Below are 124,177 nucleotides of genomic sequence, written 5' to 3' on the forward strand. Positions count from 1 at the left end.
GTTCGCCATCAAGGCAGTTCGCCCCCAGGCAGTTCACCACCAAGTAGCTCGTCACTAAGGTACGCCACCACCGGGTCGAATAACGAGGTACTTTGCCAAAAAATTTTACATCACAAAACATTGGTACGTGGCCGAAAACGGTTACATCAAGTAAGATAACAAATGTACTTTGGGATGGAGTTCGTATTATAGCGCATTTGAGAAGGCTTCAACTTTGACTGAGTTGATTTCACTAAGTAGCTTTCAAAAGCTAATATGTGCTTATTTGAGAGGGCTTTCACATAGTGGCTTCTAGAGTTGCAAGGTATGCCTTACACAAAAAGCCAAAAAATAGGCTTCCATGAGCTAAGGAATCAACTTTCCAATAAAGCTATTTTTAGTAGCCTCTCAGAAACAACTCAACTAATGTAGTTCAATAAACATTAATGCACTCCCAAACTAGTTTCACAAGAAAGTCGGTTACTAGGCTGAATGAGCATGTTGTAGCTTTTCAGATTTTTCTCCAAATGTAGCTTCTAGGCTTTCCATATGGGTCCACCTTGCAAAGCCATAAGTTGCAATGTAAAATCCCTCCCAAATGGGCACTTAGAGCCTATATGGGAAGGCTTCTGCATTGGTTGAGTTGTGTTGATCGAACCTGATGAGGGGTGATTTGGCCTGACCTAGTAAGCAGCTGACACGTGGACATGACCTGGTGACTGGACGTATGACTCGGCATCCTCGACCACTTCGACATGTTGGGCCACCTCAGGTACCTCAGTCACCTCGGATAGCATCGAGGTCCGGGTATTTCAGAGGGCCAAGCCTGCCTAAGCGACATGTAGCAGAACTCTAGAAGCTTCTCAGCTGCCTTTGAACCTTTCGAGATCACACTACGCAACCGTAGGCCTTATCCTCACCCCGCTCGAATCGTATGGACACAATAAGCTTTATCTTCTAGCACGTTATCCACCTTCCAAAGCAGAATGGACCCCTACAGCCCCGACCGAAGATCTCGGGAGTGCTTCGTGAGACTCACGGTAGCCCAGCTATATAAGAGCATTAACTCTTGAAAACCTAGGTACGCGCGATACAATGCATTCTAGATCTCAAGTTTACTTACTTTCAGCCCGCTACTCATATCCAGTACTGACTTAAGTGTCGGAGCGACCTTGTTGGGTTAACCACCCCAGGTTCTCTGATCCATCTGTCTTGCAGTTCGACTAATTTACTTCATAACCGACGTCTGAGCTACCTTCCATCTAGAAGCATCCAAATCGCGCATCAGAACCTCTTTGGAAAAGCTGCATGAGATAGCTTCACCAGAAAGCGGACTTTGCAGTTGATCTAAACATAATTCTAGCTTTTCAATTTTTTTTTAACAAACACAACTTCATGGTGTTCCAAGTTTCTCAACTCATGGAATACCAAAAGTCGCTACATGTAATCCCTCTGCCGTTTTTCGATATTTGGGTAAGGTGCTTACCAAGAAAGTCCTAAGCAAAAATTGGACGAGTAACTTTGGTGCCAGTGTTCATACGTGTTTTCACTTACCCAAGTAAAGAGAGAAGCGGAAGAGGATAAATATTCTCAATGAGTGGTAAACAATTTTTACCCACCTTCCAAATGAGTATCGGTTACCCGAAAAAGTTGCTTCCTATGGGACCCATTATAGTAGCACGAGAACCGAGGAAGTTGGTCAATTACCCTATTGACCAATTTACCCCCTCCTGTGAGATACAAACAAATGAGTGGGTAAACAATTTTTACCCACCCTCCAAATTACCCAAAAAATTTGCTTCCTATGGAACCCACTATAGCAACATGAAAATACTAGGAAGTTGGTCAATTACCTGGTTAACCAATTTATCCCCGCAAGATACCAACAAACAAATGGGGCCTTAGTAGTTTCTTTAAAGTGGATTAGCCAACATAGCTTAAGTAAAGTTAAAGCCCTCCTAAAATGGAATTTGTTGTTGATTGACAGAATGCAACATTCATGCAAATCCATTACTAGCAATGTGAACTGGTTAGGTTTTGGGACAAGTTTGCGTCAACCCTAACCTAACCCTCTAATATCCCCACCCATAGCCTTCACATTTTGAAAATTTAATTCCATTAATTTAAGTTGAATTTTGATTTATATCTAGGGTCTAAGTAGGGGTAAGCATAGGTTAGTTTGGCTTGGTTCCATGGAAGAACCTAGAACCTACCCTGTAGGAATTGGTTCTAGGTTTTTGGAACTGAAACATGCCTTGTAAAAGTCGGTTCCAAGTTCTATTCATGGAACCTATTCTTTCTTTATTCCCCCCCCCCCCCTAAAAAAAGACATGTTTTTTTAAAACTTGATTTTCAATAAATATAATATATATAACTTAAAACTTATATTTTCTTTATTGATTAAATTGGGTAATTTAATATGCAGATTATCATTATATGGTTCAAAACTTATAATTTAAATTTAAATTTTGTAAACATTACCTTTTACATTACTTATTGTACACATTCAAATATTAAAATGAAAACAAATGATCATATCAATTAAGTAACTTAATGGTCAAGTGAGACCATGGCCTTTGTAACCATGAGTGCCTAGGTTCCAATCTTCACATCCCAAAAGTATTTTGTGGTTTATTTCAAGGCAAGTTCAGTTCTAAGGTAGATTCTACCAAGGTCAATTCTACCAAAGCCAACCAAAGTCGGTTCATCAGGTTGGTTCAGGTAGGGTAAACCCCTAAACCCTGGAATCAGCTTGGGTGGGGATCGGTTCTAAGAATTTGGAACTTGACCTTACCCTATAATAGAATGGGTAGGATTCATTCAAGGCCGATCCGAGGCTAGTTCCATTTGATTATGTAAGGAACCTACTCATTTACTCACCCCTAATGTTAAGGTCTCACTTTATCTATTAGCAAAAGAAGAAAAACTAAAATGAATGTGAAAAGAAATCCTATGGAATTAAAAGTCAAAAAATTACAAGGATACCTTGTATATATAAAAGAATATCATGACCTAGCGGGTGCAGATTAGCCAAACCCAAACCCCACTCTATTGAATCATGATTATATATATATATATATATATATATATATATATATATATATATATATATATATATATATATATATATATATATATATATATTTTACTTATAAAAGGATATGTATATATATAATAGTTGAAAAATTACTTATATATTTTTTTTATTTTTCTTTGTGTAAATGTTTATGTCTTTTTCTTTTAATAATTTATTAAATATTTCATAATTTAAATTGGGTTGGATCATATTTAGATATCTGACATCCTTAACAGATTCAGAATCAAATCACCATTTATAAAACCCCATTGGATCTTTGAATCAGATCTCGGATATGTACTATTGAATCGGATTCAAATATAATCTTATTCAAATCCAATCCGATCCTATCTGTATGCATCCCTAGAAGAATAGACCTAACCTAATTGATTAATTGTATAACTCGACACATTGACATCCCAATCCATTACTTCTAACTTCTGAGTTCAGGAAAATGAGAGGAGAAAGGTGAACCCACAGAGATATGATTCATAGTTTTAGTCCACCATGGGCGCAATGGATATTTCTTGAGAAAGTAAATCCCCAATCGTGGTAGGGCCTATGAATGGAACTAACTACATGGATCTAACCCGCACATATGTTGTCAGGCAGCCCTACATCCAATCGATTTTTTTTAAGGCAAAACATCATATTTCATTCAACTATGAAACTTGTATGAATACAAAGTAGTGTCATAGTACCAAGCAATAAAGCACAGAAACATTGTGAAAACAGAGAAGTGGTCACAGTACCAAGCAATAATACAAGTCTCTCAAAAGAACAATATTCACAGTGGATAAAGGAGAAAATGAAGAGCCTTATGCAACAAACAAAAGGTGAGGCAGAATCACCAACAAAAGAGATAAATGAGCGCATCTCCAACCACTGAAAGAGAGGGATAAATATAGTCGTGATTCACCATATCTTTAGTCATCCAGAATCATAACCGCCAAAACTTTAACTGTTAAATCGGAACTTTATAATAGGCTAGAACCATAACCCTCAGAATTGTTATCGTCAAAATTGGAACCAAGTAGAAGTTTAACCACCCAGAAAATGTAACCACTAGCATTGTTATTGCTAGAAGCATGGTTTTCAAAACCGGACCGGATCGGACGGTCGGACCAAAAAAATTGGGAACCGGTCACCTGATTGATTCCATTTTCCCCAAAACCATTGATTTTGGTCAGCAAACTGCTGAACCAACCGATTAACCGTTTGGACCGTTCGAATTGTTTTGACCGTTTTTCAGTTTTTTTTATTTTTTTATTTTTTTGTTAGAACGGGTCGACCATTCGAGTCGAATGGTCGGACTGTTCGACCCAGTAATCGGACTCCAGATCGGTACGATCTCTAGGTCGGTTTTAAAAACCATGGCCGGAAGTGGAACCAACTGGATCTTTAACCACCCAGGACTGAAACTAACGAAACTGTTATCACCATAAGTGGAACCAACTAGAACTTTAACCACCTGGAATTGGTATTGTTAGAACTAGAACGTTAATCACCCGGAATTTTAATCATCGGATTTGTTATCGTCAAAACTGGATCCACCCGGAAGTTTAACCATCCAGAATTGTAAGTGTCAATGGAATAGAATAAGATAACAATTACCGGTGGTGAAAATCAAAGTAGTGAATAAGGCCATTGCCCAAAACTCCACCTCCTGTACTAAAATCCATGCAAAAAAGAACAAAAGAAAAAAGGAGAAGAAACGAAAGAGAGTTGAGGATTGGACCAAGTTAATCAAGAAGAAGAGAGAGGAGTGAGGGAAAGGGAAAGGGAGAAGGGTAGAAGAAAACGGAGAAGAGAGAGAGAAAGAAAGAGAGAGAGAGAGAAGAGCATGAGTACAATCCCGAGATGAAGACTCTCTCAGAGAAGAGAGAGAGGGAGCCTCTGGAACCCCAGAGACGGAGACTGTAAGTGTTTGTTTTCTAAAAACATCCAACCGAATTTGATGATTGCAACCAGCATCATAATACATATTTGAACTGAAATCGAGTTTCATTAATAACACTGGGAAAACTTAAAACCATTGTTTTAAGACTCAGACCAAACCGGACGGTTGAATTAAGAAAATTAGGAATAGATGGCCTTTTTACATCCCAATTAAATGATGGTTTTGATATTAATTAGTAAAATCGGCCCATGCAACATTCTGGTTTTTAGTCTAATCTAAGTGTTAAGACATTATTAATTTTTCCGATCCGATCCGATTTGTTAGATCAAGGGAGGTATGAGAATCCAGTTTTTATTGGATCGGATTTGGATTTGATCCTTCTTATTTGTAGCCCTACCCATGATGGGAGGAGTCTCGATTTACTGTCAAAAGAAATCCCTTCCAACAAGTTTCAACATGATCTGTAGGATTGTATCCACACATTGTGTATGAAATCCATTACTAGGAATGGCAACAAGGCCGGGCAGGGATGGGGAGCCACTCCCCACCCCATAATCCCCATCAGCAGAGATGGGGCAGGGACATAGTTGTTCTAAATGAGTGGCTGTAAGTGTTGTGAGTACAGTGTGAGAACATATTGTGTGAGGACTGAATCTGGTCTCAGTTAGTAAATGCTTTCCAATCCAAAAGAAAAAAAAGAAGGTTCGCAACTTCAGATTTTTTAAGAATTAAGGGCGTGTTTGGGAGAATTAAGCTGCAAATTAATATAAATTGGTTCAGCTGCTTTGAACAAGGTTCAAAGAATTAATATATCATATCCTTACGATATATATCATTTTTTATGGTTATCAATATGTCAAATAATGAGAATTTATGTTTTTAGTTGATTTAAATAATATTGTATATCTTGACAATGATAGCTATGAACTATCAAATAAAGACAAAATAAAATTTTCATTAAATTTAACTGATAAATTTTTGTATCTAAAATATAGATACTTTGAACCTTGGCTTTGAAGCATCTAGAGAAACTATTAAAAGAGGTTGAATTGGACAACCCCTCAAATGACAAACAGCTGATATAGGCTGTCCATTTGAACCCCAGTTCAAAAATAAAGCCAAAAGCAACTGGCCCATTGTACTTCAATTCTCCCAAACAGGCATCAATTCCTAGGGTTATTCACGGGTTGGGTTGGATCGGTTTATTGCGGTTTTTCCAATCAATCCGATCTGGTCGGGTTAACTGACATAGAAATCGAAACTGACCCAGTGTTAAACAAAATCGATCTGGTCGGTTTCGGTTCTAATTCATCCATGTGATAAAATCTTGCTAATTTTAAAAACAGTCATAAATTGAACATCATTTCAGGCATCTCCTATGATAAAATTTAAATAAAAAGTTAATCACAAAAGTTGTTCATTAATCACTATTCACTAATCCAAAGTTACTTGCAACCATTCAAAAACTAGGTGGCCTAATGGGCTTTAAAACTTTATGTTTGAACTAAAAACTAAACCGGTTCGGTTCGGGTCAGTTTCGATTTTCTTGTATGAAAATCGAAATCAACCCGAATAATCGATTTAGGAATTTGTACAACCCGAAACCGACCCGTACTAATAAAAACCCAGCCTACTAAAGTTGGATCAATCCGAATTGATCGATTTGATCGGATTGGGCCTTCTTATGATCAACTCCCAAGTTTATATTCTTTGTCAAGTGTCATGTCGAGGAGAGGAGGGATAAATAGTGTCGAGGGAGAAAAATAAATAAATAGAGGAGAGAGAGAAGAGGAAGGTAAGTAAATGAGTCAGATTTATTGCATGGTGGACAAGTTGACTTTATATTAAAAATGGAAAAATCTAATGGGAAGGAATAAATGGAGAGAGAGAGAGAGGGGGGAAAGGGAAAGTAAACCGATTAGATTTATTGCATGGTGTACAAATTGAGTTCATACTAAAAAAAGAACATTTCACCACCTCAAAGACATTATATTGATGGGATGGGTTGAGGTGGATTGGGGATAATCAAGATTAATTGCATGGTGTACACCATGCCCTTACCAATATACCAATACACCATCCATATATAGCAATTTAATACCCCATTTGAACCAACCCTATTCATTGACTTCAATCCATTCAAAGGATAAAATTATATTTTTTCGACATGCACTAATACAGAAATTGGGTACTGGCGGTACGATAGATCGATACTTTTTTCCTTTTTTTTTTTCTTTTTCTTTTTCTTTTTCTTTTTTTTTTTCTCGACATAATAATTTGAGAGAAAAGCTTAGAGGATGCCCTCGCAACCCCAAAACCAGTCATCCGGACGAATGGTAAGGTTAGGGGCAGTAGAGGGTCCATTCAAATCAAAATCAATTTAGACGAATTAGATGGACCAATAATATATATTGAATTTGACTAATTTAGACTTAATGGTCCAACGTATTTATAAGATTGGACTGGATCTGGTTCATCCTCATGGATTTATATTGGATTGGGTTGGATTGAATCAATATCAGGTCCATAAGTCCATTGATAGAAAATAAGAACACATGTGTCAATGGATCAGGTTTGGATTGAAACACTAAATTAAAACCAATTTGAAATACAGAATATTAGACGATCCAGACATTGAGTTGGACTGGTCCAAAATGGTTCAGAGTATTCATTGGATCGGATTAGATCTGATCCATCTACAATAGACTCATACTTGACCATGTTGGATTAGACCAAGTCCGATCCAATCGACACCCTCATGGAGCGGTAAGATTACAAATTGAGAATACATCTCCCCTAAACCTAAAAGCTCCCTGTGACTCTAGTAAAACTATAAAAGCAGGATTTCATCCAAGGTCTCCACTACAATCAATCAAAAACTTTATTAGCAAGTTAGCCAATATCTTCAACATGGTCGATTTCATTAAATACATAGCAATGGTAGGGCAAGGCTACAGCCACACATTAGGGATTAATGGGATTTTGATTTTCATTGACCAAAGAACCTATGTTCTTTTTCAAATTTATGTGGGGATCAAGGAAAGTTTATTTTCCAGAGTCTCCTAAGTTGATAAATAACTTTTCTACCCGGTGCAACATAGGGGGCAGGGGGAATCACTAACACTTGAATGAAACAAAAATGCCCCTTTATAATCAGTCGAAGACTTTACTTACAAACTAGCCGATATCTTCAACAAGGTCAAATTCATTAAATAGTTATAGGAGATCCAATCTGAAGAATAATGTTCATTAATATATTCTTGTTAATAGTTGGATTCGATTAGAATACAATCCAAAGCTAGGTGTTGGGCCTGTTGGCAAGGCATGTCTTATGCACATGATATCAAGAAGACATGTGGTAGAGGTCTGGAACTTTAATAAAAAATGCAAAAGAATCCGCCAATTCACAAAGAAAAGATGTCCAAGGCAAACCCCACTTTTCCTCCACAGAACATGATTGACTTGAGGTGGCATTTGGAAGATAACTTGAAATGAAATCATTTTCTTTTGGGGTGACAATAGGAATAGGCCCCACAAGGATTCCACTTGTTTCCCTAACCATTCTTTAGGGAGAGCAAATCAGTCCCCTACTTGTTTCCCACTATACATCTCTGCGGTGTATTGGAAACATCTTCCAATGATGATATCAGAAATGATGATATCATCATCGGGAGATATTTAAAATACACGGCGACGATGTGTTGTGGGGGACAATCTGGTGGGGGGCTGATTTGAAATCTTCTCTAGGGTGAAATCGTTTTTGCCACTTCGAATAGTGAACCCGAATGAGATGAAATTACTTCATTCCCCTATGGAACAATAGATGTTCGGCCAAAAGTTCAAAAAAAAAAAAAAAAAAGCAAGACATCTATGGCTAGAAAAGTGATTATTTATATACAGACAATTGAAGAAGAAAGCAATATTAATTGCTAGTTGATGAAAGAAGATTTGGCCCGACCCCTCTATTATGTGACACGTGGCAGAAACAACAGTTCGGCAAAAGGGGCCAAGCCTAAGCAGGAACAAGGGGACACACTTCGCCGAACTGACCCTTGTAACAGCTCAGGATACACTTCGCCAAACTTACCCACCTTGTAACAGCTCGGGATACACTTCGCCGAACTGACCCACCTTGTAACAGCTCGGGATACACTACGCCGAACTGACCCGCTTTGTAACAGCTCGGGATACACTTCGCCGAACTGACCCACCTTGTAATAGCTCGGGATACACTTCGCTGAACTGACCCACCTTGTAACAGTTCGGGATACACCTCGCCGAACTGACCTGCCCTATAGATACCTCCGAGCTCAAGACCGCCTCGCTCAGCACTTCGCATCACCTTCTGGGCACCAAAACCAAACAAGTCGTACCATGCCTGACACTAGGGAAGTCCGTGCCCGAGGACGCCACGCCTGACTGACTTGGGATCTGACGTTTGGCAGCAGCACTCTAAACGGTCACCTGCCACCGCCACTGACACCGCCATCTCCAGTTAAACGGTTAGGCAGTGACGGTTCTGTCTCAGCAGAAAGGACGACGGCCGAATTGACAAGCACAAGGGTAACCATACCCGATCTGACAAGGGCCTCGGGACGAGTACACGAAGTGACTATAAGAGCCCCCTGCCCCCCGACAACGGAGGTATGCAAACTTTGCGCTATCTGGTATTACCTTGCTTTTGAAGGATTCTAACTTGAGCTTCGGAGCCTCTACACCGGGTTCCCCCCAGAGCTTTCCCATCTCCTCCGTTTCAGGTTCCCTGCTACTCCATTCGGAAGCAAGGCAGTGGATAGCTAAGACCAGTCGGACCGCGCTCCATCAATTGGCGTCGTCTGTGGGAAATGCTTCAAAAAGCCTCCCTCCAAACTTCAATAACCCCTTTTTCTTCAAAAAGCCCAACACTCATGGCCTCCTCCAGCAACACCGGACGTGGCACGGAGACAAACGCCACCGGGGAGCAACTTCAGGTCCCCGTAGTGTGCGTTGGACAGTTCACCATCCCCCTTTCGGCGGATGGGAACCCCATCTTGAACGCGCCACAAGCAGTGGCACCCGTAAACCCTCCTATCACAAGCGTCCCCTTTCCTCTCCCCATTGAGACAACCTTCACTGAACCAACTGCCGTCCCCCTGGCAGCTAGCCAAAACCGATTGGAGGACTTGATGCAGTGCATGCGGGCAATGCAAGCCCAAATGCAACAGTTCCAGCAACACCAGCTTCACCAGCACCAAGTGCTGCACAACATCTCCCAGTATCACTATCAACAGCAGTTCCCCCAACTACCACTGAACCAACCACTACTTCCACCTCACCACCCCACTCCGAGGCCGGACAAGGCCTCCCCGCAGGATGGTCGCCCCCGCCAGGTGAAGGCCTCCCGGCCCCAGAACCACCCCAACAGCCAGGCCTCGTCCCCAGGCCGAAGAGAGAAAAATGTCATCCCCGCCTCGCAACCCGCAGGCGGGTCGGGAACCTCGCCCGCGAGGTCGGCACCCCGACGCTCCAAGCCCGAGCTCCCGCTCACCGAAAACCGATTCAGCGCCCTGGCGGCAGACTACCAGCATTCCGGGCCCATCAAGCTCAGTAACACGGAGGCCAGCAGCGCCAGCACAAGGCCCGCTCAACGGCGAAGGCGCCGGCGAAGTCGTCGAACCGCCACCCGCGCCTTATCGGAATTCAGAGGCAAAGACACGAGCTCGGACGAGGTAGAGGCTGCCCCGGATCTCTCTGTTCCTTCCCCCTCGCATCGGAACTCCTGGCGGTCCCCTTACCTAGAGACTTCAAGCTCCCACCTCTGGACAAGTACGACGGGTCCTTCGACCCCAACGACCACGTTGACGCCTTTTAGTCACAAATGCACCTCGCCAGGGCCAGCAAATCGTGCATGCGCGTGGCCTTTACCACCACCCTCACGGGGGTAGCCCGCACTTGGTACAGGAAACTGGCCCCCGGGTCGATAAAGTGCTGGGCCCAGTTCATGCAAGTCTTCACCACACACTTCGTCACCAGCCGACGGTGCCCCAGAACAGAGGAAAGCATCTTCGGAGTGGTCCAAAGAGAAGGAGAATCTATTCGGGGCTACATCAAGCGGTTCAACGAAGCATGCTTGCAGATACCGCGGTTGGACCCCGCAGTGTAGCTCGCGGCGGCCAAAAGAGGGGTGACGCACAAAGAATTCAAATGGCACATCGTGGCCAACCAGCCCGCGACCGTGGCCGAATTCCTAAAACTCGCGGATAAGTTCATGAAGACAGAGGAAGAAATCAACCAATGAACCGAAAGCGGGAACGAGAAAAGAAAGAGAGAAGGCGAGCTCTCCAACCCGGTGAATAGAAAAAACCCGACCCGGGAGCCGAAGCCGAACCAGTCCTTCCGGGCCCCCCTAGCAGTTCGGACAGACTACACGCCGTTAAACACGAGGCGGACAGAGATCTTAATGACGATCAAAGACGCTCCGTACGTTAAGTGGCCACCTCGCCTAAAGGGAAATCCGAACAAGAGAAACAAGAATTTGTATTGTAGTTTCCATAGAGACCATGGTCATAGCACCGAACAGTGTAATAACCTCCGGGACGAGATTGAGGGACTCATCCGTCGCGGATACTTGAGAAACTTTGTACAGCACAACAATAACAATAAAGCATGTCGGCAAGGGGAGCACGAAAGGGATGCCCCCGAGTCTAGCAACAGACCTGCCGAACCGTTGCAGAAGCAGCCTCCGAAAGAGAGGCCAGTTCGGGGAACCATCCATGTAATAGTGGGAGGTTCGGTGGTAGCGGGGTGTACATCGGCAGCAGCCCGGACTTCAGTTCGCGAAGCGGCCCTCGAAGAACGGAACCCCCCAAAGAGACCAAAGACCGAAGAACCAATCTTTTTCACGGAGGACGACGCGCGAGGAGTACACTACCCCCATGATGACGTGCTTGTCATTAAGCTAAGGATCAACGACTTCGAGGTCAAGCGCGTACTCGTGGATTTGGGTAGCTCAGCGGACATCCTCTTCAAATCAGCATTTGACCAGCTGCAGTTACAGAGGAGCGAGCTAAAGCCCGCGAACACTCCCCTAGTAGGTTTCAGCGGAGAGGAAGTCAAGCCCCTCGGAAAAGTAACTGTCCCTGTGGAAGTCGGCACATGGCCTTATGCGGTCAGACTCAACCATGATTTCCTGTTGGTCGCGACCCCCTCCCCATACAATGCCATAATAGGGCGGCCAATCACACATATCCTACGGGCGGCGGTCTCCACCTACTATTTGTCCATGAAGTTCCCTACGGACTTCGGTATAGGGGTAGCGCGGGGCGACCAGCTCGAGTCCCGCAAGTGCTACGTTGCCACCCTGAAGGGAAAAACCAAGGCGGCCGACAACCTCGAATTGGAGCGGCCTGCGGAGCAAGGTGAGGAGCGAGCTTCGTCCACGGAGGAAACAATCGCAATCCCGACTTCAGCTACGGACCCAACTCGCACACTAAGCATCGGAGCTTCCATCGAAGACCCCCTACGAGCCGAATTGGTGAGTTTTTTACTTCAAAATTTAGATATTTTTGCCTGGTCCGCGGCCGACATGCCCGGCATTAGCCCCGGACTGATAACTCACAAACTTAATACTAACCTTGTAGTCAGACCCGTTAGACAGAAGAAACGCAACTTAGCCCCAGAACGCTGGAGAGCGGTCGACGAGGAGGTCGAGAAGCTCCTCGCAGCAAACTTCATAAGGGAAGTCCATTACCCGAGCTGGGTGGCCAACCCAGTGTTGGTAAAAAAGGCAAGCGGCAAGTGGCGCATGTGCGTCGACTATACCGACCTGAACCGAGCTTAACCAAAAGATTGCTTCCCCCTCCCCAAAATTGACCGCCTAGTGGACGCAACCTCGGGAAACGAGTTGCTAAGCTTCCTAGACGCCTACTCGGGCTACAACTAAGTTAGGATGGACCCATCCGATGAGAAAAAAACCAGCTTCATAACCGAGTTCGACCTGTATTGCTACAAAGTCATGCCCTTCGGAATAAAAAATGCCGGGGCGACTTTCAAAAGACTTGTAAATAAGCTATTTCGGCTCCTGATTGGTACGAAGATAGAGTGCTATGTAGACGACATGGTCGTCAAGACTCAGTTTTCACAAGAGTTAATACAAGACTTAGATTCTGTTTTCCAAATCCTGCGTCAGTTTAGCATGAAGTTGAACCCCAACAAGTGTGTCTTCGGCGTCACCTCGGGCAAGTTCCTAGGCTACATTGTCAATCGGCGCGGTATTGAGGCCAACCCGGACAAAATAAAAGCCATTCTAGATATGAAACCACCTCGGAAAGTAAAAGAGGTTCAGAGGCTAAATGGTCGCATAGCCGCTCTAAGCCGCTTCTTGTCTAAATCAGCAGACCGCTGCCTACCCTTCTTCAAGGCAGTCAAAGGCAAAGGGTTCGAGTGGACCCAGGACTGCCAGTTCGCGTTTGACGAACTAAAAGGTTACCTCGCTAGTGTGCCAACCTTAGCCCGGCCCGAGGTGGGCGAGGTCTTAGAACTGTACCTCTCGGCGAGCGACGAGGCGGTCAGTTCGGTAATGATAAAGGAAACAGACCGGGTCCAACAACCCATATATTATGTTAGTAAAATTTTGCATGGAGTAGAGGCAAGGTACCCAGAGATAGAAAAACTAGCATACGCCCTAGTAATAGCAACTCAGAAACTCCGCCCGTATTTCCAGGCTCACACCGTCATCGTCCTAACTGACAAACCTCTTAGACAAGTTTTACTCAAACCCGAAGTCTCCGGTCGACTGACGAAATGGGCCATCGAACTTAGCGAGTACGACCTCCAATACAAACCGAGAACCGCTATCAAGGCCCAAGCTTTGGCAGATTTTATCGTCGAGTGCACTTTCATCCATGAAGCCCCACAGGTCGAGCCCGAGGTCCCCAGTTCAGGCGAACCCGGAGCTCCTGAGCCCATAGAGTCTGAACCCCGTGAAGTAGCAGCCAGTGTGGCATCTCTCCTGGTCAGGCGAAGCGCGAACTGGGATGAGGACCCCTAGATCCTTCACGTGGATGGTTCCTCAAACCGGCAAGGCAGCGGAGCTGGAATAGTCTTGTGCGGCCCGAGCGGCACAAAAGTAGAATGCGCACTACGCTTTGAGTTTGCGGCATCCAACAACGAGGTAGAGTACAAAGCACTAATCGCCGGGCTGGACCTAGCGCGAAAGGTGAAGACAAAACACTTGGTCATCTGCACGCGATCTCTCCATGATCGCATATTTGGCCAAAGTAAAAGAAGCCCTGCTCAACTTCCGGTCACACATCATCAGGCAAATCCCGAGGTCAGAAAACACTGAGGCCGACGCCCTATCCCGGTTAGCCAGTACGAGTCACAACAATATGAGAACTGTGTACATAGAGGACTTACCTTGGCCTAGTATTCTCGGGGGGACAGAGGAGGTCGCTCCCGTCTTAGAAGCAGAGCCGAGCTGGATCGATCCACTCGCGAGCTTCCTAATAAACGGAACCCTCCCTGCATAACGCAATGCGGCCAAGAGGGTGCAGCGCCAGGCGGCCAAATACGTCATAATAGATGAACGGTTATACCGACGGTCGTACACGCTCCCCTATTTGCGTTGCCTGTGACCTACCGAAGCCGAGTTCGTACTCCGCGACACTCATGAAGGCCTGTGCGGCGGACACTTGGGGGGCAGAGCACTCGCCCAAAGGGCACTTCGACAAGGATACTACTGGCCAACGATGAAGGCAGAAGCTGTCGAGCTCGTCAGAAAATGCGACAAGTGTTAGAAGCACGCTAACATCCACCATCAACCTGCCTCCGACCTCAAATACCTCGCCAACCCGTAGCCCTTTGGACAATGGGGCATCGACCTCCTAGGGCCATTCCCACCAGCAACAGGCTGAAGAAAATTCTTAGTTGTTGCGGTAGATTATTTTACAAAGTGGATAGAAGCCGAACCTCTGGCAACTGTTACGGCTCGAAACATACAGAACTTCTTTTGGAAGAACATAGTATGTCGGTTTGGGTTACCTCGGGTTCTAATCTCCGACAACGGCAAACAGTTCGAGGATATCAAGTTCCAAGAGTGGTGCCGGAACATGGGGATTCGGCAAAATTTCACATCAGTCGTGCACCCACAGGCAAACGGTCAGACGGAAGTAATGAACAGAGCCATCCTGCGCGGGAGAAACCCCCTTCAACCTCACCGAAGAGCTACCAAGTGTCTTATGGGCTCACCGAACAACCGAAAAAGCAGCCACGGGAGAAACCCCCTTCAACCTCACCGAAGAGCTACCAAGTGTCTTATGGGCTCACCGAACGACCGAAAAAGCAGCCACGGGAGAAACCCTCTTCAACCTCACCGAAGAGCTACCAAGTGCCTTATGGGCTCACCGAACGACCGAAAAAGCAGCCACGGGAGAAACCCCCTTCAACCTCACCTACAGCACTGAAGCAGTGATCCCGACGGAAATCAAAATACCAACGTTGCGATTAGAAACATACGACGATCGGATGAACGGAGACGAGTTACGCACCAACCTCGACCTACTGGACGAGGTAAGGGACCTCGCGCACATCCGAACAGCGGCATACCAGCAGCAGGTAGCTCGCTACTACAATAGCAGAGTAAAGCAACGAAGCTTCCGAGTCGGCGACCTGGTCCTCCATAAGATTATGGTGCCCGAACCCGGCATCGACAAGCTTGGACCTAATTAGGAAGGGCCCTATAAAGTAAAAACAGCGCTCGGGGGCGTATGCGAACTCGGAACCTTGGAAGGCAAACGAGTACCTCGAACGTGGAACATCGTGAACTTGAGGCGATACTACCTATAAACCACCTAGCGAAGTGGACGAAATCAGGCCCTATGTGCCACAAGGCAAGCCGAGGAACTTCGGCGTAGATAGCACATTATCAGCTTGGCAAAAATTCAGTTCGCGGCATAAAAGACCACGGAAATTTAAAAACATGGCAAAGAAACAGCTCGGGGAAGATGAGCAAGGGGAAAAAGACACTCCATTGCAAGAAACAGTACATTGGCAAAAAAAAAATTTACATGCCCGGAGCCACTTCTTCGCCATCGGAAGGCACTTCAACAACACCCGAAGGCCCTGCCTCTCCTTCAGAGTCCAGCTCGCCATCGGCAGCATTGGCCATCTCCTGAGTTATACGCGAAGTGGTTATGGCACTTACATCGAGGTTGGGGTACGTATTCCAGATCATCCACCGGCTCAACTTGAACCCCCTCCTGTAAGAGTCCACCATTAGATCGTCAAAACGCGAGGAGGCAATGTAGTCTTCAACTGCCTTCTTCTTGGCGTCTTTAATGCCTTGGGAAAAAATTTGTGTTCTCTCCCTGATGTCCTCCTGAAGATATTCGACTTGATGCTGCAAATCCAACTTCAAGTCCACCATATGCTTGACAACTACCCCCATGGCCTCGGCGTCACGCTGAGACCTCGCCTGTCTGGCCATCGCGACGCGAGCAGCCTCTTCAGCAGCATAAGCAGCCACATTAGCAGTCCGGGTATTTGCCTCTGCAGCACGGAAGGCTTCTTCAGCAGCATGAGCGGCAGCCTCAGCAGCTCGCGCCTGTAGAGAGCTCCTCTCCACTTCGGCCGCCAAGGCATGAATCGAAGAATTCACCTACCAAAAGAAACAAGTGAGCAAATGACAGCAGAAGCAACAGAATAAAAAAGGAAGACAGAATCTAACTTACCACCATGGCATGTGTTACGGCGCGGCAAGCGACCTGATTCAAGGGAAGATCGGTCCACGCCGCGACCTCCTTGGGGAAAGTAGCGTCCCTACTCTTCTGAAGAGCGTAGTTCGGCGTCAACACGCTCCTAAACTCCACTTGAGCTCCCGAGCCTGAGGGCCCAGCCCGCGTATGAGCAGACCCGGAGTGAGCAAGAGCACTTGTGTACGCAGGAGCACCCATATGAGTGGTTTCAGCGTAAGGCGCCCCGGCAGTCTCGTGCACCGATGGAGTCACTTCGGGCTCCCTAGGCAGATCCTCTGGCGTATGGTCTGGGGCCTGGGGCTCCTCATCCAGGGGTAGCTCGGTACGAGTTCGCTTGGTGACCCGCTTCCTCTTCATACCTTGGAACAAATGCCCCCCACGAGTTCTCTCTGCGTCCATCACACCTACAGAAACGAGTTCGGCATCAGAAAAAAATGAAAGAATAAAGCAAGCAAGAAACCGCATAGCTAGAAACCTACCCGAACTCAAGCCGGCTGCAATAAGCTTGGCCTCCGTTAAGTAGTGGTGGCACTTTAAGCCTTGTCGTGCCCATTGCCGGAGACCCTTCACCGTCTCTTTATCAAGAGTTACGCCCAAATCGGGAGCGGCCTCACCCCACCTGGTCTAAAAGGGCCATCCTTGTGCACTTCGGACGCCGAAGAAGTCCCGCTTCCAAGCTGGGACCTTATTAGGAAGATCGTGCAAAAGCTTGAAACCCTGGCGAAGAGAAAGGTAATACGCCCGTCTCCCCCTAGGAAGAGAACCCGCCTGTCTCTTGAGCATGAAGATAGAGGAGAATATCTCTAAGTCTAAGGGAAAGTTCTGCTCACAAAAAAAGGAAATTATCCCCACCAGGTTCCGAATAGAGTTCGGATGAAGCTGGCCAATGGTGACACCGAAGTGGTTTATGACTTCGACGAGAAGGGGATGGAAAGGAAGTCGCAACCCTGCAGCGAGCTGCTCTCGAAAAATCACGATCTCGTCGGGACCGTGTTCCCAAGGAAAGCTACCCGAAGGAATAAAATATGTGTACCCCCAGGAAGATTGTAAGACAGAAGTATAGATTGAAGCCCCTCAGGCATCATGGTTGAAGGGCCAAACCGGTCTAGCATCCGACCTCGGCGGGAGGTAGATGCCAAATTGCCCGAAGCGACTCGACCTACTGGTTCGTAGTCCTCAAACTCCACCTCAGGATCACTGAGGCAGTCTAGGGACACGGCTCGGTTGGTGGAACCTACATCAGCCCTACTCGAAGAATCGTCTGAGCTATCAAAGGTAGACATTGGGGAAAAGACGAATTCAAGAAAATACTCACCGGAAAGTTTGAAGAAAAAACAAAGAACCGTGAAGACTGTATAACCAGCCTTGACGCGAGCTGGAAAAGACTTGGACACGAGCTGAAAGGTTGGACGCGAACTCAGTAGACAAACCGCAGAGGTGACAAAACAATCGGGGTCCCCCACTATTTATAGCTACAGTAACCAATAATCGACCGTGCAGACCGAAGACGATCCGACGGCCCACGTTCTTACCGACCGCACAACCCTTAAGGTCGAGACGTGATTGGCGCACGTCTTTCCAAAAAAAGCAAAACGTCAGCGCACATCTTTTTGAAACCAACGTCGCTTCGACCCGCGTCTTTTCGAAACTGACGCGCCTCACGTCACCCTGACAGTCGCCCGCGCACGTACAGCAGTGGTGCGCCTTTTTGAAATGACCCGTTGTCACGTCCCAGCGGCGCGAATTGGTTTGAAATTTAAAACGCGCGGTCACAACCACCAGCGTTCTTGAGTAAGCATGTTTCCAGCCTTCTCGAAAACCGAAAGAACCCGAGCAAAAGCGTCTCGTGCAGTGAAGGTTCAAAGGACGGGACAAATCCCCTAGCTACCTCGCGAAAACTCCCCGCACCATGGCAAGACCCCCAACGCAAGGAGTGGGGGGCAATTGATGAAGGAAGATTTGGCCCGACCTCTCTATTATGTGACACGTGGCAGAAACAACAGCTCGGCAAAAGGGGCCAAGCCTAGGCGGGAACAAGGGGACACACTTCGCCGAACTGACCCTTGTAACAGCTCGGGATACACTTCACCGAACTGACCCACCTTGTAACAGCTCGGGATACACTTCGCCGAACTGACCCACCTTGTAACAGTTCGGGATACACCTCGCCGAACTGACCCGCCTTGTAACAGTTCGAGATACACCTCGCCGAACTGACCTGCCCTATAGATACCTCCGAGCTCAAGACCGCCTCGCTCAGCACTTCGCATCACCTTCTGGGCACCAAAACCAAACAAGTCGTACCATGCCTGACACTAGGGAAGTCTGTGCCCGAGGGTGCCACGCCTGACTGACTTGGGATTTGACGTTTGGCAGCAGCACTCTAAACGGCCACCTGCCACCGCCACTGACACCGCCATCTCCAGTTAGACGGTTAGGCAGTGACGATTCTGTCTCAGCAGAAAGGACGACGGCCGATTTGACAAGCACAAGGGTAATCATGCCCGATCTGACAAGGGCCTCGGGACGAGTACACGAAGTGACTATAAGAGCCCCCTGCCCCCCGACAACGGAGGTATGCAAACTTTGCGCTATCTGGTATTACCTTGCTTTTGAAGGATTCTAACTTGAGCTTCGGAGCCTCTACACCGGGTTCCCCCCGGAGCTTTCCCATCTCCTCCGTTTCAGGTTCCCTGCTACCCCGTCCGGAAGCAAGGCAGCGGACAACTAAGACCAGCTGGATCGCGCTCCATCACTAGTCATAGCATAGCTGTTGGCTTTAATAGCAAAAGAAATCTATGACTACAAGATTGTAGATACAGTACAAGAGCCATTGCGGAATTAGAAGAATCGCATGTTTAGCACTCCCCTTAAGCAATCAAGAAGGGAGAGAGAGTGTGGACCATAGACCAAGCGAGATAGGGACAGTACATAGTAAATATACCAGAAGGAACCCATTCGTTCAAGGAAGAAAAAGATTGAGCTGACATGAATCTTATCCAATAAACCTAGACATAAAATTGATTTTTTTTATATTTGAATTCAAATCTTATTCATTTAGTTTTAAATCCAACTTGAATTGAATAAGGAAATTGAATATCATTAATAAATTAAATAAAAATAATTATATACATTATATATTATTAATAAAATGAACTCAAGAAAAAACTTAATATTATATATCATAACTAAAGTGACTTGAAAAGAACTTAATAACCCCACATGTTGGCTGTTGACCAATATTTTAAAAACCGACCCAGAGGCCGAATCATTTTTGCCTCTATGTCGCGGGTCACCGGTTCGATCAGCCGATCGAACAGTTCAGACCGTGCCATGTGTATGTGTGTGTGTGTGTGTGTATGTCTATACACTAAAATGACCACATTTGTTATGTAGTCTATCTCTAATTGTGAAGGTTGAAAATGTAATTTCAATTAATGATTTTCATCCATTTAATCCCCTATCATTAAATCTTGTATTTAAGGTATTAACTCTCAATTTCTCCTATTAACTTCCATATTTAAGTTACTTTTCACTAATAAATGCTATTAATTAGATTTATGTCCAATACTTTAACAATATAAACCCATATATTTTAAAACTTACTCAAAAACAAAATCATTCTTTATTCAAGTGATGACTAAGCAATTCAACTATCCAAATCAAATTGGCCAACCCATGAAGTCATAGTTAGATAATAAAATTTTTAAATAAAAATAAATATAAAAAATTACAAAATGTAGAAAAAATAGACACATTTATGATATTTTTTATTAATCAAATTAAAAAACAAGTGTAATAAACAATAATTATTTTTTATTGATGATGAAAATGAAATACATAATCTAAAACTAAAAAAAATGAAATTATGTTCCTATTTGGTATAGATCAATAGTTTAACTTTTGGGTCAAATATGTCAACGTTGAATGTCATAATTAAATAATAAAAATTAATAAAATATAAACAACATAAAAACAAAAAATACATAAATTTTACAAAAAACATTTAGGTACATGTATAATATCATATATTTAACATATTAAACAAAAAATAAGTGTAAATAACAATATTATTTTTACACACATAGAAACAAAAAAAAAAATTATAGAAAATTTTGAATATATCCAAAACTCCATGTTTGCACTACTAATAAAAATATGAATAAAATTGTAAAACTTTCTTTCGACTAAAATACTCATTTCTTGAATTTAATCCATATTTAATTGTGAGGTTTAAAATATATTTTGAACTACAATTTTCACCTCATTCATTTCCCCATCTCTAAATTTTACATGTTTTTGATAAATAAACAAAAAAGTATATACTAAGAAGATAAAACATTATAAAAAGAATAGTCCAGCCCAATAGGTAGGCCTACCAATGATACCCAAAACTTTGTAGTTCAATATGAGGTGCTTACATAATGATATCCAAATTTTGCAATTTATATCCAATTAATAGTGAAAAACAAAAATATAAAAAATAAGAAAACATAAAATTTTATAGAAAATTTTGGATACATTATTCCTATCATTATCATCATCTAGAATTTCCTTGTGCAAAGCACGTAATCACCTACTAGTATATGTGTGTGTATAAATACATATTTTAGCAATAAATGTATAAATATGTTTTAGATATGTTATATGTATTATTTTATATTTACTTTATATTTTTAATTCAGTTTTTAATTTTTTATTTATAAAAATATTAAAATTTAAAATTTGAGGCCAAAAAAGGGTTTTTTCGCGAAAATAGCGGGGAAAGGCACCTTGGGAGTTGGGACGTATACGTCTCGAAAATTTACCCAAAATAAAAAATACCCCAATCAGACATTGAAATGCAAAGTTATGGTCTCTGAAAGTTTTGCATGCATTGTGTGTGCAACCCGCAACCCGGTAACCGGGTCAAATGGGTTAATGGTCGGGTCGAATGGTTCTTGACCAAGTCAACGATTTTTTACCATTGAATGGATCTTGATTGAACTAGACCTGGAATCCTGGCTAGATGATGGTTCGAATGGTTCAACCGAATGGGTTAATGATGGGTTGAAAACATTATTGTTGACACGTTTGATTGACCACTAAGGGTGCAAAAGGATTGGATCATAATCCGATATGGTCCAAAGTTTATTCCCATTTTGTTGGATTTGGGTATCCCCACTTTGGATCTTTGGATCGGATAATAAGATTCTATCAGAATTTGAGTTAATATGATGGGTTGAAAACATTGTTGTTGACACATTTGATCGACCACTAAGGGTGCAAGTGGATTGGATCATAATTCGATCCGATCCAAAGTTTGATCGCATTTTGTTGGATTTGGATATCCCCACTTTGGATCTTTGGATCGGATAATAAGATTCGATCAGAGATTTTATTGAATTCAGATTACCCCTATCCGATCCAATATATATATATATATATATATATATATATATATATATATATTATTTATTTATTTATAAATATATATAATACATATATGTATATGTATATGTTATTTATTTATATTACATTTTTGTACATTTCTTATATTATTTTTTTTATAAAAATCATGTATATATATGATGAAAATAGTTAAAAAGATATTTATATTCTTTGTTTTTATTTATTTAATTTTCTTTTAATAATTTATTAAAAAAAACACTAAATCAAATCAGGTCGAATCTGAATATCCAACTTCCTCATCAGATTTAACTTCAAATCCCTATTTGTGAGATTCGATCGAATCTTCAAATCGGATTGAATTTACTATTCATAAAATCGCATCATATTGAGATATATCATGATTCGAATCCGACCCGATCCATTTGCGCCACTACGATCCACCCCATTCAGTTTGATTGATCCCCTAAAAAGAGACTTGATCTGTCCCAACAAAAAATTATTCCAAAACCGACGAAATAAGTCATTTAATACAGCTGATATCAGACAGCTAGCTACTTTTTTTTCATTTGAGCTTTATGTAATTAAATAACTCCTTTTTTATCTGAGCTTTACGTTCTATAAATGGTCCCATCCCAGCAATCTAAATCAAGTGGCAAAATATGGGTGCATGCCCAGTCCCATCGCCTGGCTACAAGGGAAAAAGTGGATCATGGTTTTAAATGTGTGAATTTTGTGAAATTTCTGTTTAGAAAGCCACCGACACCAATTATTTATGGAGGTTAAAAATTTTGTGAAATTTCAGCATATATCCAAAATCGATGTAAAACTGATTAATTCACATTTCAATCAATATACTTTTACATTATAAAAACTTTACACTAAAAATAAACGCAACCCAAGACAAAAAATATTTTAGGCTTTAGAAGCTAAAACCATAATCTGGAGCCAAAAGCCCTACAACTGGGACATGCTTTTAGGCTTTAGAAGCTAAAACCATAAAAGTGTATACAAAGACAGCGTTAAATATAAGGCACGAGGCCACAATATAAAGAGGATACTTGCCTTAGTTTTCTAAGTTTGTCATAAAAGTTAAGTCTAAGTATCATACATCATATATGGTTAATACTCAATAGTTTATACATATAAAAATATTTTATAATGTTGTAGATATAAATCAGATACTTGCCTTGGTTCTAATGCGAGTCATTAAAATTAAATTTTGATTATGTAATATTAACTTATATATTTATTATTTATTGTACGAATGTGTAGTGCATGTTCTCACACTAATATTATATAAAGTGCATACTTGCCTCGAGTTTGATGCAAGTTATAAAAGTTAAATCCAATATTATGTATCATATATGGTTAATATTAATATAGGTGCATGTGTTAAACTTTATAATGTTAATTTATATCTTTGTTATTTACTTGCACACACCTCACACTAGTTTATACTATCATAAAGTGAATAATTGCCTTGCTTTTGGTGCAAGTCTTTAATTGAATTTGATCATATAATGTCAATTTTATGGAGGCAAAACACATTAGATCGGATTCAAATAGGGTATATCTGAATCTAATCCAATCCAATCTGAAGATCCGGTCGGATCTCACAAAGATTTATTCCAATTCAAATCCATTAAGGATGCTGGATATCTATATTTGATCAAATCTGATTTAATTTCTTTACAAAAATGCAATATGAACATATTTATAAAATATATAGAACTTGATTCTTTTGAATCGAATAAAGGATGATACGAATTTGATTCAAATTTTTAATCAAATCCTATTATTTGATCCGATCTGATCTAATCTAATAAAATCTAAGAGGGGAGATATTTGAGTCCAACAAAATAGGACCAAATTCGAAATAAGATCAAATCATGATCTTCCCCATTTTCACCCCTAGTCAAGTTACCTCTTTACCCAACCTACTTATAAATATAAAACATAATGCAAACTCATAAGACCATATAATTGGGTTTGTTTGGTTATATATATATATATATATATATATATATATATATATATATATATATATATATATTTTGCACTTTTCCCTAATACATAATATATAAAAAGTGGATACTTAGATCTAATATACCATATATTATATATGATCAATATACTTAACTTGTTCAGTTTATAAGAATTAAATAAAACATTTTAAGATAATAAATAATTGAAATAAAATAATAAAATTTCATACAAAATAACCATCCCATATTTACGGCATTTCAAAATATCTAATATCTGAAATTAATTAATGCTACAATTATTTGTTTCATGTCATAAGAGTTTATTAGGTTCAACTCCTTAATCACCAAACCCTGACCCTTCATAGAGTACAGATCATCATCTGCCAACTGCCGTGATCATTGAAAGGCCACAGTCATTATAACATAAAGGACACCAACCACTCATCATCAATGAACCACTGTCATCTGATGTGTTTGATCTGTCATATTCCTAACATGTACTTTGTTGCGTTCGGACAAAGTTCAAGTTTTAAAAAATCTCTCGATGATGTTATGTTTCGGTTGCACGGCTGGGATGTGTTGTGGGACGTTGTAGGATGTTCCTCGAGATTTGCTTCTTATACATGATATGAGAAGCTCTAATTGAAAAAATATGTAAATTTTGTATTAATAAATTTTTTAGAATGTTTGGCTGTAATGGGTATAAATATAAATTTTAATTTTTTAGCTTTAAAATGTGAAATCTAGGGGGTGCTCTGGTAGATGCATATTTAAGACCCAATCAATCTTATTGGTTTTTAAAAATTTTGAATCCAAACTGAACTGAATCAATTAAAATAAATTTTTTATAATGTTTGATTGTAATGGGTATAAATATGAATTTTAACTTTTCTGGATTGAAATGTCAAACCTAGGGGTGCTCATGCATCCGGGGGCACATATTTAAAATCAAGCCAATCTGAACGGTTTTTAAAATTTTTAATTGAAACTAAATCAAATCAATTGAATGTATTATTAACCAGTTAATCGGTATAATATATATAGATCGGTTCAGTTAATCATGGTTTCTTTCCTAGGTTCAATTAACTGGATTTTTTATTTAAATTTCAGGTTTCGGTTCTGATGAGGGCAGATTTGGCCCTCCAGTGAAATTGCAACACGTGATACCTCGTGACAACTAGGCAAACACCCAGGCAATAACTTACCAAGTTGGTGTCCCTCCCGGGCATCGGTCTGGCTGGCCTGGCGCGACCTGGCGCGACCTGGCGCGGCCTGCATGCGGCCTGCGCGCGGCCTACACGACCTGGCCAGATCAGCCTGCCACAGGCGCCAACCTGGCAACCTGGCTCGGACATAGGCGTCGACCTAGCAACCTGGCCCGGACACAAGCGCCGGCCTGGCAACCTGGCTCGGACACAGGCGCCGACCTGGCAACCTGGCCCGGACACAAGCGCCGACCTGGCAACCTGGCCCGAACACCGACCCACCGACTGACACAGGCGTCGACCTGACAACCTGGCCCGGACACAGGTGCCGACATGGCAACCTGACCCGGACACAGGCGCCGACCTAGCAACCTGCCCCGGACACCGACCCACCGACTGACACAGGCGCCGACCTGACAACCTGGCCCGGACACAGGCGCCGACCTGGCAACCTGGCCCGAACACCGACCCGCCGACAGACACAGGTGCCGGCCTGGCAACCTGGCCCGGACACCGACCCGCCGACAGACACAGGCGCCGGCCTGGCAACCTGGCCCGGATACCGACCCGCCGACAGACACAGGCGCCGGCTTGGCAACCTGGCCCGGATACCGACCCGCCGACTGACACAGGCGCCGACCTGACAACCTGGCCCAGGCGCCAACTTGGCCGCCTGACACAAGCGCCAGCCTGACAACCTCGAGGAGTTCATCACCGTACTCCAGTTCTGACGGGATATGACGTCTTACTGTTTGAAGGCTTTTCACCCACCTAACCCGCGAGGGCACCACTATATAAGGACTCCGACCCCCAAAGCCAAAGGGGGAGGAAAAAGGATGGTAACCCCCGCTCTCTAGCTCTCTCATTTCCCTCCAAGCCCTCTGTAATCAGAATGCTAACTTAGGCATTGGAGAGTCCCCGCCGGGAAAATACCCCTGGGTCCTTTGATTCAGTTCTCGCAGGTCCCTCAGCTCCCGCCGCCTACAAAGGAGAGAAAATCACCTCACGCGGAGGGTAGTCGGGTTGCGCTGCACCAGGGAGCTCCACCATCCTCTAAGTTGCAGGCTGCCTAGGAGCAAGTCAAGTGACAAGTCCACCAGGCAGTTCGCCACCACGGAGTTCACCACCAGGGAGTTCGCCACCAGGCAGCTCGCCACCAGGGAGTTCGCTACCAGGCAGTTCGCCCCCAGGCAGTTCACCACCAGGGAGTTCGCCACTAGGCAGTTCGCCACCAGGCAACTCGCCACCAGGCAGTTTGCCACCAGGCAGTTCGCCCCCATGTAGTTCACCACCAGGGAGTCTGCCACCAGGCAGTTCGTCACCAGGAAGCACCACCAGGCAGTTCGCCACCCCGCAGTTCGTCACCAAGTAGTTCTCCATCAGGGAGCTCGCCACCGGGTCAAACAACGAGGTACTTAGCCAAAAAATTTATACATCACAAAAAATGGTACGTGACCAAAAACGGTTACATCAGGTTCCATTTTTTTATTTCTCGATCTTTGAGTGCACGCTTGGTCTAAAGTAGGGGTGAGCAAAAAGATTGAAAAATCGACTGAAACCGAACTGAAAAATTAGTTAACTGAATCGGTCAGTTTGGTTTCAGTTCAATGATTTTAAAAAACCAAAGGCACCATTCGGTTTCGGTTAACCAATTTAAAAAACTGGTGGTTAATCGAACCGACTGTTATACATGTTTTTGTATATATTTTTTATATATTTATGTATATTATATGTATTTTATATATTATAAATTAATAAATACACATTATATATAAATATATATTTATAATATATTATGTATTATTTATCATTTAAAATATAATATTATATATATATATATATTTATAATAAATATTATAAAGTAAAAAAAAAACTGAAAAACCGACGAACCAAACCGTCAGTTAACCGAACCAGTCAACCGATTAACCGACTAGTTTCGATTCGGTTCCGGTTACCGGTTTTCCAAAAACTGATACTATCGGTTCGGTCAATAAAAATGCCCACGATTCGATTACCCGAACCATTAGCACCCATAGCGAAAATCATGGAAAGGGATTTTTGTTCAGCAAAAAAAAAAAAGACTTTTTAGTTAAATTGATTTGAGAGTCCATCTTGGAGGCTTCAAATTAAATGGCATTGACTAGCCACATTACAGTTATTGAAAACTAGCTTCATTGAAAAGTCGATTTTCTGAATATTTCATCAAACATAGCTTTTAGGCTTTTCATGTGGGACAGTGTTGCAAAGCTAGAAGTGGCTTTGGGGTCTTTGTAAGGTGAAATCTGCTGAATTTGCTGAAGCTTATTGGTTATTAGAAATTGCAGCCTTATTGCAAAATACCTTGGTATAGTAAATTTATTAGTCTTAAGCATGGTTTTAAAAAATGTCTCGGAAACAGAACTGTTTTGGCCATTGGTTTCTAGGTCAACGGTTTGACTGTCCATTTCAAATAGACAACCTGTTTTGACAATAAAAATAAAAAAGCATAAAAAAATAAAAATGATCAAAACCGTTGAACGAGTTGACAGTTTGACTGCCCGGGTCAATGGATCGTTGACCGATTCAATGATTTTTGACTAAGAATCGGTTGTCTGAACAGTTCTCGGGTCAAACGGTCTGATCGTCTGGGTCAATGACGGTTCAAAAACCATTGTTTTAAGTGACTCTTAATTTGATTAAAGCTCGTATGTCTCAGTCTCTGGTCTTTTGAGTGCTGTCAGCTTGCTGTTTGGCCTCTTTTATATGATATTTTCAATTTTGAAGGTATTAATTTGAAGTTTGATAGACCTCCTTAGTTTTCATTTTCTCTTTTTCTCTCTTGGTTGTGGGCTTCTTTGTTTTCTTTTTTTTTTTTGGGTTTTCTGTTCTTGTTTCCTGTTCTTTCTGTGCTTGTGATCATTTTTAACTGTGTGGAAGCCCTCCCAAATGGGCACTGAGTAAAGTTTGTTTCTTCAAAAATGGCTCAATCAAAGTTAAGTTTGTTTCCAATTTCTGAAAATTTACTTGCATTTTTTATAAAAAAATAAATTGATACAATTTGAATGCAAAAAATGTGAAAGAAACCAAATTTGCTTCCATTTTCATTTTCAAATACATTCCTACTTTTAATGAATGTGTTAGATTAGAATCTTTTCCAATGATACAGAATGCCGACCACTAATCCCAGAGGTTCAACCTTTTGATTCTTCCGTTTTGAAGTACCCCAGTCCACGCCACAAAGCTTACCAAAAAAAGTCTTAAAAAAACAATCCCTTTGATAGGCTTTAGCCCATGTGAATGCTTATTTTTAAGCGCTCATTGAAATAAGCACCCAAAAGTGCTTGATAAAATAAGCACCCAAAAGTGCTTGTTCATGAAATAAGGCCATGTTTGGCATGACTTAAAATAAGCACTTCTAGTACTTATTGCGTTTTAGAACCCAAAAATAGGATGCAGGCCTTTTCCACGGAAAAAATAGTTGATGGGTGAGTTTGGCTTCTTGCATTTTCAAGAAGCACTTCTTTTATTTCCCACCCAGTTTTGCCCATTTAAACTTTTCTTAACGCTCAAAATGCTCTTATCAATTCTAAAGCCCTCGCCCCACATTCTTCCTCACTTTTTCATACCATTTTCACTTCTCACCACTTGCAGCAGGGTTGAGCTACAACTATGTATGTTTGTTTTCCAACCATATTTCCTGTTTTTTCATTGAAAAAACTGATTGAACATTGATTCTCATAACTCCATCTTATCCTTCTGTATTTTTTTTGTTGTTGTTTGTTTTGAATCAAACACCTTTAATAATGGGTTTTGCAATAAATCAGGTATGATTTGATGTCTCCATGGAACCAAACTAACAAATGTAACTACCCAAACATGAATATTACACACATGGTGTTTATGCATGCATGTTTTCTTATGTTTATACACAATGGAAGACAATATTTATATTGGCAAAAGTCCATTTTTTATTAAAAAATTTTGTCAAATAAGCATTTTCTTTTTCATTAGAAAAATTACTCCAAAAAAATTTCTTACCAAGTGGATTTTAAACGCTTTTTTAAAACTGTTCCTAAAAATGCCTATTTAGAGAGACAAGATGCCACATGCCAAACAAAGCCTAAACTTATTTTTAATAAATACTAAGTATGTGTTTGGTTCCATTGGTATTTATTAGAAAAACACCACCACATGGGTGGTGGCCTTTATTGTATGTGAAACAATGAAACAACTGTTTAATTTCACTATTTATTAAATAAATGGTAAAAAACTGAAACGTTTTGATTTTTGTGTATGGGGCACAGGGAGAAATGCCAAATTCTTATTTCTCCCAACACCCCAATGTATCTTAAAACCAAATGCTGATGTATCATACTTTAATGGTATTAATTTGAGGTAAAGAATAAAAAACATTTAAAATCTAGCCCGATCAAACAACAAAAATAAGAAATATTTAAAAAGAAAAAAACATTTGGACTTGTCTTATCACCACCCATAAACATAACTAAACACGTGATTGCTTTGGACCTCTCTTGTCCCACAACATCGTTTTTAAAATACCATTACTACCCTCCTTTCGAAAAAGCAATTTAATATTCTAAACATGTCCTTGCTGTTTGGCATAAATACTTCTTTTTCTCCACTTATTACTAAAAAGGAAAAAAAAAAAAAAGTGGATGAAACAAATTCACGTAATCTATCGATTAGGATGATGGTGAATATGTCATCCTTTCGTTCTCCATGTTTGGGCCCTTTTTAATTATTTCCTTCTCCATGCATCTTTAATGTGCATAAAAGCTAAAAGCGTACGTTAGTACAATTCAGAATCTTAGTAGTGTCAAATTATGCAGACGTATTTTCGTAAATAAACGGAACTCCAAGGGTATTCCCATAAATAGCAAGTCAAAGAGTCTAGTCTTCCTCGGAATCCAAGTAGCCATCCATTTGCCTGAGAAAAATTTCCAGGGTCGGACCACCGTGTCCCCACCGCTACTCTTTCTGAAAATCTCCTTCTAGAAGACGAAAACCATTCTCTCTCTCTCTCTCTCTCTCTCTCAGTTCGAAATTACCTTTTATTATTAAAAAAATGGAAATAGTAATAATAATTCATAAAAAAGAGGTAAAATATTTCCAAATTTGTCTTTTTTATTATTTTCTTGGTGGAAGGTTCTTTTAATTTCGGTCTAAACTCTAAAAGCAGCGAAATGGCGCGGTGGGAAGAGAGAGACGGCGAGATGGCTTCACCGTCGGGGAATCGAGGCGAGTCGACTCGGATAGTAGCACGATCGTCGCTTGTCGACTCGTTGAAAGGGTGTGGTTTATCGGGGGTTCGAATCGATAAGGAGGATTTAAAGAGAAGGATTCTGATACCGGAGTACCTCCGTCTTGCTATGCGAAACGCGATTCAGTCGAAGGACCCGAATGCCGGCAACCGGCACGCTGGGAGTGGGAACGAGCAGGCACCGGAGGCGCCGATGGTTGTTTTCGTGAACTCGAGGAGTGGGGGACGGTATGGGCCGATTCTTAAGGGGAGGCTTCAGGAGCTGATGGGTCAAGAACAGGTTAAGTATTCAAAGATTCCATTGTTTTGTGAATTCAGTTTAGGGTTTTGGTTGGCTCGCTGGAAGATGGGTTTTTGATTTCTTTTGGGAACTGTAAGAACCTGTGTCTGTGTGAGCTGAATCACTTTTGATTGCTTAAGCGAGAATTGTGTGCATACGTGGAGCCACTTTATGTCCTCTTTCTTTGTGTTTAATGGAGAGAAAACCAAGCAATTTGTTCATGGATTAGTGCTAATAGAACCTCAAAACTACTTAGTAAGCAGAAAAGAGACTAGCTAAGTGCTGAGCTCTAAGCATCCAAAATTTCTGCTTCTACAATGAGGTTACAGCAGTAATATGCTGTGATTATAAACGAATGGAAAATTGGTGAATTTGGTTTTTATTTAATAGGATCAAACCTCTATTATAGTAATTCTACTCGACAGATAGCGATTGCTATTTTCGTAGATTGCCAGAAGAGATCCTATTATTCAGGGGAAAGAGTGGTGTTCGCTTATGATTGTGGTGCTGGATAGTATAATAGCTTTTTATTCCCTCTCAGATGGTTGCTCAAATTATGTTGTAGTGCCAGGATTTATCAGGGTCTTAATAACAACTTCGATTTGAAAGCAGTTATGCTGACGAAATTTATTTTACGTCAGAACTCTCCACGAAATCTTCCTTGATGACGCCTTAAAGTGTATTCAAAGAGGTCAAGGGGAAACCCTCTGGGGATGCAGCTTTGCCACTCCACAATGTCTTGAATCGAGGTTCTATTTTTGATAAAAAATTGATTTCAAGCAATTTCATAAATGTCAAAATGTTCCAAGATTTCAAGCTTTCAACCAAAAATTTTGCCTGTTTAGGTTTAAGGTTCTATTTTTTTTTATGAATATTTGACACATTTCCAAAATTTCTTTACGCCTTGATATTCGTGTTGAAATTTAAAATTGATATCCGAATGAACTTTTTCCTCAATTATCCTCCATACTACCTTTTTTTGTAGAGGATGCAGATTGAAATTTAGACCATACATGAGTTAATGCTCTTACTTTTCATTATTCCTCTCACTCAGCAAAATGGTGATTTCCTGTGTTTTCTCATGGTTGATTTTTGCTAGTTGATTACATGTTTTCAAATTGACTGTGGGTTTTCTCTTTTGTTATTTATATTAACTTAGGAACTTTATGTTAGTAATATGTCTGAAAATTTCATATTATCATATGTATTGCAGGTTTTTGATCTTTCAGTTGTGAAGCCTACAGAATTTATGCAGTATGGATTAGCTTGCTTGGAGAAGTTGGCTGACCTTGGTGATCATTGTGCAAGAGATATTCGTTCAAAGCTGAGGGTTGTGGTATGTTGGCTTGAGTTTGTCAATTGCTCACTTATTGTTATTGTTGTTGTTGTTGTTGTTGCTTTTATTAGTATTATTTGATATAGTATTGATTTTTCAATATAGTGGGGGTGTGCCTTTTGGCCCTTTTGGCCTCGTATATGAAAAAAAGCAAGAAAAAACTGGTCAGTAAAGAAAATGAAAATGAAAAGTAAACATGCTTCAAAGTATGAAAAAATAATTTTGAAATATCTTAATGACCTAATATTTGCAAACTTAACTAGGATTGAACTACTGAGGGCAATAAAATGCAATGTTTCTTTTTTTAATTTCATCTTCTTACCACCTTATCAACAAGAAATTCTTGTCTCCAAATAAATGTTGCTTATGTTTCTTTTGTAAGGATAACGTAGGGAGAAAAGTAATATATTTCATAATGTCCATCCTTGGGGTCTGAAACCTTTGCTGTTGCAAGCAACATCTAATTGAAATGTTGATGCAGTACTTGGTTTATACAAGAAGGCTGTTCAAACATTTGATGGGATGCCAGAAGTCCATCGATTTCCACTAGGAAAGGATCCTCCTTCATTTCATTTGATAGAGATTTGAATATGATTTCACCATAATGGGCCTTGCATGCCTGCTATTTGATTCTTGTGTCACGCCACAAAAATTAGAAGTGCTAGAGAGCATCTATTGGTTCTCTTCTTCAGTCATATAAGTACTTCTTCCAAATCATTAATGTTTTTTTTTTTGATGAATAATAGTAAGTTTATTGATTCAGAAGCAAATTAGAGTGAGTTCATACATCATCCCAGTGAGAGACGCGAGCTGCAGCCCCTCGTTGAAACTTACAAGTAAACTAGGAAAGAAAAACAAGAATCACAACTGAGCCCAAAATAATTCTTCCCTATTTACCCCTTGCTTAGCTAACACATCTGACAAGGTATTTGCTGATCTCCCCACCCACTGTACAATGACCAACATATTCCTTGTCAACCAACTAAATTTCTTCATTTCATTCTTGTATTGCCACATAGCCTCTTCAGAATTTTTCAACCAACTCACCACCACTTTGGAATCCCCCTCGATTATTAGTTGTTGTACCCCCAGCTGGTTTGCAAATTGAACCTCTTGTACAGCAGCTAAAAGTTCTGCCCTGATGGAATTCCCAATTCCCAAAGGACCTGAGTAGAGCAACAAAATCTCTCCCTTCTCATTTCTCAAAGCACGCCCCATTCCGGATAATCCTAGATTACCCATGCTGCTTCCATCAAAGTTCAACTTAATTGAGCCTTCGGGTGGAGGAGACCAGTTTGTAATTGATTTGGCCTTTAAAGATGAGCACCTTGCTACTGCTAACCAATTTCTCCAAATGTCATTAAAGGAGAATTGACGAAAGATTTCCAAGGTCTTCAGCCAATGTATTGCCCTGTTTAACACACAGTCTTTCAAATCTTGGCTGTTCCTTTCCTTATCTTGAAAAATTCTGAGATTCCTTTCTTCCCAAAGAGTCCAAGTCAAGGCAGCACGAGCACATCTCTACATAATTCTCTCTATTTTTTTAGGCCAATAAAAGGTAGAATGGTTGAAAAGCATGTGAACTTCTGCTGGTAGACTCAAACTACCCCCAAACAACGAAAGTAGCCAAGCCCAAAGGTCTGCAGAAAAGGGACAAGATACTAATAGATGGTAACAATCCTCACCGTGAGCTCTACAGAGGATACACCAATTAGGAGAAATACAAAGAAAAGGTCTTCTCTTTTGTAGGTTGTCTAAAGTGTTTACTTTCCCATGGAAAACTTCCCAACAAAAAGCCATAATTTTTGGGAGGATTGGCTTACACCAAATTTCTTTTGACGGAAAGGGTTGGTGAGTAGAAAGTTGAGAGATGGACTTGAAAAAAGAAGCACAAGAGGGTCTAGGAGTCCAAACCCTCTTATCTGGCTTGGAGGGATCCAAACAAACCTGATTAAGACACCCAAGCAAAAAAGAAAGAGACTCAATTTCAGCATCCCTAAGTCCTCTACGAAAACCAAAATCCCAAGTAGGATCTAAGGGTGTTCCCAAGGGTGAGACAATTTTTGAGACCACCTCTTTTTTGTACAAAGAAATAGAAAAAAGCGCGGGGAACAAATCCTTTAACGGTGAGTCTCCTACCCAAATATCCTCCCAAAAAAGGATAGAGTTGCCAGAACAAAATTCATACCTGATAAAATTGAGGAATTGAGGAAGGGTGTTGTGAATAGCCTACCAAGGTGCTGCTAGGTTAGCTTGCCTCGATACACCAGCATCCCATCCATTCTCTGACCTCCCATGAATGCTTCCCACCACCTCATGCCACAATCTCTCTCTTTCCAAAGGCCATCTCCACAACCATTTCCCTAACAGAGCTTGATTCTTTCTAATTACCCTCCCAATTCCCAAACTTCTCTCTTCTTTGCTTCTGCACACAATTTCCCAATTAACCAAGTGATCATTTTTCTCTTGTCACGGCTCCCATAAGAAGTCTCTCATCAACTTCTCCAGCTTCCTAGCTTCCCTAACTGGTATCCTAAAGACAGACAAATAATAGGCAGGTAAGTTAGCCAAGGTAGCTCTTATTAGGGTAATTCTTCCTCCTAAAGAGATATAGTTCCTCTTCCAAGAGACTAATCTCTTCTCAAAATTTTCTAACACTGGGGTCCAAAATCTACTCTCCCTAGGATTTGCCCCTTAAGGAAGCCCTACATATGACATAGGCCAAGCAGAGGTGGAACACTCAAGACACTCCGCAATAGCCTCGACCTCCCCTACCTCCAAATTTATACCTGCTATGCAACTCTTTTCCAGATTTATTCTCAAATTAGAGACACTTTCAAATCCTTTTATTAGCTCCTTTAGGTTTGCTACCTTTTCACTAAGACCTCCTTCACAAAAAATCATTAGGTCGTCTGCAAACTGAAGGTGGGTGACGGGGATTTGGTGTCGCCCTATTCTCCAACCCCTGATGGCATCTTCGCTGTCAGCCTTATTAATGATTCTACTAATCACATTAGCTACTAAGGTAAAAAGGAATGGTGAAAGTGGATCCCCTTGCCTGACACCCTTGCAAGCTGGAAAAAAATCCCTCACCGTACCATTTACCAGAATAGAGTAGTGACAAGTACTGATACACCCAAAGATCCAACTACACCACCTGTCCCCAAAACCACCATTCCGCATAACCTCTAATAGAAACTCCCAGTCCACCAAATCATAGGCCTTTTCAAGATCCAATTTACAAACGAATCCTTTCCTACTAGACCTTTTCATTTCCTCCACACACTCATTCGCAATTAAGATATGATCTGTTATTTGTCGCCCTTGAATGAAAGCCCCCTGAGTTTCACTAATGATGGTAGGGAGGACTGTTTTGATTCTCAATGAGAGCACTTCAGCCAGAATTTTATAGATGCTTGTCACCAGACTAATAGACCTATAATCTTTTGGGTGGTTGGCATCATTCTTCTTAGGTATCAAGGCCAAAAAGGTGGCGTTAATTCCAGGGCTTATAGTGTGATTGTCTGCAAATTCCTTAAAGACTTCAGCTAGATCCTCTTTCAACACCTCCCAACAGTCTTGATAAAAACCCATTGTAAAGCCATATGGACCTGGAGCCTTGGATCTATCCATTAGAAAGACAACTTTCTTAATCTCTTCTTCCTCGAAATCCCTTTCCAGCCACCTTGCCACTCCTTCATCAATCCTTGACCAATCCACCCTTTCCATAACTATTCTCTCACTCAAAGGCCTTCTATAAATCGATTTGAAGTGGTCCACAAATTTTCTGGCTATGTCATCCCGGTTGGTAATCACCTCCTCTCCTATCTCTAGCTTGGTCACAAAATTCTTTCTTCGTCTCCCATTGGCCAAATCATGGAAGAATCTAGTGTTCCCATCGCCTTCCTTAATCCACTTGTGTCTAGATTTTTGTCTCCAACTGATTTCTTCCCTCAATAACACTTCTTCCAACTCCTTTTTTAATTGTCTCCTTAACACTCTGTCCTCCTCGGTCAGCCCATTGTGAGATTCCTTTACATCCAAATTCTCTATTCGAGAGATTAGGCCCAATTTCTGCTCCTCAATTCTACCAAACTGATCTCTATTCCACTCTTTTATTTTGGCTCTCAACCTTTTTAATTTCTTATGGAACTTGATCCCCTTCCATCTTACCCCCCTCTCCTCCTCACCCCACCACTCCTTCACTTTTTTCACAAAATCTGGATGGGTAAGCCACATATTTTCGAATCTAAAAGGTTTGGGTCCTATAGGAAAAGACTCGGTTCCTATTTGGATAGGACAGTGATCGGAGGTGACCCTGGGTAATGCCCTAGCAACCAAGTTTTCCAAACTATTCTCCCAGGCAAGGTTAAAAAGGAATCTATCCAACTTCGAGCACAAAGGGGTTTCCTGAAGGTTGGACCACGTGTAACTGGCTTGCAGTAGAGGTATTTCCTTCAGTTTACAATCTTCAATAAAACCATTAAATTTCCTCATGCTTGTTGAGATTACCTGTTGGGGATTACTGGTTTCATCAGAGAATCTAATGACGTTAAAATCCCCACCCAGGCACCAAGGACCATCCCATAGCCCCTTAATTGCATATAGTTCCTCCTACATCTCATTCCTCTCTCTATAGGAATTAGGGCCATAAACATTGGTTAAGACCCATACACACCCATTTTCTACATTCTTGCACTTAATGGAAACTGAGAATCTGCCTATCAATTCTTCCACTACTTCCACCACATCTTCCCTCCATAGTGTTACAATCCCCCCCCGAGGCTCCCCAAGAAGGAGACGAGCTCCAACCTAAACCTCTAGACCTCCAAAAACTCCTCACCCATCTCCCATCTAATTCCATCAGTTTGGATTCTTGTAACAGCACAATATCAGGTTTTCCCCTTCGGAGTAGGTCTTTGATCGCCCTTCTCTTCCTTGCACTCCCTAACCCTCTTACATTCCAGCTAATAATTTTCATCGATACAAAATAGCAAAGGACCCAATAAGAGGCCATATTCTCGTCATTTTAGGCCCTTCCTCCTATCCCCTCTACCACTGAATTCTAAATCCCCCTCAATGTCTGAGATTAGCCTTTCCACTTCAGATATTTTTTTCTTATTTGTTCCTCTTTTCCCCCCCTTCCCAATTTCTCCATCCTTTCCAGCCAATGTTTGAGAAAGAATTTTACCCTTCTCACACTTATTTTTGCTACAACATCTTTCTACGAGTCCTTCCTTTTTATTTTGTTCCTCCATCATTGTACAGATCAACTCCCAAATTCTATCCACCTCCCCCTTACTACTTCCTTCCAACACCCTCTCTCCTCCTTCCACTATCACCCTCTCTCTTGCATCAGAAACTCCTGGATGGGAAGCTGAGATATCTGTTACAGGCATAGCAAACAAGTCAGTACCTAAAACAGAATTGACATCCATACCTGATAGAACGGGGGTAGGACTAGAATCACTGAAAATGACTTGCTGACAGGCGGCACATGGTTTTAAGGCCTTTCCCCTTTTTGGACAAGGTTGGGAAGTAGACATGGTGAAAGAATCACTTCATGACGACCTACCCACTTGGAAAACCTTTCTCTGTGTTTCCGACACTGGAATACCCGCATCCATCCTCACAGCCGATTCTTGTCCCTCTCCACCAACATCCTGTAATTCATTAGACTCAGGGTCAGCTCCCTCGACGAAGGGAGGAGGAGTTTTCACAGCTTTGGAACCAATTTCTTCACCATTCATAGTCTTCCCGCCACCTGCCTCTTCAGTCTCTTCCTCTAAGAACAACTCTGTATGCAAACTTTCTGTTTCAAGAAGATCATTGTTGCTTTTCGGAGACAAACTTCCCAGACTTAGCGTTTCGTCTCTATCAGAATTGTCGTTACTGTTTTGTTCACTCAACCAATCTTCAAGCCCTGTTCTGTTCTCATCACTAGGCTTCATGTATCTCGGGTTGCGCCTATTTGGTGAGAGACGGTTCGCCAGGTTGGATGGGACCCACTGTAGAGAGCCTCGAGACTGCGAGTCTTGAGACTTTTTTGCGCCTGAACTGTTCGGTCGAGAGGAAGGGTTCGGGGTTGAAGAAGATAGACGCTTTATCTCGTCTATCAACTCATCCCTCCTCCCAGTCACGTGCTTACTTAACAAGTCCCTCGGCCCATCTGTCTTATAATGGGCCTTGGGCTCAAGACTATAGGAGCCCAACTTTAAGTCCTTTATTTGAAAAGCCTTCTCCGGCCCACCATAATAGGGATCCACTTGATTGGGCCCTTCTTTTCGTCCCATGTGACCACTTAAAAAGTCACGCCCCCCTGTTTTAATGGTCGAACCAGCAACCTTCCCTGCCTGAGATTGCTGGTTCAGCCTTCTCCCTTTCGACAGTAGAAGCTTTTTGTCTTTTTCCCCTGACACCACCTGCGCAAAGGATCTGCCATTTGTCATACCCTCTTCTTGCTTTCTCCAGGTTTGACCTTCCAACTGCCCCAAAGCTTTTTGGCTTCCCAGAATATGTTGGCCCTTTTTAGTGAAACATCCCTTCCCATTTGAATTACCCAATCTCACTAGTCCACGTAGTGCTTCTTCTTCCTCCTTCTCCCCTCCTACCAACCGAGCCTCCTTCCACAACCCTGCTTCAATGGAGGAAGCTAACCACACAGAGACAAAGCTCCCCTCTGTTCGTACTTCTACCTTTCGTGGAATTTCTTCTGGCTTCACACCACTTAGCAGGATTGCTACTGAATAGAGATCACCCCAGAAAGCACCTTTCAAGATTACTCCACACAACACAGCTATAGACTCTGCTATTTCTTGTTTCCATAGATGGAATGGCAAGCCTATTACATGCACCACCACACCATCTTCAACAAAAAAATCCTTGGAGTTGGATGTTGGATTCCATTTGAAGACTGTGAATGATCCGAACTCAGCCTGAACATTGGTAGCTAATATTTCCAAATCATTCTCTAATGGATCTAGGATGGCTTTACAGTTATCGAAGGGGGTTACTATGAAGACACTCTTCAATTTCAACCTAGTTGCCAGTAAGTCAGCTACCCTCCTCCAATCATTAACCTTTTCCTTGGCTTGTATCACAAACTTACTATCCCACTCCTCTCTCTCTAGACCTCCCACCATTCTGCAATGGCCTTTTGTTTTTGCCATGACCACTGGCCCTTGTTGTACCCTGCTGTTACTGAGATAAGCCTTCTCTCTTATGGAGGCTTTTTTCTCATTTGCTACTCTTTGAACTAAGAACTCTTTGAGCAACCAGTCTACTTCCCCCCAGCCTTGGTTCTGTTTTCCTGCAGGTAGACACACCAGTTGCCTCTGTCCCTTCCCAAAAAATTCAGTCAAAGCTATGAAGAACCCCTTTCTATTCCTCTTACATTCAACAACATATCTTCTCCCTTCTAGTGTACTAAAATCCTGCCAGTTTATCTGCTTACCTTTTGAACAGGCTCCAGCTATGAACTTTCTTAGCCACTCGATCACTTCTAATCCTTCCAGCAATATTGTACCCTTTTTCGCTTCCCTTACCTTCAGGCTTACCTTCCCCTTGATTCTCATCTCTTCGAACAGGAGATTTTTTGCTTCTATCTTCAAGGATCTCCTCCATTGACCTGCCTGCACGAACTCCATCCCCTCCATTTTCCCTCCCATCTTAGTTCCTCACCCTCTCACCCTCTCACCCTCTCCATCATAGGTAGGTTTTTTACCATTTGACTAGATGTTTTATGCACACAACTACAAGAACATCAAATTGTTTTTCCATAGGGTCAGCTATGTTGTTAGCCATCCTTTGCACCCATTGAGTTTTAACTTCCATTCCTTAGTTATCAACTTGAAACTTTTTGAACTCATTTTTGTATACCCACAGATCATTCCCCAAATCATTAATGTTCCTTGTTAATTCCTGACACCCATGTTGTGTTGCCAACTAAGGATAGGAGGTTCTTCATCTACAGCTAAGTATATAAAGTTGACAATTTTTAATCAGGGTGCCTCCCACTGTAAGCAATTTGGGTTGCATCTTCACACGATGCACATTTTCTGACCATCATTTTGATTCCGTTTGAAATAAGTACTTTCTAATACTCCTTAAAATACCTACCTGTTCTCTCAATTGTGCATCTTACTGCCTTGTTTACTTTCAATAGTTTACAAACCCCATTTATTTATTTGTGTTTGGCACTTGTTCCAGTGAAGACTGACCTAAATGTAATTATCAGTATTATGTTTAAATGATACATATTAGAATATTGTAACTCACATGCAAGCAAAAGTGGACAGTTGCAATTTTACTGAGATTCTAATGTAGATACTAGGTTGCTTGTCAGAAAATATTCCTGCTTTGAGAAGAGCTTAAGATTATTCTGTGCAGGTTGCGGGAGGCGATGGCACAGTGGGTTGGGTTCTCGGAAGCCTTGGAGAACTTTATAGGCAGAATCGAGAACCAGTTCCTCCAATAGGAATAATTCCGCTTGGTACTGGCAATGATCTGTCGAGGAGTTTTGGTTGGGTAAGAATTAGATTACATGGAATTCTCAATATAACTGCTCTACTACATTATTGACTTAATGGTCTTGTATATTTCTTCAGGGTGGTTCATTTCCTTTTGCATGGAAATCAGCTGTGAAGATGTCTCTTTCTAAGGCTATTACAGGTTCAGTTTGCCGTCTTGATAGGTAATTTCTCTTTGTAGGTTAGAATAAATATTTCTCCCTTATTTTCCCGGAATTAGTAATATCTAACCTCAACTTTGTTGTTTCCTGTCTATAGAGGAACCCTGGATGTTATTTAAACACTTGCACTGAAAATCACATCATATTACATGAACTAGTTCTGAAAAATGTTTGTACCATATGACACCAGCTGTTTACAGCATACAAATATTAAACCAATAAAAAAAGGAAAAGTGGCCAATTAGGTGGCCCACTTATTGAAGATGAGGTGGAAGCTCTCTTTGATGAGAAACACCATAAATATCTTCTCCTTGACCAGCCCTCTATCTTTTCTTCAATGGCAATGTAACAATTTTATTAAATAAGAGTAAAGATAATATGAATATCAAATCCTTTTGAGAATAAGTAGGGATATCAGTAGATTGTTTTTAGGTTTACCACTATTGGGTTTGGATTGGGTCAACATTAATTGGGCTTTGGGTTAGGTTCGTTCAGGTTGAAAGGTAAATCCATGCCAAACCTGACCTGTTGGCATTGCAGAATTGAAATGTTTGTATGTATAGCCTTGGTTGAGTATATATGTTCTATACAGTGTTTTAAAAGCACAAGTGCAAAAAAGGCGCAGGAGCCAATAGGGGCCAATTTGCGCTTGAGGTGCAAGGCACAAGGTACAAGGCGAGGCATGTGCTTTTTTGAAGCAAGTCGCATAAATACAAAAAAATTGCTAAAAATAAAAAAAGTGTCAGAAAATTCAAAAAATGCCAAAAAATAATAAAAGAAATATTAAACATAATATAAAAAATATAAATTTAAATTTTAAAATAAATGTTTTTTAAAAAACCTATTATCTAAAATTAAAATACACATACATAACATGTAAAGCATATTCAAATGAAAATTTAAAAATAAAATCAAACATATAAAACATTTTCAAGCATGTAAAACCCATAACCTCTTTTCTTCCACAATTGCATTACTTCAAGTAGCTAATGTGATGTAAAACATATTACATTCCTGTTTCTACATCGCCTTTGTGCCACGCCCCTCGAGGCAAGCCCAAACAAGTCCATGTTAGGGTCTTAAATTCTTAGTCTCACACAAAAAATAATGATTTTATAATTTTAATTGCTTTTTAAGAAGATATTTTATTAGGATGAATGAATAAACAACATTAGCAAATAAGGGGTTTCAAAAGGCGTGGAATTTTCCAAAGGCACACCTGTGCTGAGGTGCAAGGCGCATCAGGTGCACCAGGTGTGTGCCTTTTGAAAGGGCTGCGCCTAGAACCTAGGCGAGGCGCATACTTTAAAATGTGCCTCGCCTAGGCACGCCTTTTAAATCACTGGTTCTATATGTGAGATGGGTTGGATCAGGTTTAGCATTCTATCCTTGTTTAGTCGGGTTGGGTCAGAGTCGAGCCAAACCTGTACCAAACCTGGCCCATTGATATCCTTAATAAGGACTCAAATATGGCCTTACACTCGTACCAGTTGCCACATCTGATATAACAAAACCTGAAACCCACAACACTAAATCGTGACCATCTGGGAAGATATCTCATTCTTCCCCATTACTCTCTGAGCCTATAAGTGATGAATCCATATGAATGAGATCCTCACTTTGGAAGCCACAGGTCTAACCTCTCTAATAAAATGTTTAGGAGGCTAATGCCCTCGTTCTCTCTCTAACATACACAGATCTATCTATAGGACTTTCTTCCCTCCTTTCTGCCCTTGTTTACTGACCCTGCTCTGTAATTAAGACCCAATTTAACTCTGAATAACTCCCTCCCTGTTCTTCTACCTACCCGTCCTGCCTTTCTCTTCAAGCACTCTCTTCTATTCAAACTGAACCCCATCATTCCATTGAGGTGCATTTTGTTCAAAGCTACGGTTGATGCCTCACCTACTGCTGGCTGATCACCCAATGGCACCACTGCAATAGGACTTAAGTTGCTAACCTCCTCTTAGTTTTCTAACTGGCCCTCCCTTTCATGCATGATCAGAACCATCTCTGGTTCTGGAGCTGGTATTAAGACTCACTGACTTAGGTGGTATCCTCTCTTGGGAACCAAGTTGATGTGGATGGAAGTTGTCTCTGACACAAGTGTCACCACCACCTACCATAACCTTTGTGGTCACCTGACTTCCTCCTAATAAAATGATGTGATCCTCTATTTGTTTTTTCTTGTGTTCTGCTTGGGGGGGGGGGGGGCTCAGGTTTCTTTGCAAGGAAGACAAGCCCATTAAGTTATTGGGACTGGGTATCAAACCGAGTTGACCTTGAGCAGCCTGGTTTGGTTCGAAGTTGGCTGGGCTGCATACAACCATGTTTAAATCTCGGTTCAGATTGTCAGGGCTATGACTCTTTGACTGGTAGCTTACATGAAGAAGCTCTTTATACACAGTAGAGGAGCCCTTATAGATTTTGCTATCAAAAGACTATTATCATGCTTACTAAGTTACTATAAAGAAATAGGTGCAACGAAATGAACACTTCAAATATCTCTACTCCAAAGGACACATTGTGTTCAAATTATTGGTAGAATTTCTGTTCTTAGCTTGCTAGAGAACTGATCAAAGGACATTGTTTTGAGTTAATAAACTGTAAAATGATGATTGTGTCATAAAAATGTCCATGAACTTAGTATCAAAAGAAAAGAGCAGAATGATTCGTTTAGCACCTTTACCTGTATCAGTGTACCAGTTACAGTTTATTTCACCTTTCATTTATATACAAGAGCCATCTGGCATTCCAGATCGGATTTTAGTATATTTGGGTCTTAACACTTCACAATTCTTGTTATGATGTTTAAACTTATCAACGATTCAATATTTTGAAAATTTACTTTTATCTTGTCATAGTTGGCATGTTTTGGTTGCGATGCCAGCTGGAGGAAATGTAGACCTGCCACATTCTCTGAGGCATACAGAAGAGTGTACTCTTGATCAGGTTGTGGAAGCTTTTTCTTTATTTGTACTTGTTAGCTGTTTTGTTGTGTATATCTTTTTGTTCATAATGTTTAGTCATTGTGAATGTAGTGCATTGTAGATGAACTGTTTAGTTTTTAATGTCTAATATCACATTGGATTGTTATTTGATGATAGATTAATAAATACACAACAGAATATAGAGATATGAGATTAGTTATAAATAATTTGAGATAGAAAATAAGGGATGAAAGATCATATATAGATGTCTGGCCTGTATGACTGTAATGCTGAACAGAGATATTGCAATAAGAACTTGTAAAGTTGGAGCAAGAAGAGAGAAGAGATAAAGATAATTGGAGCAAGTTTTCACAACATAATTTACTCACACTTTTATTCTTCAAATCAGCTCCAAGAATTCCATTTACTATAGTAGTCCATAAGGACACAATGACTGATTTTTATCATTAAAATAACTTTTTATATATACGATAATCCTTCTATGACCAAATAAATTAATATCAAACCCAAAAAATAGACCAGGAACTAGAAAGATGGAAATCCTGTGGCCAATTGACACCTTTTACATATCAACAAAAAGTTCGCACCTCATGCATGCAATAGACATAACTGCCCCACATTATCATCTGATCCAAAGGATTTTAATCTTATTAGATAGAAATTGAAAAGCCATATCTATTGACACCAGAATCTTGTCAATGGACAACTTGTGAACCCTAAAGTTGTAAGGAAGTGACTTTATTATGGCTTCATTATCTTTGAAGTATAAAGGCTCCTTTTTTATTGAGTAAAAGGTAATTTTTATTGTATTAATAGTCAAAAAATTATTTTATGCATAAGGGGATGCGCACATGAACCATAAACAATCAGCTCTAAGGTAATTTTGAAGTATAAAGGCTCCTTTGAATCCATATTTTGCAAGACTAAAGATCAATAGCTTTTGGAACCCAGTTTTTGAAAGATTCTCAATAAAATTAGCTGCATGGGAAAAGAATTATATTTTGTTGGGGAGTGATACAGGAGCATGCACTTGGCTAAATCAGTTTGAACCTCTTTGGAAGCTCAAAAAGAAACTAACAGATCTGAAGAGAAGGAAGAAATGGTCTAGACAAAAGACTTTTGGCCTCATTTTCCTCTTGAAGGAAATTTACGGGAGAAGAGCTGGTGAAAAATAAAAGGATGTCTACTTATGATACAATTTTTAGTGAATATGTTGGAGTTCAGGAATAAGTTCCCTAGAATTTTAATGTTGTCTCGAAATTACTATCTATGATAACTTCTGCACTTCTCATAATTACTATGTTTAGTAAACTTACAATTTATAATTTCTAGTAATTCTTGATGTCTTTAAATTTAGTTTTAATGGGTTTAGGAAAGTGCTATTAGAGTTGTTTAGGAATTGGAATTCTTATCTAAGTGTCATTGTGGGTCACCAATGGATTTGTTTTAGTTTTAAAGCAATTAGAAGTTGTTTTTGGGTCAGTTTCCTAGTCCAAATTGTAATCTATAAAGGGACAACTGTGTTAATAAGTTGTCTTTTTCCTTCTTTCTTTCTCTCTTATTTCTTCTTCTAAGTGATCTGTCTCTTTGCCATTTACCCAACAACAAGAGTTCTTTCTTTTTTCTCTCCATTTTTGTTTACCTTGGTGGCTGATGTTTAGAATAGGTTGATAACAAAAGTTGATCTTAATAAGAAGATTAGAGATTGGAGAGCGGGGAGGCAGGAGACTACTGTTACCTTCAATTTGCAGATGACTTGATCCTTTTTTGTGAAGATGGGAATGATAACTACCTTAGGAACTTGAAGGAGTTATCTTTCTGTTTGGAAAGATCTCTAATTTCATAGTCAACCTAATGAAGAGCGAGTGGCGGGAATTAATATGCAAGATGATGAGCTGACATATTGTGCGAACTTTATTGGGGTTTGAAGTTAAATCCTGGCTAAGTAGAGGACTGTAAGAGTGAAGGTGAAGAATTTGTTGTTCAAGGAGTTGAGAATTAGAGGTCTGGTGGCACTAAAGATTAGAGAAGCCCGAAGAGTGGAAGTGTGGATTGTGGGGGAAGCAGTGATTTAAAAGGTGTGCCTAAGCACTAAGGCGAGGCACGTTTTAAGGTATGCGCTTCTCCTTGGTCCTAGGCATAGCACTTTCAAATTTTTTTTTTATTTGTTGCATTTTTTTTTGTTTTTTTTTGAACCTAATGGCTGGGGTGGGGGATCTACCCTTGGACCCCTGGCCAAGCCCCTTGAGGCAAAAGCCCAACCAAGTCCATGTTAGGGTCTTAGATTCTTAATCCCTACACAAAAAATGATTTTATAATTTTAATTGCCTTTTAAGAAAATATTTTATTAAGATGAACGAATGAACAACATTAGCAAATAGGGGGTTGTTCATTCATTCATCTTAAATAAAATATCTTCTTAAAAGGCAATTAAAATTATATAATCATTATTTTTGTGGAAGGATTAAGAATCTAAGACCCTAACATGGACTTGTTTCTTACCAAAAAAAAGCACGGACTTGTTTGGGCTTGGTATAAAGGTGGCTCATTGAATCAAGAATGCAAGATGTTTTACATCACTTTATCTATTTGAAGTAATGCAATTGAGGAAAAAAAGAGGTTTTGCGTTTTACATGCTTGAAAATACGTATGAATACGACATGTTGAGGGATCATTACAATGGAATCCCTTGTGGTTAGGGCTATATCACATATAAAAGCGCACATGACAGATTGAGCTGAAAGCTTTGAATGTTCATGAGGAGGAAGATGAACAAAGCATAGACACCCAAAGACATGAAGATGGGAAAGATCTGGGGGGATCCAAACATCTTCTGATGAGGAGATATGACAAAAGATGGGATACAATTGATCAGATACACTGTCATGCTAGCGGCCTCTACCCAGAATGTGGGAGGCGCATGTGACTCTTGTAGAAGAGTCCTTACAACACTAAGAATGTGGCCATTCTTTCTTTTTACCACACCATTTTGCTGAGGAGTATTTGGATAGCATCGTTGGACTTGTATGCCATGATGTTTCAGATAAACCGGAAATTCTCTGTCACTGTATCCTCCCCCTGAGTCTGAGCATAAGGTTTGCACATTCGCCTGAAATCGAACTTGAACCATGTTATGAAACAGTTGGAAGGTTGGAAAAACTTTTGATTTGTGTTTGAGAAAGTAGATCCAAGTGTACCTGGTATAGTCATCAATGAATAACACAAAATACTTGTATCCCATTTGAGAAACAATAGGTGAAGTCCAAACATCACAAAAGGTGAAGTAGCATGTTCAACTTAGTGAGTGAATGGTAAAATACGACTCTTACTCAAACAACAAAAAACACAAGATGTAGCAAAGGGTTTCATAGAAGGACTTTTAGTTTTAATAAAACCATACACAAATAAATATTTAAGTTTTTCAGAATTTAGGTGACCCAAACGTTTGTGCCACAAATCCTAGACATAGTTTATCTGACTCAAAACAAGACTCAATATAGAAGAGCTCAAATAAGTAGAGGATGATGTTGATTGTGATTTCTCAAACTCCAACACAAACAAGTGGCCCATCCTACGCCCCTTCCCTTTCACCTTCCCACTTCACTGGTCTTGAATCAAACAACCATAAGAGGAAAATGTTAGAATGTGGTCTTCATCAACCACTTGAACAATTGAAATAAGGTTGGCAGTAAGTTTAGGAATAAGGAAAGTTTTAGCAAGGGACAAAGAGTTTGAGGGGGAAAGTTTGAATCACAAATCATCACTCCCAATGATGTTTAGTTTCTCACCATTAGTAGTGACAATATGTCTATGGTTGGTCTCAGACAGCCAGTTTGAGGGTTCAGGATAGGCCCTAGTCATATGATTTGTAGCACCGGAATCAATTATCCAAACGTGAGATGGAGAAGAGCAATAATCAGAGAATTCACTAGATAGGTTGATAGCAGAAAAGGTAGATGAGATAGCAAAGGATACCTGTTGTATCTCTTCTTTATTCATGGAAGCAAAGGATTCTCCCTTGGCAATAGAGGTATCTGACACTTGTCCCTCAGATGACTGATAAGCTCGTGGCTAATTCTTCTTCATGGGACCCTTGGGTGGACGAATCAAGCAGTCTGGAATGATTTACCCGTGGGTTGTTTGCAATAGGTGCATGCATTCTTCTTTTTGCAATGAGAAGTTATATGTCCATTATCCCTTACATTCATGGCATTGAGTTTTAGAAGGGTCTTTTCCACCCGATTTCTTATTCCCTCGTGCAAGAAAAACAGTATCAGTCCTTGAATCAAGATGTTCCCCTTCTATGTTTATAGCAGTTAGGAGTCTAGTTTCTTCCCTCAACAACTCTTCCATCACAGATAGGGGTGTCCATGAAAAACCGAAAAGTCAAACCAAACCGAGAAAGCCGAACCGGTCGGTTCGGTTTCAGTTCGGATTTTTTGAAAAATCAAAGGACCAGTTCGGTTTTCGGTTAACCTATAAAAAAATCGATGGTTAACTAAACCGTCTGATATATATATTTATATGTATATTTTATATATATTTTTAATATGTCACATATTTTTTGTATTTTATATAATTATATATAATGATTATATATAAATATATACTTATATTATATTTATAATGATCTATTTACAAATATATTATATATTTTTAAAATATTTATAATATATTATATATCATTTATTATTTATAATATAATAATAATAAACTGGTAGCACCGGTTCGGTTTACAAAAAGGGGCCATAGTTCGGTTAATCGAACCGTGGACACCCCTAATCACAGAGTCTAAGTTTGGAAGAATTTCTCTACTCAAAATATTTGACCTGATTATTTCATACTCAGGTCTCAGCCTCATGAAAACTAGTTCAGTTTTCTCTTTTCAAAATGCTTTTGCAAATACTTCACACACTCAACGGGATCAGAAGGTTCAATATGAACTAGTTCATATTCAGCCCAGGCATAGTATTCTTGTATCTTTTTGTCCCCCTAGCAATAGGAAAATATTTCAGATTCAATTTGGTATTGCCGTGGCATATTGGGTTGATGATAAGCCTTTTTCAAATAGGAATACATCTTATAGGCAGTCCTCAGTCTTCTCATGGGAACACTAAAGTGAGGCAGAATGGAGATCAAGATCCAGGAGACTAAGGGGGTGTTCCGTAGTGTGGATGAGAAATTGGTGGGTGTGGACTGGTCCACACCACACCCTATGGCAGGGACCAATCCACACCACACCACAGTCCATAGTTGTTCTGCTGTGGATAGATTGTGTGGACCGAACTAGTCCACACCCACGGTGGTGTTTTGTAGGTGTGGTGTGGACTGGTCCACACCATACTTTTTGATTCCATGTGTCTCATATACATTTTATGGGAGATCTACACAGTCGATCATAAATATCTAAAATTTGCATTTTATATGGTAAATAAATTGAAAAAAAAGGCATCAATGTGTAGACAACAATTGCATTTTTTTTAAATAATTAAAAATATTATTTTAAATATTAAAAATAAAAACTTAATATTTTAAATATTATTTTATTGATAAAATATTAAAAAATTAATATTTAAATAATGAAAAAAGAGTTGAGAAGGAGAACCATCGGACTTGTGCTAGAATTAACATTAAAAATTATTATTTTATTGATAAAATATTAAAAATAAAAAAATTAATAATTATTAAAAGATTAAATTAAATGAGAGTAATTGGACCAATGTAATGCAGGTGCGTTACACTGAAACTGTTGGGACCCAAATACCTTCCTTTAACCCAACACAGGGAGTGGAGCAGGCCACTACCCATCAGCAATACTCAAGGAAGCAGAAAGGACAAGCGACAGAGCCTCAGGGACATGCAACAGAGCCTCAGAATTAGTTACACACAGAGAGGGTGATTCCGTCGACAGAAGATATTCCCTCCATGATATTTCCCAGAGTTTGTTATCAGTTAGTTATTCTGCCAATCAGAGGATATTCCCTCTATGATTACACCTGTAGGCCAAATATATAAGGCCCTACTCTTTTAAAGAAGGAATGAATGAATATCCCCTGTTTTTCTCTTTCACTGCATCCCTCTTTTCCTACCTTCTCTTATCTTCTTCCTCCCCATTTTCTGTTTTAGGAGGTTAAGCCACCCTCGAAGGGGCTTCCGAGGTGAGCGGTATCTCACCAAGTTGGTATCAGAGCCAGGTTGTAGACCAGCTATGCCGCAGACAAGATCCTCTACCATGGAAGACAGAGTCGACCAACTTGAGATTGGGTTCCACCAAGTACTGAACGAACTCAGGGATCTCAAGGTGGTCATCTCTAACCTCGCCTCTCAACAACAGTCCGACGAGACTAGTCAACCAACAGGGGCCGACGCCTTTGTTTTCGGAAGCCAGGGAATTGGGGGTTACCCCGCCGGAAAGGTTACTAAAATCAATTTTCCCAACTATTCCGGTGGAGATCCCATTCCTTGGATCTTCAGAGCAGAGAGATTCTTCGAGTACCATGAAACCCTTGCACACCAGCGTGTCGCCATCGCCTCCATTCACCTTGAAGGAGACGCTATTCTCTGGCTTTAGTGGTATCGACAAACCCATCCTCAGGTAGCTTGGGCGGAGTTCACGGAAGCTCTGTGCATCCGTTTTGGGCCGACGGTGTTCGTGGATTATGACGGACTTCTCACTCGATTAAAACAGACGGGGATAGTAGCAGACTACCAGCTCGAGTTCGAAAGAATGGCGACCAGAGTACACGGATGGCCGGAGAAGGCCTTGGTTGGGTGTTTTGTGAGAGGTCTCAGAGAAGACATCCGCCTGGAAGTGAGAGCTCTTCGACCAGCGACAGTCATGGCGGCGGTGGGCATGGCTTGCTTGCAACAAGTGAAGATTGATAGCATGCACAGGACTAGCAAGCCATCCTATCCGAATGTGAGGGCTCTCCAGCGGGCCAAACAGCAACCCCAAAAACAAGTTGGGGATCCTCAGAAGCCCATTTTGCCCAAGCCCATTGTGCCTTTCAAGCGCCTCTCGTGGGCTGAGATGCAGGCCCGACGCGAGAAGGGCCTCTGTTACAACTGTGATGATAAGTTTGGCCGGGCCATAAGTGCCGGGTCCAGCGTGTATTTATCCTTCAAACAAAGGGAGAACCAGAGGGGACAAAACTAGAGCACCTCGAAGACTGTGAGCTGATATCAGGCGAACCAGAACCGGTTGGAGCCGAGATCTCTCTACACGCTCTGATGGGCCTCAACCCTCTTCAGTCCATGCGAGTAGAAGGAAGATTGGGTGGCCGATCTGTGATGGTTTTGATTGACAGTGGCTCTACTTTGAATTTCATCACTTGCCGTTTGGCAAAGCAACTAGGTATGACTATACACCCCACTCCTCTCTTTTCAATCCATGTGGCTAATGGGAATCAGATGTTATGTTATGGTGTATGTAAGAAGGAAAGGATCCTCGTACAGGGCCATAATTTCGTGGTAGATCTTCACCCATTGGAATTCTTGGGGGCTGATATCATTTTGGGAATCCATTGGTTACGTGGCCTAGGTTCTGCACTGTGTGATTGGGCCAGAATGACAATGGATTTTTGCCAAAATGGACAGACCTGCCATTTGCAAGGGGTGCGGCCCTCTAGTCCCCGAGGTGATACCTTAGCCTCTATAATACGGGCCTCCAAGGATACTGGACAGCCCTTGTTTATGCATTTGGGCATTCGGCCCACAATTCCAATTTTAAACAATCAGGACTGTGACCAACCTACTGAAGCCCAACACCAGAGCCTAAGATCGATCCTCGATCAGTTTGGTGACATATTCAAGGAACCGAACCAGTTACCTCCACCCCGGGCCCATGACCATCAGATACCTCTCTTACCCGAATCCAAACCAGCCAATGTGAGGCCATATAGATACCCTTATTTCCAAAAGCTGGAAATTGAGAAGGCAGTAAAAGAGCTACTGGACAAGGGGCATATACAGACCAGCACCAGCCCGTTTTCATCCCCCGTACTCCTAGTGAAGAAGAAAGATGGTAGTTGGCGGTTTTGCGTAGATTACCGGGCCCTGAACCAGATTACAGTGAAGGACAAGTTCCCAATACCTCTCATTGACGAACTGCTGGACGAGTTAGGGGAAGCACAAGTGTTCTCCAAACTTGACCTGCGGTCCGGGTATCATCAGATCCGGGTTCACCAGGCTGATATCCACAAGACAACCTTTGGGATCCACGATGGCCACTATGAGTTTCTGGTTATGCTGTTTGGTCTTACCAACGCCCCCTCCACCTTTTAGGCCCTCATGAATGACATCTTCAGGCCTTTCTTAAGGCAATTTATTCTGGTATTTTTCGATGTCATCTTGGTTTACAGCAAGGATTGGGGCACCCATATGAAACATCTCAAACTTACCCTCACAATTCTGAGAGAGCATCAGTTGCATGCCAAATTGGCAAAGTGCTCCTTTGGACAAAGACAGATTCGGTACTTAGGCCATGTGGTTGCTGCAGGCCAGGTCATGGCAGACCCAGAAAAGATAGGTGCCATCTAAAATTGGCCCAAGCCCACCACTGTAAAGGCTCTCAGGGGTTTTCTTGGGCTTACCGGTTATTATAGGTGCTTCATTAAGGGGTATGGGCTTATGGCCGCCCCTCTAACATGCCTGTTAAAGAAGGATTCGTTTGGGTGGGCTGATGATGCCCAATGGGCCTTTGAAGACTTGAAGACAGCAGTCTCTAGCCCTCCAGTCCTCACTCTTCCGGATTTCTCTCAACCCTTTGAGATAGAGTGTGATGCATCGGGTGTCGGAGTGCGGGCCGTTCCGATGCAGAAGGGGCAACCCATTGCTTATTTCAGCAAAGCGCTCTCAGTAGCCCACCAAAATCAGTCCACCTATGTCAAGGAAATGATGGCCGTGGTAATGGCAGTACAGAAATGGCGTGCATACCTATTGGGACGCCAATTTATCATCATGACAGACCAAAGAAGTTTGAAGTACATAGCAGAACAAAGGGTGCACACCTCGGAGCAGCAAAAATGGCTTAGTAAACTAATGGGATTTGACTACCACATCGAGTATAAACCTGGGCCTGCCAACAAAGTAGCTGATGCCTTATCACGGGTAGAAGAGCTGACCCAACTAACCTGCTCTCAGCCCAGTTTTCCCTTATTTGAAGCTATACGGCAAGAAGCCAGATCTGATCCACAGCTGCAAGACATCAGGGAAAGGTGGAAAAGTGACCCTTCTCAGGTTCCGGGTTACCAAATTGTGGGGCTTGATCTTTTCTTCAAGGGTAGGTTTGTGGTTGCTCCAAATTCCACCCACAAAACTGAACTACTAAGGTTGTTTCATGATTCCGCATTGGGAGGACATTCAGGGGTGCTACGGACCCTAAAAAGACTCAGCAGCCACTACCATTGGGTAGGAATGCACAAGGATGTATTGCACTATGTATCAGAATGCCCAACTTGCCAACAGCAGAAATACTCCTCACAGTCACCTGCGGGCCTTCTACAACCCCTCAAGATTCCAGAGCAAGTGTGGGAAGACCTCTCCATGGATTTCATCACAGGACTCCCTCGTTCTGCAGGAAAAGAGGTCATCATGGTAGTGGTTGACCGCCTCACCAAGTATAGCCATTTCTCTGCTTTGCCTCACCCTTACACTGCAGCGATGGTGGCCGACATTTTCATACGGGACGTGGCCAAACTGCATGGAACACCAAGATCCATTGTCTCGGACCGTGACCCTGCCTTCCTAAGTTCATTTTGGAAGGAGTACTTCAGATTGCAAGGAACCCGACTACACCCATCCACCAGCTATCACCCGCAAACTGATGGACAGAATGAAGTCATTAATCGATGCTTAGAAGCCTACCTTAGATGCTTCATAGGGGAGAAGCCTAGACAATGGGCTCACTGGCTTCCGTGGGCAGAATAATGGTACAACTCAACTTATCAGTCAGCTGCAGGGATGACACCTTTCAAGGCCCTATATGGCAGAGAACCCCCTCCCATATTGCCCTATGAATATGGGTCATCCAAGGTGGCAGAAGTAGAGACTCGCCTACTGGAAAGAGACGAGATTCTTAGACTGCTAAAGGCCAATTTGACAAAGGCCCAGCAACGAATGAAGATCAGCTATGACTCTCACCACCGCTCATTAGAGTTTCAGGTGGGTGATTTTGTCTACCTTAAGCTCCAACCTTACCGCCTGGTCTCAGTGGTAAGACGGGCTTGGCACAAGCTAGCTCCCAGGTATTATGGACTTCACAAGGTGCTGGAAAGAGTGGGCCTTGTTGCTTACAGATTGGACCTCCCTACTACCTCGAAGCTTCATCCAGTGTTTCACATCTCTCTTCTCAAGAAGGCTGTGGGAAATCATACTCCTACCTCATCTAGCTTACCCCAATTCACTGAAGAAGGGGACATTTACACAGAGCCCATCAAAATTGTGGATTTTCGATGGGTCCGACGAGGTGGGCAGGTTGTACCAGAAGCCAAGGTAGAATGGGCCAGGCTGCCCCCAGAAGACGCCACTTGGGAACCTTATCTAAGGCTGAATGAGAGGTTCCCGAACCTAGACCTTGAGGGCAAGGTCAATGCTAAGGAGGGAGGAATTGTTGGTGTTAGACAGTTTTGTATGCCCTTAGCTTCAATCTGATTTGATGTACTTTTGTTATTTAGTGGAAATAAATAAAGTGCATGTTTGATTCATGTTGTTTGGTTTAATTCTGTGTAAAACCCTAAAACTGGACATTTATAGAGACTCATGTTAGTTTTAAATGTTCACAGCCGTTGGATAAGTCTGGGGAGATTTATCCTGCCAAGGCTGATACTGGTGTGCCACAAAGTGTTGGGATGGCCTGTCTCAGCCATCAGGGTAAGACCCGAGGCACATGCAGTATGGGATTACTTGAATCCTTGAACCGGACCAGATTTCCAGTATTGCCCTGGACCTTGGAGATAGATGGGCAAAACTGAAAAGTTACACCTGATCCCTAGACTCGATTATGACATTTCACTAGGTGTTGGATCAGGCTGCCTTTGATATACCATTCAGTGAGATCCTTAGCGGGGATCAAAACCTGGGTATGTTGGGGCAGTTTGAGAATTCATCTGAGTGGGTGATCATAGTGATAGAATCAGCCACTTTGTCGGACAAAGGGTAATGATCGGGAATGCACTCTCTCTGATGGAAACCAAACTGTCGGCAGTTGATTTCAATCGTTGGAATTTTGTTTTGCAAAATTAATATATTTATATATATATGTACGGTTTCGAATTGTTTGCAAATGGTTTTAATTCCCGGGATCCATGTGAGAGGAGAGTGCGGCACTGTTCCTTGCAGCCGAGGGAGAGGTCCTCTCTTGTCGGGCAGTGCTTGATCATTAAGGGCTGAGAGGTTAAGTGTAAGACCATTGAGGATAATACCTGATGGGCTAATCTTGCACCTGCCCACAGTCCCTGGGTTTTTATAAGATGGCTTGGCCCAGGGACCACTTAATGTAAGTGTTGGGCCCATAGGGTCCATATGATGGACTCAAGGGGTTCATTGAGTTTTTCAGTGAATTCGGCTGGGCCTTGTATTAAAGGCTGGGCCGAACCCATGTGGCTGGTGTGTAGATCAATGCTTGGGTCCCACGCCATACAAAGAAGCCCAACTGGGCAGCAGATTGGAATGTAATTAGACACTGAACACTTAATGGGCCAGAAGCCCATTTCGAGGTGGGCTGATATGATCACCCATCCATGGGGCGAATTTGAGATTAAAGTTAGTAAAAGGATTGGGCCTTTAGCCTTATCCACTCTAAGAGACCAAATTCAAATTAGATTTGAATCTGGTAACCTCCTGATAAGATCAGGAGTAAGCTAACTCTATTTGCAGAAAGGATTAAGATTATCCCCTATCCAAATACTGATTTGGATTGGGATAACTCCTAAAAAGGAAGTTTTCTTAATCAAGAAGAAAGGAGGAGATTTCGAACCACCTTGAAGAGGTATAGGATATCTCTTGCGAATTCAGATCAGATCTGATTCATACTCTCCAGAAAAACAGAAAAAGCAGTTCAGCCTTTTTCGTTTTGGAGATCTCCTCCTGCCGCCGCCATCTGCCATTGCAAGATTAGATCTTTGCAGAAAAGAAAGTCAAGAAATCTGTTCTTGACATCAGTCTTGCAAGAAAGACTGAAAATGATTCAGTGTTTAGTACTTCCAGAGGATTCTTGTGAAGGATCCAGTGTGTAGGACGCACCCTGCTGGTTCTGTTCCATTCACAGCTATGTCATCTTCAGCAGGAACGGATCTTGGAGCATTCTTTGGGCGTGAACACCAACTTTGGGAGATACTGCTTCTCCGGATCAGGTATATTCCTCCCATTTATCTTTTGGTACAGATCTGGTTTGATTATGGTTCAAGTAGGATCCTTGAATATTGTATTCTAAATTTAGGGAATATGATTCCCAGTTGAGAGAAGGTAGGAAATTTTTGAAATTCGCCCACCCATTCTGCAACCTTTATGGCGCCCATTAGATGGATCCTACAATTCTTTCAGTGGTATCAGAGCCACAGGTTCGAATTTTGAACCAAAAGAAAATCAGATCTGACCTTGCGCAGATGGATAGAAGGTGTTGTTTCAAGATTTGCGCAGATTGTTTTCTTTATTTCAAGAAACTGTTTCTTGTTAAGGGCGATTGATCTGAAATTAATTTTATTAAATCCAAAATTTATTTAGAATTGTTCTTTATTTATTTTGATTTAATGGACTGTTCGAACCTGGAGATCACAGTGCAGATTTGGCGCAGATAGTCTGCGCACCCTTTTTCTTTCTATTTATTTATATTCGGTTTGTAAATAATTTTTTTTTTATCTTAGACTGAATGTATAGGATTTGATCAAGAATGTAATTAATAGAAATAGGATTTCTGTTATTTTTCTTGATTGAAGAAGAAGGAAGAAGAAGGCGGCGCTGGAGATTTGCAGTTGGAGAAATCGCTTTCTGCGATTTGCAGTTTGTGAAACTGCAACCCTTGTGATTAACCTCTGTTTTGCAGGTGGTGCGAACAGTCCATAGTTTGATTTGTGATTGAAATCAAAATTATTAATTTCAGATCTTTCATGAATTAATTCTTGAATTGAAAATCAGTTTTGGATCCTCTCGGACTAGATTGGACCAAAACTGTTTGGATCGAATCTGGGGTTCGATAGGGACTGTTTTTCAGTCTGTATTTCTCACACTTGCTGTTCCAAATCTGATGTTCAATTACAAGGATTAATTCGGCCCACCTGTAAAGCCTAAAGGGTTAAACTGCAAAAGGCCCATTACTGTGAGATAAGCTGTATGGGCCGAACTGCTATCTGCGATTCAGCCCATACACCTAGTAGTCATTAATTGTTAATGACTTAGATTTTAAATGGGCTATTCAATGGGCTTTACAGCAGTTAATTGATTGGATCAATTCCTCCTTTACATGTGATGTTTGGATGTTTGATGTGCTGCGACCATGGGCCATAAGTACTTGGCCCATGAAGACTCGTTAGTGGCTCTTGCGCACACCATGGCTAAATGCACATCATTGCCATGATGTCCTTCAAGGTCATTGGATGACCCCTCTTTGCTTGGTGGGCCCCACAACCCTGAAAAGGGATGCGTTATCAGTTAGTTATTCTGTCGACAGAAGATATTCCCTCCATGATATTTCCCAGAGTTTGTTATCAGTTAGTTATTCTGCCAATCAGAGGATATTCCCTCTATGATTACACCTGTAGGCCAGATATATAAGGCCCTACTCTTTTAAAGAAGGAATGAATGAATATCCCCTGTTTTTCTCTTTCACTGCATCCCTCTTTTCCTACCTTCCCTTCTCTTCTTCCTCTCCATTTTCAGGAGGTTAAGCCACCCTCGAAGGGGCTTCCGAGGTGAGCGGTATCTCACCAGAAACCCACAAACTGTCCACACCATAGTGTGGACCATCCACGAGAAAATACTGTGGACGATAAATTGGGGTGTGACCCATCCCTGTCCACGCTATTTTGTGGATGGGGACCATCCACAGATAGCAGAACACCATATCTTACCGTGGACGGGACCAAAACCGTCCATGATATATACCCACTACTGAACGCCACCTAACTTTCTATTGTCTAGCTTCCATTGTGTATAGGCTTTACTATCATCCTCATCAGGTTTACATACAGTTGTGTTCAAGTAACCTTCAAGACCCTTTCCCTCAACATAGAAATCGAACAGGAACTTCCACATATTGTAGTTAGTTCCATCAAATTTTACAAGGAGAAAGTCAATCTTTTCAGCCATCATAAATGAGCAAAATCAACCCAGAGAAAAGGATAGCAGCACTGATGTTTGCAATGTTAATCAATGCACTTAAATTTGCAATGAACAAGGCAGTGAATTACTTCATTTGAATGCAGTATTTCTCAAAAAAAAAAAAAAAATAATATCAGGGCTGAAGCATGAGATGCAGGCAACACCAATCCAGAGCAACTCCAGCAAGAAACCGTATAGAAGAATCAAAATCCTCCAGTAAGCAACCCAGAACAACACAAAATTAGGGCAACACAAACTAGGGTACCAAGGACTGATAACCAAGAGAAGAAAATACCCTAGGGTAGCACAAAACTAGGGTTCCAAGGACTGATAGTAGTCGATTAAGACAATAGTGAGATACACCGACCTGAAATGAGAAGTTTTCCAGATCAGCTTGAAGAGAGGACCTTATGTCTGTTGAAGTTTCTCAGTCTGAAGCATAAGAAACCAAAAAAACAGTTCAAAGCTGCTGCTGTTGAAGGAGAAAGAAGCCAGACTGTTGAGATTTCTTAGTCTGCTGCTGTTTCAAAACTGAACCATAAGAAGCCAGGCTGCTGCCACCCTGGAGGAACCAGTTCACAGTAGGAGAAAGAAGGCTGCTGCCGCCCAAGAGAGAAGGTCAGAACTCCCTCAAGACTTTTCAGATCCCACAGATTTTCTGAGTGAGAAAAAAACAGATCTGGGCACAGCCCTAACACCGGACAGAAACCTCCACAGAGAACTAGGATTGGAGTTGGAGAGTACAGTTGAAACACCCAGAAAGCAGTACACCTGATATGGCCAACGAGAAAGCAAAGAAAGAACAGGAATTACAGAGCAACCTGCTTTGATACCATGTCAACAAACCCAGAGAATACAGAATTCTGGGGTGAAGAAAATGGATGCAACGACCCTACCCCAAGGGTCCTTTATATAGATAATGAAATTAAAGAATTTACAGAGAGGCCCTTGTAGGGAAACAGATATTAAAGAATTTATAGAGAGGCCCTTGCAGGGCTGAAGAGAAAATAATAAAGTAAGATACAATATAATAAGAGCTACAGTAATATGGTACATCAAGGAGTTTCTTCACAGATGCTACCCTCTGTTGTCAACTAGCGGGCAGCTTGATTTACCTCACTATGACTTTGTCCTAATATTTCATATGCCATGCAGGTGGTTAGTTTATCTCCGCTCCCCATCAACCATACTTATTGGCAATTTATTATATTATTAGATATGGTCATGGCACTTTTGTTCTTTTCCTTATCATCCCTTCTCTTGGCTTATGTTAATGCTGATTGGGCTGGATGCTAAAACACTAGGAGATCTACTACAGGTTGGTGTGTTTTGCTTGGTGATTCTCTTATTTCTAGGAAACACAAGAAACAATTGAGACTGTCTCTAAGTCATCCACTGAAGCTGAATATAGGGCAATGTCCTTTGTTTGTAGTGAGATTGTTTGGCTCAAAGCCATGCTACATGATCTACAGGTTGATCATTCTTTTTTAGTTCCCCTCTTTGTTGATAATCTTAGTGCAATTAAGATTGCATCCAACTTGATCTTTTATGAGCACATGAAGCATATTGGAGTTGATTGTCATTTTATTAGAGATCTGCTCCTTGCAGGTCATATTACACTTCCTCATGTTTCCTTAGGACTTCAATTGGCAGGTTTATTCACTAAAGTCGTGACTAGAGCCAAGCATACTTTTTTTTATTAACTAGTGCTTATTCTTTGGCATCAATTTGAGTGGGGAGTGTAGAAAAGATGAGGGATAATATCATCTTTTTTCTATTTATTTGTACTTTGGGAGCACCATTGTATTATGTATAGTGAACACTAGATTACTAGATTACTTGTATCTTTTCGGTAGTTATTATGAGAGGACAAAGTGGTCCTTTAAATATAGATATCAATTTTTTTGGGTTCTGTTCTTATACCAACGCACCCGTACAGATTCTCCCGTCTTTCCCTTTGTGTTTAATTTGTCTCTAACAATAAAGTGTAGTCTGAATATTAGTTAAACTTCATGATAATAAGTCAAATTAAATTGTTTTGTGTTGTTTAGTAGATTTCATGCTTGTAGCCTATTTCTGGAGCAACTTATAAAGTCAACGTTATTATTAATTGAGTATTATTTGAGCTCTTGGTAACTAAATTTATACTGGTTAAACTTCATGATAACAAGTCAAATTAAATTGTTTTATGTTGTTTGGTAGGTTTCATGCTTGTAGCTTATTTCTGGAGAAACTTATAAAGTCCAAGCTATTATTAATTGAATATTATTTGAGCTTTTGGTAACTAAATTTATACATTGCAGGATTTGGTTGTTGAGGGGGAGATGCCTGAAAAACAAACTTGCTTTGAGGGAGTATTTTATAATTATTTTAGCGTAGGTATGACTTAATAAGTACTCTTTTTTCTTAATTTTTTCTTGATTTGGTTTAGGTCTTCATTAAGCGTATGGAATGAGTATTCAAATTGCATGCATATTATTTATAACATTATTCACTTCCTTATATGTCTTTGTAAAGACATGATGTTCTAGTAGACGATTTTTTTAATTTCCTATTTATAATGTTCTTAGCTTTGAGTTTTTGACTTACATATTGAACAAGTTAAAATTGGTAATTGTTGTTAAACTCTAGTTTGATTATTGGGTCTAAAATTTGCATTATTGAAAAGGGAAAAAGGCAAATAATTGAAGCAAAAAGTGCTTTCTTGCAAGATAGGCAGATATCTGACCAAGTTCTTGTTGCCAATGAGTGTGTGGAAGAATTGAGAAGATTTAACCGTAAGGGTTTTGTGTGCAAGCTGGACTTGGAGAAAGCCTATGATTTTGTGGATTGGAATTTCTTGATTGAGGTGATGAGAAATTGCAGTTTTGGTAATAGATAGTGCAAATGGGTAAGGGGATGTTTGAAATCATGTCACTATTCTATTTTGGTTAATGGGTGATGAGGGATTTTTTTTCAGGCAAGCAGAGGCCTAAGGTAGGGGGACCCCTAATCCCCTTTCCTATTTACTCTAGTGGTGGATGTCTTTAGACTCATTTCCAAGGTGGATAGGGAGGGGGTGATTAGGGGTGGAAGATTGGTTGCAATAATATTGTAGTCACATCTCCAATTTGTGGCTGATATCATAATGTTTTGTGAAGGGAGTGAACAAGGGATGGTAGGGCACCTTAAGGGTTTGGTGAAGAAATTTGTAGCTGTCTGAAATCTCAAAGTCAATTTTGAAAAGAGTTGTATTGTGGGGATGAACTTGGAGGGTAGAGAATTAGAGGCTATTGCAAAGAGGCTTAAGTGTTTCATATCTAGTTGGCCTTTGACCTATTTGGGGCTTCCTTTAGGTGCTAATCCCAAGGAGAGTAGTTTTTGATCTCCAATTTTAGAAAGGTGTGCAAAAAGGCTAATAGTGTAGATGAGGAATTACATATCTTTGGTTGGAAGAATTACTCTGGTTAGATCAACTCTAGCAAACCTGGCTTTGTATTATTTGTCAGTGTTTAGGATTCCACAGAAGGAGGTTTGGAACATTGAGAAGGTAATGAGGGATTTCTTATGGGAACTAGGGGAGGATAAAAAAGATCACTTGTTGAGATGGGAAATTGGGACTAGAGATATCCAAAGGAGGGAGGCTTGGGGCTGAGTAATGTAAATAATAAGAATTTAGCTTTCTTAGGTAAATGGATTTGGAGGTGGCCTTTGAAGACAGATTGTGGCATGAGGTGATAGCTAGAATTCATGGCAGGATGAACCTTGGATGGGATGCAAGAGTGTCTCAATGAGCTACCCTTGCCTCATCGTGGAAAGCAATTCATGGGTTTCTTCACCAGTTTCTTAGTTTCATCAAGTATGATGTGTGTTCTGGGGAGACTGTAAAAGACCTTTGGGTTGGTTCTTCAATTCTTAAGGATCTGTACCCCTCCCTTTACTCAGTTTCTTTGTACAAAAACAAGTGTATTTCGGACTTTATCATTCCTCCTATCCTTCCATCAAATTGTAATTGGGATTTTGGTTTTTGAAGAGGTTTAAGGGATGTTGAAATGGTAGAGTTGAGTGGGTTATTGCAACTTCTTGATTATGTTTGCTTGGATCTTCTCAAACTGGATAGATGTATCTGGGTTCCTCATCTGAAAGGTCTTTTTCTTGTGCTTGTATTTTTAAGTCTCGTTGTTTGTCTTGTTGTGGGATCTGAAAGGGTGGTAATAGGGTGGCTGAGGTGGCTGAAGGATCCAGAGTCTACAATTTGGTGCTTTGGGGATGAGTCGATGAGATGGGAAAGCTTAGATGGCTAACCGGAAACATGAACTTCAAAATCTCTTGGGTTGGGAGGACAGCTAATGCTATGGCAGATGGGTTAGCTAAACAAGGATAAATTGGGATAGTTTGTACTGGGCTCAGTTGTAGTTGATATTTATTACTAGCTTATTAAATTTTTGTGTGAGAGGTAACACTTCGTGCCTCTCTGTGGGATTCTGCAATGCCTATTCTCCTTGATATTCAATAAATACTTTGTTTACTTATCAAAAATAGGAAAGGAATAGGTTAAGGACATAGTTTGAGGCTAGGTGACAGGGTGGCTTCTTGTCAACTAGTTGCCTAGGCTTTTTTTTTTTTTTTTCTTTTAATGAAAACCATGAATCCTAGGGTAAGTCCCTAGGTTCCATAGCAACAAACAACAATCTTTCACTTATAATTCTCTATAACCTTCATAAAAAAGTATAAACTTCATATTAAAACATATAAAATCAACCCGGGGTTGGCAGGAATAGGGATGCAATTAGAATCTTGGAGAGTAGGATACTGGCTTTATATTCAGGGCCATTGGGTACTACAAATTTGGTGAAGGCAGAATTTTGGGCAAGATGTAATAGACATATCCCATGGACCCTCAAACATGTTCTCAGGGAAGTGGAAAGGATAGAAAAGGACCTAAATTCTGCGTTCATATGGGTTAGGAGCGCAAATGGGCCAGCTGACTCCCTAGAAAAACAAGGGGTTGTAAGACAATATTAGTCATGGGCTTCTTTGTAAATCAGCTTATTTACTGACAGTACTGTGAAGGCACTTTTGTACTTATTCACTTCCAATCAATATATAAATATAAATTTTGCTGATAAAAAAATAAATAAAACATATAAAATCAACATATTTATGAGAAGAAAAAGAGTGAATAAAAGAAAAGTAGAAAATATAGGGTCTGTATCTCTATTTTTTTCCTAGGAAAAGAAGAAAAGAATTCGTTGATTGGACAAAATTTTAAGTTCCTCCTTTCTTATCGGTTTAGGTTTTAAAGTTCTTGAGGGTTCAAGACAGCATACACCAACATGTGTGTTGATTGAACCCTAACAAATATGAAAATAATAGTAAGACCCACAAAATGAGTAATTTAATTTAATAACAATTATTTTATTATTATAATCTCAAAACTAAAGAATATACAAAATATTTCAAAGCATCATGTACAAAATAGCTTGGCATTTAAACAAGGTGACCCGCATGGGTGCCTTGTCACCTAGGTGTTGCCTTGGTAACTATGGTTAGGGGAAGAACCAAGAATAGAATAATTAAAAGAGGAGAAAGAAGAATAGGAAATACTTTTAGGGAGGAAGTTGGGAGTAATCTCCTCCAAAAGCTATACCAAAGAGGGAAGAAAGGCCTGAGTATATATAGATCTATCTAGATGTAATTACAAACTAATCATCTACAATAATCTGATTTCAGTGATCGCAGAAGAGAAAATAAAATGAAGAAACTCCTGATCAACCTCTTCTTTTGGCATGGAGGCATTTTTGAAAATTCTGCGGTTTCTTCCGTCATATCTCCCAACTGACAGCAAAAAGAACCATCTTCCAAAGAAGATAACCTCTCTTACTAAGGCCTTTGTAAGGTAATGCAGAAAATAAGGTGGGGAGGTCTCTTAGTATAAGCCTTTGCACACCGAACACCTGAAAGAAGTGGTTCTACACACTAATGTGAGCTCACAATGGATAATCAAGTGCTGGAATGATTATTTTGCTTGATTACAAAAGCAGGAAAGATTTGGGACTGCAACTCTATTCTTCAGCATATGATTTGAAGTGAGGATTCTGTCCAGTACTGCTGTCCACATGAAAAAATTTACCTTAGATGGGACTTCAGGTCTCCAAACATCTCCAGGCCACCTAACTCATTCTGCCCCTTCAGCTGATTGAAGAACCAACAGAGAAATGACCAGAAATGTTAGACGACTATATGATCTGATATTCTGAATTTGTACACAAATGGACTTTATTGATGGAATCTAGGAAGGAGAGCAGCTCTTGAAACTCCCAGTCCTGAATTTTCCTCATTTTGGGAACCCAAACCACCTGGTCAGCTGATATTTGGAAGCAATCCTTAGGCAGTCTCCTGTTCTGCCAAATTGAATATGTGTGGATGGGAGAAGTCTGCTACCACACCAAGTGCCTTTCAAAAATAGAATCCTGTCTCCTCTTCCAGACTTGACTTTAAGAGATTTGGAGAACTGACGATGAGTTTTCATGATCCCCTTCCAGATAGACTTGTAATGGTGGGGGGTGTGGGTTGAGAAAGCCAGTCTAACTTAGTGCTACCATATTTAGCTTTGATTAAGTTTCTCCACAGCATTTCTTTTTCAAGGCTATATCTCGATAACCACTGTCCTGGTAAGGCTGTGTTCATGATCTTGAGAACCTTTATCTTTGGTGGTGCAAACCTGATTCTATTCCACAAGATAAAACTTCTTTGTATCATTTATACCTTCCTTCAAAAAATCTCTTCTCATATTTTCCCGCTGGTTGATAGCTGAGGTTGGGGCAGTAAACAGAGAAAGATAAATAAATTGAAAAGTTTGATAAAACACATTGAATTAGTGTAACTTTCCTCCTTCAAATAAATATTCTCTTTTATATCCTAGTAATTTCTTTTGGAATCTTACAATGATTGGATTCCAAATCTCCTTGGGTTTGAAGGGAGACCAATTTTGAAGCCCAGAGTTTCTACCAGCTCATTGATACGGGCCACATCACCAATTGGAATCAATTCATTCTTGTGAATATTAATCTTCAAACCCGATAAAGCTTTAAAGCACATAAGGACACACCTCAATAGCAGCATACCTGATGATTTTGCTCTCCCAAAAGTTAAGGAATTGTCTACCAACTGTAACAAAGAGATAGATTGGGTTTTCTGCTGCAATCTAAATCCTTCAATTAAGCCACCTTGCTCTGCTCTCATGATTAATCTGCTGAAAAAGCCTTCTATGACCATGATGAAGGGGAAGGGGGGAAAGAGAATCCCCCTACAGAGGACCTCTTCCTCTAAAGTATGCTTTTGGGGAGCCATTTAAGATGATGGAAAATCTAGCCTTGGTTAGGCAAGATGATATCCAACTCCAACACTTGATCCTAAAGCCCGTTCTTCTGAGAATTAGTCCAAGATGCTCCACTAGACATTTTTTTTTTCAATAACGGTTCAGAATTTATTGATTAATGAAAAAAGTGAGATTACAAGTGAAGTAGATAGCTAGCCTCAATTGACAGCCTTAGAAATTAAGGGATAGCCGGCCTCAATATGTTTAGTACATTCATTGAGGACTGGAATAGAGGCAATCTTGATAGCACTCATGTTGTCAGAAAATAAGGGAATGGGGGAGGAATGATCCATGCCCAAGTCATGCATTAGGACCTTAAGCCATATGATCTCACCACAAACTGAAGACATGACCCAGGATTTAGCTTCTGTAGAGGACTTAGGTATGGTCTACTGCTTCTTATGTTTCCAAGATATGAGAGGACCACCAAAGAAACACAACAACTGGTAGCAATGTTTTATAACACAGAGGCGTGATGCGAGGTGTTTCACTGCCTACAGGCTTGAGGTGTAGTTCAAAATGTAAGAGGTGTAAGCCTCTCGAGCACAAGAAAGCATAATCCTCCTAAGAGGAAGGGGATGAGGAGGAGGAAGAAGTGGAAAGAGGATCTCTTTCTTTTGTTTCTTTTTTTTTTTTTTATGAAAGATGTCTTGTATCAAGAAGAATGAAGATGCACAACTCTAGAATCAGTGATCCATAAGTGACTCGGGGAAGAACTATAATAGGAGGACTCACCATACCAATAGCAGAGAATGCAGGGGAAGTGGCTGAGAATACAAGTTGACGTGTCTGCTCTTCCATGAGAACACCTTAAGTGACTCGGGGAAGAACTATAATAGGAGGACTCACCATACCAATAGCAGAGAATGCAGGGGAAGTGGCTGAGAATACAAGTTGACGTGTCTGCTCTTCCATGAGAACACCTTAAGCCTCTCCTTTAGTAGATACAGGTGAGGAAATGGTTGACTGGGTAGAAGTTGTGTTGCTCAAAATCTCCATAGATGCCTAATAAACCTTTTTTTGACCCTTCTTCTGTCTTGACCCCGGGAGGTTAGGTTGGACACTAGGTAATGACGTGGCCATGTTGTTTACAATAAGTGCAGACATTTTTCTTCTTGCAATGGAAAATCACATGATTGAATTCTTTGCACTCATAGCACTGAACCATTGTAAGTCTTTCTTGTCTTAGACTTACTGGCTAAGAAAACAGTATCAACAATAGAGGCTTTCTTATTGTTAAGGGTGGATTGAGTGATGAGTCTGGTTTCTTCATGCATGATTCACCAAGAATTACATCAATAAATGGAACGGTACCTCTACTGTAAATATTTGACTTGACCACTTCAAGTTCAGGTCTGAGATGCATAAGAAAATACATGACCTTTCTGTTATCAAAGTGTTTCTTCATAAACTTAACACAACAATTAGATGGGTTCTCACCCAAATGCACTAGTTCATATTCAATCCACAGATTGACAAAGCCAACATAGTATTCATGAATTCTTTTCTCCCCCTGGCTGTATGAGAAAATGTCATTCTTAATTGTAGAGAACACTGATGTGGGCCCCACAGCTATGGTCCCACTGTGTTTGTAGGGTAGAAGGTGTTCTAGTCATCCTAGGGTTAGTTGGTGGTCAGTTGGTTATTTCAGTTGTTATTTATTTCAGTTTTATTTTGTTCTATTTGTTATGTAAATACTAAGGGCAGATCTGTCCTTTCCATGTAATGAGCATAATGTTATGGGCCCACGGAATAGGATCTCGTCACGGGTCGGTCCACGAGGAAAACCTCCTGTTTTCCCTTGTTCCTCCCTTTTCTTGAGGAACCTATCTTGGCGCCTTAATGGTGATTTGTTCAAGAGATCACCAAACTCTCCTCTGCTCTCTTTCTTGACTGAATTTTTCGATGATCTTATTCAATATTCTCAGCTCCTTAAATAGGAGATTACAAGAGATAAGAGTCCTACTTTTAGGAAGACTCCTTGCTAATTAGGAAGACTCCCTACTAATCTATCCTACTGAACTGATAAGATAAAACTCCCTTAATCTATCCTACTGAACTGATAAGATAAGATAAGACTCCCTACTAATCCATACTACTGAACTGATAAGATAAGAACACTGAATAGATAAGACTCTTACTAATCCTTACTACTGAAAGCAGATAAGGCAAGAATACTGAATAGATAAGATAAGATGAGAACACTAAATTGCTGCTGCTGAGAACACTAAATTACTGCTGCTGCAGCACTAAATTACTGCTGCTGCTGCCGGCGTCCACATGATTACTCTCCTCCTGGACTACGAGCTTGTCCTCAAGCTCGAATTCAGGATGGGTGTCTTGAAACATAGTCAAAGGAATCCCGGATAGGTGGAATGATTTTTCCCTCTTGGATCGGGTTCCAGTGAAGAGGGTTCATCCTCAGACAGCTGCAGTGAGATACTAAGATTTGACCATGCGTAGCTGCATTCTTTGTCGCGGGCAACTGCAGCCTTAAGGTACTTTTGAGATGTCTTGAACTGTAGAGTACAAAGATTGTGAACACCAGGCTGGTGCCACTGAACTGCATCATCTGGATCCTCTTCTATTGCCTGTTTTAGTGTGTACAGAGCTCGCTCTTCCACTTCCGTCAAATCATTATGTCCAGTTTCAAACGTTGCTGCAATTTCATGCTGAGCCTTGTGAACCATGGAAAGTCTTGCCCATGCTATCCGAAGCTCAACTGTTGCAGAGTCCCCTTCTTTGAGTATTGAAGCCATTTCATTCGCAACCCATGAAAGTTGTTCAGTGGGATCTTGAGACCTTTCTGCATCCTTGATACGATGAAGCGCAACAACACATCGAGTTGACATGCAATTAGGCTCCAGCTTTGCTGCCTTCTCCAGGCACTTTCCAGCACTTCTATGATCACCGGCCAAATAGTATGCATTAGCAAGATTCACCCAGATATGTGCAACTCTAGGATCTGATCTGACTGCAGCTAACAAACACTCTTTTGCAACATTTGCAGCCGCAACATGAGGCATACAAGCTCCTTCACCAGCGATGACGACCTTGGAGTAGTTGCTCTTATTCTTCTTTGAACTCTCGTCGATGGAATCCTCGACGACACCAGATTCCTGCTTAATCGGAACATTCTGGGTGTTGCTAACCTGCACTAGGGCAACGACCTGCTGCTCGCCGGATGATTCTGCCATGTCTGGCCGGCGGCCGGTTGTGGTTGCAGCCCCTTCCGGGTTCCTTTCCTTGCTGGAAAAGTACAACTCTATTATTGATAAAAAAAAGTACAACTCCATCAAACGCCTTAATTCTCAGACGTCGTCCTTGATCTCGCACACCCCCTTGCTGTTTTCCACGAGTTTGTGCTCCAGATCATGAACCCTAGACGTCAATCGCTCAAAGTCACCCATGACGCCTTGCTCTGATACCAAATGTTATGGGCCCACGGAATAGGATCTCATCACGGGTCGGTCCATGGGGAAAACCTTCTGTTTTCCCTTGTTCCTCCCTTTTCTTGAGGAACCTATCTTGGCGCCTTATTGGTGATTTGTTCAAGAGATCACCAAACTCTCCTCTACTCTCTTTTTTGACTGAAATTTTCGATGATCTTATTCAATATTCTCAGCTCCTTAAATAGTAGATTACAAGAGATAAGAGTCCTACTTTTAGGAAGACTCCCTACTAATCTATCCTACTGAACTGATAAGATAAGATAAGATAAGACTCCCTTAATCTATCCTATTGAACTGATAAGATAAGATAAGACTCCCTACTAATCCATACTACTGAACTGATAAGATAAGAACACTGAATAGATAAGACTCTTACTAATCCCTACTACTGAAAGCAGATAAGGCAAGAATACTGAATAGATAAGATAAGATGAGAACACTAAATTGCTGCTGCTGAGAACACTAAATTACTGCTGCTGCTGCACTAAATTACTGCTGTTGTTGCTGGCGTCCACATCACATAACCTATAAATACTAAATAAAGTGGCGGCGGCAGAACATTAAGATTCTGCTCCTCCTTTCAACTCTTGTGTTCTACTGCTCTCTCCTCTTTCTCCTCTCTTCTCTATACCTTTTCTTCTATTTCCGAACCTCAAATCCATTAGGGTTCAAGACTGATAGCAGTCCTGAACGTCTACTTGGTATCAGAGCTAGGGTTTCTCATGTGAGTTTAGTCCAGCCAACCACATGAGAACCATCTAAGGCTGGAAGCTGAGAAAGTAGAGTTCGTTGACTGATTCTTGTAGATCGCCAGAGGGTTTAGCAGCTGTTTGAAGATTTGCCATGGTTGCAGAGTGTTGGTGATCAGGAAGAATCAAAGAAGGCTAGGGTTCGGGTAACCTTGGAAGGCAGCGAACAACATTTTCTTGTAAGTTTTTATTTTCTGAGAGAAGTACTATTGGAGAAGATAGGTTGGACCTATCTAGAAAGTGCGACCGAACCATTCTAAGGTTTTCTTTCTTCTATTCTCTAGGGTTTTGTCTTAACCCTGCGGAAAACCTTAATGTTGGGCCAAACCTTGTGATCTACCTGTGAAGTTTTTCTTAAATTCTCTCCTCAACATTGATCAGTTTTAGGGTTTCATATTAACCCTACTACAAGTCTTATCCGTACGGTACTGCCTGGAATGTGCAGCTGAGAATTTTCTTTTAAGGACTGATTAAAACCCTAATTCTGCTTCAGCATATCAGATTATTCTCCAAGCTGTTTTCAGATTTGTTTTGGGGAGTTTCGAACTATTCTAAGGGGTGAAAACTGTACGGACTGTTGCTGTTGTGTCTGCTAATTGGTTTCAGATCAGACTTATACTTGTTTCATGCACATATACTGTGAATACAGATTGGTTCTATACTGATTTTTTGACTGTGATTGATAGTCCAAGTGCTGTTTTTGACTGTAGTAACCCTATTTTTTGAGACTACTGGTTCTTGACCGACTTAGAGTTTAAGAATCAGGCAGAAGGCAGTTTTGGGAACAACAATTATGGTGGTGTTTCTCAGACAGGTTTTCAGATTACAATCGTAAGATTTAATGGATCAAACTATTTGGAATGGGCCCAATCAGCCATGATGGCTATTGGGGGAAGGGGTAAAGTAGGGTATATCTTGGGAGATGTGAAAGAACCCTCCAAGGGAGACCCCATGTATATATACCAAGTGGGTCCAAGAAAACTACTTGGTTATGACATGGCTGTGTAATTCTATGCAGCCTCATATCAGCCGAAATTACTTGTGGGCAAAGACAACCAAGGAGATATGGGATGTTATGAAAGAAACTTACTCTCAACCCCTTAATGTTGTCAGAGCATATGAATTGAAATCTGAAGTGAATACTCTTAAACAAGGAGAGAAACCGGTTTCAGTCTACTTCTCTACCTTGAAGTCCCTGTGGCATGAGATTGATCACTTAGAGACTCTTGAGTGGGAGAGTCCCAAAGATGCACAGACCCGTAGAAAGCACATCGAGACAAACAGGGTGTTTGAGTTTCTGGCTGGCCTGAATTCAGAGTATGATATTGTGCGGCAACAGATTTTGACCAAAGATAGTGTGACCCTCTCTCAGGCATACTCCTTGGTGCATAGTGAAGAGACCAGGAGGAAAGTCATGATGCAACCTCAGCCTCTTACATCGGCCCTTGCAGTTGTTAAACCCAAATCGGGGGGTGATTCAGAGAGAGACAGGAAGAAGGAAGATAAAAGGGATGTGGTATGTGAGCATTGTAAGAAACCTAAACACACAAAAGAAACATGTTGGAAGCTGCATCCTCATTTGGTCCCGGCAGAGTTGAGAAGCAAGAAGGGTAATGCTCATGTGGCCGTGACTACCGATTCAGCATCCTCGTCTGGCACAAGAGGCACACCCTTAGAGACCTTAGCTGCAGTTCGGGCTGCTCTAATACAATTGGAAAAGGAAGTTGGGAACTCAGTTCAGTCACCGCAGTCACCATCAACCCCTGCTACATCTGCTTTTGCACATTCAGGTACTCGAGCCTTAGCCTACCATGCCTCAGCTCCAGGTACTTCTGAACCCTGTTGGGTAATAGATTCAGGTGCATCCGACCATATGTCTAGCTTGCCTTCATTGTTTATCACTTATCATTTATCTTCTGGTAGGGATAAAGTATCTATTGCTGATGACCATACTCGGTTTTCTTGGGTTTATCTTATGCGTTCACGAGATGAGGTTCCCGCCCTGACCCAAAACTTCCACCAAATGATCCTAACCCAGTTTGATGCCAAGATCAAAGTTCTTAGATCTGATAATGCAAAGGAATACTTTGCTAAGCCATTGGCATCTTACCTTCTTAATCATGGGGTTATCCACCAGAGCACTTGCCCTTATACACCTCAGCAGAATGGGGTTGTAGAAAAGAAGAATAGGCACATCTTGGAGGTGGCTAGAAGTATTATGTTTACCTCCAATGTTCCTATTCGCTTCTGGGGTAATGCTATCCTCACGGCGGTATATCTTATTAATCGGGTTCCTTTCTGGGTTCTTGATATGAAACCACCTTTTTCCCTTCTACACTCAAATGAGGAGTTGTTTACTGTTCCCCTTAAAACATTTGGTTGTACCTGTTTCGTTCAGCTTCTCGGACCCCATCACTCCAAGTTCGAACCAAAGGCCTCCAAATGCATCTTTCTTGGTTATGCACAAACTCAGAAGGGTTATTGCTGCTATGATCTTGTCTCAGGGAAGAAGTTTGTCTCCATGGATCTCACTTTCTTTGAGGAGACACCCTATTATTCTCGGGTTTCTCCTCAGGGGGAGAGCAGTGAGAGTGGGGATTTGGGTCCTTTTCTTCAGGGGGAGCGCAGTGAGGGTAGGGTTAATACTTTTGGGGCTGTCCCTTTACCTATTCCATTGGGTGATGAGGGCTGCAGTAGTGAGGGTGGTCAGAGGGATCAGGAGTTGAGAGTCTATCACAGACGATGCAGGCAGGTTGATCCCGGTCATCAGCAGGCCAGGCCAGCTCTAACCTCTTCTGCGGCTCCAAGTCCAGGTATTACAGTCCCAGGGCCTATAGAGACTCCCTCCATTGTTGCCACTTCACCTCCTACAGACGACATTGACCTTCCCATTGCCATCCGTAAAGGAAAACGGCATTGCACCACATCTACAACCTACTGCATTTCCCAGTTTTTATCCTATGATCGCCAATCTCCCTCCTACAGGTCCTACCTTACTTCCGTTGCTAATGTCCCTATTCCAAGAACAGTGCAAGAAGCCCTATCAGTCCCGGAGTGGAGAGGTGCAATGCAAGTTGAAATGGATGCCCTGTTGAAAAATAATACCTGGGAACTAGTTGATCTGCCCAAAGGAAAGAAACCAATTGGATGCAGATGGGTATTTACTGTGAAGCACAATGCGGATGGCTCCATTGAGAGGTACAAAGCTCGGCTAGTTGCAAAAGGGTTCACCCAGACTCATGGTATAGATTACTTGGAGACATTTGCCCCGATAGCCAAGATGACCACCATTCGAGTTCTATTATCTCTTGCATCAAGCCACACTTGGCCTTTGTACCAAATGGACGTTAAAAATGCTTTTTTGAATGGAGACCTGCAGGAAGAGGTTTACATGCAATTGCCTCCTGGATTCTATGATACAGAGACAGGTAAGAAGGTCTGTCGGCTCAATAAGGCATTGTATGGTTTGAAGCAGTCACTTGGAGCTTGGTTCGATAAATTTAGACTAGCCCTTGGGAAGTTCGGTTATGTACAAGCCCAGTCAGATCATACACTGTTCATCAAGAGGGTTGAGTCTTCACTGACACTACTTGCAGTATATGATGATGATATTGTGGTGACAGGAAATGACAGCCATGAGATTGAGTCTCTCAAACAGCTCCTTCATCAAGAGTTTGAGGTGAAAGATCTTGGTGCACTACGGTATTTTTTGGGTATTGAGGTTGCTAGATCTAAACAGGGGATCTTTGTCTTTCAGAGGAAGTATGTTCTAGATCTGTTGGCGAAAACCGAAAAGTTAGGTGTCAAGCCTGCGGATACACCCATTGAACAGAACCACATGATTAGTGCAGAGAGTGGGGAGCCTCTTGAAGACAAAGTTATGTTCCAACGGTTAGTGGGAAAGCTCCTATATCTTTGCCTCACTCGGCCAGATATCAGTTATGCAGTTAGTGTTGTCATTCAGTACATGCATTCTCCTAGAACCACGCACCTTCTTGCAGCAGAAAGAATATTAGCATACTTGAAGAGATGCCCGGGTAGAGGTATACTGTTCAAGAACAATGACAACATGAAGGTGGAGGTCTATACGGATGCCAATTGGGCTGGGAGTGTTGATGACAGAAGGTCTACCTCTGGATATTGTGCTCTTGTGGGAGGTAACCTTGTCTCTTGGAGGAGTAAAAAACAGAGTGTTGTCTCCCGATCTAGTGCTGAAGCTGAATATAGGTCAATGGCTAACAGAGTGGCTAAAATTCTATGGCTGAGATTACTACTTGAGGAGTTGGGTATTGAGTATGAGAAGCCCCTGATGCTGTATTGTGATAATCAAGCGGCTATTAATATGCAGCATGACAAAACTAAACATATTGAAGTTGATCGACATTTTGTACGAGAGAGGGTCTCATCACAAGAAGTGTGTCTCCCGTACATCACATCCAACATGCAGATAGCAGATATCCTCACCAAAGCTGTACCAAGGAAGAAGCTAGAGGCGGATCTCTCCAAGTTGGGAATGATAAACATTTATTCCCAACTTGAGGGGGAGTGTAGAGAACACTGATGTGGGCCCCACAGCTATGGTCCCACTGTGTTCGTAGGGAAGAAGGTGTTCTAGTCATTCTAGGGTTAGCTGGTGGTCAGTTGGTTATTTCAGTTGTTATTTATTTCAGTTTTATTTTGTTCTATTTGTTATGTAAATACTAAGGGCAGATCTGTCCTTTCCATGTAATGAGCATAACCTATAAATACTAAATAAAGTGGTGGCGGCAGAACATTAAGATTCTGCTCCTCCTTTCAACTCTTGTGTTCTACTGCTCTCTCTTCTCTTTCTCCTCTCTTCTCTATTCCTTTTCTTCTATTTCCGAACCTGAAATTCATTAGGGTTCAAGACTGATAGCAGTCCTGAACGTCTACTTTAATTTTATACTGCCTTGATATGTTTGATAGCTGATACACTTTTCCCTACAGGCAAAGTGGGACCCATGCTTAATTTATCGTATAGTGTCTGTTGGTGGGTCCTACCAAGCTTTTAGTGTGAGGCATCCATGAATTGCATAATCTGATTATTTACTATTTTACCAGAATTTCTCTATATATTATAGGAAAACAACATGTGGTTAAAGTATATTAACAATGGAAATATGTAATAGGAAATGTTAAGTAGTCAATTTACCAAAATACTACATTATCTGTCCTTGGATCCTTTTATGCAGATTCTTATTTTTATATTTCCTCTCATACAGGGATGGATGCCCAAGTTGCTTATGGGTTCCACCATCTACGTGATGAAAAACCATACCTTGCACAAGGTCCAATATCAAATAAGGTATGGTTGAAACCCAATATGTTTTGTTGGTCTTCTACACTAGGTATGATATTTAGTGAAGGATTCACAAATATTTAGATTTGCAAGATTTTTACCAAGTATCCTCTTATCACAGTTGATCTACTCTGGATATAGTTGCACTCAGGGTTGGTTCTTCACACCTTGTATGAGTGATCCTAGTTTAAGGTTAGCTGGCTCTTCCTTGAAAGCTGATTGTATTCTTTTCCTGTTCTCTTCCTGTTGTTTACTTTGGTTGAATGATTGCCTTTTGCGGCTTGAATAAGCATATTTTCCACTTTTTTGCCTTCCTTTTAACAACTAAATTCCATTGTTTTGATGTAAAACAGAAGGAAATGAAAATTTTATCTTTGTTTGGTTTTATGTCATTTGGTTCAATACCATTGTACTTGGTGCTACAAGTAAAAGGTTACCTGTAGGACTACCGAATTACTCCATCTCTAAGTGAAAATAATGCTCATGCTTTTGAAAGAAAATTTTACTTGTATCATAAGGCAAGGGTAATAACAGCGTCTAGATAATGTGATGTAACCTGCTTCAATATGGATACCATTTTTCAAATGAGCCACAAAAATGGGTCCTTGGATAGTTGCATAAACATGGGAGAAATCCTCCAATTGCATTTTCCCTTTCTGCAAACAAATGGGGACAGTAAAAAGTGGGTAAAAGCTAATCCACCATTTCTCTTGCCAGATTTCACTTGGTCAAATTTTACATGGGTAAACTTGTTTTACTTAAAAACAACCAAAACCTGAAGAAATCTTTTTGTTGGCTAGAAGAACATCTCATACTTAGAAGTGGTGCTTGTTTTATGCATGAATGCTATTTTTATATCTTCAGCTCTTGCAAATATTGTTAAAAGAAAATGTAGTACTTTTTTCTCTTGTAGTAATCCCTCTGAACTTGGAATAATGCATCGGGACTTATTTCTTTGTTTCTTAAGTTTGTGAGTACTGTCACCATCATCTTTATTGAGCTTCTTGTTGCTGTCCTATCTTTTGGTTTTGCTTATTTCAAATTCTTTCTCCTAATGATGAAGAATGTATAATTTTGTTTCATTTCTATTTCTTCATCGTACTCAGAGTTTGAGCTTGCATCTGAAGTTTGTATGGTTTCCAAGTTATCTGTATTCATTATGCTGGTTGTGTTAAGTGCAAATTGAAAATTTGCGAAGTCTTGTTATGCAAAATTTTGCATCATACTCAGTAGTCAACTGCTCTGGTATATGTCTCGTTTCCATTCCTCTAGAATTTCTTTTGGATTGGAAAGAATTAATATTCTTTCTTCCTCCTTGTTGCCACAAAAGAGTCAAACTTGATCATTTGTGTATGGAACAGTAAAATAGGCACGTGGTTTTGTCAATGTACTGGCATGGCAAGGGATAAAAAGGGGGTAATTGTATTTGGGTCAAGTCTTTCAAAGGGAGTTGTAACTGTAAAATATTTGGTGGTTAGCTAAGGCTAGACACCTCTTTGTACTAACTCTTTAAGTATTAAGTTTTTACAGTTAATCAGTTATCTAAAAAAACTATAAGGATGAAAGCTGTTAGCAGGATTCAATGAGGCAGGCGGGCTTCCTATGGAATGAATGTGGGGAGAGGATTTATGTCATGTTATGCAGAGTCTGTAGTTCAATGAATGGCATGGTGTGGTTGAATTACTGTTCTTAATTTCTTTCTGTACGTGTACACGTATTTTCTGCAAATACAAGGTTGCATGGTATCACAGATTTTCAGTTTTAAGGTTTGGATGTGTACTTTATTCTTGTTTTGGGTGCATATTTCACTCTATACTTGATTATTGATTCTTCAGATTTTTGTTTTACTGTTGTAAAATGCATAGCTATGCTTTATCCTTCTACTTTCTACGGATGCAGATGCATTTCTTGGAAGAAATTATTAATAGATTTTGCATTATCTACTTTTAAAACATGTCTGTTTTATGATGGCTCATCTGCTTCCTGATTTTGCTTCTAGTTGTTTTTAGTTTGGATCTAGTCAATATGAGCTTTTTACATTGCTAGCTTTGCTTTTACTTTACAACTTCACCCAGGCATTGTTAAGTTATTCAACTTGACCTTTTCTCGCTTTGTTTTTGTCAATATTTGTTCACAAAATTAATGTATACAGAGGGCTTAAGAATATATTACGACTGCATATTAAGAAGGTCAACTGCTCAGAATGGGAGCAGATTCGAGTCCCTTCAAGGTACATGCCATTTTGTTTCTTTCTATTTTGTCTTGTTTTAAGTTCTGGTTTTTAATTGATTTAGAAAGTACTTTTGTTTAGATGTTTTCCTTTTGGTACTCCATTGCCCGTATTCAGTGGTTGTTCTTTCTCCGTTTTCTTTATTCTCTTTCTGGTGGTGGGAAAGTTATACCAGATAGAAAAATTGGGGGGGGGATTCATTAGTTCCATGTCCAAGAATTACATATTAGATCCATCTTTTTCTAGAGAACCTTTGACCTTATAGGCTTATCTATGTACTTGGTTATACAAACTACTACTTGAAAAGTCATGTGCACCATCTTTTATTAGTTATCAAATCCAGTCCTTTGCCTTCTGGATGGAATCTCTCAATGAGTTACCATCTGATTTTATCTTAAGCAAATTTCCAAACTGAAAAAAGTCATAGCATACAGGAACTAGTATGAATTCTCACAGTTGAACATGATAGGATTTCATGAACTGGATAGCTTGAATTGTCAAGTTTTTTAATTTTATGGAACACTGCAATCTAAAAATGAAGTTTCTAACATTTTCTAATAATCTTTGACAAAGTGCTAAAGATGGTCCCTCAAATAAAGTGTTCACATCCTCCAGAACCACTATATAACTAGTGGCAACTCCATTCCCATTCACCACTTACTCCTTCTAAAGGGTTTGTAGTTGAGAACCATTCTTCATATACACTTTAGGCTGCATTTGGGAGTATTTTGTGGTGTAAACGGTGCTTCTGAAACCACTGTTTGAAATGGGTATTTTGAAAAAGTTCTTTTTTAGTATTCAAGATAGCTTATTGCAATTTGCAAATATGAAAAGATAAATGGAGTTCTTTTCCTGCTTTTTCAAAGATCTTTTTTGTAAAAAGCCCTTTGAAGTTTTTTCACCAAATGATTTTTTGACTGGCTGTTGGCTTCCCTAATGTGAGAAGCACAAAAAGACCATAGGAGAAGCACTCCCAAATGTGGCTTTAGATTCTTTCCAATATTCCTGCTATCCTAGTGTCGTATTCATCTCCTTGAGAAACACATGGCTCCACCATCCTCTTTAAATATTGACAGCCACTTTGTGCCAAAAAATGCCATAGGTTAGGTCTGTATTTTTTTGCCACTGTTGCAATATATCAGTCCTTTCAGAACTTATCTGTATTTTCTTCCTTCCTCCCCAAAAACCCCTTCCCTCTTGTTGAACTGAACCAGAACTTTTTTCCTTTCTTGCAGTGTTCGGGCAATAGTTGCTCTAAATCTTCATAACTATGGAAGTGGGAGGAATCCATGGGGTAAGCCAAAGCCAGAGTATATGGAAAAGGTATACTTTATATATGCATGTGGATTTAAATCATATGTATAACCTTTCCATAGAATAGTGTTGCTGAAGGTTTACTATTCTGAAATAAACTCAAAAATTAAATGCTTTGGTTGCCAAAAATTAATTTCCAGGTCTGAATTATTATAAAAATACCAAAATATGAGTGAAAGAATTGCTCAAGGAAATCAAGAAAATAAGAAAAGTGGGAGTGCCATGTGTGAAGCTCTACTCTACCAAGGTTAAACATATGCTTTGTATCATAGATTATTGACTACAAAACATCATATCATTTGAGTCAGGATCTGCTGCACTCTTTTTTTTCCTGCACTTCCATTCAGTCTGTAACAGGTGTGCCTTTACACGTGTAAATACGTAAACATATGAGACCCCACATGTAATGGAACACCTGTCACTGACTGAACGAAAGTGCAGGAAAAAAAGTATAGCAGATCTGGACTATACCATTCAAGGATCTATGAATTTCAATCACATGATGGAAAACTGACACATAAGTGGTGTCCAAATGGTTAAAATGTTGCATTTTATTGATCGAAAAGACATGGGAAAACTGGGTCCAAGTTTCAGTACTGCAAGTTTGCAAGCTTCAGTAGACAGCCGGAATCATTTTAAAGGAAGAATGAAATAGAAAAATGATCGAGAGAGGTATAGGCTAACAGAAGAATACTATTTTTGAGGAGTCATTTTCCCAGAGAGTCATATGTAAAATGCTTGTAAAGGGTTATTCTTTTCTTTTTTCTGGTTACCAATCAGAAAAAAGAAAAGAATAACAAAGGAAAGAAGACAAAAATATTCTGAAATCTTTGTAACGTTTAATCTGTGGTCTCTAATATTCTAAAAAATTGTTATTAATAGCATGATAACATAATTTTAATTTTGTGAATGCTTATGAACAATGATGATCCATTTCCGTGGATACAATGAAACAGATTTCTAATTGGCTACATAACTTCCACTTGTTTGAGTGCTAGGACATAGGTTGCCATTTTTTTAATTTTTTATCAGCAACAAAGAAGTTAAATTTCATTAATATAAACAGAAAATTTACATCAATTTATACAGAAATGAGAGCATGGTAAGCTATCCCTCCCCATAGATTATTACAACTTTGCCCCAAACAGTTGGTTTCTATTAACCACTTTCTTAGCTAAATTGTCAGCCCAAGTGTTAACTGATCTTGGAATCCATTGAACCTTCACTTGCATATTTCTTGTCAGTCATCAATATTCACTACCCCATTCACTAGGATTGAGTAGTGGCATGTCTACAAGCACCCATTTATGCATTTGCACCACTGTTCCCCAAAACCAACCCTCCTCAAAACCTCAATTAACAATCCTAGTCAACAAGGTGACATGCTTTCTCCAAATCCAACCTACACATTGGTCTCCTACCAGATCTTCTCCTTTCCTCTACACCGTTTCCCATGAAAATCTGGCTTGTGATCTGCCTATCTTGGATAAAAGCTCCTTGAAAGTGAAAAGGAAGCACCACCTTAAGTCACAAAGGCAGGACCTAAGCTACAATATTATAAAACTGTTACCAAGCTTATAGGTCGAAAGTCTTTTGGGTGAAGTGCCTCAATTTTTTTAGGGACCAAACTAATGAAAGTTGCATTTATTCCATGATTAATAATTCCTTTCTCAAAGAATTCTTGAATATTAGAATTAAATCATCCTTTACAGTTGCCCAACAATCCTAGTAAAAAGCAATTGTGAATTCATCAGGTCCTAGAGCCTTTGTTATGTCCATAGAGAAACTTTCTTTCTCCATGTACTCCTGTTCCAAACTTGGCCAGTCAAATCCTTCAACTATCATTCTCTTATTCAAGGGATTTTAATATATTTATTTGAAGTGATCCACCAATGTTTTTTCCTCTTGATTAGTTCTTAACCCTCCTACATCCAATCATGCCACAAAATTCTTTTTTCTTCTCCCATTGGCAACTGAATGAGAAAACCTTGTATTCCCATCACTTTCATAAATTTTTATTTTTGTCTCTTAGAGATCTCTTCCTTGAGCAACATTCCTTCCATTTCCTTCCTCAAAGAGCATTTGAACACTTCTTCCATCCTAAATTGCCATTGAACCTCCTTTTTATCCAATTCTTTTTATCTTTTTTCTTTTGTTTATCATTTCCTCCTTTATCCTACCAAAGTGCTCCTTGTTCCATTCTTTCAATTTAGCCTTACACACTTGCAATTTCTTTTGAAATTTGACTCCTCCCCACTTAAAATTACCACATTACTTCTTAACAAATCCTGGATCTACGAGTGAGCATGGGTTAGTTTGGTTCAATTCCAAGGCAGAACCTAGAACCTACCCTATAGGGCTCGGTTCCAGATTTTTGGAACCAGAATCTACCTGTCAAGATTGGTTCCAAGGTTGGTTCTACGGTCTACCCATGGAACTTGTTCTTTAAAAGAATAATAATATGCTGTTTTCTATTTTTTTCCTTTCAATAACCATCTATCTTAAACATTCCATATTTCAAATCCATATGGTCACTCTCAGAAAATTAAACATAATCCACAGACAACCTAAATTATATCACATAATTATTACTAATCCATAATTGAACTTCATACACATTCCACAGTTTAGTTAAATACAATCTCAATGTAAATAGAATACAATTCACAATTGACCCGAACAATAAAACATAATTAATACATAATCCATCATTCGAAACCATATGCCAAGTGCAATGGTTAAATGAGACCATGATCATTGTAACCATGAGTGCTTGGGTTCAGTTTTTTACATCCTCAAAGTATTTTATAATTTATTTTAAGGCAGATTTGGTTCTAAGGTTGGGTAATTTCAGTTCTACCAAGGTTTTTTAAGCTGGTTCTACCAAGGCCAATCAAGGCTGGTTCTCTGGGTTGGTTCAGGTAGGGTAAACCCCCATCCCTGTAGCCGGCTTGGGTGGGGGCCAGTTCCAAGAATTTGGAACCAGACCCTACCCGAGAACCTATTTGAATCAGCCTTATGAAATCCAGTTTGAGGTTGGTTCCAATTGGTTCCAGGTAGAACCAACCCATTTGCTAGCACCTCCCTGGATCAGTGATTAAAACTTAAAAGGTTTGCCTAGGTGTACAGGCAAGGCACATTTCAAGGTGCAAAGGCTTGCGCCTAGCCTAGGCCTTGGTGCAGCCCCTTGTGTTCTTGGAGCACCTCAACCAAGACATAACTCAGTTAAATTTTGCTCTTTTTGCATAGGTGGCTAGGGTACAGCTTAGAACCCCCTTTTTACTAATATTGTTCATTCATGTTTCTTAATACAAGACATCTTTTAAAAGATAAGATCCACATTTGCAATTGATGCATCAGGATGTAGTCAGCAGCATTCGTGGACCTAGCCTTCTCTACTAGCGTTGCATGTGGCACTTGTGATAGCACCTCCCTGCTTCACAAATCAGCCTTCCTACTTGAGAACACTACGGCTCTAAGAACAAGTCTGCACCAACTGAACCCACACACTTGAGGAACATCTTAGGCAAGTTAGAGACGAACATACAAAGGCAATTGGCATAGGGAACTCAAAGAACTATTTGTATTACTCAAGTAGGGTGTAGGGATAGGAACTTGGCTCTTCTGGGGAAATGGCTTTGGAGGTTCTCATTGGAGAAGGACAAACTTTGGGTGAAGATATGGGAAGTATTCATGGGGTTGCAGCAAATGGATGGGACTCTGGGATTCTGGCAAGGAATACAAGAGCATCTCCTTGGAAAGCTATTCTACCTTTGTTTTCTCCATGGATCAGGTATGACTTGCACTCAAGCAATCTCATTAATTTTTGGGAACATGTTTAGATTGGGGACTCCTCCCTAAAAGACCAATTCCCAAGCCTTTTTGCCCTTTCCACTTTTAAAAATGAACTGGTGTCTTCATTCATTGTTCATTCTAATTCTATTTCTAGGGTCGGCTGGAACTTGGGCCTGCAAATAGATATCAGGGACATAGAGTTTGATGGTATCTCATCAGTGTTATCCATTCTTGAAGGGGTGTTCCTAGAGCCAACAAAGGCATATAGTAGAATTTGGACTCTCACCCCCTTTGGTTCTCACTTGTGCCTCTTTCTTTAGTGCTCTCACACATTCTTCTTCTGGCTTGTCTTTCCTTGTTAAAGAGGTGTGGTGTCATTCTATACCTCCTAAGGTTGGGAGTTTCTGTTGGGAAGCCTTTCTGGAAAGAGTTAACACAGCATATTTACTTCAGAGAAAAAGACCCAATGGTTGTTTTTGTCCTCACTGGTGTGTCCTCTGTAAAGCTGATGGTGAGTCTGGATATGACTTACTAATCTCCTGTCAGTTCACTAACATCATTTGGGAGTGGTGTACTTATTTGTTTGAGTGCAGGTGGATCCCCCCCCCTTGAATGTACAAAGCCTATTCACATTTATGCCGTTTTAGCCAACAAAAAGGGCCAAGTTTATGTGGAGGTGTATGAGGGCTGCAGTCTGTTGGACTATTTGGGAGGAGAGATTCACGAATATTTACAGATAAGGAGAGAAGTTTAGAAGCAATGCTGGAGGTCATCCACATTAGGGTTATACATTGGCTGAAAACCTTGGCACTGTTCGCAGAATTCTCAGTTGATGGGCTGCAAAGAAAGTGAAAGGAGATAGTAGAACTTGTTCCAATGAGGAAGGCCTCAAATGTTTGGTTGATCCCCCCACCCCATGACTTTGTTAAACTGAACTTTGATGGCAGCAGCTTGGGCAATCCAGGGCTATACGGGATAGGAGTAATAAGAGATGAACAAGGGAAGTTGTTAGCAATGTATTCTGGACCAGTTGGAGTGGGAGATTCTTTGGGAGCTGAGATTCTTGCATCTCTTGAAGGGGTACAAAGAATCGAGGATATGCATATTAACAAGTTGATCATAGAAGGAGATTCTGAAGTGGTGGTAAACTGGCTGAAAGAGGATAGTCTTAGACTTTGGAATTACAGTAATGAAAAGAGGAAATTCAAGTGGCTGACTAAGGACATGGAAATCCAATACAAATGTGTAAAAAGAAGTGCGAACTCTTTGGCAGATGGTCTAGCTAGACAAGGGGTGAACAAAGATTCTATTTTTTGGGTTGTCTTGTAATTTTTGTTCTTTTGATGTTTAATGGTTGTTCTTGGGAGCTAAGATTGTTTAGCCCCCTTGCCTTGTAATTTTCTCATATTATTAATATTAATTCAATCCGTAGTTATTGATAAAAAAGTAGGGTGTAGAGATACGACTCTTGAACACTTCTTTGATGATCCTCCTGTTAGACAGTTTTGTATGCCCTTAGCTTCAATCTGATTTGATGTACTTTTGTTATTTAGTGGAAATAAATAAAGTGCATGTTTGATTCATGTTGTTTGGTTTAATTCTGTGTAAAACCCTAAAACTGGACATTTATAGAGACTCATGTTAGTTTTAAATGTTCACAGCCGTTGGATAAGTCTGGGGAGATTTATCCTGCCAAGGCTGATACTGGTGTGCCACAAAGTGTTGGGATGGCCTGTCTCAGCCATCAGGGTAAGACCCGAGGCACATGCAGTATGGGATTACTTGAATCCTTGAACCGGACCAGATTTACAGTATTGCCCTGGACCTTGGAGATAGATGGGCAAAACTGAAAAGTTACACCTGACCCCTAGACTCGATTATGACATTTCACTAGGTGTTGGATCAGGCTGCCTTTGATATACCATTCAGTGAGATCCTTAGCGGGGATCAAAACCTGGGTATGTTGGGGCAGTTTGAGAATTCATCTGAGTGGGTGATCATAGTGATAGAATCAGCCACTTTGTCGGACAAAGGGTAATGATCGGGAATGCACTCTCTCTGATGGAAACCAAACTGTCGGCAGTTGATTTCAATCGTTGGAATTTTGTTTTGCAAAATTAATATATTTATATATATATGTACGGTTTCGAATTGTTTGCAAATGGTTTTAATTCCCGGGATCCATGTGAGAGGAGAGTGCGGCACTGTTCCTTGCAGCCGAGGGAGAGGTCCTCTCTTGTCGGGCAGTGCTTGATCATTAAGGGCTGAGAGGTTAAGTGTAAGACCATTGAGGATAATACCTGATGGGCTAATTTTGCACTTGCCCACAGTCCCTGGGTTTTTATAAGATGGCTTGGCCCAGGGACCACTTAATGTAAGTGTTGGGCCCATAGGGTCCATATGATGGACTCAAGGGGTTCATTGAGTTTTTCAGTGAATTCGGCTGGGCCTTGTATTAAAGGCTGGGCCGAACCCATGTGGCTGGTGTGTAGATCAATGATTGGGTCCCACGCCATACAAAGAAGCCCAACTGAGCAGCAGATTGGAATGTAATTAGACACTGAACACTTAATGGGCCAGAAGCCCATTTCGAGGTGGGCTGATATGATCACCCATCCATGGGGCGAATTTGAGATTAAAGTTAGTAAAAGGATTGGGCCTTTAGCCTTATCCACTCTAAGAGACCAAATTCAAATTAGATTTGAATCTGGTAACCTCCTGATAAGATCAGGAGTAAGCTAACTCTATTTGCAGAAAGGATTAAGATTATCCCCTATCCAAATTTGGATTGGGATAACTCCTAAAAAGGAGGTTTTCTTAATCAAGAAGAAAGGAGGAGATTTCGAACCACCTTGAAGAGGTATAGGATATCTCCTGCGAATTCAGATCAGATCTGATTCATACCCTCCAGAAAAACAGAAAAAGCAGTTCAGCCTTTTTCGTTTTGGAGATCTCCTGCCGCCGCCATCTGCCATTGCAAGATTAGATCTTTACAGAAAAGAAAGTCAAGAAATCTGTTCTTGACATCAGTCTTGCAAGAAAGACTGAAAATGATTCAGTGTTTAGTACTTCCAGAGGATTCTTGTGAAGGATCCAGTGTGTAGGACGCACCCTGCTGGTTCTGTTCCATTCACAGCTGTGTCATCTTCAGCAGGAACGGATCTTGGAGCATTCTTTGGGCGTGAACACCAACTTTGGGAGATACTGCTTCTCCGGATCAGGTATATTCCTCCCATTTATCTTTTGGTACAGATCTGGTTTGATTATGGTTCAAGTAGGATCTTTGAATATTGTATTCTAAATTTAGGGAATATGATTCCCAGTTGAGAGAAGGTAGGAAATTTTTGAAATTCGCCCACCCATTCCGCAACCTTTATGGCGCCCATTAGATGGATCCTACCATTCTTTCACCTCCAAATGAGAATACTCCTTATATAGCCTTCCTACCTCAATTGAATGGATTTGATCGTTAGAAGTGCCATACATCCCAGGCTCAAAATATCGCAACGTATCAGTCCGTATTGGCCGATACGTATCGTTTCAACAAGAATCCGATACGCGGAACGTGTATAAATCATATGCTCTGTTTCTTTTTGTACGTATCGGCCGATATGAGCCCGTATCGAGCTGTTTCGGATCTGTATCGGCCGATATGGGCTCGATATAGTCCGATACAGACCCGAAACAGTCCGATACACTTCAGATCTGTATCGTTATTTATTAATCCATATTTAATACCGAATCTGTCATTAATTTTGTTTATTTAAGTCTAATTTCTCTTTCATTAATTAGTCAATTACTCCAAGGCAAATTTAAATTTAAATTTGAATTTTAGCGCCTAATTCAAATTATCTCATTAATTCCTTTAAATTTTAATTAATGATCCCCTATCATTAATTTCATTTTGTTAGTGTAAAAATTTCAAATTTTAGCTATAGCAAGATTCGAATTTTGGTTACTTGATTTTAAATTTTAATGACCACAAGTTTGCCAATGAGCCACACATATTTGCTTGCTATGATTATATGTATTTTTAGTTTTAAGTAAATTTTCACTTTTCTTAATGAGTGACAAGTTTTTATTAATAAATGCTAGAATTAATTATTAAAATTTATATACTAATAAATATTAAGATTAATATATTGGTTTTTGAAAATTGACATTGACATTTTAGTTTTTTTTACATTTTAGTTATTCCATCATTTTTTCAACGGTTACTAATTGTGTCCCAATATGTCACACTTTATATAAACCATTAAATTATGATTTTTTACATTTAAATGACTTATTTACAATCATATAAAATTTGTAAATATAGTTAGTAATATATTTTTAAGATTTATTTGAAAATTTTACCCTATTTATGTGTATCGTGATTTTTCATTCGTATCATACGTATCCAAAGCGTATCCCGATACGTCTCTTAAAATTGTCTTTCCGATACACCTTGTATTTCCGATACTCTGAACCTTGCATACATCTAATTGCTAGGATCCTTATAATATCTTCTAGAATATTCTACGAGAATGCTCTAGAACAACTCTAGAATAATGTACAATAGATGGAGAACCATGGAAACAACCAATGAGGAATCAATTTTCAACATTTGTGGAGATAAGGAGGGTAATGTATCAAGCTCTAATGATCAGTGGAGAATGGTCTTGCTAGTTTGTCGTCAAAATTACTAGCTAGTTTGCCCAAGGGCTTTGTAGTATATGGTCTACAAAATTACTAGCTATTTGGATGATGTTGTACTGAGTTCATTATTAGTGCATTCCATGTATTTAAACAAATTTGTTCAATAGATTAAAATAAACTTGTTCCAACCTTATATATCATGTTCAAGAGAAAAAAAGAAAAAGAAAAGAATCTTGTATGTATCTAGTGAACTGTTGGAATCTTACTTTGCATATTCTATTTCTTAGCTAGAATATCAAGGTGATATAAGATGTATCTTTTATTTTGAAGCTAGCTCTTTTGCTCTTAGTTAATGATGATGATGACCAATTTGAGCTAGCTCATAATTCATTTTGGATGTAACATTAAACCTTAGCTTTTGTCTGTCTAATAGATTATTTGGTTAGTTTATTATAATCATTTGCACTTGTGTAGATTAAAGTTTTGCTTGAACTCCCTATTATGTAGTTTTAACTCTTTAAATCTACAGGGAAAGCTTTGTAGCATATTATTTTTCTAGCAGCCCAAGTTTCTTGGTATTGTTTGATGGTTTAGAATAAGATAATAATTGAAAAGCTGTATCAATGCTTCTTAGGGGTGCAAGTCGGGTGGGTTTATGGTCAACCCAGTCCTGACCCTAAATTTTGGGCTTAAGGCCCGAGCCTGCATTGTAATTTGATGCACTCGGTTGGGCTTGGGCTTGGGCCCGGGCTGGGCTCGAGTTGGTTAATGAACCCTCCCTAAAATTATACATGTATGTATGCATTAGTGCAAATATGTATGTATATTGGTAAATATGTATAAAAATGTATATACATGCAAATATGTATTTGTATGTATGTGTGTGTGTGTGTGTGTGTGTGTGTATATAATATGTATGCAAAATTTACATTTATGTACATAACTACATATGTATGTATGAATGTGTGTAGTTGGGTTGGGTTTAGGCTACCTAAGGTCTACGCACGGGCCCAACCCAAAAAATAAAAAAGGGATTATAGCATTTAAAGGCAACTTTTGGCACTTAATATCAATAAAAGTAATATATTTAAAAATAATTAAAAAATGGGTTAATTTTTTAAAAATAATATCAGTTAAGGGCAAAAACACTGTTCATCTTCTTCCTCTTGCAATCCATTCACCGGCGCCGCTGTCCGCCGCTCGCTGCTGCCTCCGGCAATGCCTTCGCCACCTCCGCCTCCGTCTTCAGCAACGTTGCTGGAGGTGGGCGGAGGCAGAGGCAGTGGCGCTGGTGGTCATTAGTCTGCCCAACGCTGCCACCTCCACCCACCTCCGCCCACTTCCTTCTCTGTCTCTGGCAACGTTGCCGGAGGTGGGTGGAGACAGAGGCGGCGGCGGCAGCACTGGTGAATGGATTACAAGAAGAAGAAGATGAACAGTGTTTTTGCCCTTAACTGATATTATTTTTAAAAAGTTAACCCATTTTTGAAATTTTTTTAAATATATTACTTTTATTGATATTAAGGGCCAAAAGTTGCCCTTAACTGCTATAATCCCAATAAAAAAACCCAACTTCTTGGGCCCGAGCCCAGCCCGAGGACTGAAAATCCAAGCCCAGCCCTAATGCTTCTTTTGTTATTCCATATTTCTACATTCCATAATGTTTCCACCATGTCTATAATTTTTTAAATATTTCCACTATTTATGACATTTCTTTCATTTTTCCTACATTTGGATAACTGACATTTCCACCAATACTGATATTAAACCTTGTTAGAAACTAAACGTTAGATCTAATATTTGAGAATTTACAGGGGCAAGCTCCTTGTAATGAATTCTAAATTATCGATAGAGTCATTGGTTTTAAACAGAGCTACTATATAAATGGAAAAGTATATTACCAATATAATACAGTATTTCTAAACCATGACTAGTATCTTAGACAACTAGGGAACAGATAATCCTTTTATTGTTATTACCATATAGTTCCATGAATTGATATTGGCTAGAAATAGTCTCACTCTGTCTTTGTGTTTGTGTGTGTATTTTAGATGACTGAAATTTGAGTACTTTTCAGAGAGGCTTTGTTGAAGCTCACGTGGATGATGGCCTTCTTGAGGTCTTTGGCTTAAAGCAAGGATGGCATGCTTCATTTGTTATGGTTGAGCTCATCACTGCAAAACATATTGCTCAGGTGCCACTATTGAACTTTTTTCTTAACAGTAATGGAAAAATTTTCATCAAAATAAAAATAGATTATAGGAGCTGGCAATAAGAACCACTGAGAACATGACATCAAAACAAGTATCACCCTGCCCGAAAAGAATTCTAAAAGAACCAATCCCCCAGAAATATAACCTTTCAATCCCCAATATAAAGCATAATCCAGCATTTCAATGGCAACTGTTGCACTGCCTGTTACTAGTAGAAACGCCACTTTGTCACACAATGATGGATTCAGTAGTTCAGTCATCTCTAACCTCCCTCACGGTAGCAAAGAATATTTACATGGTTAGGTGTTGGCAACTTGGCATTGCCTCCTAAGAATGTCTACATTGTGCTTGATACTGGCAGTGACATTGTTTGGATTCAATGCCTTCCTTGCTGGATGTTACACAAGCTGATCCAGTGTTTGATCAGAAAAAAATTTCGTTCACTTGGTGGTGTTTCCTGCAGATCATCTCTCTCAGAGAATATATGCATTGGGATGTAGTGAGCAACATTTCATGGACCTAGCCTTCTCTACTAGTGTCAATATGTGGCACTTGCAATGACACCTTTGCACCAACTGAACCCACAAACCTGGGAACTCTTTAGGCAAGTTAGGGACAAGAACAAACAAAGGCAACTGGCATAGGGAGCTCAAAGAACTTTTTGTATTCCTCAAGTAGGGTGTAGCGGTACAACTCTAGGGATCTCTTGAATCCTCTTGGGGCTTTTGGAACTCTTCTAGAATCTTCACAAAACCTCTTCTATCTTCTCTCATTTGGTTAAGGTTCATGCCACATGCCCAAGTCAATGTCACTCTGTGACAAGCAGCTATACCTCTATCAGGTATCATATAGTGATGGATTGTGCACTGTTGGATATTTCTCTGTGGAAAGGGTTATATTCTGAGGGACCAAAGTTGGAAATGTGGTGCTTGGGTGCGGCCACAATGATGAAGGATTGTTTGTGGGCGTGGATAGACTGCTGTGTCTCTCAGCAGGGGGAAATTGTCCTTCCCGTCTTAGGTAGCCTTCTGATTCAAGAGGAAATTCTAATATTTCCTCGTTGATTGACAGGCCACTGTAGTGGAGCTTTTATGATTGGTGTTTAGTGAGTTGGCCATGCCTTGGTTGACTGTGTTCACTTTGATTCTTACAAACTCTAGACTGGACACTTTTTACTATATCTAACTCGCATGTGTTAGTGTGAGGGATCTGTGAGTCCCTATGATTACAACCTCTTGTTCAAGATGGACTCGGCTGGGAATGGCAGAGTGATATACTCAGGGATGCCAATGACTTGGTTAAGTCGTCTGGATTATGTAACTCTTTGCGATGTGTTCCATCCTCTGGGGTGGCACAGTTGAAGTGAGCATATGGTGTCGGGGAAGATGCTCAGGAAGGTAATGATGGTTATGATGCATTTCAGGGTTGGGGCTGACTTGTCATTGCCAGTAGCAAACAATCTGATATCGATTGATGGTAATAGGATTTTCTGCTTCACTTTTTCAAGGACGAGTGGGTTGTCCATATTGGGGAATATACAACAATCAGGATATATGCATTAGTGAGTAATTATGCACAGAAGTTCTTGGGGAGAAGAATAGATATATTGAGATAAAGAAACCGGAGAAGTTAAGATAGGGAAAGGGAGGAGCTTCAAGTTGAACATGGGTTGGTGTTGGACTTGCTGTTGTACATTTTTTGCCAGATAGAGATATAAGGGTAAACTTGTAATTTGATACTGTGTACAGGTCAGTAAGTATTGTAAAGAGACTGGGCCGAATGGGCCCTAACAGCCTTTCGTGTGATATCCTTTATTTTATCTTTTATTTTATGTTGATGGGCCTCACTTAATGGGCCTGTTATTTGTTCTTATTTTATTTTCTTTATGTAACTGCCAAGCTGGCCACCCACTTAAGGGTATACTTGTCATCATCAATTTTTTTAGAGATTAATAAAATAGGGTTAGAGGAGAAGGGTGATTAATTCGACTTCTTCTTCTCTTCGCCATCTTCCTCTCTTATACAGTTATTCAGATCTGTTCTATTCTGCTAATCACTAAGTTTAATCCTGATATTAGAGGACCGATTTACATCTTGGTATCGGAGAAGGTTCAGTTCCTCTTCCTTCTTTTTTCTTTGTTCCTGTACACTCTAAAATCAAGAGAGTGTATGGAGAGATAGGTTCTCTATAGTATAGAGAATCACTTGCCTAGTTGGTAGAAGGGTTTGGAGAGTTTAGTTCTGGCCAGATTTTGCCAAGAAGTGATGTTGTTTTGCTGCTGCCCAAAACCCTAGCCGACTAGAGATTTTCGAGGTTACCAGGAAAGGTGAAGCTTGGGTGTGGCGCTCTGTGCTTGGAAGGTATCTTGTGACTGCTAAAGGAGGGCAATTCAGGTTTGGAAGAGTTTGGGTTAGTCTGGTGGGTGCGGCAGTGTCTTCTCTCTTCCTCCCATCTGCTGGACGGAGCAAAGCCCTAGTTTTTCAAGCACCCAAGTTCTGGTTTGACATCAAGTAAGTTTACATAGCCAAAATTTTCTGTTCTTTGATTTCCGTTTGATTAATGGAGGCATACGGAAGTGAGTTCAAGTAGGTGCCAGTTTCTGGACCTGCTTCAGTAGATTCCGTTTTGACTGGTGTTACCACAATTAAGCTAGATGGGATGAACTATCTTGCTTGGGCACAGTCTATAAAAATCTATGTTTGTAGTAGAGGAAAACTCTGGTATCTTATAGGCAACAAGGTGAAACCCGAAGAGACAAACCCCGAATTTGAAAGATGGATGCAAGAGAACTATACTGTTATAGGATGGTTAGTCAACTCTATGCAACCCCATATAAGCCAACACTATCTCTGGATGTCTTCGGCTAAGGAGATATGGGACAGTGTAACTGAGACCTATTCACAGAAACTGAATGTAGCCATAGCATACAAAGTGAAAAGTGATGTGAAGAACCTGAGACAGGGGGAGAAGAGTGTGGCAATCTACTACTCTATACTAAAATCCCTATGGCAGGAAATTGATGTTATGGAGACAGTGGTATGGGAGAGTAAAAAGGATGCTGAAATGTATAGAAAACTAGTGGAGAGAAATATGGTGTTTGAGTTTCTCACTGGACTCAACCTTGAGTTTGATATTATCAGACAGAACATTTTGGCCAGGGATGAGGTTACTCTTTTACAGGCATATGCTATGATAAGTAGTGAGGAGAGTAGGCGGCCAACTTGGCAGTTACATAAATAAACTAAAATAAGAACAAATAACAGGCCCATTAAGTGAGGCCCATCAACATAAACTAAAAGATAAAATAAAGGATATCACACGAAAGGCTGTTAGGGCTCATTCGGCCTAGTCTCTTTACACTCCCCCTCAAGCTGAGCATAGATGTCAATCATGCCCGGCTTGCTTATATAGTGTGTCAATTTCCCCCTGGGAACTCCCTTGGTCAAGATATCAGCCAGTTGCTATTCTGATGTGATAAATGGTAAACAAACTTCTCCTGAAGAGACTCTTTCCCTTATGAAATGCCTATCAACCTCAATGTGCTTAGTTCTGTCATGTTGAACAGGATTATAGTTTAACCCAAATGTTGAGGGGGGATTTTGCAGAGGTCAATGGTCAGGTGATGTTAAAGCAGTTGTCAGAAACTACATGGGTGGTTTAAATAATTTACCATAAAATTCATCTTGATCTAGTCTTTTGTTGGAGTAGTCCAAGTTCTTATGTCGAAAGTTTCTTTTCAAAGTCACTTTTCTCTCCCTCCAAGAGAAGGGAGGAAATGATGTGGAGATGTGCATATCTGGCCATTTTTCTGATCTATTTGGTAGGAAAGAAATGTTAGAATATTCAAAGATTCAGCTCATTGTAAAGAAGTAATGATGGGGAGTGTGATGGTTAATGTGGCTTGTTGGGTAAATTCATGAAAATGTTTCATTCTCTTTAAGGCCCTGCTCATTTCTCAGTAAATAGAGGGTGAGAAAGTTGGACAATGGGGAAGTTGTTCCTGTTGACTAACAATCCCATGTTTGCTTTTCAGTCCCATGGGTATCACTTGGGTATCACTTACCACAAGTGATACCCATCTTCCAGGTGGATAAGTAACTTTCCCACCTGGAGGGAAGTTTCCAAAACATTATGGGATAAAATTGCCCCTTCTAATAATGAAATTTTATGGGTAAAAATGGTATATTGTTTAACTTACCTTGGAAACACTTTTGATAAAAAAAACATGGGCAAATGCCTTTACCTGGGTACGTACTGAAGTAAGTGCATATACTCAGGCAAATGACTTGGCAAAAAACGAATGGGGCCTAAATGATACTACCCGAAGTTAGGAAATAGTGGGACTATCATCTGCATCAAGCACTTAAATCTTACCCTTTTTGGAGCTCACCAGCACCTCATATTGTCAAGTTAAATTTTGATGATTGTTGTTTATGTAATCCAAGTTGTTTGGGTATAGCCAGGAGTGTTTAAAGATAGATAAGGGAATGTTGTGACCATCTATTCTTAGGCCTATTGGCCATGGCAACTCAATAAGTCAGAGGTGCAAAGGCTGAGAGTGGCTATACTTGATTATAAAAATCTTTTAGTTGAAGTGGATTCAAGAGTATTTTTGAATGTGAGTTTAATAATAATGAAATTTTGCTCTTGGATCTACAGACACAACAAGAGAACCACAACGTTTTGGCTAAGGAGGTGAGAACAATATTTAGATGGGCAATATAATCAACTAATAGCTTAGCAGATGCACTAACTAGACAATGGATCAATAGAAGGAAGTTATTTTGGGGGGTCATGTAAACTGATGCTAGCCTGAAGTTCTAAAGGGAGTGCTTGGCACATCTTGTACCATATTTCATTCTTTTCCAAAATTTATAAAAATCATCATTACCAATAAAATGCATTACTTTAAATAGCAATGTTTGCAGAACCTATTGGGTGTAGAACTTAATAAGAGTTAAGATGTTTAACTGTTGTGCAAGGATTGAGGGTGACTAGACAGCTGAATTTGAAAGATATTACTATGGAAGGAGACTCTAAAGTTGTAATTAAATGTTTGAGGAACAACAGCCACACAATATAGCAACATGGACAAGTAACCAAGGGGATAAATTGGCTGAGTACTGGAGCAGTTCTAGCCTTTCAATTGGCGTGAAGATCAGCAAATTCAATGGCAGATGCTTTGACTAAATAAGGAGAACAAATGTTTTGGGCCTAACTGTAATGCCATAAATTTGGGATAAGTGGCTAGTCTGACCTATATGTAGGGCCTTTGAGCCCTTAGCTTTGTACATTATTTGTTGTTTTTGAGTTTAATAAAATATTGTTACCTATAAGAAAATGAATAGCGCATTCCTTAAAACAACATTTCTACCATTCACTTTTAAAATCTCACCACTGGTAGAACCAGCTTCAGCACCCTTAGACCTTATCACTAGTGCCTCAGATCTGATACTAGGTATTCGTCATTTTTCATAGATTTACCTTTACATTTTCCCTTGAGGCCCTGAACTACCTAGGTATTGGTTCTACTGCTGAATCATTACTAGGATGTGAGAGTCATGGTTTTGTTCTATCATTTAAAATGGTACAATTCTTTCACCATGAAAAGAATTATAATATGTCATGTAATGACAATCGGTTCTTCTGCTGCACTAGAACCAAGCTGTTATTCCACATTGCTAATTGCCTATGAATTCACTTAGAGAGTTCCATTTCTATGATCTTAAAGGTTTACTGATTTAATTTTTTCATAAATATATTAGTTGATAACTGTAATTGTTAAAAGAAGCATTTTAAAATAAATTCAGTGGTTTGTTTCAGGCTGCAGCAATTAGATTGGAAGTTAGAGGTGGCGAATGGAAACATTCTTATATGCAGATGGATGGTGAACCATGGAAACAACCAATGAGCAATCAATTTTCAACATTTGTGGAGATAAGGAGGGTGCCGTATCAATCTCTAATGATCAGCGGAGAATGATCTTGCTAGTTTGTCATCAACTCGGTTTACTACACAACAGTATCTTAGATTGTTATAATCTGGATACATGTAAAGCATTTGTTGCCAAGGGCTTGTAGTATATGGTCTGCAAAATTACTAGCTATTTGGATTATGTTGTATTGAGTTCATTATTAGTGCTTTCCGTGTATTTAAACTTCTTTCTACACAGCAGTAAACGAACCACAGTGAACGCAAGTTCCTCACCATTCTGTACGTCTATGATTCGAGGGCAAGTCTATTTCACTTTTGAGATAGATATATTAAGGCTTAATAAATGCATTCATTTTTTTTTTTTCTATTTAATTTATTTGGAGTGGGATATCTTGATTCGTGAGGTTGTGGAGTTCATGATATTGGAAGAGTAATTATCGATTTTGCATGTCCACTCTACTTCAGTTGGGGCTACAAACAGAATTCCATTGTCTAAATTTGGATTTGAATTCCATTACATAAATGGGGATTGGACTTGGATTACTAAGTGTTCTATTTTTTGTTCCTCCATAGGAGGGGTGTTCTTTTGTCGCCAGATTGGAATCTGGGGTCCTGGGTTATGTGGGATCACTACCTGCTAAGTCCTGCTAAGTCAGTTGTCTATGGGACGGTGTTTTACTTAAGAGGGTTCATTTGTTCGGGTATTTAAAGAAGACAGCTTGCGAGTCCTCTCCATGAACTCCTAAAGCATTCCTTCTTGAAGGGATCTCATCACTAGAATCTCACTGCACATGTATGGTGCAAACAAGATATGTAAATAGGCAATCAAATCTGATCATAAATAAACACATCAATAATCTCTACTATTAGTAGATGTGGCAACGATGTGTTTACTTTTGATTGGGTTTTCTGGCCCATGTGATAAATCTTGTTTTGCGAGAGATCCACGCTCTGGTTTGACCATTCTTGGCAAAATCAAGGATACAATAACGAGTTCTACATTTATGGAACTATAAAAGCTCGAAAAGTAAAAGCCATCGCAAATTATTGATTTGTGTTTATTAGAAGGATATAAGAAGGAAAGGACGACTACAGGAGAAGTTTAAAAGGTTTGAAGGCATATACCTAATGATGCATCCTAGAGAGAGAGAGACTTAATGAGGTGGAGACACTTTGCACAAGGCTGTTGGGATTGAGGGCTAGGTTCAAAATATTGATACGCCTGATATACCGGTAGGGGTGTACCGGGCGATATTGATAGTGTTTTCAACCTATTTTTTATTTTTTTTTTCAAAACCGGTTCAGGGGGGCCGGTTTAAGGCTCCTCCACCCCCTGTAGGGGCGTATTGGGAAGCCATTGGCATGATACATATCGGCCAATACGGGCCAATACGTATTGATACTTTGAACATTGATTGGGGGTGGGTGGAGAGGAATTTAAAGAGGGTTGGATACAATTTATGTTGTTAAATGAGGGGTTTGTTCTAGAGATTACCAAGTCTTAATGAGGTGGATTCCCTGTTTACCAGAAAAAGGTGAATTCCAGATCTTGATTTGAGCAGATTTGAAATCCCTACAGGGGTGACACATTTTAGATATCAATTTCAGTTAGATTTGAAATAAATGGACCTCCCGTTTCATTTTCATTTTTTAGGCTCCCATTTAATGTAAATATTTACGCAAGTTAAATTTTGTCGGCATTTGGAATGAGTGTAAATCAAGATCGTCGTAAAATTTCACTCTGTTTCAGTTTTGTCGGTGTTTGGATGGAGTAGAGTTTTACGTCGTAAATCGATGTAAAACTTCATCTAAAGTAGATTTTACATCGTATTGATGTAAATACTACACTGATAAAATCGATGTAAAACTTTTCTTTTCTCATCATACTTTTCGAAAATCAAAACTGTCACTTTTTACAGGTTAATGTAAAATGTCATTGATATACTTTTACACCAATGACCTTTTACATCAGTTCCAAACGCAGCCTTAGGTTCTGTTTGGTAAGAATACAAATATGCACAGTGCATATACACAATGTATTTATACAGCTATTGTTCCACTCTTTTGAAACCCCAACTCTTGGTAAGCAAACATCAAAAGTCCCGTAGTACTGTTGGGTTTGTAAGTTGTATCACTTAATTGGTAGACCAGTTTTAATTAAGCATGGACGTTGCAAGTGAGAAATTTGTTTTCATTTTAATTTCTTGAATTTTAGATATATCATAGTTAAGATAGAAATTGAAAATTAACAAAAGTAATAATATGATTAAAAATAAACTTAAAAGATTGTAGTAAATGTGCACGTGCGTTGTATGTGGAAATTTTAAATTACAATAACAATTATTATTATTATTATTATTATTATTATTATTATTATTATTATTATTATTATTATTATTATTAATTTTGTGTTTTATTTTTGTCATAAATTTTGTGTTTGGTAAGAGTACAAATATGCACAGTGCATATACAAAATGTATTTATACAGCTATTGTTCCACTCTTGAAACCCCTACTCTTGGTAAGCAAACATCAAAAGTTTTGTAGTACTGTTGGGTTTGTAAGTTGTATCACTTAATTGGTAGACCAGTTTTAATTAAGCATGAACGTTGCAAGTGAGAAATTTGTTTTCATTTTAATTACTTGAATTTTAGATATATCATAGTTAAGATAGAAATTGAAAATTAACAAAAGTAACAATATGATTAAAAATAAGCTTAAATGCTTGTAGTAAATGTGCACGTGCATTGTATGTGGAAATTTTAAATTACAATAACAATTATTATTATTATTATTATTATTATTAAATTTTGTGTTTTGTTTTTGTCATAAATAAAAATGATATTTATTTTAACAATTATTTTTATTTAATATGATGAATATACAACATTAGGAATGTTTGCAAATATTTTCGACAAAATTATGTAATTTTCATTTTTGTATTCTATATTTATTATTCAACTATGACATCATGAGTTTCTTCGAAAAGTTGGATCATTGACCCACCATCTAGATAAGAAAATAGCTTTACTTTCGAGTCAGTTTTAATTTATATATTTCATCTTTATTATTTAATTATTTTTACTTATCACACTTACTTTGGTTGACATAATTAATATATAATTTTTATATGTTATTTTGATTACTTGTACTTTTTATTTTTAAAGTTTTATTATTTTATTATCATATCATCGATTAATCCATTTGACCCAAACCATAACCCACCACCCAAAAGGAAAATAGTTTGATTTCTAAGTTGATATTAAATTTTGTATTGCATTTTCATCATTGAAAAAATTATTTCTTATGCATAATACTTTTTTTGTTCAACATAATGAATGTATAATATTAGAGATGTACCCAATGTTTAATATTTTATAAATATATAATATTAGATACGTGCCCAAAATTTTCTCTATTTTTTATTTTTGTGATTCTTTGTATTTTCTATTCTTAAAAACTTTATCATTCGACTATGACATCATTTCATTTCTAGGTTGATTTTAAATTTGACATTCTATTATCATTAACAAAAATACTTATTACATTTCATACTTATTTTTGTTTAGTATAATGAATATACAACATTAGAGATATGCCTAATTCTTTTATTTGTGTTATATATTTTATATATTTTAATTTTTTATTATCTAATTATGGTATTATTTATTAATCCATTCGATCCCAAATGGTAGAATTGCTTACCCACCACTAGGAAGGAAGAAAATGTTTGTTTTTAAATTATTTTTTCAAAATATTTATTTTTATATTATTAAAATTAATATTGTGGATTTAATTAGTAGAATTTAATGATGAGAAAAATATATCTTAAATATAGGATTTAATGAGAGAATATACCTTGGATATGAGATTTAATGAAGAAATAGGAAAATAGTTTTATTTCCATCACTAATAAAAGCATTTCTTATCTGTCATACTTATTATTGTTTAATATGTCGAATTTATGATGCTAAAAATGTTTCCAATTTTTTTAATTTATTATATATATTTTTTGCATTTTATTTATTTTTGAAGTTTATTATCTAATTGTGGCAACATGGACTAGACCATGACCCAATCTGAATTCAAATCTAGTCTTATTTTGTTGGATTTAAATACCCCCTTATCAGATTGTTAGGGTCGGATCCTACTTCAATACATGTGGAAAGATTTGAGAGATCTGTTGGAACCAAAACAGAAGATGTCAACTTGGCTTGATCCTTCTACATTACTAACTCACCTTAGTTGCTCCTTTGCGTGGGGACTGGCTCGTCTAACTTCGATTTGGGAGAGGCCCATGCTCCTTCAAGACAAGAATACTAAGTATTTTCTTTGAGTTTCCTCTTACCTCCCTTTTACCTACCCATCTCTAATGATCTTAATTATGTCCACTCGGGGGTATTTATAACTGAGACCCCCCCCCCTTTCCTTTGAGTTCACATTTGTGCCCCACAATGTCCCACAACACATCACCGCCGTGTATTGGAAACATCTCCCGATGATGTATCAGAAATGATGATGTCATCATCGGGAGATGTTCTCAATACAAGGTGGAGATGTGCTATGGGATGTTGTGGGGCATAGATTTGAACTCCTTTCCTCTCCTCCTTTCCCACATGTGAGAGAAATGTAGATTCCAGGTTCCATTATGCCTTGTCACCTCCAGGGATCCCCCTTATCTAAAATCATTACTTCTTATTCCCGTCTTGATGCAACCACGTTGCATTAATTTCCTTCATAAATGTATGCCACCAACCCCCTGTCCCCAACCCGCTGAGATTGGATTTGCTCCTCACACAGGGCACCACACACTGACCTCACATGCTCATCCTACCATGCATTGGGAACATCTCTCGTACTTATAAGTTATTATTCATGGGAGATGTTCCCAATGCACGATGGATGTGCCTGTGAGGCACCCCTTGTGTGAGGAGTAGATCTCATTCCCAACCTACTAGACCTTACCCGGTTTGCCATGTTTCGAGGTACCTTGTGCGATTAAGCATGTTGGGGTGGCAGTTCGCCCCTCAATCCCATTATCCTGCCTTAGTGTCGAATCAAGTTGGTCTTTCACCATAAATACCATGCTCGTGAGTCACATCGAGTTTTATTGTTGTATATATATGTGTGTTGAAAAAAATAGTTGAAAAAATATTTGTGTTTTTTAATTTGTTAAATTTTATATACCTATGGGTAGTTAAATCAAATTGGATCAGATTCGAATATCCAACATCCTTAGCAGATTCTAATTTGAATTAGCCTTTGTGATATCCAATCAGATCAATTGGATATAGGATTTATATTATCAGATCAGATACAAATATACTCCAATTTTACTCCAATCCAATATGTTTTCATCCCTAATCCCAACCATATGGGGTCGACTACATGAATCCTATTTTTCCATTCTGCTCTATTTAAAGCCATATCCATTGTTAAATTATTAGTGCTTAAATCATATCTTGCTACTTCTACCCTTATCCTTTTTGGTCTACTCATTACTACATCTATTCATCCTCTTCAATAGACATTTTTATTTTTCATTTTATTTTTCTTTTTTTGAATTAAGAGAATACACACTGTGTAGGCCCACTTTTAGTTTCTTCTATTAATCCCCTAATATAATGCTCACAAATTTAACTCCTTTATGTTCCCATTATAGGTTAAAGGTTGCATTTGGCACACAAGAAAAGTAACTTATTGGATGAACATCATTCACATCATTATCTCTAATAATAAGATTTGGATGTGGGTGTTGACAGTCCACTTGTGTATTTGAATAGAAATAAGCAAGAAAAGAGAAAAATAATGGGAGATAACAAAAAAGACAAGAGAAAAGAAAGAAGAGATGGAGATAATGAAAAGGGGTGTAGTAAGTTGTGGTCTTGCTGCCCCATCATTAGCTTTTATATGTTTATAATAAAAAATTACAAAGATAAGTATACCCTTGCTTCCTAGAACATAAAGAACATGAATATAAGATGGGACCATAGAGAAACAATTAGTGTTCTGTGTTCCTACACCCTCCCTCGAGTTGGGAATAGATATTTATCATTCCAAACTTGCAAAAACATGTATCCAACTTGGTCCTTGCAACACTTTTGATGAAGAGATCAACAAGTTGCATATCACATGTAACATAAGGAAAGGAAACTTCTTGAGAAGCTACTCTTTTTCTAATGAAATGTCGATCCACCTCAATGTGATTGATTCTATGATGCTGTATTGGATTGAGAAATCTTAATAGTAGCTTGATTATCATGATAGAATATCAAGGTTTTTCATACTCAATTCCCGATTCCTCATGAAGGGATTTCATTCACAATACTTCAAACACACACCATTATCCATGGATTCGTACTCTACCTTTGCACTAGAATGGTCAATAATATTTTGTTTTTTACTTCTCCATAAAACAAGGTTTCCTCTAAGGAAGGTACAATACCCAGGGGTGGATCTTCTATCACCAACACATCAGGCCCAATCAGCATTTGTGTATCTTATGACCATTATTCTTATAGAGTATCCTTTGCTTGGATATCTTTGCAAGGATCCTCTCAACTAGGGGTGAATTCTGTTGGGCCCTTACAACAATCTCCCATAGGGTAAAACTACAAAGTGTTTGAAATTACAACCAAGAAAAATCTAATAACAACAAAAATAACGAAATCCAAGCAAAGACAAATAAAAATAAGCACCACCAAGAACACAAAGAATTATGTGGTTCTACCTTACTGCCTACGTCCACAGGAGATACCTTGTGGCTTGCAACCCAAACCAACCCTTGACCCATGTACACTTGTTATCCTTTTCTTCTCTTAACTCAAAGAACAAAAACAAGAGAAAAACTCCACTCTTACACCAAGAGCACCCTCTTTCTTTCTTTCCTCTCCATTTTTCTTTCACCAATAAGAAAATGAGTAAACTTCTCTCCAAAAAACCTAACCCTACATACAAAAGAATGCTTTTATATGTTAAACCCTCTTTAAAATAAAGAGGGACCACAACAACCGTTAGATTAAAAATAATTCAATGATTGAAAAAATAAGGCACAACCTCAAAAATCTCCATCTTGGCTTATTTTTCAATCACCTTGGAGATCTACCGTTTGGGCCTCCACTTGTTCACAAATACCACAAACCACTATTGGCCCTATAAAACACCACCTACTCATTACTTAAACCACTCTATCTTAATTCCACTTGGTTCAAATAAAATGGCCAATGTACATGTGTAACTACACCCGAGCCAACAATCCTATTCATTCCTAGAGAGGGACCTCGATCAATCCTTTCTCTGAATAAGAATATTCCTCTCACCATCATTTGTACCTTAGAAACTTATAGCTCTTCTCCATTCTATCTGCAAAAGATACTCTTAGTGTGGTCACATTACCTTGTGCACTTTGTTTCCAACATCCCATCAAGGTCATGGGAATCACTATCCTTATCAGATAATACAAACCTTTGCGTTTTTCTCCCTTCATTAGGACCATACTGCTGCATGTAATTTTCATGAATCCACTTGTAACAAAGACCTTACAACCATTGGAATCTAACTGCCTCAGTGATATTAGATCCTACGCATTTTGGGACAAATGCCACACCACCCAAAGTGCAAACTACTCCATCAAACATTTAGATTTCCATTGTCCCAACACCCGTGATGTTATACATAGATCCATCACTCAAGGAGAAAACCCTTGTTTTCTCTTGAAATGTATCAAAATATTCTTTCGATGAAATTTCCACACTTCTTGATTCATCCCTATCCCTTTTTCGTGCGGGACAATCTCTCATTATGTGACCAAATTCCTTGCATCTTGTAAAACTATACTTTGCCCTTTTCCATGGCCTTGTATCTAGACCTACCACTCTCAAATCCCTTGTTAGATGACTTCTCTTTCCAATCCGTTCCCTATGTAACCAATGCAAAATTCTACCCACTCTCATACTTGGGCTTCCTCCTAACCTCATTGGATATAAGAGATGTAGTGACTTCTTCCAACTTCATTGTATATTTCCCATAAAGAAATGTTGCCACCAAATTTTTATACGAATCAAGAAGCAAGGTAAGAAGAAAAAGAGCCTTGCCTTCTTGCTCCACCTTGACATCAACATTCCCTAATTGATCCAAGATGCTATTGAGCACATTTAGGTGTTCTAAGAGATTCCCAACTTCTACCATCTTCGTCCCATACAATTGCCGCTTTAGATATAACTTTATGGTTAAGCCTTTCCCCAAATAAATTTTCTCCAGCTTGTCCCACAACTCTGATGGAGAATCTTCCTCCATAACGTTATCAGCCAAGAGCAATCAAATTGTACTAACACTCCTTAACTCGATGTCCTCCCAATCAACATCTTTTATGTTTTCTAACTTCTCATCCTTTCCCTTCAATGCTCTAGCCAAACCTTGTTGAACTAGGTTGTCCTTTACCCTCTTTTCCCATAAGGTAAAGCTACCTTTTCCATCAAACTTCTCAATCTAGAATTGAAAACCTGTACCTTTTATTACCATTATCTTTTGAGCAATTTCACAAACACCTTGTGAACACCAACCTAAGAGCTTTAATAACACTTTGTTAGGGTCTCACGACAATCACCCACAGTATAAAACCACAAAGTATATATTTTAAATAGCAACCAAGAAAAATCAAATAGAATAGAAATTAATAAAATCCAAGCAAAGACAAATAAAACTAAGCACTACCAAGAACACAAAGAATAATGTGGTTCGCCTTACCACCTACATCCACGAGAGACGGAAACTACTATTCACTATGAAAGAAAATGAGAACACTACTATCTCTTGAGCAATTTCACAAACACCTTGTTAACACCAACTTGAGAGCTCTGATACCACTTTGTTGGGGCTTCACAATATTCACCCATAGGATAAAACCACAAAGTATTTGAAATAGCAACCAAGAAAAATCCAATAGCATAAAAAATAATGAAATCCAAGCAAAAACAAATAAAAATAAGCACTACCAAGAACATAAAGAATTACGTGATTCGCTTTACTGCCTACATCTACAGGAAAGACAAAAATTGTTCTTCACTATGAAAGAAAATGAGAAATAATACGGGTACCTTGTGGTTTGCAACCCAAACCAACCCTTAACCCATGTACACCTATTCTCCCTTTTCTCTCTCGACCTAAAGAACAAAAATAAGAGAAAAACTCCACTCTTACACCAAGAGCACCCTTTTTCTCTTCCTCTCATTTTTTCTTTCTCCAACAAGAAAAAGAGTAAACTTCTCTTAAAAAACTAACCCTACATACAAAAGAAAGCTTTTATATGTAAAACCCTCTTTAATCGTTAGATTAAAAATAATCCATTGGTTGAAAAATAAGACCCACTCCCACAGATTTGAGCATGGTCAAGCCAAGTATCTAGCTATTCGATCTCAACTTGCCAATTGAATGTTAAACTCGAGCTTGATTTGAGCTAGAGACGTGAGATCAAATTTGAGTTGGCTTAATAGCTCATATGTTCAAGCTCAACTTAGCTTGAGCTCGATTGTGAGCCAAGCTTCCTATAAAAATATATATATATTTATTTTACATACAAAAAGTTACGAATTATAAAAATTATTTATTATAATACATATAAAAATAAGATTTTAAAAATTATTTATTAATTAATATATGTAAGTATGTATGTATGTATGTATGTATGCTCAAGCTTGGCTCGAAGCTTGGTTTAAACCAACCCAAGTTGAGCTTTTCACGAGCCTAGCTTACATATATAGCTTATGGAAGGTAGGATTTGTTTCCACCCGTACTCTCAACATTAATAACATTAATGTAGATGTTATTAATGTAGTGACTAACAACATTAATAACATAAGAAATATCAAATTGTCAAACAATGATAAAGTAGTTTCCCAACTAACCGCTAAAACATAGCTTTGTCTCAAAGAGGTTCACCATCTTCTACACTAATCTTTTGGTTCTACTCAATGGGTGTATTAGCAGGATTAATGTTGGAATGGTTAGAATCCATCATATGGATGGCCGAACCATGCTAGATAGTTGGGCAAATTTCATAAGTTTTTCTAACCCATCACGGGAACCAATTTCCCAATGATTTTGAAAATTGAATTTTTCGGATTGATCTTGCACTGAATCGGATAATATTTGAAACCAAATTGAAAGCAAATTATACTTAACATATAGACTACAAATCATAGTTCCCAGAATGAATGTTCACGCCCAATATCAGTCCCAAAACCACCTCCAATTGAAGATGGCGTAGTGTATGGGAGAAGCCGGTTCAACAACACTGTTTTCAACAAAACTATTATCCAACTTGCTTGGATCAAATGGGATGTGTGAGCCTGATTTCTCCAACGCTTTTTTTTTATATATATAAGTTAGAGGAAAAAATAATAAAAATCAATTCTTGAAAAGGCTAGGTAGTGATAGGGTTTTTAGGAGAAAAGAGAGAAGAGAGAAGAGGAGAGAGCAAGAGAGTGAAGAGAACAAGTTCTATTTGCCCTCTTCCTCTTAACCCCTTTAATATGGAGCACTCTCCAAATCTAATTAGGAGATTATCTAAATATAATTTGGATCTGGACTCTTTTAAGAGATAAGCATTATCCTCTTAAGAGAATAGGTGCTCCATACCCAGAACCATGCTCAGTTTCGATCCAAAAGTTGCCATGTGACAACTTAAGTAATCTTATAAGTAATGGGCCTTTGGCCCATTTTCTTCAAAGGCTCACGTCCCTAGGTATTGCATGGACACTGTGGGCCTGATATTGTATAGCATGGGCCCTCACAAAGGTTTCACACAAGTCCATAAGGGTTTGGCCCCACCTTTGAAAGAGGTTAGGCCGAATTCACTGCTCAAGGCAATGAACCCTTGAGCCAATCAGCATTGGCTTAGTCTGGGCCCAACATTTACACCTAAATGATCATTGGATTCAACCACCCTATGAAGACCCAAGGATAATGGACTTATGCGAGATAAAGCCCATCGGGTAAGCAGCCCTGTAATGGTCTCTTACAGTTAATCTCTTGGCCCATAATGATCACAATAATGCCTGATAGGGAAGGACCTCTCCCCTAGCTGCAAGGTGCAGTGTCACACTCTCTACTCAGATGGATCCTGGGATTAAAACATTTTGCAAACATTTTTCATAAAATAATAGTATAACATATAAATACGTTTTGCAAAATCAGATTTCAAATACAATTGAAATCCATTGCCGGATGTTTGTAAACCTTGAGATTCACTTTGCCTGTCAAAGGGGCCAATCCTATCACTATGATCACCCACTCAGGTGATTTCTCAAACTGCCCCAACATGCCTAGATATTTGACCCGATCTCACTAGTTGGCATATCAAAGGCAACTCATTCCAACACCTAGTGTATTACCATAATCAAGTCTGGGGTTATGTGTAACTTTCCAGTTTTTCCCATCTATCTCCAAGGTCCAAGACATAATTGGAAATTGGTCTGGGCTCAGTGCTTCTTGCAAACACCCACTGGCTATGCTTGAGGTCTAACCTAATAGCTGAGACAAGTTGCTCCAACTGTTTGGTAGCACACCAATGTCAACCTTGTCAGGATAAATTCCCCAAGTCTATCCAATGGCTGAGAACTTTCTAAACTAATATGAGTCTCTTAAGTGTCAAGTTTAAGGGGGTAATACACAAAAAAACATACCAAAATGAGTATAAAGCAACAATGTACTTTATTTATTTACAAATAAATGTTCATGTACATCAGTCTGATTGGAGCTAAGGGCATACACTGCCTAACACTTAACTCCTAATTTCCCAATTTTCTCTAAAAGTCAATGACATATTTCCTTTGGGAAACAAAAATACCATGTTTAGTCTTAGCCACTCCAATTCCCAAAAAACAATGTAAGTCACCTATGTCTTTTGCCTCAAACTCCTTGTTAAGTAACTGCTTGAATGAATCAATATCACTAATGTCATTACCAGTCACCACACAATATCATAAGCAAATATTGCAAATAAAATCAAGGAAGGACTAACCTTCTTAATGGAAAGGTTGTGATGTGATTGAGCTTGTACATATCCAAACTTCTCTAAGGAAAGTCTAAAAATGTCAAACCAAGCCCTTGGAGATTGTTTTAAATCATATAGATCCTTTTTCAACTTACATCTTTTTAGCTTTTGTATTATAAAACCCAAGGGATAGTTCCATATATATTTCTTCCTATAGATCACCATTGAGAAATACATTTTTAACATCCACTTAGAATAGTGGCCATGAGAAATTTGCAACAAGAGACTATAGGACTCTAATAATATTCATCTTGGCTACTGGTGCAAAGATCTTAAAACAATAAATCCCATAAGTTTGTGTAAGACCTTTTGTCACTAGACGGGCCTTGTATTTTCCAAATATGTCATATGCATTGTACTTCACTGTAAACACCTATCTACATTAAACTAGTTATTTTCCTCCTAGCTGATTTACAAGCTCTCATGTGTTGCTTTTAAAGAAAGCATTCATCTCTATCATCATTACTTCTTTTCACTCAAGTACCACCAGGGCTTCCTGTACTATTTTGGGTATGGGTACAACAATAATGGAAGCTAAAAATTAGTTACATGATGATGGAAGATGGTTATAAGAAGGGAACCATGAGATGCAAATGGGCAATAAATGAGGTGCAACAATGCTTCCCTTTGTGAACTACAATAAGAAGGTCAAGGTCATCCAAGGGAGATGGAGGTTCAATGATGATAGTAGTGGATAGAGGGACTATAATACTAGAATTTGGTATCATGGAGGTGACTAGAACTAGCTTGGATTGCTCATGACCGGAACCAACTTGCCTCCACTATCGTTTGAGAAACATCCTCAACTCTCTAAACTTGTGATAATTCCCTTCACTACAGTCCCTTTCTATGAATGGAATAGGCAATGAGACTTCTAGAGAAAAAACACCATGTTCACTACTCTTTCCACGAGTTGAAATCCTGTGATAATAAGACACATCCTCAAGAAAGATAACATGCATAGATACAAAATGAGTCCCAAATACAAGATCATAATAGCAATACCTCTTTTGAGTTTGTGCATGTCTAAGAAAGATGCATTTAACTACCTTAGGATCAAATTTAGAATGACTAGGCCTGAGGATTTAAATATAAGAAATGCACCCAAAATTCTTAAGTGGAATGGTGAATTGGTCTTTGTTAGGATACAATAGGTTAAAAGGTGCTTTCATGTTTGAGACTCATGAAGGAACCATGTTGATGAGATAGACAACTGTATGGATGGCATAATACTTCTAGTAACCTCCAAGGTGTGCCTATTCTTTCTTTCACCTACTCCATTTTGCTGAGATGTATAGGGATAAGTATTATGATGGATAATTCCATGCTCAAGGAGATATGAGACTAAGGCCCTGTTCGCTTTTTGGCAAGTTATTTACCCAGGTAAATACACTTATCTGGGTAAGTTTTTCCTGGGAAACACTTATCTAGGTAAGTGCATTTACCCATGTTTTTTTATTTTTCATGCAAACAAGACAATGACCATTTTAGTCATAAAAATCCATTATTACAAGGGGCATTTTTGTCCCATTCAAGTGTTGGAAACTTTCCCCAAGGTGGGAAAGTTATTTACCAACCTAGGAGATGGGTATCCCAGTAAAATAAACTTTCCCTGGTCCCCACATAAATCTAAAAAAAGAACATGGGTTTTTTGGTCAATGGGAATCAAAATCCCATTAACCAACTTTCCCCCCTCTCAAAATCCAGAAAAACAATGCCCCTAATGATTTTTCAAAATACTCATTTGCATGATTAGAGCTAAAATTTTGATTCTAATTCGAAACTAGTTTAAAACCATTTGATGAAAGAGACCAATCATGGTAAGGATTTCATTTTGAGAATGCATAAGATAAATCCAAGAAAATAGGAATAATCATAAAATAATTAAAATAATAGGAAATATCTTTATTCCCCCTAGCAATAATATGATATGGTTCTCAAACATTGGTCTGCATAATTTCGAAAGGAATAGTATTTCCTTTATTACTACATAAATAGGTTAATCCATAATTTTTTCCAATTCATAACTCTTCCATCTTGAACTTGACACTTGGACTGATTCGTACAACTTAGGAAACAATCTTCAAAGACCCAAAATATAAATGACCTAACCAATTATGCCAAGGCATAATCTAACTCATAGATTGAGAAATAAAAGACCTCCCAATTCCTTTATGCCTTCTTGGTGGATGCTCAAGTAGGCTAATTCCATTCGTTTCATGGACAGTCCTAATCACTTTCATTGTCACCAAATCCTAGAAAACACAATGATCCAGAAAAAAAGGTCAATGAGCAATTCTAATTCTTAGTAATACTACTAGTTGAAAGCATATTAGTACTAAACTTAACAACATGCAGAACCAAGAATAAAGACATGGCATCAGATGCTCTAATGTCTTCCTTGCCAAAAGTAGGAACAAGAGAGCTATCAGTAATAAATACTTTATCTCTGCTAGAGGATGAGAAATAGGTGGTAAATAAAGAGGATAAATTAGTTGTATGGTCAGATGTAGTCAAATTTATAACCAAAAAAAATTCTAGTATTGCCCGGGGAAGAAGCATGGTAGGTAACAGCCCTTGTACTTGAGTGAGTAGTTGACTGCTGAGATGGTAGGTAACAGCCCTTGTACTTGAGTGAGTAGTTGACTGCTGAGATGGTCCTAAAATATCTGCCTCACTTTCCAATTGAGTCAAGGCAGTTCAGACAAAGAACATCTAGGTATGTGGATCTTGTACTTGAAGAAGATCAATGGTAACAACTAACACACCTTGAAGAACAAGGTGTGGATGCAATGTCCAACATGTGTCTCAATGTGCTTTGGCTTCTTAAAATAATCACAAAATATTCCCTTTTTGTCCTCCTTCCTCATATCTTTCTCTTTATCACCATCATACTTCGCTTTTACTACTACTAAGACTAAATTCATAGGTGGAAATTTGTAACATAACCTTCCTCCTACTTTCTTATTGTAAAGTAGATAATAGGCCTGAGATAGAGTAACAAGAAACTCAGACACCCTATTTGTCTCCACTAAATTCTTGTATATTGTAGAATCCTTTTGGCTCTCCTAGTTAATTGTCTCTAAGTAATCAACTTCATGTCATAAAGTCCTCAATGCAGAGAACTAGACATATACAAGTTTTCCCCTATTTAAGATTGTTTATTTCACTCTTCAACTCATAAGTCTTAGCAACATTCAAAGACTAAGAGTAAGTCTCCTTCATAATTTCCTACATTTCCTTAGTTGTTTTCACCCACAAATTTTTGCTAATGTGAGGTTGTATGGAATAACACAGCCAATCCATCACTAAATAATTTTCTTAAACCCACTTGACATGAGTCTTTTGTATCTCTAGTTACATACCCTAGTTTTTAGGAATGGCAACGAGGCAGGTTTGGCGTGGAGATCATAATCCCCGTTCCCGATCCCGATTATAAAAGTAACCCCGTCCTCGTCGCTGATCCCCGTTGGGGATAAATTTTGTCCTCCATCCCCGATCCCAGACGGGGATGGGTTCCCCGCGGGGACCCGAATCCTTGAACTTTTTTTATATATAATAGTATTTATTTGAAAAATAAATTTACTTAAAATAAATAAATTTTAAATATGTTTTGATATATATAATATAAATAAGATAATAATATATATTTAATATATATAATATAAATAATATAATAATAAATAAATAAATAAATAAATAAATAAATAAATATATATATATATATATATATATACACATAATCAAGGTCAGGTACGGGGCAGGGACCTCAATCCCCATCCCTGACCCCAACCCCGATTGGGGATGGGGAAAATTGCCATCCCTACTAGTTTTCCTCTACCTCCAATGGTTGGCCATCATGGTTGACTGTACCCATTCCAAGTAATTAGTTCCATCAAACATGATGCAGTGATTTGAAAGGTGTTGTCTATCATACTTCCAACCAATGTTTTAAAGAGCTAATGGTATGGGTGAGAAGGTTTGGTCTCACAGGGACGAGGCATAAGCGTTAAGGCGATTGGAGGCATAAACCTCAAGAAAAAAATGCTATAAGCCATAAAAAAGACATGAAAAATATAAAATTAAGATCTTTTGTATCTTGTTTTATATATTAGACATGGGGTCATTGTTCAAATTATCAATGCACCCCAATATGCTAAAAGGGGTGTATCAAGTATCAACACTTTGACCCATGTGCGTCTTTTATTATATATCTTTTTTCAAAATTTCACAGCAAGTTTAGGGTTATGTTATTTAATTATTAAAAAAGTAATTCTTTAAACACACCTTAAAAGAGATAGTAATACCCCAAAGATGTGATATGGTACGCTTGATGTGGGGTATATCATATACATACTTTGAACCTTGCATGGGTTAGAATCTTACCAATGTAGTTTTTTCCTAAATTATAAAACTAGAGGAATAAAATCATATGATTCAAACTTTACAATTTGGGGATATGAACCAATAGTGCTTTAGAAGAAAGGCATTCCTATTTCATTTCTTGCACTTGTATGCATTAGTGAAGAGTGATTAGACCATCTAACTGATGCATATATGTTCTTAAAAAGAAATGGATTATGAAGTATGGGATAAATGGTCAAGTGGGTAAGAATACAGTATGAACAATAAACAAGCTATTTTCTTACAAATTTATTGCACTTATTTGTTATTTTTATGTTTATTTATTTGTTCAATACACCAATATAAACAAAACAAGGCATATAAACCTTCATATTCAAGATTAGCATGCCAAATAGTTGAGGCCAAAGGCCCAAAGGTATAAGCCTTGCTATTGAGGTATGAGGCTATTGAGGCCAGGCCTTTTTTTCCTCGACCCTCCTCAAGAGCCTTTTAAAACAATGCTTCCAGTGGCTAAAAATCCTTACACTTGGACCTTTGATTCACTCTTGGTTGTCTCCATGATAGATGTTAAGGTAGTTTTTCTCACAACTAGTTAACTACTAAGCAATATTGGTTGGTTGGTTGGTTGCTAAGGAGAAAAACAACTCCTAGGGTGACTCAACCACCTCCTAAAGGTTGTTGATCTCTATAGGGATAAGAAAGCAACCCAAAATCCTTAAGTGCCACTTCAAAAATAGGTCTAAGCCTTAAACCTAGCACTTAATTGATTTTTTTTTAGTCTTCTTTGTTATTGAGCAATCTCTAAGGTTACACAATACCCTAGGCAGCAGCAAAAAACTCTCCAATAATTTCTAAGATCTAGGTGATATATGTTCAACTTCAAGCCCTAGGAAGTTCTCATGTAGTTAGCTGGACTAAGACCACATGACAACCTTAAACAATCTTAGTCCTAGGGTTGAGCATGGGTCAGTTTAATTTGGTTCCATGTAGGAACTTTGAACCTACTTTGTAGGGGTCAGTTCTAGGTTTTTGGAATTAGAACATACCCTGTGAAGGTCAATTCTAGGGTAAATTCTAGCCTTGGCGATTCTAGGGTCGGTTCCAGTACCCATGAAACCTATTCTTTCTTCACTCTTCCCATTCAAAATAGATAAAATGAAACATGTTTTTAAAAAAAACTTGATTTTTAATAAATATAATACATAGTTTAAAACTTATATTATCTTTTTTTATTAAATAGAGTAATTTAATAAGTAGATTATCATAATATATTAATATATGGTTCAAAACATACCACTATAGTTTAAATTTTTGTAAATAGTAACTTTTACATTACTTATTATACAATTTCAATACTAAAATGAAAACAAATGATCAAATCACTTAAATAACTCAATGGTCAAGTGAGACCATGGCCATTGTAACCATGAGCGTTTGGGTTCATTTCTTCTCATCCTCAAAAGAATTTTGGGGTTTACTTCAAGGTCGCTTCCACTAAGGCTAACCAAGGCCAGTTCATCAGGTCAATTCGGGTAGGGTTTTCTCATAACCAACTTTGCTGTAATAGTATTATGGGCTTATAGTGGACCTATTGGCATTCCAGACGTGGTTGAAGCTAAAGTCAGAGCTCTTTTTATGGGTTAAACAACTTAAGGATGGCTAGAACTATTCACTCTGCACCCTTTGCGGTGGAGGGTGATTGAAGAAATGCCATATGAAGGGTTGCTAACCAAGCAGGGGTTCCTTGGATTCTGTCCCACCTGCTCAATGAAACTCTAGAGCATTTTGTTCTTTTGGATGGGTTTCTAGGGAATTGAGTATGACTGTTTGTTTAGGAAAATCAGGGGTGGATAGGAGCTTCATTGTATAGTGCTAACACATTTCCATTGTAATTTTTTGGCTTTTTTGGGATCTCTTTTTTTTTTTGTACATACTCTCATGCACACCCCCTCCTTTAGGTTCTTAATGAAAGTGACCTCTTGTCAAAAAAAAAAAAAAAGAAAAAAGAAAATACATGTTAACTAATGAAATGTAGCAGCACAAGAAATATTCCTTGTTCCGCAAATATACATTCTATTCATTATGTGTTTTCTTGCGGGTGTGTGGGTTACTGATTTGCTCGGCATATATGTGTAGTTTTGGATTGCTCGAGGTGTTGCTACTTTTGGGGATGCGATTGCCAAGTCTTGCACCTTATCATTGTTTCTGGTTTCCAATAACAATGTAAGTATAGGACACATCCCATGGTTAATTGACTTACATTTTATTTTAATTCCTTAGGATAAGTGGCTGATTGTTTCTCATCATGCTTTGAGTGGTGGTATGACCGAAAAATGGCCACCATTCAAGATAGGGTTGTCAATGGGTGGGATCTGGGTCTGGTCTAGGTAGAAGCACTCCCAAACCGATCATTACTCGAGAAGAAATCATAGACCCAAAACCATCCATTTAAACTTAAAATTTAGGTTGAAACAATAACATAAGTTAAAAACCAAACCATTTAAACATAAAAAAACAACTTTTCTTATTTAAATTCCAACCTAAAATTTTTAAACTTTAATCATATATCGTTAATAAAATTGATAGAAAAATCCAAAATTATTTATATGTTTAAAAGTTAAAACCTTTATGTATCTATATATCAGATTTGACACTTTATGCCTATGATAAGAGAAAAACTATAAAAAAACAAAGGAAATATTATATATATCTAACAAAATAATCAGTTTTGGGCTTGAATCGATTCGAGAGGGGTGAGAACTGGAACCGACTCAATTAATTATTTTGACATAATCTTGGAACTGGATCCTTTATTAATGGCTAGTTTTATTTGGGTAGACCGTTGACAACACTTTAATAACACGAAGGATGGGAGGGCAAGTGTTGTAACAAGGTTGGTATCCCTTTTTCTTCTCCATTGGAACCTACACTTCCAGGTAAGGACCTTCCAAACCCGCACTCGATGTTCAAACGTTTGTTATTGAAGCATATGATTCTATCATGTGAAGTTGATTTTGGACTCCCACAAATTAATAAATTCTTCTAACGCAATTTTAGCCTTTCCATTGCAGGAGCATTCTATTGGGTTCACATTGTCAACGGTGGTATCACAATGGCTTTGATTGTGCAAGCCAGCGTTGGTTGTATATGCTGAAACTTTTTTTAGGAGATTCTATTGCTTTATTACCATTGTTGTGCTGGTATCTTTTCTTAATTTTTTAATACTCCTCTTGGCCTCTTCTGGCATTGCCACTTTCAGGAGACTGCGTCAGCGGAGCTGATTCAAGCATTTGAATTGGAGCCTTAACCAGCAATGGCCTCACATACGCTGGAGTCTAGAAGGAACCACTCTAACCCATTTCATCTATATTCACTTCTAAACTAATTCTTCTCCACCTATTTCTGATTTGATACTGTTAACAGGTGAATGTCGTGGGAGCAAAAAAGAGAATCGGAAGTGATGGAGGAAGATTTGGCCTGACCCCTTGGCCACGCGACACGTGGAAACAACCGAGAGTGACCTGGTAGAAGCGCTAGCTCAGCACGGCAGCAGGCCCACAACCCGAGCTTCAAGGAAAGGAGTCCCGAGCTCCCCCCAAAAAAGGGGAACCCATGACCCGAGCTCCCCAAGGAAGAACCCGAGCTCTCCCTTGGAAGTCCTGAGCCTTACAAGGAGCGCAAAGGGAAAAAACCCGAGCTGACCCACCCCGGGGCAGTTCGGGCCACACTTCTATCTGAACTCAAGACTTCGCCTCGCACACCACTTCGGCTCCAAGTCGCCTGATTGAACAACTGTACCTGACGCCCAGGAAGCCCGTACACGGAGGTGGCACGCTTGACTGATTAGGGGTCCGACACATGACATCCGCCCTTTGACGGCCACCTGCCACCGCCATCTCAGACGTGGCAGGGACGTTCTTGACAAGGAAAACAGTGGTGGTTATGACACCCAAACTGGCGACTGGCAGAGGTTATGACACCCGAACTGGCGACTGGTAGAGGTTATGACACCCGAACCGGCGTCTAGTAGAGGAAATGACACTCGATCTGGAAGAAGAAATGACACCCGCGGAGGTAATGATACCCGAACTGGCAGAGTTATGGAAGTAAGTGTACAGGGTGATTATAAAAGGCCCCCATCTCCCAAAGAAGGGGGTATGTGATATTTTGTGCTTTCTAGTCTTGAAATCCATTGTTTCCCCTTGCCTTCTCAAGAGCACTAACTTGTGCTTCGGAGTGTTCCAACCGGGTTGCTCCCCGGAAGTCTCCAACTTCTTCCTTGTTTCAGGCACATTCAACTCTGTCGGAGGCGAGATAACCGGCAACTAGGACTTGACTAGATCGCGCATCATCATTTGGCGCCGTCTGTGGGAAGACTTCAAAAAGCCTCCCCTAACCTTTAACTCTCTCTCTCTCTCAAAGAAACCTTAGCTTCCATGGCTTCTTCTAGCAGCAACAGGCACAACGCTGACTTGAATGTTGTAGGAGAACACTCTCAGCCTGCCACTGTATGCATTGGACAGTTCACCATCCTCCTATCGACGGACGAAATCCCTAGCCTCAATGCACCAAGCATGGCGGCACCTGTAAATGTTCCCCTTCTCCTCCCTATCGAGACAACCTTCGTCGAACCGGCTGCTGTCCCTCTGGCGACTGGCCAGAACCAGCTTGATGACTTGATGCAGTGCATGCGAGCAATGCAAGCCCAAGTGCAGTAGTTCCAGCAACTCCAGCTTCATCAGCAGCAAGTACTACACCACATGATTTTGTCGTGTGAAGTTTATTTTGGATGTGCGCGAATCAATAAATTCTTCTAACAAAATTTCAGCCTTGTCATTGTAGGAGCTTTCAATTGGGTTCACTTTGTCAAATGTGGTATCGATACGACTACGATTATGTAAGCAAGCGTTGCTTGTATATGCTGAAACTTTCTTTAAGAGTTTCCATTTCTTTATTGTCGTTGTTGTGGTTGTAACTTTTCTTGGATTTTTAATACTCCTCTTGGCATCTTTTGGCAATGCCACTTTGAGGAGATTGCGTCGGCGGAGCTGATTCAAGCGTTCGATTTGGAGCAGAAATCAACAATGGCCTCGCATGCACTATAGTCCAAAATGAGCCACTCTAACCCATTTCTTCTATATTCACTTCAAAACTATTTGTTCTCCACTTGCTTCTGATTATGTATTCTTCGTAGGTGAATGCCATGGATGTTTAAAGGAGATTCGGTAGTGACATGGATTCGGAAGCGGCATAGGTATGTGTTTGTTGTAGAATGTCTGCATTCCTAAATTTTATCATTTTTGGAATACAAGTTTTATTAGTGGTGGTAGTAGACATAATATTCATGGGTCTTTTGTGTGTTGGCATGAAGAATGCTTGATTTGCGGGCAAGATGTGCAACCTCTCACGGCATTACTATAGGCAAGTCGTTCAACTCTTCAGTGTAGGCTTCTCATTTCTCCACTTCATTCGGTGTTCTTTTGTCTATGTATGTGTTACTAGTTTGCTTAGTTTATATGTGTAGTTTTGGATTGCTCGAGGTGTTGCTACTATTGGGGATGGGATTGCTGACCCTTTCGCCTTATCATTGTTTCTGGTGTCCGATAACAAACAATGGCATTACCACTGTTTGTTGTGGGTGTGTGTTATAATTGTTTTATTTCCATTGTTTTGCTTGTAAAATTTCTTAATTTTTTAATACTCCTCTTGAAATATTTAGGCATTGCCACTTTCAGAAGATTGCGTCTGCGGAGCTAATTCAAGCATTTGAATTGGAGCAATGATTAGCTATTGCCTTGCATATGTTGGAGTGAAGAATGACCCATTCTAACCCATTTCTTCTATATTTACTTCTAAGCTATTTCTTTTCCACCTATTTCTTATTAGATATTCTTGGTAGTTGAATGTTGTGGGCGCACAAAGGAGACTAGGTAGAGATACGAGTTTGGAAGTGCCACAATTGTGTGTTTGTTGTAGAATGTGTACACCCCTAAATTTGATCATTTTTGGAAGACAAGGTTTGCCGATTGTGGAGGTGGCTATAATGTCCTTGGGTCTTATGGGAGCAAGCACGAGGAGCGCTAGATTTGTGGGCATGATGCACAACCTCGCATGGCATTACTCTAAGGAAATCGATCAACTCTTTGTTGTAAGCTTCTCAGTTCTCCACTTCATTCAGTGTTCTCTTGTCTATGTATGGGTTACTAATTTTCTTGGGTTATATGTGTAGTTTTGGGTTGCTCGAGGCGTTGCTAATGTTGGAGATGGGATTGCCGACTCTTGCACCTTATCATTGTTTCCGGTGTCCGATAAGAAACAATGGCATTATCATTGTTTGTTGTGTGTGTGTGTGTTATAATTTCTTTATTGTTGTTGTTGTGCTTGTAAATTTTCTTAATTTTTTAATACTCCTCTTGACATATTCAGGCATTGCCACTTTCAAAAGATTGCATCCGTGGAGCTAATTCAAGTATTCGAATTGGAGTTGTAATCAACTATGGCCTTGCATTTGTTGGAGTGCAGAATGAGCCACTCTAACCTATTTCTTCTATATTCACTTCTAAGCTATTCCTTTTCCACCTATTTTTTATTAGATATTCTTGGCAGGTGAATGTCGTGGGCGCGCAAAGGAGACTGGGTAGTGATACGGATTTGGAAGTGACCGAATTATTTGTTTGTTGAAGAATGTCTACACCCCTAAATTTGATCATTTTTGGAAGGCATGGTTTGCCGGTTATGGAGGTGGCCATAATATCGATGGGTCTTCTGGGTGCAGGCATGATGAATGCTCGATTTGCGGGCAAGATGTGCAACCTCTCACGGCCTTACTATAGCAAAATCGGTCAACTCTTTGGTGTAAGTTTCTCAATTCTCCGCTTCATTCGGTGTTCTCTTGTCTATGTATAGGTTATTAATTTGCTTGATTTATATGTCTAGTTTTGGATTACTTGAGGCGTTGCTACTTTTGGGGATGGGAATGCCAACTCTTAAGCCTTATCATTTTTTCTGGTTTTTGATAACAACGTAAGTATAGGACACATCCCATGCTTAATTGAATTCTATTTTATTTTAATTCCTTTGGATAAGTGACTAACTGTATCTCATCATGCTTTGAGTGTTGGCTTGACCGGAAATTGGCCGGCATTCAAGATAGGACTGTCAACGGGTGGGATCCGGGTCTAGTCTAGGTAAAAGCACTCCGAATCGGTCATTAATCGGGATGTAATCATACACCAAAACCGTCCATTTTAACTTAAAAATAGGTTGAATCAATAATTTAGGTTAAAAACCGAACCATTTAAACTTAAAAGAATCCAATTTTCTTATTCAAATTGCATCTCCAAATTTAAACTTTAATGATATATCGTTAATAAAATTGATAGCAAATCCTAAATTATTTATATGTTAAAAAGTTAAACAACTTTTTGTATTTATATATTAGATTTGACACTTTAAACCTATGATAAGAGAAAAACTATAACAAAATGAAGGAAAGATTATATATGGCATTCAAGATAGAACTGTATCTCATCATGCTTTGACTGTGCAACCTTTCACAACATAAGTGACTAACTGTATCTCATCATGCTTTTATTTTTGGCTTGAATCAATTTGGGAGGGGTGAGAATCGGAACCAACCCAATTATTTACTTCGACACAATCATGGAATTAGATCCTTTATTAATGGCTGGTTCTATTCAGGTAGACCCAAACCTTTGACAGCCCTTTCAAGAACATGAAGGATGGGAGGGCTAGTGCTGTAGCAAGGTTGGTATCCCTTTTTCTTCTCCATTTGGACCTACACTTCCAGGTAAGGACCTTTCAAACCTGCACTTGATGTTCAAGCTATTGTTATTGAAGCATATGATTTTGTCGTGTGAATTTAATTTTGGATGCATGCGAATTAATAAATTCTTCTTACGCAATTTCAGCATTGTCATTGCAAGAGCATTCTATTGGGTTCGCATTGTCAAATGTGGTATCAGAATGACTGCGATTGTGTAAGCAAGTGTTGCTTGTATATGTTGAAACTTTTTTTAAGAGCTTCCATTGCTTTATTATCGTTGTTGTGGTTGTAACTTTTCTTCATACTCCTCTTGGCATCTTCTGGAAATGCCACTTTAAGGAGATTGCTTTGGTGGAGCTTATTCAAGCATTCAATTTGGAGCAGTAATCAACAATGGCCTCGCATACGCTAGAGTATAAGCCACTCTAACCCATTTCTTCTATATTCACTTTAAAACTATTTGTTCTCCACATGTTTCTGATTAGATATTCTTGGCAGGTGAATGTTGTGGGCGCATAAAGGAGAGACGGTAGTGACATGGATTCAGAAATGGGCAGGTATGTGCTTGTTGTAGAATGTCTGCATCCCTAAATTTTATCATTTTTGGAATACAAGTCTTGCCGGTTGTGGAGGTGGACATAATATCCTTGGGTCTTTTGAGTGCAAGCACAATAAATGCTTGATTTGCAGGCAAGATGTGCAACCTCTCACGGCATTACTGTAGGTAAGTCATTCAACTCTTCGGTATAAGCTTCTCATCTCTCCGCTTCATTCGGTGTTCTCTTGTCTATGTATGGGCTACTAATTTGCTTGGGTTATATGTGTAGTTTTGGGTTGATCGAGGCGTTGCTACTGTTGGGGAGGGGATTGTGGACTCTTGTGCCTTATCATTGTTTCCGGTGTTTGATAACAAACAGTATAATTATCACTATTTGTTGTAAATTTTGTTAAGTTTTTTAATACTCCTATTGACTTATTCAGGCATTGCCACTTTCAGAAGACTGCATCCATGGAGCTAATTCAAGCATTCAAATTGGAGTTGTAAACAGCCATGGCCTCGCATATGCTAGAGTGCAGAATGAGCCACTCTAACCCATTTCTTCTATATTCATTTCTAAATATTTCTTTTCCACCTATTTCTAATTAGATATTTTTGGTGGGTGAATGTCGTGGGCACGCAAAGGAGACTAGGTAGTGATACAGATTTAGAAGCAACACAGGTATGTATTTTTTGTAAAATGTCCGCACGCCTAAATTTGATCATTTTTGGAAGACAAGGTTTGCTAGTTGTGGAGGTGGCCATAATATCCATGGGTCTTTTGGGTGTAGGCACAATGAATGTTTGATATGAGGGAAAGATGTGCAACCTCTCACGGCATTACAATAAGGAAGTCAGTCAACTCTTCGGTGTATAATTCTCAATTCTCCACTTCATTTGGTGTTCTCTTGTCTATGAGTGGGTTATTAATTTGCTTGGGTTATATGTGTAGTTTTGGATTGATCAAGGCATTGCTACTTTGGGGGATGGGATTTCCAACTCTTGTGCCTTATCATTGTTTCCGGTTTTCGATAACAATGTAAGTATTGGACACATCCATGCTTATTTGACTTTTGTTTTATTTTAATTCCTTAGGACAAATGACTGATTGTTTCTCATCATGCTTTGAGTGGTGGATCGATCGAAAATTGGCCGCCATTCAAGATAGGGCTGTCAATGAGTGGGATCTAGGTCTGGTCTAGGTAGAAGCATTCCCGAACTGATCATTAGTTAGGATGAAATCATAGACCTAAAACCATCCATTTAAACTTAAAATTTAGTTTGAAATAATAACATAGGTTAAAAACCGAACCATTCAGACCTAAAAAAAAACAACTTTTCGTATTTTAATTGCAACCTAAAATTTAAACCTTAATCATATATCGTTAATAAAATTGGTAGAAAAATCCTAAATTATTTATATGTTAAAAAGTTAATCACCTTTATGTATCTATATATCAGATTTGACACTTTAAATCTATGATAAGAGAAAAACTATAAGAAAAGGAAATATTCTATATGGCTAACAAAATAATTGGTTTTGGGCTTGAATCGATTCAGGTGGGGTGAGAATTGTAACCGACCCAATTATTTATTTCAGCATAATCATGGAACCAGATCCTTTATTAATGGCTGGTTCTACTTGGGTAGACCCGAACCATTGATAGCCCTTTCAAGAACTTGAAGAATGGGAGGGCTAGTGTTGCAGCAAGGTTGGTACTCCTTTTTCTTCTCCATTGGGGCTTGCACTTCGAGGTAAGGACATTTCGAACCCACACTCGATGTTCAAACTATTGTTATTGAAGTATACAATTCTATCGTGTGAAGTTGATTTTAGACTCATGCGAATTAATAAATTCTTCTAATGCAATTTTGGCCTTGTCATTGCAGGAAAAATCTATTGGATTCGTATTGTTAACTGTGGTATCATAATGACTGTGATTGTGTAAGCTATCGATGCTTGTATATGCTGAAACTTTTTTTAAGAGCTTCCATTGCTTTATTGTCGTTGTTGTGGTTGTAACTTTTCTTAATTTTTTAATACTCCTCTTGGCATCTTCCGGCATTGCCACTTGCAAGAGATTGCATCAGAGAAGCTGATTCAAGCATTCGAATTGGAGCAGTAATCAGTAATGGCCTCGCATATGCTAGAGTCCAAAATGAGCCACTCTAACCCATTTCTTCTATTTTTACTTCTAAACTATTTTTTTCTCCACCTATTTCTGATTAGATATTCTTGATAGGTGAATGTCATGGGCGCATATAGGAGACTTGAAAGTGATATGGATGTGGAAACGACATAGGTATGTGTTTGTTGTACATTGTTCGCATCCCTAAATTATATCATTTTTGGAAGACAAGGTTTGTCGATTGTGGAGGTGGATATAATGTCCTTGGGTCTTATGGGCGAAAGCACGATGAATGTTGGATTTGCGAGCAAGATGCGCAACCTCTCACAACATTACTATAAGGAAACTGGTCAACTCTTCGATGTAAGCTTCTCAATTCTCCATTTCATTTAGTGTTGTCTTGTGGGTGTATGGATTACTAATTTGCTTGGGTTATATGTGTAGATCTTGATTGCTCGAGGCGTTGGTACTTTTTGGGTTGGATAAGTGATTGACTATTTGTTGTGGGTGTATGGATTACTAATACTCCTCTTGACATATTTAGGCATTACCACTTTCAGGAGATTGCGTCCGCGGAGCTGATTCAGGAGTTCAAATTGGAGGTGTAATCCGCCATGGCCTTGCATACGCTGGAGTCCTGAATGAGCCAGTCTAACCCATTTTTTTTATATTCACTTCTAAGCTATTTCATTTCCACCTGTTTCTGATTAAATATTCTTGACAGGTGAATGTCGTGGGCGTGCAAATGAGACTCGGTAGTGATACGGATTTGGAAGCGACACCGTATGTGTTTGTTGTAGAATGTGTGCACCCCTAAATTTGATCATTTTTGGAAGACAAGGTTTGCCGGTTGTGGAGGTGGCCATAATATCCATGGGTCTTCTGGGTGCAGGCACGATGAATGTTTGATATGTGGGCAAGATGTGCAACCTCTCATGACATTTCTATAGGGAAGTCGGTCAACTCTTCGGTGTAAGCTTCTCAATTCTCCGCTTCGTTCGGTGTTCTCTTGTCTATGTATGTGTTATTAATTTTCTTGGGTTATATGTATAGTTTTGGATTGCTCGAGGCGTTGCTACTTTTGAGGATGGGGTTTCTGACTCTCACGCCTTATCATTATTTACGGTTTAGGATAACAATGTAAGTATAGAACACATCCCATGCTTAATTGACTTCTGTTTTATTTTAATTCCTTAGGATAAATGACTGATTATTTCTCATCATGCTTTGAGTGGTGGCTCGACTAGAAATTGACCGCCATTCAATATAGAGCTGTCAACGGGTGAGATCCGGGTTTGGTCTAGGTAGAAACACTCCCGAACCAATCATTAATCGGAACGTAATCATAATCCCAAAACCATCCATTTAAACTTAAAATTTAGGTTCAAACAATAAAATAGGTTAAAAACATTATAAATAAAACATCAATAAAATCAATGTAATTATATACATCGATAATCATATTTTTCACTTTACAACTGTTCATAACCTTAAACCAATTGGTTGAACTCCACCAATGTACTTTTATATCGATAAATATTTACATCGTATTCAAATACAACCTTAAGATTTAATGGATCGGTTTGATTGATAGTAAATGGATGTTTCTGTAATTAGATTGGATTGGATACCCAGTCTTGTCTAATAAAATTCCAATATAGTGTCCCTTGCTCTATCGTGTTCAGAATTAGTTTCCATCCGGCTAACATGGTGGTGATTGGTAGTAAGGTAGTAATGGGTAATGGGTTCATATGAATGGTTTTGCTTCAAAACATACTTTCATTAGTTTATTACCTTTAGAGTTAATGTTCATGGATGGGATTGAATTGGTTTCATACCCATAAAATGTAGTAATTTCAGATCGGTCAGATTGACTTGGATTTGGATATCACAGATGAGTCCAGATTTTATATCCACGATAACTCTATTCACACATACCCAGATAATATCGCAACCATACATGGGGGACATCTCATCTTCTTACATGCTATTATGTATGGGTAGATGTTGTCAATCTACATAGGTAGTGTTTTGTGGTAGGCATGGGTAGAATTCTTGTGGGTATATTGAAAATCCGGATTCATATCACGGATGGAATGTTATTGGTTTTGGGATTGGACCAAATCCAATCCATTGACTGTTTATTTCCTTGCGAGGAGAGGTGTTTGATTTGAGGTGTCGCATGCCCAAACGAACCAGTTTTAGG

General features: G+C 39.6%; 1 protein-coding gene and 1 pseudogene across 1 annotated transcript; both read left to right on the forward strand.

Annotated features, from left to right (window-relative positions):
• The first annotated feature begins 30,364 nt into the window (after window positions 1-30,364).
• Window positions 30,365-95,474, forward strand: LOC148843681 (diacylglycerol kinase 7-like). Its single transcript, XM_088957153.1, has 12 exons — window positions 30,365-30,808; window positions 32,022-32,144; window positions 40,533-40,670; window positions 40,751-40,836; window positions 43,698-43,785; window positions 60,401-60,476; window positions 74,902-74,984; window positions 75,100-75,170; window positions 77,131-77,208; window positions 78,444-78,531; window positions 89,033-89,149; window positions 94,992-95,474. Exons 1-12 carry the CDS (start codon window positions 30,452-30,454, stop codon window positions 95,148-95,150), a joined length of 1,464 nt encoding a protein of 487 aa, XP_088813279.1. The 5' UTR covers window positions 30,365-30,451; the 3' UTR covers window positions 95,151-95,474.
• LOC148843682 (aspartyl protease family protein 2 pseudogene) lies at window positions 89,826-90,870 on the forward strand (annotated as a pseudogene).
• Window positions 95,475-124,177: the final 28,703 nt, after the last annotated feature.

This window comes from Nelumbo lutea, chromosome 8 (assembly GCF_056320005.1).
Source record: "Nelumbo lutea isolate HS-2025 chromosome 8, American lotus-T2T, whole genome shotgun sequence".
Taxonomy (NCBI): Eukaryota; Viridiplantae; Streptophyta; class Magnoliopsida; order Proteales; family Nelumbonaceae; genus Nelumbo; species Nelumbo lutea.

Coding starts and splice junctions, on each gene's coding strand:
- LOC148843681 (XM_088957153.1), top strand. CDS start 30,452: ATGGCGCGGTGGGAAGAGAGAGACGGCGAGATGGCTTCACCGTCGGGG. Junction 30,809..32,021: donor AGCTGATGGGTCAAGAACAG/GTTAAGTATTCA, acceptor TATGTATTGCAG/GTTTTTGATCTTTCAGTTGT. Junction 32,145..40,532: donor GTTCAAAGCTGAGGGTTGTG/GTATGTTGGCTT, acceptor TATTCTGTGCAG/GTTGCGGGAGGCGATGGCAC.